Raw genomic sequence first — 144,179 nt, 5'->3', positions numbered from 1 at the left:
ACAAGAACAGTCTGTGGAGAACTGCTAATAGACTATCTGCAAAAGCCATTGGTGATCACGATTTCCCCTTCTACCCATTCTTAACTCCCATCAGTATAAAGAGACTGATATGGCTCCTGCAGAGAAAATACGAGACAAAACATTTATCTGTCTGATATTCACAGTTGTATATATGGCTCTGAGAAGCCAGCGACACAACATAATTTGCAAAGTGCAGCTCTGCAGATGGGTTGTGAAGAGAGCTCTTAGGAAGTTGGCTTTACAGTTTAGAAACATTCTTGGTTTTTACTCACCTCCTTGTCATTTAATTTTCTTTGAGCTGAGATTGCTGTTTTCATCTCAAACTTCCTTTTAGCAGAACCGTAACTCAGGTACTGGCACACTGGAGAATTCTGACCCACAGGCCAACTTTGAAGGGCTTCTTCCTACACCCTTAGCCAATACTTCAACAGATACTGGAATATATATACTGTTTAATTGATTTTATGTGAAAGATAAGATATAAGATCCTATGGTGATGGGTGACAGTACAAAGCCCTAAGATCAGACAAGACATACAGTATAAGCAGCATTTTATTGTTTTGTTTTTTAAGTCCAAAGGAGAGAAGCAATGAGGAGGAGACATGGATTTCAGCCGAGCTTTCCGTGTGTCTGTACATATGCGGAGAGCACTGTCAGTGTTACCTACTGCCACTTAATGAACCAGATGGTCCTTGAAAAGTCTCTAGACAGTGCAAAATATCTATAAACTCCAGAGAGCCTGTGTTCGAGTCTGGCCAACTGCCTGATTGCTTTCTATTGGTTTCTGTCATTGCATGGTACAAAGATGTCCGAACTCCACATTACTTTCTAGATTTTATGCCTGATTCTACTGCTATTAAAGTAACTGACTTGGAGCAGCCTAAACAGTAGGAGTGTTGTAACCAACAACAAAACCAGAGTGCATATGATTGCAATGTTTTGATATTTGGTAACGCTTTATGGAATCCGTTGTAATGCTTTTATAGAATTGTTTGCAGGGGTACATTTTAATGAACAATTCCCTCCCTCTGTTTCTGTTTCTTATTTTTTGAAAAACATGGTTAACATATGAACTACATCAGTATAACCTTGAACTATTCTATATGGGTTTTACCCGAATGGTGGTGGAATCAGGTTTAAGTGTCACACTTTTGAATGTTACTGTAGCATGCAATTTGCAATAAAAATCCAAAAATATAAACGCTAAACAGAAAAGTTGCTTCTTTCAAACGGCGGGACAGCTACAGAAACAGGTAATGGGAGTTTTAAAATCAGTAACAGTGAATTTTAAATAAAGTGAATACCGGCTTCAGGACTACCAATTACTTTCTTTCTGCATAGATGCAAGAGATTAGTTCTTTTACTGAAAAGGACAAATCTGATGATTCTGCTGCAAATACTTCCCCTTTTAAATATACTGTGACAGGACATAACTGGTCTGGGTTAACTGCTTGGGGGTGGAGAGAGCTCTGTGGAAGCATTATAGGTGCTGGATGGCTGAGAGCTGGGCAAAAGGCTCTGTCTAAGATACAGGATGATGGGTCTCAGGGGGTGGTGTCAGGGACTCTGTAAAGTGGTGAGGGTGACCAGTGCCTGAGGGAAGGTGCTGGGTGTCTGGGGGATGCAGAGTACTAAGGTGAGATGGGTGCTGGCAGTGTGGGGGTGAAGGGCACTGAGTGGTAGGTACCTGAGAGAGGTGAGGGATGCAGGGGGCTGTGAGCTGTGTGTCTAGGGGGATGCACGGAGCTGGTGGGTGCTCAGTGTCTAGGAGGATGCAAAGAACTGGGCTGTGGATGCCTGAAAGAGGTAAGGGATGCAGGGGGCTCAGTGCTGGGCATCTAGATGGATGCAAGGGCTTGGGGGGATGGTGGATGCTGGGTGTCTAGGGGAGGCAGGAGGGATTATGTAGGAGGCAGGGTGTTGGTGTCTGAGGAAAGCAGGGGTGGGGGCAGGAGGTGGGGAGGCAGGGGTGCATCCCCTGGTCAGGAGCAGGTAGTCAGCCACAGGGACAAAACTAGAATTTTCCTGGGGGGGGGAAGGCGGGGGCGAGAAGCAGGGGTGCGTGTGTGTGAATGGGATTTTCCCCCTTCACATTGCAGCAACCTCCCTCTCCCCCTCCTCTCTCGCCAGAGAGATCGGGACCTCTCCTCCCCTCCACCATGTCCCACTGTAGAGACATGAACCAGCAGGGAACTTCTCCCTTCTAGGCTAAGGTCAGGGGTGGGGGGCTTCCCCTGACTCTTACCTGCCAAGCCCAATGAGATTATCTGCAGACAGAGGCTCTGTCTTCGATGCTGCTGCTTCTCGAGCGTCAACAGCAACCAACTCAGCCATGGCTGCCATGTGCTGCTGCCGACAGCCACGCGAGAAGTGACTGGTGTTAGGGGGCTTATTCCTTCACCCACTTACTTCCCTGGTCCTTCTCGCATGAACAGAGAGCAATAATACCTGAAGTCCAAAGGTGCAAACAATTCGATGTTTATTGGGGTGAACTTCCAGGAAGCATGATTCCAGTTTCCTTCCTTAGCATCTCCCTTCCCAGCTCTGACACCAGAGAGGCTTACCTGTGTCCCTGTTCCCATTTCCCCCTTTAGCTAAACATGATTCCAATTTCCCCACCCCCATTCCCTGTTCTCATTTCCCCCTTTAGCAAAACATGATTCCAATTTCCCCACCCCCATTCCCTGTTCCCATTTCCCACCCACTTCCTGATTGACTGCAGACTATATAGTAAAACTTGAGTTCTGCTTAGCTATACCGTAACCAATCATTTTCCTGAAATTTAACTAACCAATCCCAACATATTGTAACATGATTATGTAACCAATTATATCCCACCACCTTAATTAGTTTACACCCAGCAAAATTAATTATACAGCAGACAGGAACAATCACAGAACCAGACAGAGATTATACAGACAAACAATAGCAAAGTGGGAACTATAATGACAAAACAATACAGAAGTGAGGATTTCACATCCCAGTATTGATAAGTGAGTTCTTGCTAGACAGGATGCTATCAAACTAAGTTTCCTTTTACATTTTCTAGGCACTTCCCTTTCTCTGGAGGCGATAGGCACTATCAGGACAGGATTGTATTCCTAACAGCCCAATAGCACCTTATTTCAGTGTGACTAGTTTGGAATGGGAGGATGTGACCGTTCTCTTCCCAGCTTATGGCTGCCTCTGCTGCTTAGCCAAAGGCCTCAGCCTAAGCACAGGGCCTCAGACTGTTATAAGAGAAGGACCTTACACCGGCAGACAGTGATTTTGATTCTTTCTTTTATACCTCTAGAACTAGCCAAGTGATAAGAATACACCTAAATTCTTAGCGTATAGGCCTTTACAGACAGGCCTGAATATCTATATCCTAACAACTGGCACCTCCTCAGCTCCTCCTCCCCCCAGAGCCTGGCACCCATGCAGTGCTCATGCGCAGATGCCGCCAATTCCAAGCAAGGCTGTCTGTGCTTGACTGGAAATGAAGCCCCATCCCTAAGCCTGGGCAAAGCAGACTATCAACAGATTTAGTAAAAGCAGTGGAACACCATGAGTTGCGGGAAGTGTACAGGTATGAAATCCCCTCAGCTTGCAGAGATCTTGCCTCTGTGGTGCTGAAACTTTGGAGTCCGTGCAAATTTATGATGGAGTCCATGTTCTTTTGGACAAGGTGCCCAAACAGCAATTGAACTGACACCACTGGATGCTTGTTTTTAGAAAATGAATAATGAAGTGTGTTCCCTTCCTGTGATCTAAACATAGGGAGGCAGATCTTCCCCTAGTGTAAATTCTCATCCAGGATCTGCACCAGGAAACAGAAATGGGTATCGTGCTGTGTATTGCCCTTAACTTCAGGTTTGTTTTGGGGACAGTCCCTCTAAAACAGGGGTGGGCAAACTACGGCCCACGGGCTGCTTCTGGCCCATCAAACATTTTTATCCAGCCCTAGAGCTACCGCCAGGGAGCAGGGTCAGGGGCTTGCCCCGCTCTGCCCACCCAGTTCTCCTCAGCCCCCGACTCTTAATTCCCTTGATGAGCACCATCTTCTGGCACGCAGAGCCACACTGAGCAGGTGTGACTTCACCATGCTGTTTCTGGGATCGGAACCCCCCCAACCCCCCATGCAGAAGCATACCCAATCCCCTCCCAGTCTCCTACAGCCCCACCCTCGAGAGCCTCAAAACTGCCTAAGGGCTGCACCCATCCCAGCTAGGGTGCCTCCGTCCGTGGCAGTGCCTGGTACAGCTGCCTTGGTGTCACTGCTGGCAGGGCCCCTAGGAGTCCCCGGTACAGCCCCTGTAGAGCCCCTTCTTCCCCCGTGCCGCACCTCCTGAGTCCCCACTCCCCCCACCTCAGTAACATCCCTTATAGAGCACCCCCATGCTAAATCCCCTAGAGTCCCCCTCCCCCCCGGGCATTCATGGACCGCCATACAATTTCCATACCCAGATGCGGCCCTCAGGCCAAAAAGTTTGCCCACCCCTGCTCTAAACGAAAAGCTGATGATAACTAAGAATAAACTATCCTGAAATGTTCCATGACATTTAACTTTGAATGGACTCCTGGGGTTGCTCTTCCACTCCTTGGCATCTTGTGTAGTCCTTTGCATCTGTGAAAATTGAGTGCAAAACATTCCTGCCCTGATTTGGTAGCATTTCTGATCCACTTTGCACAGCTGTGAATGATTACACAAGGCACAAAACAATGCAGAATCAGGCCCTGATGTGAATTAATCACGCTGCAGAATTTGCACTGGGATTTTAAATACCTTAAAGGTCAGGAGTGTTTGGACCTGGGGGGTTGGCCCATTATAAAGGTAGGAGCTGTTTTCAAAACCAGATTTAGGTCCAGACTGAAAAATCTCAAAGTTCTGCGGTATTAGCTTTGTTTAGGGAACATCTCATGTCATTTGGTCTGGAAAGAGTTTAGTTCTTAACATTTCCTCCATGTGCAAGCCAAGGGCCAGATCAGTCCTCTTGTTGTTATAGTACCTTATGAAAGGTCATTAAGCTTAGGCCTTGTGGTGTCTAGACACAATGGTGATAGGCACATTAAAAATACCGTAAAAGTAAATTAGATCTGATTGTAGTAAATTAGACTGGAGAGCTGAGTTATTTTCTTTACAACAAAAAGCCCATTCAATGTTTGTGTCAGGTTTGAATATAGTTAAGAGGCCCAGTGATCAATCTGGGCCATGAAAAGAACCCTCTGGTACATCTGGTGGCAAGCAACCAATAAGAGAGTTAGTGAGGTGCTGTAAATCGGTTTATCATGTAGCAACAATCATTTGTGAAAATGTCTTTGTAGCAACAGAAGAGTCTATTTGATGGTAGCACTGAGTAATGTAAATGAGGATTAATTAATGATTTCCCACAGTGATGTTGGCAGTGATGGTGCTGTATTCGTGTAATTTAATTTCTATTGACAGGGATGCTAATGAAAATGGATACAGATGGGTGTATCTTACAGCAGGCTAGTTCTTTCACAGAAGTGATTTTGCTAACTGTTAGTTGGACTTGTTTAATGTGAAAGATGTAATGAAAGGTGACCAGTGAAAGAAAGGAAAATAATGGGGTTTATTGGCTGGTTTGTACCAACAGTCCTACTCACTTTCTATAACTACTTTTCTTAATGCTTTGAAAGATAGCTCAGAAAGAGCCACACGTAAATGGGTCGAGAGTACTGCTATGAGACTGCTGTCTTTGAAGCAAAGGGACAGAAGGAAGTTTTGGCATCAAACAAACACCTCACCCCTCCTACCTCGCTAATTTTGACATATTTTTAATTCCCTCTAATTGCTTCTTTGTTCTACGTAGTTGATTCCACAGATGGATTACTGGTTGAATCAAGATATTTCTCCTACATTTCCTCTGTTCCCAGACCCTTGTTGGCTCAACTTTGTCTTCCTGTGTTCTGGAGCTACGCATCAGCTCAAAAAGTTCTCCCCAGGGCTGATCGTACAGTCCTTACTTCAAAAGGAGTTTTACCCTTGTAAAGACTACATCAGCAGTAGCAAGAAGATGACGTGACTCCTCCTTCTGTCCATTTCGTACATTTTGAAAACGTCTCTAACCAATACGAGTGAGTGCTATACATTTGCACTTCCATAGTGCCTTCTCTTGATTTTAGTAAGAACTGTGGGTGTTCAGCACCTCTGAAAATCAAGCCCTTGGCATCTAAATTCCGGCACCCAGAAGTAAAGGATATGGGTGATCTCATGGCCACCTTAAAAGTCAGTGAGGGGTTTGCCATTGACTTCAACAGGGCCAGGATTTCACCCCATTTTTGAAAATTTGGACTGAAGTGAGTCAAGAGTAGAACCCAGATTTCCTGATTCCTCCTCCTGTGCCATAGCAGCAAGACAAAAAGCCTTTGGGAAGCCTTATGGGAAGCCCAAGAGAGTCCTGGATTGAGCTAACTTACTGGAAGCATCATTACTTAAAGACTGAGATACCTGATCATTGTCAGTTTCCTCAAGCCAATTGCTCATCAGGCTGATGCGTTTAAGGTAAGTGAGTTACCCTGTAAAGCGGCTAGCCAGGGCTCGACCCTCTCCGGGGCGGCAGGGACCCACTCCGGTTCACAACACACAGATAATGTTTGGAGAAATTAGTCCGGCCGCGGGAGTCTCCCTCGGCAGCCCTTGCAGCAACTGAAACAAGCACCGTAAGCCCGGGCCCTAGGTCAGGGCGGAGCAACCAAGTCAGTAGCTCCAGCCCTCAGGCAGGGGCTGAGCAAACAGTTCAATGTTAGCAGGCCCAGGCCTCTAAAGGACCTGGAAGAGGGGGAGATGGCCACCCACGAGTTGGGTGGCAGTGGGGACGCAGGCCCTCCCACTCCACTGCGTCCAAGCCCGGGGCCCTAGCAGTGGCAGAAGACCTGCTGCTGGGTCAGTGGGGCTCCTGGCTGCAACACATTGTCATAGGCTCTGGTAGTGCCTCAGCCAGACTACGGTAGGCTGCCTCCGGGCTACTTCCTGATTCCCCCTCTTGGGGTACTTGGGTCCAGGCGGTGTCCTCTGGGGCGTCCAGCACCATGGGTTCTTCAGGGTAGTGGGCAAGCGGCAAGTCCGTCAACTCCTCTGGGTAGCGGGCGCAGGGCAAGTCGGGCCAGTCCTGGCATGCACCTTGGGCCGCAGGGGCTTCCCAGTCGCAGGACAGACTGGAGGTGTCTGGCCTCCCCAGTGGCTGGGCCCCCAGTGAGCTCTGAGGGTGAGCTTTTATACTTCCGGGTCGCCACCTGACCATCTGAAGGGTGGGCTCAGAGCTCCCTAGCTCTGCCCACTCCGGCACCCGTATGAGCTCATCCCCCTCCGGGGTGGCGGGGAGCCACACCACCTTACCACATACCCCTACAGTTCACCCAGCGGCAAAATGGGTAGCTGGTCCATGGAGTTAGGGTAATCAAAGGCAGTCCAACATGATGCTGGCCACATCACTCCTTTGGATACCATGAGCTATGAAACTGATGTGCCTTATCACTGTGACAGAAGCAATTCCATAGATTAATGGAGGAGCTTTATGGACCACAGTTTGAGAGCTGCAAATTTTAGAAAACCTTGTGTGTCCTGGAAATTAATCTAGTACCATTACAGGGTTTGTCCTGTGTTTGTTGTTCCTTGTTTTGGATCTTTGACAAACATTTGAAAAGCCATTTACATTGTGGCGTTTACAAGGAAGTGACCGCCTGCTACCTCTCTGGTGCTGTACCATTCATGGTTGGGTTTTTTCTAACCACCTGCTGACACTTTGTCTGCTAGCTGGTAAACACCTTCACTTAAATTGTTATCCTCCTTCCAGGAGATGTGACCAGTATAACTCCTCTCACTCTGCTGGATAGATGTCAAGAACATCCACTATACCCTCAGCTTCAGAAGCACTCCCTTGTTGGTTTGATGGTAATGACAGTGTGTCACAATCCACCATCAACATTCATATCCCACATAGACTTTCTAACCATACTTCATTTGCCAAATGCTATAATTGTATGTTTTATATGTGGAAATATTAGAGGCAGGATGGCATTGTTCAGTTTACAAAATTTCACTGCCATTTCAATCTATTCTTTCATGCCTAACATGTAAACAGACAGCCTATTTAATAAGCAGTGAAATTCTGTCAATACCGGTAGTTGCTATGGAGAGAATTCTGTGCTGTGCTGTACTATTTGGTCACTATAAACAGACAAAAACGTAGGCGTTTGTGACAAAATAATCTGCCCATTTAAACACAGTGGTGCCTAGGGGTCAACCCCCTCACCCCATCATGTGGCATGGCCCTTTAAAATTTGGGGAAGTTTTGATGTATGCATAGTCCTAGGAAATAAGAGGTATTGGTAGAAAGGAAGCAGTCTTAAGCATAAGTAATATTCGGGAAAAAGTTAGTTACTGTTTCTTTAAGGGACCAGGAGCCTTGCAGAATGGGCGGGGCAAGGTTACCTTCACCTGACCAATTGGGAATGAGCTGGAGAAGGGGACTGGCATATATGCTGCCTCCTCCCTTATAGCAGGGCAGGGCAGACTAGACTAGACAAGACTAGACTAGACAAGACAAGACAAGACAAGACACCACACCACACCACACCACCAGGAGATGGTCTGCCTGCTGAACCCTTCTACTATGGGAGTGAAGGACTAATTTTAGGAAAAGGGCCAGGTGGAGCAGAATCTTCCTGAGTTCCTACAGCTGACCTAAATTACATCCCAGCTCCAAGAAGGACAGCTGGGGACTCCTGGCTTAAGGAGGGACAGAGAATAAAGTAGAAACTCAACTCCAGGAAAGGGGGCTGGGTAGGGTTGCCAACTCTCCAGAATTGTCCTGGAGTCTCCAGGAATTAAAGATTGTCATGTGATGAAACCTCCAGGAATACATTCAACCAAAATTGGCAACCTGAGGGCTAGGAAACCTCCTGGACAGGAGCAAGAAGCCAGCACCCAGAGTGGGTGTGAACTAGGGTGACTAATAAAGTGACTTACACTTTGCAGGAAGACTTAATCAGACCCAACAAAGGGGGTACTTTGATTTAAAGAACCCAAGGGGGCACTGACAGGACCATGAGGGGCCACAAAAGGGGGCATTTTGGGGGGCAGCGCCCCATGACAGAATTTCAGATTTATAACACAATATTCACAGAACTATATTTGAAATGCATCATAGGAGATAAGCTAAAATAATCAAAATACTCAAAAAATCTAGCAGTGAAACAATCAAAACCAAATACTTGTGAAAGTGACCATAGGAGAGTGATTCAGTGATTTAGGTAAGAGAATATGAAATTGAGGTATCAGCTGTTCAAATCCAGTAATAATGAAGTTGTTACTGTCTCATGGCAGTTTGTGAAATTAGCTGTAGTGCCAAGTAGATAGGGCTTCACGTCAAAGATTCACTAGCACAACTGTCACTAGTTGGCATTCTCCTTGGCCGTCCCAGCAGAGAGGGCAAGGCATGAACAGAGATGGAGAATTAACTGCTCTTTCAGCCCCAGTGGTAGTCTGTGCAGAGCAGAGTTGTGTGGGGGTGATGTCGGGTTGCTTGATCTGCCTCTGGATGTGCTGTCTTTTCTCTGCAAGGAAGAGTCCAGTCTCCAGGACTGTCAAGTCACCAATTTTTAAAGGCAGGAAATGCACTTAATATATTATGTTAAATATAAAGAAAGTAGGAGGTTAATAAGTAAAGGTGGCTGGAGTTCATAATGGCTGCGGATGTTTACCTTTCATTGGTAGAAATAGAGCATTATTTTGTGATTTGGCACAGAGGTATTTTAGCAGCCTTTAAAAGGTAAACTTGTTATTATAGCCAGCCACTTGTACTGTACAATAAGAGCTGTGAATGCATTCTGGAAGTAATGTCAAAGAGGACCAGATGGGAAATGAGCAACATTCATTCTAATTTAACAGACAGCTAACTCAGTACTTGCATCAACACATTTAGCATTTTTAGTCCGATTCCATTCAGAACAGATTTGCAATATCCCTTCCAAACTTAGGGAATGGAAGGAATGGCTAGTGCTTGGTCTGTTATCATTCTTTTTTAATTGGAAAGGTTTGTCTTTCAAAGCCAGGTGTAACTGCACTTGTACGTGTTACGCCCACAAAATCCTGAAATTGCAGCATGTGCATATGGGTCTAACTACACATTTGCATGTAAACATGAAGGCTTTTTGTGTGGCACCCCTATTATGCTTTACTTTGAATGTTTGTAATATAAAGACAGTGAAGATGCTCAATATTAGATTTAGCTTTCAAAAATGTTAACTCACATCTTTCCTATTGCAACATTGATCAAGTGGGATTAGTGGAAACCTGGAGGGGGAAAAATGGGAATTTTTCCTGAATTTGACCATCTTGTTGTTAAGCACAGACACAACTTTTTCTCCTGTATTCTTAACTATAAAAAGGAAATTAAATGCAAAGAAATCATGGACCAGATCTTGAACTTCATATTCAAATTTTATTCAGGCTTTTTATTTGGTATTTTTGACTTCAGGGGGACTCTTTTCTGAATGGATTTCAGGATCCTTGTGTTAAAGTTGTGCAGTTAAAATAAAAAAAAGTCAGAAAGGGCCAAAGGTCCCACACCAATATTAACTCAGTGTCATTTCAAAGCCTGTGTTTTATGGTGCTTTGGAGGTTTGCATTTAAAATAGGAAATCAATTACTTATTATTAGGGTTACCAGATAGCAACTATGAAAAAACGGGATGGGGGTGGGGGGTAATAGGTGCCTATCTAAGAAAAAAACAGGACATCTGGTCACCCTACTTATTATGAATAATAAAGCACAACTTTAATGTTACATTGACAAAAATATCTTCACTTAATTCTAAAATATTCTTTGTCATGGGGAAATCTATTCACATAATCAGCACCTGATACTTAGTCTAGTCTTCTTTTTAAATACTGAAGCAAAGGAAAGTCTGGAAAAAGCTGAGGTTAGATTGATCAGCCTTATAGCTTCTTGTTGCCTTAAAATCTGTGAATCTGATAACTGATAGTTCCACCTGCGGGTTGACATGGTACAAAAATGTTTTTCTTTTGATTAAAGCATCTGATTTAATGGATCGCTTTATACCCTTAGTTTTATCCTACATACTAACCCTGGGCTTCTGCTATGCTATTTTCCTGTTTTCACCAAAAATCACATTGGAAGGTGCTATATGTTACTCCAGGCCAGTAATCTGTCTGGAGACCACCACAAATCTTCTTTATCTGTCTCAATATACATACAGTGTGTACAGATGGTATGTGAAGAAGTCACTCTGAGAAGGAGAATAGGATCTCTGACTTTCCGAGTGAATGATCTGCCACTGATCTAAAGGAACAGCTGGGCCAGCTCAGCTCAGCAGGGACTCTGTTATCGTTGGGGTAGATGGAATTCTACAGCATTCCAGGGCTTATTTCTGCAGCAAGTGCGAGATAATTTTGTGACAGATTTTACCAAAATTTTCTGTTGTTCTGTGGATGTGCCAACATGTAACCATCTGTGATTCTGCACCCACGGATCTCTACAGCATTGCATACAGGCTGGTTTTTCACAATCCCTCATAGCCACAGTGTCAGCGAAGCAAATATTTGCCATGCAATTTATTTAACTTTTTTTCAGCATTCTTGGGGATAGTGAATACATCCATGGAGAGTCTATATGGATGACTAAATGAGCATACATTGGATCTCCTGTCAAATCACTGCTGATAATATCCAACTACCTGCTTCACAGTGGTGCTGTGTGCATTAAGCAGTGAGGTCCTGATGTTTCTACTCACATAGGTAAAGTTATGAATGTGCTTAAGTATTTGCAAGATTGAGGCTTTAATAGTTGTACAGCATTTTGAACAATGTAAAATTGTTATAGTATAGAAATGCAGGGCAGGGAGTGGTTATTGCCAGAAAAATGATGATGGGAAAAAATCCTAAACTACAATCGTGTGCAGTATGAATCCACCATGGCAATGGATACAGTTTTCACTGTATGCTAGCAGCCTCTGATAAGCCAAGGTGGCAAATATTTGTTGGGACTAATGTAATGAAACCTATGATATGTCTTGACATCACTATCTAAGCTGGCTAAGACAAATCAACTTCAAGCTTTATAGGAAAGCGAGTAGTATAAAGAAGGCTTTTAAAAGGCTTTTAAATAATATCCTGTCCCTTAACAAAATTACAGCAGTAGTTTCCTCCTTTAATAGCACTCTTCTCTGGGGTAATCTTGTTTTAGTTATGGTTTGTGACAGGCAGATGCCGATGGCTAAATCATCTGACACCCCTAGGGCTTAGTTCACCTGGCTCGAGGAAGAGAATGGAATTCTATTTTGGGGCAAGAGACCTCATCTGGAAGAGGAAGCCCATATTTGCATTTGCTCCTTCCTTCCACCCCACAAAACTTCTTACGAAAAGCAGTGTCAGCCACTGACCGAAAGAAAGGGCAAAGGCTGAATCTAATCCTGATGAAAATAAATGCTCATGGAGGTAATTTAATCCAAGAATTCTTGTGTGGATAGTCACTTCTCTTAGGCACACAATGGCCCCAAATAAACCCAGAGGTACTTTAATCTATCTGCTGCCATTACTGTGTGTGATTTTAAGTATCACTTTCCCATAAAAGTGACTGTGTAAAAATGATACTGTCTTATCCGTCAGGGCCCCGATTCTGCAGTGAGCTCCCCTGTGCTACTGAAAAAATCATTGTAGGATTGAAGCCCAGATCTGATTTTGGGTGTATTCAGAGTCTGTTCTGCTGACTTTGGTGACAAATAAGTTTTTTCTCATGTTCTCCCCACAGATCTGAACCAACTAGTTTCTGTTCTTTCTTGTGCTTTAGGAACAGAGTTGCTTACTAAATTCTAGCCAGTTTCAAGCCCTTTGATAGTAACAGGATGGCATAGATGTGACTAAGAACCTCAACTGACCATTGATAATTTGGCCTGCAGCATCTTTATTGCTGGTGATGATCTATGAGAAGAGGGAACCCAACTTGACTTGCAGATCTCATGTGGACTTTGCAGGGCTGGCAGTTTAGATAGAAAGACGTTTTAACTGTAAATTGAGCATATTTTACATAGAAATCACTTAGACACAATAAACATGGAAGACCATGATACCAGTTTTATAACCAAAATAAAAGGGAAGGATGTACAGAAGGGAGAGCAGAAAGGTCACATAAAGGTGCACATTAAATAAAATGATATGCTGGACACCAGCTTCAAATAAATATATGTTGGTACGATGGGACACAACCTAAAAAAATGTCTGGCATTACGTGTGTGAGGGGGTGGGGGTAGGGTGGGGTGTTCTATTATACACCCTTAATAGCATCTGAGAGCCCTTCCAGTAGTGCATTATGTGACCTCACTAACTTCTGTCACATGTGACTTATTCTCTTGCTCTCATTCTCTCCCCAGGGGGAGAATCGTGGGTGCAGAATAGTGTTTCGTTTTGGGAGGCTATATTTAAAAAATTTTAACTGTACACAAAGGCAGGTTGAAGCACTTGGAGAAGAAGATGGTGAAGTTTGTGATGTGAGTTTGTTCCACAGTCTGGGATAAGCCAGCAGGACAGTTCTGTCTTCTGCACAGACAAGCGTTACTCTTATGGGAGAAAGTTCTATTGTGCCTGAGGAGCAGAGCTGTCAACTGTGGAAAATTTTTAGATATCCTAAACTTGGGCCATTGAGCATCTTGATGATAAGGACCAAGACCTTTAACTTGATTTGATTTTCTGTGGGAAACCAATGTAGGGAGTGGGGGACAGGTTTGAGGTGGTACTTGTACCCTGTGTGGTTGAGGAGATGCACTGCAGTGTTCTGTACTAGTTGAAATTTCCTACGGGTGGATGGCTTCATGTCCAAGTATATTGCATAGCTATAGTCCAGACAGACAGTGACAAAGATGTGTGTAACCACAGCCATGTCATCATCTGCCAGACTAGGATAGAGTCTCCTAGCCAAGACGAGTATTACTTGAGGATGCTGCCATCTGCTATTCGTGTCAATAAGGAATCCAGGAGCATTTCTAAACTTTGGACTGAATTGACCAATTGTGGGTGTTTGCCTTCAACCTAAGGAGGTGGCACTGTAGCTGTGAGTGCCTCAGAGTGCTTTGCTGTGTTCACCAGCATAACCTCCATCTTGCTAGGGTTCAGCTGTTCTTCATCCATGAGCTTCTCTTGTCCATCTTATTGCTAGTAGCACCAGTTGTCCTCTTTGAGGTCCGTGGGATTAGCAATTTATACCTCCCTCGTCCCACTTGTGTGAATCTGGTCCCTTGTCTTGTGTTAGTAACTCCAATCAAACAATAGCCTTCACGTTCAGGTTGCTTTGTTTCCATGCAGAAAGATGCTTGTAAAAACACTAAATGGGCCAGACAAAGTCCAGGGATAAGACATAGTCAGATTCAGTCATGTCCACAGCAAAGCTCAAAAATGTCTCAATACAGCCAAGTTCCTGACAGGAAAAGAAATCCCTCTCCTCCAATTACCTTTTAATGCCAACTCTCTTCTTGAAGAGCCTTCCCCACTCTTATTAGGAGACTCAGCCCACTACACTTTTTCCTCTGGGAGTGTGCTGGATGATGAAGGAAGGAATTTTTCAAGACGGTTCTGTCCTGCAATTTGCTGCACTTAGCACAACAAACTGTGGTCCTCCTTGTACCCTGAAGGAGACGGTTAACCCCTTCTCTGCTAAGCTTGTATTGGAATCTATATATATCACCACAACTTCCAACATACTCCTCCCTCCCTTAACCTTCCCAGTGGATAAATTCTGGCTTGGGTTATAGATTCATAGATACTAAGGTCAGAAGGGACCATTATGATCATCTAGTCCAACCTCCTGCACAACGCAGGCCACAGAATCTCACCCACCCATTCCTGCGAAAAACCTCTCACCTATGCCTGAGCTATTGAAGTCCTCAAATCGTGGTTTAAAGACTTCAAGGAGCAGAGAATCCTCCAGCAAGTGACCCGTGCCCCATGCTACAGATGAAGGCGAAAAACCTTCAGGGCCTCTTCCAATCTGCCCTGGAGGAAAATTCCTTCCTGACCCCAAATATGGTGATCAGCTAAACCCTGAGCATATGGGCAAGATTCACCAGCCAGATACCCAGGAAAGAATTTTCTGTAGTAACTCAGATCCCACCCCATCTAACATCCCATCACAGGCCATTAGGCCTGTCAAGGTTCCTCCCCCACTCTGAACTCTAGGGTACAGATGTGGGGACCTGCATGAAAAACCTCCTAAGCTTATCTTTACCAGCTTAGGTCAAAACTTCCCCAAGGTAACAAATATTACCCCCGTTATCCTTGGAATGGCCGCTACCACCACCAAACTAATACTGGTTACTGGGGAAGAGCTGTTTGGACGCGTCCTTCCCCCCAAAATACTTCACAAAACCTTGCACCCCACTTCCTGGACAAGGTTTGGTAAAAAGCCTCACCAATTTGCATAGGTGACCACAGACCCAGACCCTTGGATCTTAAGAACAATGAACAATCCTCCCAACACTTGCACCCCCCCTTTCCTGGGAAATGTTGGATAAAAAGCCTCACCAATTTACATAGGTGACCACAAACCCAAACCCTTGGATCTGAGAACAATGAAAAAGCATTCAGTGTTTTACAAGAAGACTTTTAATAAAAAAATAGAAGTAAATAGAAATAAAGAAATCCCCCCTGTAAAATCAGGATGGTAGATATCTTACAGGGTAATTAGATTCAAAAACATAGAGAACCCCTCTAGGCAAAACCTTAAGTTACAAAAAAGATACACAGACAGAAATAGTTATTCTATTCAGCACAATTCTTTTCTCAGCCATTTAAAGAAATCATAATCTAACACATACCTAGCTAGATTACTTACTAAAAGTTCTAAGACTCCATTCCTGTTCTGTCCCTGGCCAAGACGACTACAGACAGACACACAAACCCTTTGTTTCTCTCCCTCCTCCCAGCTTTTGAAAGTATCTTGTCTCCTCATTGGTCATTTTGGTCAGGTGCCAGCGAGGTTACCTTTAGCTTCTTAACCCTTTACAGGTGAGAGGAGCTTTCCCCTGGCCAGGAGGGATTTCAAAGGGGTTTACCCTTCCCTTTATATTTATGACACGCCCCCCAAATCTCAGCTAGGGTGAAACACTGGCTGGGATTTCTTCCTGGAGCTCTAGGAAAACAGAGTTAATAAGACACATGCATCTCTAAATATACTACCAAGTACATAAAGACTAACAATATTTTCCACATCTCAAGGACGATTTTAACCAGTTGATTCTGGGAAACTTTCACGGGAGAGTGCATCAGCCACTTTGTTAGAAGCTCCTGAGATGTGTTGGATGTCGAAATCAAAATCTTGGAGAGCTAAACTCCACCGAAGAAGTTTTTTGTTAGTTTCTTTGACGGTGTGAAGCCACTTTAGTGCAGCATGGTCGGTTTGCAGGTGGAAACGCCGTCCCCAAACATATGGGCGTAGCTTTTCCAGAGCGTAGACAATGGCATAACATTCTTTTTCGGTGACTGACCAGTTGCTTTCCCTCTCAGACAGTTTTTTGCTGAGAAACACTACAGGGTGGAATTCTTGATCAGGTCCTTTCTGCATTAAAACTGCTCCCACACCACGCTCGGATGCATCTGTGGTTACTAGGAACGGTTTGTCAAAGTCTGGGGCCCTTAGTACAGGGTCAGACATGAGTGTCGCTTTAAGCTTGTTAAAGGCCTTCTGACACTTTCCGGTCCACTGAACAGCATTTGGCTGTTTCTTTTTGGTTAGGTCTGTCAGTGGGGCAGCGATTTGGCTGTAGTGCGGTACAAATCGTCTGTAATAACCGGCCAAGCCTAAGAAGGACTGAACCTGTTTCTTTGACTTTGGGACAGGCCACTTTTGGATAGCATCCACTTTGGCCTGTAGGGGGCTGATAGTTCCTTGACCCACCTGGTGTCCAAGGTAAGTCACTCTGTTTAGGCCTATTTGACACTTCTTAGCCTTAACAGTTAGTCCTGCCTCCCTTATGCGCTCAAGGACTTTTTGTAGATGTTCCAGGTGGTCTGCCCAGGAATCCGAAAATATGGCCACATCGTCAAGGTAGGCGACTGCATATTCTCCTAATCCCGCTAGGAGACCATCTACAAGTCTTTGGAAAGTGGCGGGTGCATTTCGCAGCCCGAAAGGGAGTACATTAAATTCATACAGCCCGAGATGTGTGATGAAGGCTGACCTTTCCTTGGCAGATTCATCTAGCGGTACCTGCCAGTACCCCTTGGTTAAGTCCAAGGTAGAGATGAACTGGGCCCTTCCCAGTTTCTCTAATAGTTCATCTGTGCGTGGCATGGGATAGTTGTCTGGGCGAGTTACAGCATTTAGCTTACGGTAGTCCACGCAAAAACGTATTTCCCCATCTGGTTTGGGAACTAGAACCACTGGAGATGCCCATGCACTTTCAGAGGGGCGGATTACACCCATCTGTAACATATCCTGGATCTCCCGTTCTATAGCAGTTTTAGCTTGAGGAGACACCCGGTAAGGTTGGACCCTAATTGGGTGAGCATTACCTGTGTCAATGGAGTGGTATGCCCGTTCAGTCAGTCCTGGGGTGGCTGAGAACGTTGGCGCGTAGCTAGTGCACAGCTCCTGGATCTGCTGTCGCTGCATACGCCCAAGGGTCATGGAGAGGTTCACCTCTTCCACACCACCAGCACATTTCCCTTCGTAGTAGACACCTTCAGGCCACTCAGCGTCGTCTCCTCCCTGGGCTGTAAACTGACAAACCTTTAATTCTCTGGAATAAAAGGGCTTTAGAGAATTAATATGATACACCTTAGGCTTTCGGTTGGAGGTGGGGAATGCTATGAGATAATTAACAGCTCCCAGGCGCTCCTGGACCACGAATGGCCCTTCCCACGATGCTTCCATTTTATGGGCCTGGAGCGCCTTTAAGACCATGACCTGGTCTCCTACTTTGAAGGAACGCTCTCTGGCATGTTTATCATACCAGGCTTTTTGCTCTTTTTGAGCATCCTGTAAGTTTTCTCTAGCAAGGGCTAAAGAGGTTCGGAGGGTGTTTTGTAGGTTGGTTACAAAGTCCAGAATGTTAGTTCCTGGAGAAGGTGTAAATCCCTCCCATTGCTGCTTCACCAACTGCAATGGCCCCTTAACCTCACGGCCATATACAAGTTCAAATGGGGAAAACCCTAAACTGGGATGTGGTACAGCTCTGTAGGCAAAGAGCAACTGCTGCAATACTAGGTCCCAATCATTGGAGTGCTCATTTACGAATTTACGTATCATGGCCCCCAAAGTTCCATTAAACTTCTCCACCATGCCATTTGTTTGATGATGGTAAGGAGTGGCAACCAAGTGATTTACCCCATGAGCTTCCCAAAGGTTTTTCATAGTTCCTGCCAGGAAATTAGTCCCTGCATCTGTGAGGATGTCGGAGGGCCAACCTACCCTGGCAAAAATGTCTGCTAGTGCCTGGCACACACTTTTAGCCCTGGTGTTGCTTAGAGCTACTGCTTCCGGCCATCGGGTGGCAAAATCCATGAAAGTCAGTATGTACTGCTTTCCTCTGGGTGTCTTTTTCGGAAAAGGACCCAGAATATCCACAGCTACTCGCTGAAATGGAACTTCAATGATGGGGAGTGGCTGGAGAGGAGCTTTGACCTGGTCTTGGGGTTTTCCCACTCTTTGGCACACCTCACAAGACTGGACATAGGTAGAAACATCCTTGCCCATTCCCTCCCAGTGGAATGACCCCCCCAAACGGTCTTTGGTCCTGTTCACCCCAGCATGGCCACTAGGGTGATCATGGGCTAAGCTCAAGAGCTTGGCCCGGTATTTAGTTGGAACTACCAACTGTCGCTGAGGATGCCAGTCTTCCTGGTGTCCCCCAGAAAGAGTTTCCTTGTATAAAAGTCCTCTTTCTACAACAAACCTGGATCGATTAGAAGAGCTGAGAGGCGGTGGGTTGCTCCGTGCCGCCGTCCAAGCTCTCTGGAGGCTTTCATCTGCTTCCTGTTCGGTCTGGAACTGTTCCCTTGATGCTGGAGACATCAGTTCCTCATGGGATTGTGGACCTAGGCTTGGTCCCTCTGGAAGCGATATAGGGGATGGAGCTGTTTCTGTTGACTGTGAACCGCTCTCCGCTGGTGCACTATGTTGGGATTCAGGCTCCGGCTGAGCCTCTTGTGTAGGGTTATCGGCTGCTGCCAGTTCAGGTTCGGTGGGGCCCTCTGGTGTTGAGGTTGCAAGTACTGGATTCAGTGCTGACACGGGGTCTGGTGTTGGTTGTTTGGCTGGTTCCGGTTCTGGGACTGGTTCCGTCTGGGTCTCTGGGACTGGATCCACTACTGCTGTTGCAGACATTGGCCTGGGGTCCAGGTCCATCACCTCTGACTGGGTCCTGATAGAAGTTTCCGGAACAGAGCTAGGCCTCACGGCTTGTTTAGCCTGGTTGCGGGTGACCATTCCCACCCTCTTGGCCTGCTTCACATGATTGGCCAAGTCTTCCCCCAACAGCATGGGGATGGGATAATCATCATAGACTGCAAAAGTCCACATTCCTGACCAGCCCTTGTACTGGACAGGCAACTTGGCTGTAGGCAAATTGAAAGAGTTGGACTTGAAGGGTTGAATCGTCACTTGGATCTCTGGGTTGATTAAATTGGGGTCCACTAAGGAAGCATGGATAGCTGACACTTGTGCTCCGGTGTCCCTCCACGCGGTGACCTTCTTCCCACCCACACTCACAGTTTCCCTCCGCTCCAAGGGTATCTGGGAGGTATCTGGGCCTGTGGACCTCTGGTGTGATTCCGGTGCAATGAACTGTAACCTGTTGGGGTTCTTGGGGCAGTTGGCCTTTACATGCCCCAGCTCGTTACATTTAAAACATCGTCCAGCTGACGGGTCACCGGGGCGAGGTGGGTTGCTGGAGAACGGGGTGGTGGGACGATAAGGGGTCTGGAGGGTTCTTTGGGAGGTAGGTGGGGCTTTGGGCGGCCCCCGGTAATAGGGTGTGGTCTGGGGTGGTCCCTTCTGGTCTCCGCTCCAACTGCGACCAGTTTTCTTCTTCTCTGCCACCTCCACCCATCTGGCTCCAATCTCTCCTGCCTCAATTACAGTTTTGGGTTTCCCATCTAGGATGTATCTTTCTATTTCCTCAGGAACACCCTCTAAGAATTGTTCCATTTGCATTAGGAAGGGCAAATTTACTGGAGATTCAACACTTGCTCCTGATATCCAGGCATCCCAATGTTTTACAATGTGGTAGGCATGTCGGGTAAATGACATGTCTGGTTTCCACCTTAGGGCTCTGAACCTCCGACGAGACTGCTCGGGTGTTATCCCCATTCTGACTCTCGCCTTGGATTTAAACAGTTCATACTTGTTCATGTGTTCTTTAGGCATTTCAGCTGCCACCTCAGCTAAGGGTCCACTGAGCTGCGGCCTCAGCTCTACCATGTATTGGTCAGTAGAGATGTTGTACCCAAGGCAGGCCCTTTCGAAGTTTTCTAAGAAGGCCTCAGTATCATCACCTGCCTTGTAGGTGGGGAACTTTCTGGGATGGGAAGTGGTACCTGGAGAAGGATTGCTAGGGTTTGTTGGTATATTCTGCTGGGCCTTTATCCTCTCCATCTCCTCCACATGCTTCCTCTCTTTTTCCTTCTCCTCCTCCTTCAGCCGCATGAGTTCTATCTGTCTTTCATGTTCCCTTTGTTTTTCCTCAGCCTGAAATTTGGCTAATTCCAGCTGTAGTCGAGCTGAGGATTTGGCCATTCTAACCTCTCTGTTTTTAACTAACTTTACACCCGAGGTTTAGAAATAAACAAACAAAACTTGGCTGTAAAATTTTGCTGTGCTGGAATAGAATACCTATTCTCTGATAGTGATTGTCAGCCTACAGAAAAAGACAATTCCCTTGTCTCTGCTCTGGGCCCAAATTAAAGCAAAAAACCTCCAACTACTTGGAAAACTGCTTACCCAGCCCAAAGAAAAAAAAAAATTTTCTTTTCAAACCTGTGCTCCTTGTAAAACAAAAAAAAAAAATCAAAATCCTAAAAAAAAAACCCTGCCACTTTTGTCTCCAGGCAAATGGGTAGAGCACACACCCCCTATTTACTTTTAGGAAGAAAAGAAAAAAAAACCTCTGGGTTGGAAGACTGTGAATTTCCCTGCAGGAGTTAAGTACCCTGCCTCCAGGCAAGAAAACCTGCAATTCACAAGATAATCCCCTTTTGTCTCTGCTTGGCCACAAAGCAGAGAGAAACCAAGCTGCTTTCAGTTTCAAAGCTGCCTTCTGGACTTCCTAAAAATTCCTTTTTAAAATCTGTATTTCTAGTTCAAAAAATCTCAACTGGATCTCAAAATGATTTCAGGTTAATCCCACCACTGTGCCACCATGTCAAGGTTCCTCCCCCACTCTGAACTCTAGGGTACAGATGTGGGGACCTGCATGAAAAACCTCCTAAGCTTATCTTTACCAGCTTAGGTCAAAACTTCCCCAAGGTAACAAATATTACCCCCGTTATCCTTGGAATGGCCGCTACCACCACCAAACTAATACTGGTTACTGGGGAAGAGCTGTTTGGACGCGTCCTTCCCCCCAAAATACTTCACAAAACCTTGCACCCCACTTCCTGGACAAGGTTTGGTAAAAAGCCTCACCAATTTGCATAGGTGACCACAGACCCAGACCCTTGGATCTTAAGAACAATGAACAATCCTCCCAACACTTGCACCCCCCCTTTCCTGGGAAATGTTGGATAAAAAGCCTCACCAATTTACATAGGTGACCACAAACCCAAACCCTTGGATCTGAGAACAATGAAAAAGCATTCAGTGTTTTACAAGAAGACTTTTAATAAAAAAATAGAAGTAAATAGAAATAAAGAAATCCCCCCTGTAAAATCAGGATGGTAGATATCTTACAGGGTAATTAGATTCAAAAACATAGAGAACCCCTCTAGGCAAAACCTTAAGTTACAAAAAAGATACACAGACAGAAATAGTTATTCTATTCAGCACAATTCTTTTCTCAGCCATTTAAAGAAATCATAATCTAACACATACCTAGCTAGATTACTTACTAAAAGTTCTAAGACTCCATTCCTGTTCTGTCCCTGGCCAAGACGACTACAGACAGACACACAAACCCTTTGTTTCTCTCCCTCCTCCCAGCTTTTGAAAGTATCTTGTCTCCTCATTGGTCATTTTGGTCAGGTGCCAGCGAGGTTACCTTTAGCTTCTTAACCCTTTACAGGTGAGAGGAGCTTTCCCCTGGCCAGGAGGGATTTCAAAGGGGTTTACCCTTCCCTTTATATTTATGACAAGGCCCATTTACCATGAATATTTAAAGATCAATTAATTACCAAAATCATGTTTTCCCATCATACCATCTCCTCCATAAACTTATTGAGTTTAATCTTAAAGCCAGATAGGTCTTTTGCCCCCACTGCTTCCCTTGGAAGGCTATTCCAAAACTTTACTCCTCTGATGGTTAGAAACCTTCATCTAATTTCAAGTCTAAACTTCCTGGTGGCCAGTTTAAAACATTTGTTCTTGTGTCCACATTGGTACTGAGCTTAAATAATTCCTCTCCCTCTCCGGTATTTATCCCTCTGATATATTTATAGAGAACAATCATATCTCCCCTCAACCTTCTTTTAGTTTGGCTAAACAAGCCAAGCTCCTTGAGTCTCCTTTCATAAGACAAGTTTTCCATTCCTCGGATCATCCTTGTAGCACTTCTCTGTACCTGTTCCAGTTTGAATTCATCCTTCTTAAACATGGGAGACCAGAACTGCACACAGTATTCCAGGTGAGGTCTCACCAGTGCTTTGTATAACGGTACTAAAACCTCCTTATCTCTACTGGAAATACCTCACCTGATGCATTCCAAGACCGCATTAGCTTTTTTCATGGCCATATCACACTGGCAGCTTATAGTCATCCTATGATCAACCAATACTCCAAGGTCCTTCTCCTCCGTTACTTCTAATTGATGCGTCCCCAGCTTATAACTAAAATTCTTGTTATTAATCCCTAAATGCATAACCTTACACTTCTCACTATTAAATTTCATCCTATTACTATTACTCCAGTTTACAAGGTCATCCAGATCCTCCTGTATGATATCCCGGTCCTTCTCTAAATTGGCAATACCTCCCAGCTTCATATCATCCACAAACTTTATTAGCACACTCCCACTTTTTGTGCCGAGGTTAATCCTATAAGGGTTCCCATTTTACACACATACTGAATGTCCATTTCTATGTATTGCTGAAGACAACAAGGCAAGTGAATATGGTGAATACAGTCTGCTGTGTCTTCATAGCTGCCAAGTTTTCTGCAGCTCCATGTCACAGCTTATACAAATGATTTAATGAGCCAATGTGCACATTTGCAAGTTACTTGCATATAATCATTTTTAAAAAGTGTGAGAGGCACAAATCCTGCCCCAGAGCATTAGGAGCAAGTAGGAGTGGAACCCCACCCTGTCTTGAAGGAATTGGTAGCTGAGCCCCTCCTCTGCCACAGGGACCAATATTCTCTGGTTTCCTTTGGCGTGTACAATGCATAGATGCCAAATCTAAGTTTAAAACATGTTTAAAGAAAGCACAGTCTCTCCCAGTCCCATTTCCACAGGGATTGTGCTGCTTCCTTATACTGTCCATGGCTCACACTTACCAGTATGGATTGTAGGTGGAATAGGAATGAGCCAGTGGAACGGGGCTGAGGGAGGGGAAGAGACTGTGCATTTAGAAGTTAAACTTCAGCTCAGCAGCCACTGATTCCACAAAGAGAGGGCAAGGAAGGGGCATCTGGGAGCCTGCCTTTCCCAGGAGGGAGAAGCAGAAGAGGGTGCGGGAGGGAAGGGGAGTCCCAGAGCCCGCTCCTCCAGGCAGAGCATAAGTGTCTCTTGGCACAGATCACCGTGCTTCAGGCACAGAGCAGACAGCGTACTGCCTACCAGCCAGGTGCATGGCCCATTAAGGTGAGGGAGGAACTGGAGGGGGGCAGTCTAATGAATCTAGGGTGTTGGTGCCAAGGCCAGTTGTGTGAGTGGTGAGGGAGCTATGAGGGGTAGCTGCAGGGGTAAATAGTGTGTGGAGGATAGTCAGAGAATTACTCATGCTGGGGTAAGTAGATGGAGGAGCAGAAGTTGATGATGGGGGTAACCTAGGCCCCCAAAGGAAGCCCCTGTTGTTTCCCCACTGGGATCCAGCAGGGGGAGTAGCAAGCTGGGAGACAGAAGGGGCCGCCAGCTCAGCAGGCAGGACAGCCGTCCCTGACCACGTGGAGCAACTGTGAGCAAAACACCTGCTGCTGCTTCTCTGCAGCCTAGCCAGATGCATGACAGTCAGGATAGGAGGTGGGATTGGGTGATAGTGAGGCTGGGTTGCAGGGGTATGTATAATGTGAGGTGTGTTACACTCAGCAGAGCTGTGCACCCTTTCACCTTTGGGTTCTGGGTTCAAATCTAGTCTGGGACTGTAAACACTGCTCCATGTGCCTGCTCAAGCAGTCTGCAGGATCAGGGCTCTGGTCCCCATTTGAGGGTAGATCCTGCTGTTACGCATGGCTGTCTGATACCCTTTGTTACATGGATGTTGTGATCTCAGTACAGTTCTCAGGGGACACTAGTCTACATCACAGAAACCGTCACTACCTTTAGAGGTAGGTGGGCCAGGTCTAACGCACACTGTTTGAGCCATGAAGGAAGCTTCCTCTGATGCTGCTTGTGCTGTACTTGTTCTGTGAATAGCGACCATCAGAGCCCAGGGGTGGTAACATAGAACATTTCTAAAGAACTAAATTCACAAATGAAAAACATTTTCATCAGCACCTCTATGGCATGCTAACATTACCTTCACCTTCTCAAATAACTAGCATTATACACACAAATACCTCCATGTAGAAAAAGAAAGTAAAAACCTATGGCACTCTGAGGAAATAAAGTTTGAAGCAAGTTCATGCTCAATAGCTACAGTAAAATACCCATCAGGAACACGTGATTCAGGCTGTGATGCAATAGGGAATAGTTAAAACTGGAGAAACGCATAACCAGAAAAGAAGATGAATGGAAGCTCATCTCTAGTTGAGAAAGGAATTTTTAAATGGGGTCATATCATTGCACATCTTCTCCCCTAGATGTGTCATAGATAGTTATGTGCCCTTTTACCAGACTATCTGATCACTGATAATAGTTACCCATGGGGAATGGAGGCACACAAAGTGGAAAGATGAAGCAAATTACCCAAGGCAGTGGGTGACAGAGCAAGGAAGTGAGGCTGGATCTCCAGAGTCCCAGGATAGTGCTGTAACTACTGCACCATCTTTCCACTTTGTGCTATATTTTCTTGTATTCTTTTTCCACACGCATGCTGGCTTTAGAATGCTGAAATAGACCTGTGATACTTGTAATGATGATATATACAAATAGAATGGCCTTAGCATTTTGTGCCTGGCCTGCTAGCTAAATTCTAAAAAATTTTTTTTTGCTGCTCGCCACTTCAATATAATCAATATTCAGCTACCATGCTCTCATCACTAGCCAGAGAACAGTACTTAGTACCTCTCCCCAGCAGCCAGAGAGAAGAGGTTAAAGCTAAATAGCACTTTCCCCTTCCTTTTGGAACTTGGAAGGGAAAGAGGTGGGAGGATGGGAGTTAGTGAAGATTTTTGCATGGCAATGAGATGTAGTAACCTTAAAATATCATGCCAGTTCCTCCTCCACCTCCCCTTTGCTGAAAATTACCCTATGCCTCTTTCTAAAGTTGGTGATATGTCTTGAGGAGGAAGATTTGTGCACACACCATAGATGAAAGTGCCAACCCTATCTTAACTAATAGACATATGGATGCAGCTATGATTGGGGACATCTACTGGGGGGGGGCGGTGTCAGAGAGAATAAATGAAAATGAATATTCATCTCTTCAAGCCTGAGCTATTTTAATTTAGAGGGGAAAGTAGAAAATCAGGAGTAACTGGAGGATTGAAGGATGCTTTCTGAAGTCAAGTCAGGTGAGTAATGATAGCTGTGGGGATGGCTGGGTGGGTCCAGGACAGCAGGGCAATGGGTACCTGTAGCAGACTGTGGTGAGTGGGAAAAGGGGTGGCGGAGGAGAAGCAGGCCTATCGGTGGGTAAGCAGCAAAGCACAGCAGCAAAGGAAGATGGGGAGGGCAGGAGGACTTTGGTGAGTGGCTGGCCAGCTGGCACACATATCGCAGCTGCTGTTGTGTCAGCCTAGGGGAGTAGCTGCAGCTGCGTGCTGGCCATGAATAGTGGAGAAGTGGTACACTGGCTGGCTGCTGGAGGGAATGAAGAGTCAGGCTGGGTCTCTGCAAAGAAAGGAGGGCGGCTCTGTGAGGTTTTCAGCACACTGGGTGTGCTAAAGCCCTTTGATTTCTGAGCTGTTTGTTCCCAATGGTCCACTTTACTGGATCATCAGTAATAGAAGGTTAATGTGAGGAGGAGTGGCAGAAAATGTTAGGGCCTAACGGTTGAGCCAGTCTTCTATAATGTATCGGTACCACACTGGAGCTCTGCGGTCAGCAGAAATCAAACCTGCTATTTTTAGCACCAAAACCTCTGCCCTGGAGCTAAAGGAGAAATCCTCTACTGTGCTATTCTTATAGCAGGCTCTTACACTTCCTTGAGCCAGGCCTAGGAGGAGGACAGGATCACATCACCTAGTCATCCGTTCTGTATATTATAAGCTGGGCTAGTAGCATCCCCCTTTTATTAAGGTTGCCCAGCCCTTCCCATTATAAGACCCTGTTTTCAGTTGGTTGTAACTTTGTGAAACTTTAACCATTTTGGATGACGTTTTCTATGCTGGGTATCTGCTTCAGGCTGAATTGTTCTGGAAAATTTCAGCCAAAGTGGTTCAGCTGTTTTTAAGGGCAGGTCTACACTCCCACTTAAGTCAATCTAACTTACGTCACTCAAGGGTGTGAAAAAGACACATCTCTGAGTGACAAGTTACAGCGACCTAAGTGCTGTCCACACCGACCTGCCCTAAGAATGAGGCTAGGGAAAAATACATTGTTTTGCCTATCTTAAAAAATTTGAGACATTTTCTTTGAATGGCTTTGAACAGTGCTCCCGGGCTTTCTGATCAAGCACCATTTGTGTTAGGGAGGGTGGCCTCTGTGTCAGGGATGTGCTTCTTGCCATCCTCATGAAAATCTGACCAAATTTGGCCAGGTTATAAAACAATGAGTAATCACAGTTCACTAATACTCAGTAGAGACGTCTTTCCTACTAGCAGTTAAATCTCTGAAGGTTCCTTGCTCCATCCCCTCATAACTGCTAGTGCTGACCAGACTGTGCCTGCACCATTCCAACAGAGCAACTGAGCATGTTGCCTATGGCTACAGTGGTGAAGCCAGATTTTTCTATAATTGCTGCTCTGAGCTGAGGTGGGGTGGGGTGGGGCCAGATACTGGAACTTCGAGCAGGGAGCCAGTGCTCTCAATGACACCCCTGCTGACAACCAGGTGTTGTGGAGAAGGAAGCCTTCTGATTAGATACAGAGGGGACAAAAGCCAGACTGGGGGGGCATGGAGGGGAAGCAGCAGATTGGGAAAAGGAGTCAGGGACTGGAGGGAGAGAAACTGTGACAAGGAGCTGAAGGGGAGGGAGATTGGGACCGGTGGGCAAGGAGATTGAAATGAGAGGCTGGGGGTGGGACCTAGTGGGGGTGGGGAGGCTGGGAGTCAGTGAGGGAAACTGGAAGACGTGGAAGCCAGTTGGCTTGAGAGGGGCAGAACACTGAAATCAGAGGAGGAGCTGTGGGAGGGGCATATTGGGCCTGGCTGGACAAAGAGACTGGGACAAGGAGCCAGGGAGGTTGAGATTGGATGGGGAGCCCAGCAGGGGGAGAACTAGGACTGGGTGGGCAAGGAGACTGGTGACAAGGAATTGGGATGAGAGTGGGGGAACTGGGACTGGCTGGTGTAAAGGAACTGGAACTGGGATGAGACTCCTGATTTGTGGAGGGTATGATTGGGTAGGCAGGGAGAATAGGACTAGGATAAGGAGCTAGCAGTAGGGAAGAGACAGGACTGGGACAGAAACTATTTTACGGATTGGGAGTTGAGGCACAGATATAAAGATCAAAAGTCGCCACTCATTTTGGGTGCCCAATTTGAGATGCCTATGCCCTGATTTTTCAGAGTACATAGCATTTGATAACATTTCATATGTTTAAAGCACAACTCCTATTGACTTCAGTGCACCTGTGAGTATTCAGCACTTCTGCAAATCAGGCCCCAGCATTTCAAGTCAGGCACCCAGGAAATGAGGAACACACAATTAGTGACTACCTGTGAGAAATATGGTTGAAGCGACTTGCCTAGCATTGCACAGGAAATCTGTGGTGCAGGCAGGAACAGAATCCAGTTCTCCAAGGCAGCATTCAAGTGCTTTAACAATGAGACCCTCTTTTCTCTTCCTACAAACCTCTGACTCATTCACTAAACACCTTCCAACTTCTGCAACAAATGAAGTAGGGATCTTACAGACAACAGTCTCCTCTCCAACACTCTGATTCATTCCCAGAATAGGTCTGTAGCATGTGCAGAATAAAGCAGGGGTCCTGAAGAAAAAGTGATCCTGCAATTAAGGACTGTGTCATAATGTTTGGGCAAAAGGGGGGCAAATTAAGGTTGCACAGGCAACTCTACGGCCTCTGCTGTTCTGAGATTTCTCAAACAGAGTGAAATTAACAAAACTCTGCTCAGTTTGGTCGGTACTGTTCAGAACCATGTAGAGGGCAGTAAAATGGCAAGATTCCTGTCAATTTCGCTCTGCGGAGGCGGCTGCTTGGGAAAGCTGTGGGCAACAGCAGAAGTCGGGACTCTAGCCATTCAGAAAGGAGACGACCACAAAAATGGAGGCTGTGGAGGAGCAGAAATTGGAGTCGCCCCTTTCAGCAGCCAGGAGGCTGGTAGATGGGGCGCAGAGCAGCCGGCCTTCTCTCAGCTAGCAGGAAACTTGGCAGAAGTGGAGTAGTATCGACATCTTCTCCCCGGCCAGGGGCCCTTGGGTGGTAAGACAGGGAAAAATCCATTTTCCTTCTCATCAGCCAGAGGGCAACGTCACATGTCTCATTACACAAAGGTGGACTGAAAAAAAAGGGACACCCCCTCCCCCAACTTCCTTCCCCTTCCCAGCAGCAGGTGGGGGCAGGGAAGGGAAGAGGACTGGGCTTCTAACCGGTGCATTCGCCCTCGCTGCTGTCTTATCACCCCCGTCCCAGTTTGCTCTGGGCTTGCCAAGGTCTGGTAAAGTCCCCCCCCGAGACACCCGCTGAACGAGGGACGGCGCGCCTCTCCCAATCCACGGGGCACGCAGCTCTGACCACGCCGCAGTGGACGGGGCACCCCCCGCGCGCAGGTGGCTGCCTGTGCACGCACGAGGAGTACTGGGGCGCGCACGCCCGATCCCTGCGGCCAGTCGGCGTGCACCCCCTGGGCTATGCTTAGCGCGCACGCGGCCGGGGCCGGGGCCGTGCCCCTCTCCGGCGCGCCCCTCCGTCTCCCCGTCCCCAGCCCTTTAAGAGCAGGAGCAGCGCCGCGTGGCCACACCCGCCCGCTCCTGGGTTGGGCCCGTCCCCCTCATTAATATGAAGGCTGAGGCGCCGGTGACTAATGGGTAATGAAGCTGTCACTCTGGCACCTACTTGTTGGGTGTTCGTGCGGTGCGGGCGCGCAGAGAGCGAGCCGAGCTGCCTGCGGACCAGCGCTGCTACTGCGGGAGCTCTCGGCGGTCCGCGCTGACAGCCCATGCCCTGCACCTTTCGGGGCGTTGGGGAAAAGCTTCCCGGGCAGCAGAGGAGCCTCCGCCGTGTGCATGTAGAGAGCTTCGCCGTCGATGCTCTGTGCAGAGGCCGGTCCATGGCTGGTTTCCTCGCCCGTCTCTGATCAAGCACCACTCGGCTCGGAGCAGCAGGCATGCTGGGTTCTAGCAGGCGGCATTGGGCTCCCCGCACAGCAGCGCTGAGCCTGGTGCTGCTCCTAACTCTGAGGGTGCAGGTAAGAAGATTGGCGGTTGCAGGGTGCTGGGGAAATGCCCTGGGGGGGCTGGAGCAGAAGGCTTTCCTCCCTGAAAGGGATACACCTCTCCCACCAAACGGGGTGCGGTGGAGGAGGGGGGAATGCATTTAATTTCGTAGCCAGGGGTAACTGTCTTTTTAGCATTGCCCCTTTTGGGGCATGGCTCCTAGACCTAAAGCCCTGATCTCATTGTGGGGGTTGCCATGGCTTCTTTCTGTCTCTGTAGCCTTTCAATCAGTCTCCTGTTCATGGCATTGGATCCGTGGGTTTAAAGGAGGGGGGAGGAAATCAATATGCCGTGTTAGAAGAACATAGAATTTGCAGCTACATTTTCTTCACGCCCATGTAGTTTAAGCGGTTCTGTATGAAAACAAGGTTGCATTTGCAGAGATCATAATTACTGTTGTATTTCAGGAGTTGGGTGCTCACTTCTGTATACTACGTCTCTTCATACCTCTCTCGATAATTTATTCAGCCTTGAGGGATTTTAAAATGTGTCTATATCACTTGCAGTGGCATATTTATGTACAGTACTTTTGCAGTGCAGTTACCTAGTGCAGCTTTTTTATTGCTGTGCTAACATCTCTACAGTTCTAGTTGTATTATTTTATAGTAAATATAATTTTAATAGCAAAACGCTTTACTGGAAGGCTTGGGAGGAAACCTTATATTGGCTGGTTGCAAACTTCCATGCACTTTCCCAAGACGCTATAGTAATGAGGTTGACTCCCTTTTGATTTTTATTTTTAGGTGTCCCAATCCACTGGCTATTTCGAGCTGCAGCTTAACTCGGTGAAGAATGTAAACGGAGAATTGTTGAATGGGGAATGTTGTGATGGCATGAAAAGTCCCCAGAACCTGAACTGTACCCGGGATGAATGTGATACTTATGTGAAAGTTTGTTTAAAGGAATATCAGGCCAAGATCACTCCCATTGGACCCTGCAACTACGGATCCGGATCTACCCCAGTTCTCGGTGGAAATACTTTTTATTTGAACAGCAACAAATATTATCAGGGCAAAAATCATGACGTGGGCAGGATTGTTATACCTTTTCAGTTTGCATGGCCGGTAGGTTGACTCTCATCCCTTTTTCTGTAACCTTTTAATTTCCTCAAAGCAAAATCCTTTTTCTTTGTGCGTTGAATAGGCTGGAAGGAATAACCTAAGAAATAAGGTTTCCCCCCCCCCCCCCGATGGTTGCAAATGGATGGCTGAATAGTTATGACCTCCCTTTGCTCGTTGCTCCACTTTCTAATTTGAGTTGCCTTTTTCCTTCCATCCCGCGCTGCAATCCTTCTAGTAGACTACTGAAGGTAGTGTGTGCTCTTTGCTTGTGGAGGTTAGAGACGGTATGGAAGGTGATGGTTACCAGGTTAATATTAACGCTTGCTGTTTGAATGTACATTTGCAAAGCTGGGGTTTCCCCTTTTCACCAGCAACGATTTCATTTGTCTTGCAGATCGGGATCTCTAGGGCTAGGGGAGCTGTATTAACTCCCTTGTGTGACAGAGAGGCATTCAAGAAACGCTTGCAACAGGCTGCAGCCTAGTGACTGGGAATATTTGTGGCAGTAATAGATATAAAGCACCGCACTGGCTGCAGTGTAATAATAAATTAAACATACAACGAAGACTAATCCCAGAAGTAACTACATAAGGGCGTTTCAGTTCTGCAGAAGCAACTGGGAAATCAGTTGCGTGACAGTTCCTGCTTTACCAGGTGTGGGCACTAAGCCTGTGCAAAACGCATTTGCCTCTGCATGGAAGGAGATACGTTGTTTTTTGGCTCCAGGTCCTGCAGCTTTGCACAGACTTGGAGCCTCCCCTGTTTGTGGCGCAAGGTGCTGCCTGCTTGCAGTTAAACGGGGCATGCATTGAAAGGAGCCTCCCGGCAGGGGGCGCCGGCAGCTCGGTGAGCCTGGGGCGTGGGGAGGCGAGGCGGCGGCCGCTGCACTGGCCCCAGGCTGTGGGGAGTGAGTGGAGAGCGCGTGCGGCGGCTCGCGAAGGGCGCGAGCTGCTCGGCTTCTGGAACTAGACCGGCCCCGGGGGCGGGAGGAAGTGGCTGGCGGGCGGGCGGCCGTTGCAGGAGGTGGGAGGGGCCGAGGCTGGGAGGCGAAGCCGCTGGCTTGGTAGGCGTGTGGGGTACGCAGCGCCTAGACGCCAGGAGCCCTGCCCCGCCCAGGGGAGGCTGGGAACCGTCCCCTAGGGGCGGGGGCCCCCGTCGCCCTGGCCTGAGGCAGGGCGGTGAATTGGGGCCGGTCACGCCGCCCCCTCGCCCCCCGGCCTGGGGGCTGCCCTCGGTCTCAGGGCTCCTGGTGGCGCCCTGCCCAGGGGTGTGGGGCCGCAGCAGCCAAGCGTGACGCTGACTGGCGCTGGGGGGGGGGGCGCGAAATCCAAGGCGGCCCGTGTGACTGGCAGCCGGGGAGCCGCCTCCCTGGTGTGGGGGAGGGGAGCGAGGGGTCGGTGTCACGTAGCGGGGTGAGCTCGGGAGAGGCTGCGAGCCGGGAGCCAACTCCAGCCGCCCCGCCCCGCGCCGGGCAGGTGTGATCCTGCAGGCACCGCTCGGCAGCTGCCCGGGGCCGTCGGGGTGAGGGTGGCTAGTGGCTGTAGCCCAGGGCAATGGGGACTCGTCATGGCCGAGTGTCCGAGTTAGGACGGGAGCCTGACAATGGAGGGTGAACCCCGACTATGGCAGCTCTTGGGCCGAGCACGTTCACGTTGTGAACAACAAATGACTGGATCCCGCTTGCCTTGGGCTGTGCAACGATCTTCCTCGTACTTCTGGAAATCAGCAGTCCTTGGAAATGTTAAATGGTGAAGCTCAGGTTAAAGACTGGCCATGCTAAAGAAATAAATCCCACAACATTTAAATCCTCAGTACTACTGAAGACTCTCTTCCTCCGAATATTTCCCACTAATGGGGGAGCTGGTCAGTTTTAAAAGAGGCTTTTTGTAGTACAGGCGGGAGAGGGGATGCTTCAGATTAGAAAGATACTTTAATTTTTTGCTGTTTAAATCCATATGAAGAACTTTGGAATGGATACAAGCTCTTACATGTTGATCTCTGTGTACAAAGTGGCTTAGCTTCTAATGTCCAAGACAACACTTAACTCTTTCCTAGTCTTCTATAGAATTATAAGGCTCCCTGCTGATGGAATATGGTGAATACTATATAAATGTGATACGTGGGACAACTGAACAGCTAGCTGAAATGTGATCAAGCATTAAATAAAGATTTTTCTCTCTTAAAGTCATCTGTTAAATACAGGTGAGGTGAAATTATAGACTTTGAGTAAGCTAAGTGAGCAACATTAGCATCTGAAAACATTTTATACTTGATGTGCATGAGGAAGTAGAGGTAAGTTAGGGCATTATTTTATTGTGCCAGTTTCTAGTACTGCTTCTTGAAATTGGCAGAGAATTGGGTAGTCCTCATAATACAGGTTTCTGAGCTCAATCGACCCTCTAATGTTTTTTGTCAGAATAAACATTCCTATCTTGCAGCTGCCCTCTACTATGTTCCTGTATACTGAATAAGTCGTAAAGTTTAACAGGCCTTTCTACTTCAGGCAAACTTACAGTACTTCCAGCACCCAAGTAATAGCTGTCAACCCTCAAATCCTTTACACCACTACCCACACCACTTTATGGAAGCATTGAAGCTGAAACACTTGGTGTTTCATTTCCAGGGTGGCTTTGCAGCTGTTGCAAAGCAACCTGTAATTTATTTAAACAGTGCAACCAGTTACAAAATGCAGTTTGGTGGGTGGCTTGCAGTTTGAGTTTAGAAGCAATAAAGTCCTCTCTCTGCCTACCCGTAACTCTGAAAATAACTGTAGACTAGCTGCACTACAGCTTTAAAAACTACCCAAGCTGCTTTATATGCTGCATTTAAACTGGTATGTTGTAGCCTCATCATGAGGGTCAAGCTTTAAGGGGAAGATCTTGGGAATTCCAGACTTCCATGATAAATTATACAATAAGACCTATGATGAACAAGAGTAAATTGAAAGATTTCCCAGTTCATGTAAGACTTTTTACTGTAACATAAATACTAGAAAAAGGTAGCTTAACAAATGTTTTTGGAGCTGAATTATGTTCATTGGTGAATAGTCCTAAAGTCAACTTCTTGAATGACTCAAATCCTTAAAACTACCATTTTCAAAACAGATCACTTTGTGTAAACTCTCCATATTGGCATACCACTCACTTGCTGTACTCTTGTCATGGAGCTAGTTTTGTGCACATCAGTGTGCACATAAGCGCACCAGTAATGAGTAATGTCACTTACTGATCAAGTTGCAGGAGATGCCACTAAAGGGGGCAAGAAAAAAATCCTTAACTTGCATAAAATGCATTTGGTTTGGCATCTATGGTCACCAAGGGACTTGAAGTCTAAAACTTCTTGTATAAACCAGGAAAAAAATATAAAAATCTTTGTGGATAAAATATCACTTAATGAAAACAAAAATTGGTATATGTGGACTTCTTACTGGCCACTAATTGAAGGCTTGATTGCCTACTTAAGGAGACTGTTTTTAACTTTCTAGTATTGACTAGAACCAATTGAATACAGAGGAAAACTTGTCTCCAGTATTCTTCCCTCTGTGTAATCTCTTAATATCACAAATTAACAATGGCTGTAAATAAGCTGTTTATAACCGTGTTAGTAGAAACACCCTTTTCAGCTGTTAAGATGCTTTATTACAATAAAACATACTACTTTTCAATTAGACTTGCATATTTAGACTTCAGTTAGACTTGCAAGTCAATTAGACTTGCATATTTCAAGTCTCTTTTAAAAAGACAGTCTTCTTTAGAGTAGTCTGAGGTATGACAACTCTGTTCTGTAAAGCTGAAACAGCTGAGTTCAATGATGCCTACAAGGAGATAGAAGTGTCAGTTGTTGCTCATTCCCTGTTTCCTGTTAGATCAGTCTAGAAAGGTTTAATTAAAAAAAAACAACTATTTTCAAGAGAAGGTCTTAAAATTGCTACCTTGGGATATGTCTTCTGCAGAAATTTTGGCAGTGGGAGAAGATGAGGAACAGCTAGAACAATACGGCTGTCTTCACCCACCCACCTCAACTCTCCCCTCCCTCCTGCTCTAAAATTTGAGAAGCTTAATGATTATCAATAAACAAATTTAACTTAGTTAAAATACAAGTACTTCTCAAGTTGAGAACTACATAAAATGTTATAACTGAAATATGAAAGATTCATAAATATAAACTGCATAGATGGCAATAATTGCTTCTTCTAAACCACTTTCATCTTACTCTGTGTTCTAAGTATAGAAGTTTCAGCATCTGACTAAAATACTACTGAAAACTGACTTCATTGCAAGGCTTGTTGAGCATCAAAACTGTTGTATCTTGAATGCAATTGGGATGCTTCTGTATGCAGACTTTCAGCTCTACCAGATTTTTATATTAAAAGCTCACATTCCACAAACTTTTAAAGTGGTGGGTTCTTTGCCCAATATTGCATTAACTTGCATTACTGGGAACTGTCTGCATCAAGAGATCATGAGACACTTTACATTTATAGTAGAGTCTAATCTCTTGCTTCAGAACGGGCTCTTCCTGAATTGATGGATTGATTCTGGAATAAGTTTGCCATGGCAACTAGTAAGTGACATGTAAGAAATAAGTGATAATGTAGTTTTCAGACTTTCTGCAATAGTATCTCTTTAGCTTGGGCTATCAAACATCTTGTGGAGATGCAGGACTATAATGATCAGTCCTGCATTTCCACAAAATGCTTAGGCGTCCATTAACTTTAAAAATTGGTTCTGTACCTTGATCAGGAGAGAAACATTGAAAAGTGCATTTTATATAAATGGGGCTATCCCAGCACAGCCTGTTTAAATGGTGGAGTGTTGACTAATTGTTAGAGCAAAAGATTGGGAGTTGGGTCACTTAATACTGTACTGACTCTCCATTGCATCTGTAAGGCTTAGTTTTTGTAAGGAGCTCCTAAGAATCTTAGTTGGAAGATACACATAATCATTATCAAAATACCTAGTATCTAATTATCCAAGGCTAGGTTCTTGCTTTGCCAATTGAAAAAGAGGGTTTGTCTTCTCTCTGCCCCCCTCCACCTGTTAGGGGCCTGTCTGCTCTGTAAGAGGTCAGCTCCTCTGGGAGTCAAGCTGTATCTGTAAGGTCTCTGCCAAGAAGATGAGCATGTATGCCAATGTTTTGCAAATATCTTGTTGGCTATTGCGCAAAACAAAAAGTGCTATACCTTAACATACTGAATCACATCTTGACTTATCAGAGCGCTGAGTGATATCCTAGAATGTTGACCAGGGCTTCTCCACCTGTGGTTTGCAACAAAATGGTTTTGGGATTGCTACCACCATTCCTCTGTCCTCCGTTCATGAAATAGTACTTTAGCCCATTTGGTAGCAGAGAACCTTGAAAGTGTAAACCACTGGAGTGATTCCTCGCTGAAACAATAGCCCTAAAAGGTATGAACTGTTACATTCAAGGTTCCGTTGCTTCTGGTCTTCTGTAGCCATGCAATCTGGCACCTCTCCATCATGCCACGAAATGGTGAATTCCATGGCGAAAATGTTTCACTTTTCTGCACCAGGCACCAAAGCTATTGGTACTCTTATCTGGCCATACAGTTGAGTTAAACATGCAGGTATATTGTACTGAGAGGTCTTGAAGTTGAAAGTTTTGAGCAGAGAGAATGGAAGAACAGTAGTTGCACCCCCATTTTTTTCAGACCCTTGAATGTGATGGTCAGGTAAGAGCATGTTGCACCAGTGTGCCACACAGGCTGTCAAATTCTCTAGGTAAAATTTAAAGTGATTCTGTCTCCAAAATCCTAAAAGATTTTGCTACCACCTTCCTTCTCCTTGTGTCACAGAACCTGTTTATCTGGAAACTCAGGGTAACTAACCAAGAATGAGTCCTGAGTGGTTAGGCTTTTTTTCTAGTGACTTGTTACCGCCAGGAACTTGCCAGAAGATTAGTGTTCCCTACACTTTTGGAATGTGTCTAGGATTTCCATAAATATTTCAGCTCTTCTTATCTAGCCTGTAAGTATCCTTCTCAGTTGAAGTTTTGTAGGAACTTTAAGGGGAACTTTCAGGTATTGGATCTTGTGTATGAAAGTGGTTTTTAAATTGTAAGTCTTGTATGCTGTACACAGATACTAGGGTGATCGGTCTCATCCAGATGTCTGGAATTGTTCAAACTTGATCTAAAGCATAAGCTAGAGTGTAGAATATATCCTAAGCGAAGCTGTTGAAATAATAACTTGGCTGCACAAGTAGATCTAAGATCCACTTGACACTATGCCTTTAATATATAATTTAAACCTGTTCTTTAGATGTTGTTTACTTCAGCATAATCCTGCGCACACACAGCTAGCTCATGTAGACTCCCTTAACTCAAAATCTGAGAGCTGCATGGTTGTAGCAAGGGTAGAATTAGATATTGGAAGGCCTGTGGTCTTGACTCCTTGCTGCCTTTGGACACCCAAATAGCTTTGGTTGGAAAATGCCTCCCCATCTTCTCAGCTCTGGGTCTGGCTGCAGTGAGCCATTCTTTTGTCACTCAGGCATCGATTACCATAATGCAATGCACTTGGGATCTCTGATCAGCAATGCTTTCTTCACTGGATTCCCATTGATTACTGGATCAAATTCAAGGTCATGTCGTTTTCAGTCTTCCTTGGGACCAGCCCAAGTTGATGATGCAAACTAAATGCCTTAGAATGAAATGTAAAACTTCCTACTTTTGACAAGCTGTCCCTTAACTCCATTGACCCTATAGTTTTAAAACAACAAAACTTGATATAGAATAGAGTGGGTGAGGGGAAGGCGAGAAAGTGAACATAAGATCTAACAAACTTGGGGATGGGTGCAGTATAAGCACATTATATGAATTAGGACAGTATAATGGGAAATTAATATGAAAAATGAAGTAGATGGTAGCTACATATTAGTTAAGAACATAAAATATTTATGCAACTTAACTTGACTGCAGGTTTTTTTTATTGGAAGTCTGTGCTGATAATACGAAGTTTCCCTATAAACCAGGGATGGCCAAAATTACTGACCCTCCAAGCCACATATGACAGTCCTCAGAAGTTCGAGAGCCAGGGCACATCTGCCGAGGCTTGGGGCTTCAGTCTCGCAGGAGGTGCCTGCTAGGATTGGGGCTTCAGCCCCATTTCTGCTAAAGCCCTGAGACTCCGCTCCCTGCTAGGCAGAAGCCCCTACACCACCACCCCACTGCAAGGTAGAGGTCCCCAACTCTCCTGCCCAGTCTGGTACATGGAGGGTGGGGGAGTATGAGGGGCTCTGCAAGCTGCACTTTAACTGTAAAAGAGCTGCATGCAGCTTGCAAGCCATGGTTTGGCCCAGGGTGGATTTGATTTAAATTAAATTACTAGTCAGGAAAACTCTCTAATCATGGATTTCTACATAAAAGTGCATTCTTGTTGGTTGTTACCAACCTGAAGATCCTGCATGTTCAGACATGTTCCTTTCATCATCTTCAAAGGAGGTTCCTCCTGAGAAGGAACACTTCTCATGATGTTGTTTCATTCAGACAACTAGGCCTTGCATTTTTTTGTTGCACGGTTTGCATTTTGCATGTATGCCTGTTTTACCCACAGGTAGAGGAACTTCATTAAAATATTCCCAAACTGGGTCTCTTTTACGGCCTGCTGCCATTGTAGGTTTCCCTTCTAGTGAGAGAATGGTATGGTAGATCTCCAATCAATGAAGGCTACGCTCAGAAAGACCTGAAGACTTCTGGAATATGCTGCCCAAACAGTTTCACTTTTGTTTTTACTGCCTGTCCTTCCCTTCTCACATTTATCTCCAGACTTCTTCTCCTTGTCCGGATCTATTCTGCCCCAACAATCTTCTATTCATTGAACTTTTTGAAACTTTGCACTTTTAGAGAGAGGCAAGGGATTGACTCTTTGTACACAAATTTGCAGAGGGACAATAGGGTTGAGGTCTGTTATTTCTCACCGCTGTATGTTTGTTTGGGGTTTTTTGTTTATTTATTTAAAAACATTTTTGCTGTCAACAAGCATGTTACTTCTGGAGACAAATCCACAGTTTGAGAACTGCAAAACTAAGCATTTCTGATGGTATCTTCTAGACTGAGCACTGAGTCCCATTGAGTAGATAGAAAGATTAACCTAAATAATCTATACAGAAGCCCCTGGAACCCCATAAGATTGCGTCCCTAATCCATGAACTGTTGGAACTCATTTACAAAACGTTTCTTAAGTATTACATGAATATATTGTCTCATACTATAGAATTAGAATGTATAATCCCTATTCCATGATGAGATATCTTTGAGCTATAATGTATCTTAATTAAAACTATCTTTAGATTGCTTTTTGAGGGGAAAAACCTTTTTATCAAAAAAAGTGATTGATTTTTATCCACCCTGGCTTAGCCACCCCTGCTATAAACTCTTGGGACTTACCAATATGAACACTCAGTTTGTGGCAAGTTGAGATGTAAATCTACTCTGTGCTAGCCTGCCATGCATGTAGTGTCTATGTGGACACTACTGCTCCTCACTAAAAGTTCCCTAGTGCGCATCAATCTACTGTTTCAAAGCAGGATAGATCCAAGTGCAGTAAGGAATTTTTAGTGTGCAGCAGCAACATTCACATGGACACTTAATGTGGGGTAGATTTGCACCCCAATTTGCCACAAAATAGGTGCTTATGTAGGTAAGCCCCTAGTTTAATCATCTTTCAAATGAAATATTTACTCCTTAATTAGTACCTTTTTGTGGCACTTTGGGTAGGCAATTTGAGAACGTTCTAGCAGTGTTGTAATAACTATCACAGTCAGTTTTCTCTTATGACTCTAAAAGGACATGCTCAATGCTAATAGCCCAAAATGACACTTCCAGATAATCATAACGTATGGATGTGCACCAGAAATCATCCCCTGCAGATTCTCTGCTGTGCATTTATGAATACATAGAAGACTGGGGTGTACAAGAAAATCTTGCTCTCTGTTCCCTATGGCTTAGTGGGTAAGTGAGTTTGGATAAATTTCCAGCTGCTTAGTACTTGTCTTCACAGATCTAACTCTTCTTGGGATTTTGTATGTGAAAGAGTGAGGGACTATTTCAGGATGTAAACAGTATCCCTTCAATATTAGATCAGAGAGCTTTTGAGTTAAATCTTACATGTTCACTGTCGATAATATAGTAATGGTGTAGGCCAGGGAGTTCTCACAACAAATTTGTGGTGGCCTCATAGTGCAGCCACCAACACACTGACACTTTTCCTAAAATTATTTATTTTTTCCAAAAGTTGTTAAAGTAATATGCACATAAATAAATTACAATGATTTGGATTTATATATGTAAGATTTTGGGTGGGTTATATTGTAAAAACAAAATAATGTGCAGTTCTCTATTCTTTACTGGACCTAACAGAATAGAAACACAAATAAGAATGTGGAAAGCACTTCCTTTTTTTTTTAATTTCTTTTGCTTTTTTGGTGAAAGTGGTTGTCTGTACAACAACTCTGAAGTAAATTTAAAAATGCTTTGACATAATAGAAGTGCAAATAATAATTAAAAAGATCTTGGTGGCTTGGGTCTGGGGAAGAGAGGCATGGCTGTGGCTGGCCCAGAGCTCCTCTGGGGTGGGTGTGGTTTGGGGCTTTGGTCTGTCCAGAATTCCTCTGGCCGAGGGGGGGGGGGGTGCTCTGGACTTGGGCCAGATTTGTGGGGGAGGGGAGGGTGTCTTGGGGCTTCAGCCAGCCCAGGGCTCCTCTGGTCAAGGGGGGACACTTGGGGCTTTTCCAGGCAGGGGCTTCAGCTGCAGGGAGGACAGTGGGTCTTGGGACTCTGGCTGCTGGGGGGGGAGGGGAGGGACTCACGGGGGTGAAGGGGTGGAGTCAGGGGCTCCACCTGGTGCACATGTGCTCGCCCTTCGCTGCCTCCTCACCCTGCTGCTGGCTTGCTGCTCACTTCCTCACTCCCCCGCTGGGCTCCCCTCTATGCCTGCCACTTGCCTTGCCTCCTCTCCCCCACAACCACTCGCCTCCTCTCCTCACCCCACCCCCGCCAGCTGCTCGCCTCGCTGCTCACCTCCTCACCCCCTCCTCGCCTTGCTCCTTAAGTGTTGTGTGTCCCACCTCTGCCTCCAGAGAGGCAGCGCATGCAGGAGCCACATGCAGGAGGAAGGAGAGGGGCTGATGCTATTCCCACTCCCCCCATTGCCCAGGAAACTGCTGTGGCTGTAGGGGAAATATGGTGGCTGTATTTGAGAAACTGTGATCTAGGCTCTGATTTTTCAGGTGTGCTGAGTATGGACTTCTCCACTTGATGTCAATGGTAGTTGCAGGTGCCACTTACTCCCCCCCCCCCCCCCCCACACACACACACAAAAAGCACTCTGGGCATGCTGTGTGTGCCAACAACTAATATTGCAGCTTGCCCAGAGCAGAAACTATGAAGAGATACTTTTCATGTAACTATAGAAAAGTCCTGTCTTCCAAATTTCAGTGAAAAGAGAACCCTTAATGTCCTCTGCATATTTCAGCCGTTGTAACTGAACCTAGAATTTCTTGTAAAAATATCTGGCATTGCAGAGAGATTAGTGGCCTGCCACCTTTTGTGTTATACTTTCTTAACCTTTCTTCCTTCAAAGTACTCTTAAAGGCATATGGATAACTCTTCAGATAGTAGTAATATAAGGACAGTTTAAACTTAGCCCTGCCTTAGTGGTGGGGGCTGGACTAGATGGTCCCTTCCAGTCTTGCATTTCTGTGATTCTACATCTGTGCCTCTGAAAGCTTATTTAATTCTAACATTTTAAAACTTCTTTGGCACACCAGTGTTTTACTAAAGTTCTCTTCTTTAAGGATACTGAAGCTTAATACAGACTGCAGGCTTTAGTGTTGTAGATCGGAAATGGACTGATACCTGGCAATCAGAATTTCTTTCACAAGGCACTCCAGGCTGTGCATCAATGAGATCATTACACTCTTGTTGCAGTACACAGGACATATGCAATAATCCATTATTCTAATATCTAGTCTATCTTCAATCAAAGAATCACGTATATATTAAACAAAATAAACCTAGGGTAAAGGGTGGGGAAGGAGGTTCTTGTCCGTCACAATTTATAGTAGAAGCTCTGTATCCTTTCCACTTATAATACTGTCTTGAGCAGTTTGACCCTATTATGAAGTGTGAAGCCACTCTGGCTATGTCTACAGCAAGAAAAGTATTTTTACAAGGAGATCACTAAAAGGTTATAAAAATTAGGTGTAGACAGGGCACGTTGTAGTTTTACCTCAACTAACTTTATTTTAAAAAAGTAATTGTGAATAGATGCAGCACTATCCTTTGGTCTGCAGACAGTTGTAGATGCTCTTGTGCTCATAAATTTCTCTTTCCCCTGCCCTGCCACAAGCATGTCTCCTCCGCCCACCCCCCCCAATCAGTGGAATAAAACTAATGCTCTTTTGTCAACTTTGTGTAGACGCTGATTGAAAAGTCCTTGGCAGAAGCAAGCAATGGTGCTACTCCATGGTGGGGGAAGGGGTATAAAAAATTGTGGTTGGAGATGTGGTACAGTAGTTGAAGGAAAACGTACTTTCTGCTGTTTCTTCTTTCCCCACCCTGTTGGTTTACTTACAGCAGCCAAGGAGCTCCTAGGGGCAGGTTGAAAGAGGAAATATTTTTTCCAGGAAAGGGATGGGGGGAGGAAGGGCAAGGTTGGTGCTTCAAATGTATCAAAACTTAGCAGAGGATCATCCAAAAGATGGAGCTGCTGAATAGGGGATAGAGAGAGCACCTATTCAGGAATCCTACCATCCTGCCCCTTTCAGTGGAGGTGTGTCAAGGTGCTACACCTCTTACCAGTGAGTTGCCCTGGACCTTGCTGCTGGTACCACCATTCACTTCTGGCTAGGAGGTATCTAAATCCTTTCGATTGTTGCTTTTAATTTAGTAGGGATCAACTCATAACAATGTTATATGGAACATTCTTGGGTGAATTTTAGAATAGAGGCGATCAGAAATCCAGTGAGACAGTGTTCATGAGTCAGTTCAGTCCTCAGTGGCATATATCCAAATTCCTCCTTCGATAATTTCATTCTTTCTATCTAAGTTAACTGTGCGCTTTTTAATTGGATACAATATACTATTTGGTCTTAGCTCTTGCCATAGCGTTGCTCTGCCAGCTGTGTTCCACATTGAAAAGGCTGCATTTTATGGTAGAAAAAATAATCCTCTTACCCATCTCACAAGTTTTGGGGGCTTAAATACTCTTGGGGGCTCATGAAATTTCATCTCCAAGTCCTATAGTTTGCTTGGAAACATGTCCGTACTGCTGCTTGTGGTATAAAGATGCTTTTTCTTCAATAAAGTCATACTGAAGACATTCACTGTTACAAAAATCTTGTTTTGTGAACCAGGCTCTTTTACCTCTTTATAGAGTTTGACTGGAATGGACCAATGTGATCATCTAGTCTGACCTCCTCTATAGTATAGGCCATAGAACTTCCCCCAAAATAATTCTTAGAGCATATTTTATAGAAACAACATCCAGTCTTGATTTAAAAATTGTCAGTGATGGAGAATCCACCATGACACTGGTAAATTGTTCCAGTGACTAATTATTCTGATTATATAGTGCCTTCCTTCCCAAAGGATCCAACTACAAACACTTATCCCCTAGTTTCATTGGTTTTAGCTTGGCAGCTCATCTAAACAAATTGAGGGGAAGAAAATGGATTATTTCAACAGTCAGCATTTTAGTTGTTAGCTAAATGAAATAAAGCAAAAGGCATATAGTGAAGAGCTTTCCTGATCTCTGGTATTAGAAAGAATTCTCAGCTGAAATGTGTAATGAGCATGGATATTATCCATGGCTAAAACTATTATTTGTTGTCTAATAGCAGTTAGAATCCTCTATTAGATGAAAGGGGATGGCATTTCAAGGATAAATGACAATCTTGGCCTTACTTGATTAGAGCTTACAGAGGTTGCTAAGAAACAGACTAATAGTTCTTGAATAACCAATTATATGCCCCTTGGACAGATGCACAGGTCCTTGCTCTCTGAAGTAACTTTTTTTTTTTTTAAACCTGCGGGAAGACTGGAGTATTAAGTAAACTGCTTCTTAAATTTTAAAGTGCATATATTTTTTAAAAATTTCCTTTGTTGCACATCTTTTCTGGTGTGTTTTTGTCTTTTTTTTTTTTTTTTTTTATATTCCCTGTATTCTTTAGACTATACTGTATTTAGCATTCATGTACATTTTTTTTTTTTTTTTTTTACAAAGGGGATCTTCCTCTTACCTTTTATCCCTCCTGAATAGTCATCTCTGCTGCTATAGTTTCTAACATACTTTTTGCGTGTAGAGACTGGAAATTGTTCCAGAGTCCTACCTTAGATTAAAGCTAGATAAATGTGAAACTTCTGTTTCTTGCCCTTCAGTGTCTGCTTGTTTTGACTCCTCTCTTCACTAATCTTCCTGGGTAACTCTTTCTTGTGTACTTCATTGAACTGCTAGTGCCTTTTTCTGGGCAAGGCTATCTTCTTCTATTACTCGTGCACAGCAAACCAGTCTCTCTTAATTTTTTAAAATAATATCTGATTAAATTCTGCCCCACATTCTGGAAATAATTTTGTACCGTGCAAAAGTTAAGAATTAATTGCAGTTTGAATGGTGAGCTTTGTCTTGCTGGGATTTCAATCTATAATGTTTTTGCTCTATATAGTCTTAGTCCTTTTGGATTTTTAACTGTTGTATATGAACACTACATATGTAAAGGAATCATGTAAGTGAGGTTTTATGGATCTGCATTAGATGTATGAACTGACTGATCAACCACACACCTCATTTGGAACTGGAAGTGTGCAATCAGGCAGAAGGGCAGAGGGGGGGAAGCAAATACAGTATAGTACAGTATTAAACATAAACTACTAAAAACAAAAGTTTAAAAATTTGACAAGGTAGGGAAACTTTCTGTGCTTGTTTTATTTAAATTAAGATGGTTACAAGCAGCACTTTCTTCCACATAGTAAAGTTTCAAAGCTGTATTAAGTCAAAGAACAGCCATAACTGTTTTGTTCAGTTACGAACATTGTAGAGTTACACACAACCTCTATTCCTGAGGTGTTTGTAACATTGAGGTTTTACTGATTTGGTTATTCAAATCTCCAGGAAACTAACTAACTAAGGTCCTTTTGACAGCCCATAGTGCTTCCACAGCATTACCTTTTAACTTGAAAGGAAGATGCAAATATTAAAGATCAAAAGTACAGTTTCAGTTAGAAAGCTATACATGTGTATTCCTTCTCAAACAAGCAATGAACAGCTTTTCCAATATGAAATTCACACTGACTACATAATGAATTTTGGTACAGTAACATTATTTCTAAAGTCTTCTAATAGCTTGTATTACAAACCATTATTTAAGAAAAATGTCGTGGTGGGGCGGAATAGGCAGGTGAGATCTTTTAGCCTTGTGCGGCTGTAAAGTCCACGGGGGTGGAGAATAACTTACACTTGTGATCCAAGAACCTCTTAATGCCAGCTGGAAAAAGGGCACAGAGTGGGTTAGGGTTGCCAACCCTCCAGAATTATCCTGGAGACTCCAGGAATTAAATAGATTAATATTTAATTAAAGATTGTCATGTGATGAAAACCAGGAATATGTCCAGTCAAAATTTGCAACCTTAGAGGGGGTGCATAGAGTTTACAAGCATTTCCTGAGACTGGTATGTTACATCCTGGTTCAGACTCCTCTTTTCATATGCTGTGTATCTATACCTCCCTACTATATGTTCCACTCCATGCATCTGATGAAGTGGGTTTTAGCCCACGAAAGCTTATGCCCAAATAAATGTGTTTAGTCTCTAAGGTGTCACAAGGACTTCTCATTGTTTTTGCTGATAGACTAACATGGCTACCACTCTGAAAGGAAAACAGGTGAGTCACTGGTTAGGAATATTGTCATAAATATTATGTACTGCTACTATGTAAGGAGGGGTGTGTGTGTGTACACAAACGAAGTACATTTTATAATATATATTGTGACAGGGTGGGCCAGATGGCTACAGGAGAGATTTTTTTTTTCCATTTGAACAATTTATTAGTATGCCCGTTTTTACAAGTTTTAGAAAAAGAATCCCAGGATTTTGCCTCCTGTGTGTTTTCGCCTTGCTTCCTCATGGTCCATGATGCCAGCGGAAATTGTCAGCACTATGTACCCAAACTGACGTGAAGGCAAAAGGTTGTTCTGCCACTTATCCAGGTCCTTCAACTGAACATCAAATCTGGGACTGATCACACCACACTTGTTCAGTCTGCCTGTGAGATTAACAAGAATTTTCCCAGCTCTGATCGTCAATGATCTCCAATTCATCAATGTAACCATGCTTCATCATCACGGTTGAAAACCGGATGATTATTTTAGAGCACAGTATAATGAGAACTTGATGTTTTCCATGTTTCTCTGCATCGTTGATGCTGTTAAGGGCATCAGCCAGAACTTTCATGCACAAGAGTGATAGAAGGCAGATATATTAGCACCTGGTTAAGTAGGTCCCTTTTCCCCTGGTAAGGTAACAGGGAAGGTTCCAGAACAATCAGGAACCTTCTGGAGACAATTAAGACAGACAGGCTGATTAGAACACCTGCAGCCAGTTAAGAAGCTGTTAGAATCAATTAAGGCAGGCTAATCAGGGCATCTGGGCTTAAAAAGGAGCTCACTTCAGTCTGTGGTGCACGTGTGAGGAGCTGGGAGCAAGAGGCACTAGGAGCTGAGAGTGAGAACGTGGAGTGTTGGAGGACTGAGGTGTACAAGCATTATCAGACACCAGGAGGAAGGTCCTATGATGAAGATAAAGAAGGTGTTGGGAGGAGGCCATGGGGAAGTAGCCCAGGGAGTTGTAGCTGTCATACTGCTGCTCCAGCAGGCACTGTAGACAGCTGCATTCCACAGGGCCCTGGGCTGAAACCCGGAGTAGAGGGCGGGCCCGGGTTCCCCCCCAAACCTCCCAACTCCTGATCAGATATAGGAGGAGTTGACCTGGACTGTGGGTTCACGAAAACGGCTAAACTGAGGGCTGCCGTGAATCTCCGAGGCGAGCAAATCCTCCAATAAGTGCAAGACCCACCAAGGTAGAGGAGGAACTTTGTCACTATATATTTATAAAAAAAGTTTACTTACTTATGGTTTGTATCAAGGTGTTAATCCCCAGCAGAGGTGAAAAACTGGGTTCCTGTCAGAGCAGAGATGTTTATCCATCTGTTGCAATGTAAAGTGAGTATTGTCTCACTCTCAATCATCAGTCTGAGCTAAATGCAGATGAATGATTGAGACTTAAAAGGAAGAAAAGAACGGCAGGGGGAAGAAAGCCTTATCTGAGGGCACACCTCAAAGGCTTATGGGACTATAACTGGGGGACATGTAAAGCACCCTGTTATCCTGTACCTAAGAAGTAAACGGACTGCATATTTATGTACAAAATGGGATCACAATCCGCCTTCTGCAGTGTTACCAACCAAGGCTATGGGTGAGATAAGACTGCTCTAGATAGGAGGTTAAGATTAGTCTCTAGAAAGCATGTATTTCCATTATCTTCACTCATTCTTTTGAATCCTGATCTTTGATGATAAACTTTGTTTTCACGATAAATACCTCAATGCTGTGGTGTTTGTACAAGGAGCTGATCCTAAATTGAATTAATCAAGAAGGCATGTACGCTGGTCCCATTGGGGGCAGCAGACCTCGTAAGTGTTCAGTGAATAAGAGGCTGTCTAATTCAAGAGAATGCTGCAAAGGGTTCTGGGGTCTGAGGTGCACCTATTGTTAATCTGTGAGGCAAAGTAAGGGCTGGTATCGCCCAGAGGGGATTATTTGGGTGACTAGCAGGCTGGAGGTGTCAGGGAGCTGGCATCCAGTTAAGCACAGGCTAGTCTCACTGGAGGCAGGGGGGTAACAAGGTGAATCACAGTCCTGAATATCCTGAGAGCTATCACCATATTTATATAGTGCCTTTTGTTTGAGGGTTTCAAAACTTTATACTTGACACTGCACAGATGTGCTATGAAGTAAGGCCATATTATTCTTTTATTACAGAGAGGAAAATGGGGTGCTAAATGACTTGCCCAAGGCTACATAAATTGGTGGCAAAGTTTTTTGGAAGAGAAACTGGCTCTCTGAACTCAAATCCCTGTGCTTTAACCACTAGATCCTGCTGCCCCTCATGAGAACTACCAGCCAAAGTATCATGGATTGTAATGGTCACAAATAAGATCTTCAAAAGCTTGCTATTCTGCAAAATCAAGTATCCCTATTTATTAGCTTGCCAAGAAACTGGATTGAGCAACTGTAAATGAGGAAGCCATGACAAACTGGACACTTTTTCAGCTTAAAAACTAACTTTTTTTTTAGTGGTTGCATGTTTTGCTGTTACTAATTGAACAATGCTGTGCTAGGAGTGCTTGGGAATAGTTTGTTATGGGACTAGATTTAAAAAGTGATGAAGAGCTGTTAACATCTTTATGATAAGTGGCTTCATTCCAGTTCTTCATGGTCACTTGGCCATATCACAGAAGCAGTAGCAATTGGTACCCTTTGAGGAACTAGCTAGAAGCCAAGGATTGGGGGTGGAGAACTTGCTCAACTACTTGACCATTCAAAATAGGGGTGATATTGATAGTACAGAGTTTTGTTTTTATTTTTAAGCTGCCTACATAGGGACATGTCGTGATTGCACGTCTGAATGGATAAATGTTTCATCTTTTAGTAGGAGGTTCTAATTACTTAAAAACAGATCTCTTGTCTTGCTGGATGTGTATGTGGCTTTGTTAAAGCATACATCTAACTTTTTGTTTAATATTTGTTAATTACTCAAGCTTTTAGACTACAGTGCTACAACATTTTATTTTAGAATATTAAAATTGCTAAGAGTTAAAAGGTTTCAGAGTAACAGCCGTGTTAGTCTGTATTTGCAAAAAGAAAAGGAGTACTTGTGGCACCTTAGAGACTAACCAATTTATTTGAGCAACTCACAAGTACTCCTTTTCTTTTTAAGAGTTAAAAATAACTCACTCTTGCAAAAATGTTTGCCATACATTGGAGAAACTATAAGACATGCATAATCAAAATATAAGTTTACCTTTTAGTATACACAGTTGCAATACAAAATACAATGCATGCAGATGTTCTCTGTTTAGACCAGTAATTAAAGTACATTATTACATGGCTAGTTTAATTCCCTCTTGACTTGAAGTTGAAATTATAATGATGCAGAGCTTGAAACATGCAGAGGACCTGATAATATCCATGCCACATGGAGCATGGGGGGAGGGAAAGAACAGTATTAATTACTAGTTCAGCTTTGAATTCTAAATATCAGTATAAAATGTAAACCATTAATGGCTCTTCATGGTCATTACATACACTTTTGAAAGAGACAATTTAGCTTCATTTTCACCAGCATTAGAAGAGAATGCAGGAGGTATGTTTCCCTATAACAGCTATGGTCATGGAGAACATACAAATCAAAACTTAGTAGCTTTTGAGAATCAAAACTTAATAGCTTTTGAGAAGTGAATAGATGACCCTGCATGTCCAAAACAACTCAAAAGGATGATAGTAAGGTTGGAAGTTTTTTGAATATTCAAATATTTGAGTATGAATGGTGTTGACAGCACTTCACACAAGACTGCGTTGCAGACCGTTCACACTTGTTTTGTATTCCAAGTTTTCTAACTTCATAGATGCTTCATTGTATATTTCTGCTATTGGAGCACTCCATGTGAATTCCTGGAAATGGCTTGAAGGTCACTTCAATCAGCTGGCATGGAGAGCACTAAATCTTAAATAATTGTGTAGCCATGAAAGCATCTGGGATGGAAGTAAAGAAGGAAATTGCTCTAGGCTGTTATGACCACGCAAAGAGCATGTCTATTGTCTTCATCCATCATGTCTCTCCTCTGAAGACAATATCCTCCTCAGAAAACTAGTGGAAGGAGAAATCTTTGCGCTGTGTCTGAAACCAAAGTTCAAAGCGGTTAAAAAGCTATTCGCATAACAATTTTAAAAGCACTTTCTGTTGAAGTAGTGACTTTGATTTCTTAAATTAACTTTACAACGATTAACTATATATAAAAAGATTGCTTCTACTTTGAATAGTAAGGGGGGACATACAGATGAACTTTCTGTGACAACTTAAAAAAAAATGAGAAATTTCTGTGTGCACGCACGTGTGCTCTCCTCTCACCACTTCAGAAGTATTTATTGTGACACTGTCAGACCAGATGGCTACAGGAGAGTAATAGAAGGCAGATATATTAGCCCCAGGTTAAGTAGGTCCCTTTTCCCTGGGTAAGGTAACAGGGAAGGTTCCAGAACAATCAGGAATCTTCTGGAGACAATTAAGACAGACAGGCTGATTGGCTGCAGGTGTTCTAATCAAGAAGCTGCTAGAATCAATTAAGGCAAGCTAATCCAGGCCCCTGGGTTTAAAAAGGAGCTCACTTCAGTTTGTGGTGCGTGTGTAAGGAGCTGGGAGCAAGAAGCGCTAGGAGCTGAGGGTGAGAAGGCTTACTGTTGGAGGACTGAGGAGTACAAGCATTACCAGGCACCAAGAGGAAGGTCCTATGGTGAGGATAAAGAAGGTGTTGGGAGGAGGCCATGGGGAAGTAGCCCAGGGAGTTGTAGCTGTTGCACGGCTGTTCAGAAGGCACTGTAGACAGCTGCATTCCACAGGGCCCTGGACTGGAACCCGGAGTAGAGGACGGGCCCAGGTTCCCCCCCAAACCTCCCAACTCCTGATCAGACACAGGAGGAGTTGACCTGGACTATGGGTTCATGAAAATGGCCAAACCGTGAATCTCTGAGGCGAGCAAATCCGCCAATAAGCGCAAGACCCACCAAGGTAGAGGAGGAACTTCGTCACATTATGAAGAGTGACATTGAGGGAGGATTTATGAGATTCACTCACTTGGGAATCTGGTAAAATAGAAAAAATTGGATTCATGTGACTTAAGTCTGTTGATGACCTTGAATCCCAGCTCAAAGTACAAATTTTTATTTGGAAATATAAGTTAAGTTTGAGGGAATGGGGATGTTGCCTGGTAGTAGTCCTACATACAACAGCTACTAAAATAATGTTTGCAATTCATGGGACCATCAGTTTTGTTTTCAGCAACTTAGTGACATTTCTAATATTAGTCAGCAGCCTGGGGTGTAAAAAGAAATCTTAGTTGAATTGACTTATACCCTTGTTTTTGTTTATAATAAAAAAGCTATAGTTTGAGACTCCCAGATGACTTAAGTCAGTTATTTACTGTGTTGCCAAAACATTAAGGATTCAAAACTGTTATCAAAGATTATAGTTAAGGATATTATACAGAAACATGACTACTTCACTATTCTCTCATACCAGTTCAAGTGGCTTTGCTTCATTAGCTAACTGAAGGAAGGTGGGGGGGGGGGGGGGCTCTAGCGTTGCTTTCCCAAACAGATATTTGCTTGCTGCATTAGCTCTGTTTCCTGTTCTGGCTCCAGCAAGTGGAAGTAATTCTCATGCTGTCTCCTTGCTTTGTTTTGGAAGCTGATAAGTGTTAGGCCTGGGAAATAAGGCTACATTTCAGTTTGTATCTTACTTTGCTTGAGTAGCCTCTCCTTCCTGACATCACAGCGCTTGTGGAAAAATCTGTGTGTGAACAGTGTGTCCAATTTCTCTGACATCTGGAAGAAATGGCACTGCAGGAGAGGCTCTTGCTCCTCTTTTATAAGAGGCGCTGTTACTCCTGATGCATGCAGCCTACTAGGGAGCGCTAGTCCTGCATAGCAGACCTCTGGAGGCATGCTCATGTCTCAGACAGAGTCAGTCAAACATTGCCCGTAAGGCTGAGGACATGCAAAATCTGATGGGATCCTGCTCTCCTCTGTGGAAGAAGTGATGGCATTACTAGATATGAATATTGAGTTCCCGGAAATTTCTCCAGCTTCTAAAAAGGACTCCTAAGAAGACTGTTCCTCATAGTACCTGTGTATTAATCAAAACCTCTCCCAGCATAGTAGTGCTTATGGCTTTACTGAATAATGACACCTTGGAATTTAGTACAGAAATGTTAATTCAGTCGTTTAACTATAAAACCTGCGGTTAGGCCTCCGTGCAGTCTTGGATCCAGAAAGCCTCTATTCTCCTCCCCCCCCCTCCCCCCCCCCCCCCCCGATCTAATGGGGTTTGACTTAAGTCTTGACTCATAATTATTCCCTCCCTGTCTCCAAATTCTGAAGCTGTACTCTGACCCGGCCCTGTTTGACAGCTGATGCCAGGTGCACCCTCCTGGGGCTATTCTATATTCGCATGATATTTTGATCTTTTAAAAAAAGAAAAACCTACAACAATATAAAATCAATGTGGCATGTACTGAATGAAATAAAAACTGGCTAACTGATCTCAAAATGTAACTGTAAATAGTCAGTAACTGGTGTTTCGAACAGGGTCTCACAGGGTTCAGTTGTTTTTGATTTTTTTTCTCAGTGACCTGGAAAATAAACCATAAAATCATTGTTGAAAGAGTTTGCAGTTGACCCAAGAAACTGGGAAGTGGTAAATAATGAAGAGGACAGGTCACTGATACAGAACAGAGAAGAGCCATGAGATCATAGAATCATAGGACTGGAAGGGACCAGGAGAGGTCTTTATAGTCCAGTTCCCTGTATTCAAGGCAGGACTAAATATTATCTAGACCATCCCCGACAGGTGTTTGTCTAACCTGCTCTTTAAAATCTCCAATGACTGAGATTCCACAACCTCCCAAGGCAATTTATTCCAGTGCTTAACCACCCTGACAGGAAATTTTTCCTAATGTCCAACCTAAACCTTGCTGCAATTTAAGCCCATTACTTCTTGTCCTATCGTCAAGTTAAGGAGAACAATTTTTCTCCCTCATAAGTTTTCAAGTACATAAAAGATTATGTCCCCCTTCAATTGTCTCTTCGTCAGACTAAACCAATCCAATTTTTTTCAATCTTCCTTCATAGGGTCATGTGTTCTAGATCTTTAATCATTTTTATTGAAGTGTGATTTGAATGATTTGGAGCATGGGAAAACGTCCTTATAGTGATAAGTTAAGTAGCCTTATGGAGATGACTCTAACAAAGACAAGGTTAAGCAGTGGCTTGATCACTATGTAGGTGCCTACATGTGGGAACAGAAATGAGATAGCAGGCTCTTTAGTCTAACAGGTAGCAATTCAGGCTATCTAATGGCCCCTTCCAGGAATTCAGGTAATCAGTCCTTTTCGTTCTGGAAGAGACTGGATAGAAAAATATTCCCTGGTTGAAGTATCTTGGTCTGATTCTAGGCACTTGTTAAAGTGTCTGGAGACTTCATATTTATGGATGACAACACTTCAGTCTGTGACCTGAAGTGGTTCATTAGGGGAATTCTCTGCCATCAACCTCTGGGATGCCTACATGCCGTTTCTAATTTAGCTTCAAGGTACTATCAAGTCTGTGTCTGTTGCTGGAATTTCCAGATTGTCACAGTGCCTCATGACTTCAGGTGATGAGTTCCTTGCCAGCCATACTAAATTGTTCTACATAAGAACAGCCATAGTGGGTCAGACAAAAGGTCCATCTATCCCCAATATCCTGTCCTCTGACAGTAGCCAATGCCAGGCTCTTCAGAGGGTATGAACAGAACAGGTAATCATCAAGTGATCCATCCCCGGTTGCCAATTCCCAGCTTCTGGCAAACACAGGTTGGGGACATGATCCTGCCCATCCTGGCTAATAGCCATTGATGGACCTTTCCTCCATGAATATATCTAGGTCTTTTGAACCCTGTTCCTTGGCCTTCACAACATCCTCTGTCAAAAAGTTCCACAGGCTGACTGTGTTGTGTGAAGAAATACTTTTTTGTTTGTTTTTAACCTGCTGCCTATTAATTTCATTTGGTGACCCCTAGCTCTTGTGTAATGAGAGGGAGTAAATAACACTTCTTTATTTACTTTCTCCACATCAGTCATGATTTCATAGACCTCTATCATATCCCCCCGAGTCATCTCTTTTCCAAGCTGAAAAGTCCCAGTCTTATTATTCTCTCCTCATATGGAAGCCATTCCATACCCCTAATTTTGTTGCCCTTTTCTGAACCTTTTCAATTTCCAATATATCTTTTTTTGAGATGGTGCAACCCCATCTGCATTCCATGGTACGCCCACATCTTGAATATTGATTTATATAGAGGCAATATATTTTCTGTCTTATCTATCCCTGTCTTAATGAGTCCCAACATTGTTAGGTTTTTTTGGCAGGGGGTTGCCACTGCACATTGAGTGGATGGTTTCAGAGAAGTATCCACAATGACTCGAAGATCTTTGAGTGGTAACAGCTAATTTAGACCCCCATCATTTTATGTGTAATTTGGATTGTTTTCCAGTGTGCAAATTTTGCCACCTCACTGATTACCCCTTTTTCCAGATCATTTATGAATATGTTGAACAGTACTGCTCCCTGTACAGACCTGGCAGACACCACTGTTTACCTCTCTCCATTCTGAAAACTGATAATTTATTCCTGCCCTTCGTTTCCTATCTTTTAACCAGTTACTGATCCATGAGCGATCTTCCCTCTTATCCCATGACAGCTTACTTTGCATAGGAGCCTTTTGGTGAGGGACCCTGTCAAAGGCTTTCTGAAAATCTAAGTACACTACATCCACTGGATCTCCCTTGTCCACATGCTTGTTGACCCCCACTCAAAGAATTCTAGTAGATTGGTGAGGCATGATTTCCCTTTACAAAAGCCATGTTCTCTTCCCCAACAAATCATGGTTAATCATCTACATATGAAACTTCCATTTCCTCTTTACTTTCCTCTACATATAGTAAAGGAGCCTCAAATTAATAGTCTAAACACTCTGGGCCTTATTTAGAGTGTGTGTACTTAGTAACTGTACCATATCAGGTTTCAGAGTAGCAGCCGTGTTAGTCTATATCTGCAAAAAGAAAAGGAGTACTTGTGGCACCTTAGAGACTAACCAATTTATTTGAGCATAAGCTTTCGTGAGCTACAGCTTACATCTGATGAAGTGAGCTGTAGCCCACGAAAGCTTATGCTCAAATAAATTGGTTAGTCTCTAAGGTGCCACAAGTACTCCTTTTCTTTGTACCATATCAGTCCCACAATATTTTTTTTTTTTTAGTATTTACAAAGTCTGTTTTTTCAACTTCTATTGTGATGTACTTAGTAGTAGCAAAGCCAGCACCATCTTTTGCAGAGTCATTTTTACAGGTAACTACCATTTAGTGGACTCCTGTACATATGCAGTGGACTCTGGTTTCATATGGTGGCTTTTACTAACTTTAATGGTGAGAACACGTGTATATAACCTTACAGAAATCACTGAAGTATCAAACTGTTTTGTGACTTTGTTCTGTGTCATAATTACCACTATCTTTGAGAATTTGCTGAGGGTGGGGGTGAGGTGGAGAATCTTTTAGTATCTCAGACTGAAAGTTCCCTTCCTTGAAAGCCATAAATACAATTCTACAACTCAGAATTTTCAAAACTGTAGTTATTTAAGGATTTGACTAGTTTAGTGTGGAATAAACTACTAGTATACTGCAAATGTGATCTAGGTATTGTACTATAAAACAAACAACAAAAAAGATGAAAGAAACCTTGCTTTGCATTCTTCTGATCACCCAACTTTGTTTCACCTGCCAAACGTTTCTCCGCTAGCTAGGAGAGAAGGCATAGTTTCCTGAGGGCTTTTGTTTGTCTGTTATGGTTGCTGAAGACGTTCTGTCTCTTTGGTTAGGTAAGGAGGAAAGCAAATCTCTGACACCACCTGATCAACCATGGAATTTGTAGTTAGTTTGTAAACACTACTTGCTTTACCACAATGCTGGCGTTAGCGGAATGTAATATGTAGTTTGTTCATGGAACTAGATGCTCAAACTTTGAGGCAAGCATTTGTTTTGACAGGCAAATACTCTTAATCTGAAGAGGAGGAAAGTACTTACAGAATTTAGAAGTGGAGACATGCCTAAAGTAATACAGGATTACGTGAGGTATTCTCACCCAACCTAGAAATGTAATTAAACATATAAACTTGAGTTTTGTATGATTGTGGCTAAATTGAAACTATCTTATATTGAATGACAAATGTAAAATTGACTGTTAAAGTGGGAGTACAATGATTGCACACACAGCTGTCAGAATTGCTGTAGAAAAGTCATGGGAAGGATTAACTTTGTGTAAGTCAGGCTAGAAAAGTTTTAAATAGACTGTAACCTCTTCATTCTCTGGCCCATATAATCAGAACCCTGTTAAACTTTTTATTTATGAGCTACTTTACACAAGTGTTTGTCTACTTAAATGATTGATCAAGTACATGACTGAAGGCTCTAAGATCATTCCATGTTGCCACTATGAGGCTAGTCCATAGAGTTCATGATAAACTAAAGAATTGCCTTTGTTGGACAGATTGGGACTCTGAGTACACAGGAAGACTTTTCCAGCTAGTGTCATAATAGACATCACCAGCCTAACAGAAAGGAAAAGAGTCAGAAGGTGACAGCTTGGACTGTACTATGAATGTTTGTGTCAGTTCTATACCATATCTCTATATCAGACAGCCTCTGTGGAAGAAAGTATCACAGAGATCCTCATATCTGGATAACTGAGAACATCTGGGATTGTCTAGCTTAGTCAAAGTCTAGGGAGAGTATACAATTAAAGATGGACTTCCAAACACTGATGTCTAAATTGTAGTGGCTAGGGTTGTGACTGCCTAGAATCAAGAGTCCACATACTTGGAACTTGGTCTGTTCAAGAACAGTAGTTGTATGTAAACATGCTGGAGATTATGGCCTAGAGACCTAGTATTCTTCTCTCTATCTTCCCACCCCTCCCTCAGGAGTGCACTCTGTCCCATGTGACCTTTTCATTGCCACGTACTTGGCAGGAAAGGAGAATACTTAATGATGTAATGAGTCTCCTTGGTAGATCTTTGAGTGGTCTCTGGATTAGGGAGTGACAGATCAGACCTTCCTCTAGGGAGGTGTTGGGAAGGGATCTCTTTGCCATTGGATGAAACAAGAAGCTAATGTCTGTCTTCTCATGGCTCAGATAAAGAACTGCATTAGCAAGGGAACATGTTCTTCAGTCACTGGAGAAGGAGGCTGCTATATGCTTTTGCACCAATTGCTCTGGCAGCAAAGGTACTGGCAAAACTCAGTAGAGACAAAATTTGATCCTAATATCCCTGTAGTGGTGCAGACAAGTGTGGTTGCATTGCTGTTTGCAACAGAGTTCACAAAGTGTCCATCAGGCTGTGATTTGGGCCTTGGATCCCTCAAAACTGAGGCACCTTACTTCATCCCCGCCCCAGAATCTTCGTTGATAGCTTGTAAAAGAGTGTATAGATGAAGGAAATTGTATTTCAGAGCAGGTGAGTAATGTCCTTCTGGTGGGTGCCAGAGGGGGAACAATTGCCAGTGGAAAAAGCTTGCAGACCAACGTGGAGTCCTCTGTTCACCCTATGCAAAAACTGAGCGATTGAGTACTTTAATTGTTGAGCCGAACTTTAAAGATCTGCTCTCTCCAGATATTTTGGCCTATCATGAACTTACTAAAAGTAGATTAGATTAGTGTCTCTGTGGCTTAAAATAAAATAAAATTTAAAAAAAAAATCCCTGTCCCATAAGAGATTGAGGTCCTAACAAGGTGGCTAAAAATGCCTTTCCTTTCCCCCTGCTCCTTGAAAGTCACTAGAACAGTATGTCTTCCTGATCACTGATTGACTTGTATAGTGAGTCTCAGGCTCTAGTTGCTGAACCATTGCCATTAAATATCAGACTTCCAATAATGCAGTGCTATGGATTTGGCACCTTGGAGGGAAATCTAGAATACTGTTCTCCATCTTTAATGAGTCTATTTGTCTGACTGTGTTCTTCCAACAAATGTATGCCCATTGCTGTGCACTTGATGTTAAAAGGTCCTTTTGGGGTGCTACTTGGAATGGACTAAAGCACTTCAGTTCCTTGTTTGTGTGTATGTGGTTTTTTTTAAAATACCCATTTAACAGCATTGTCCAACAAAATGCTATGTCTGTGTAGATGTCAGATAGCATTTCACATTGTTACCTCTGTCTTAAAGTTACATATGCTAGCCCATCATTTTGGCATCTGAGCACCTTCCACGTACAATTAATACCAGCAGTGAAGTCTGTGGTGGATTTCATGGAGCCTCTGGATCGTCTCTTTTGGAGTAAAAATTCTGCTTGGGTTTTTTTGTTTGCTTGTTTCAAGATTTTATTTGGGTAGATGGGTATGTCTGTGTCATTCTTCTTAGGGTCGAAAGGCTTATTTGGGGAGGAAGATTTTATTTATTTAATTTTGCAACACTTTTCTTAGATGGATGAATCCAGAGTCTGAAAAACTTGCTCTGGAACTTAGGTCCATGGCCAGATCCTTTTGGCTGGGTTTTGTTTGTTTTTGTATCTGAAAGAGGCAGGTAACTGTCTTTGTAGTTCCGACCTAGTTTGAAAATAGGTCTTAACAAAGCTGGTTTAAAATTGAGGCAAGGCTGCTACCATTATCTGTTACAGATGTCTGTAAAATAGCTATTTGTTCCCCTCTCAATACACAGTTTAATTGCTTGGCTTTGGCTTCCAAAAAGGAATCTCTATTTGGGACTCCCCAGGCCTGGAACTTTTTCCCAAGGTAAGGGGGATGATGGTGATTAGGATGTTCCTTTTCTTCAGCTGGCCAATTCTTGCACATAGGGTTTGTTACAATTTTAACTTCGCATCTAGAACATCTGTAAAGTTTCTTGCTCTCCAGGAGCGAGAATACAAAAAATATTTGTTTGTCCGTATAAGTGAAGGAAAATGTTATTTAACTTCAGTTTCTTTGAAGAGATCACTGCAGGATTCTCTAGCCTCAATTCTGGCACCCTTTTTGTTTTGGGGGAGGGGGGAGATCTGATTCTCGCACTTTGTTTTTCCTTGGGTGCATCTTATCAAGATTTTGAACTAGCTGTTCTTTGCCTACCATGCAGTTGAGTGAACTAACTGGATTATTGTGGAGAGCAGCATCTGTACCCAATCCCCTTGCTATCAGACAATGAGTAGGAGCCTGGATTGTGTTCTGTCTCACTAACCTAAAGGGTTCTCTTAAGATGTCTTTCCCCTCCCATGCCATTCTTAAGAGCTGGGAGATTCAGCCATACTGCACTGGATTAATAGGTCCAGCTGGACAGGAAGCAATGGTGAGAGGTTCTTTCTATTAGTTCACTGACCCTTGGTAACTATCGAGTCAGAATAATACTGCTCTGTGAAGTGCAAGAGGTCTGAAGTGAGACCACCAAAATGACAGAATTGAGTTAGTCTCTAAGGTGCCACAAGTACGCCTTTTCTTTCTACAACATAAAAGCATCTTCCTTTTTTTTTCCCACCCTTTCCCCGCTCTGAGGCATGCCAGGGATAAGTGATGTTACTCGATACTGGTGGGATCGTGCTTCACTGAAGACAGCAGACTGTGAAACTAGAGTAGACAATGCATACAGAAAAGTGCTGATTTAACCATGGAACAGAAAATATACACTTGGTAACAGTTGGATGTAGAGAGGTTCACTGGCCAATCTTTTCCATTTTATAATGCAGTCCTTGCTTCTTCCAACCTTCTGTCCCTATTAAAATATTGATTAAACTGTTTTAGTGACAGAATCCCAAATGTAGTTGAAATACCCTTAATTAAGGGTAAGTCCCTTTTAATATACAGTGGCTTGTTATGGAATCTGAAACGGGAAACAATGCATCTAGCGTCACTTCCAGCTAAGAGACTTAAAATTTGCAGTTGTACAAAATTATTTATTTTGAACGTGAGGGGAGAGGGTACAAATTAGCTAACAACAATTTGAGGTTAAACCACAGCCTAATCTGTGGTGTGTACTTCAGCAGGCTAAGTGTGATTGAGATGAATCTTTCTTGATCTGTTAATGTCCTTGAAATTAGGATTTGATTCATTGTGTGGTGTTTGCTTTTTGAGAATATATATCATAAGTGTTAAAGGTTTAACCCATGAAAAGACCTTGCCAAACAAAACTAACTTTATTTTTGGGTCTGTTTAATGAAAATCATTCAGCAAGTGGCTTTGGTCAACATGAAGCCTTAAAATCATCCCAAAGATACTGATTCAGTTTTATTTAATAAGTCTTTAAATGCATCTCTTCAGAAAGCTGAACAAGTAGTCTAGTTCACAGAGAGTAGTATTTCTTGGAGGAAAATAGAAACTGAACGTTTGCATAACCGGTAGCCTTTGACACATACTTAGTTGCTTCATTCACGTGAACACTTGATTGGGTTTAATCACTTTCTTCTTGAAAGAAACTTGCACATCAAAGTCAATAAAAATGAGACTTGACTTACAGTGCTATCAGCTGTTCATACAGTCTTCATATGTCAGTAACTCACAGTAGGTGTTGATTAAGGGGGTGGGGGGGGGAATTGTCCTCTAGTGTAACATTTGCTACCACGATGATGAACAGTAAATGCTATCTGATATCAAACAGCTTCCATTAATTGCTTCATATAACGTACAAGTTGATATTTTATCAGTTTTTAACTTGCGTACTTCATGTGCAGTAGTTTTGACTTTTTCAAAGTAGTTTCACTGGACGTATTGCTTCTGAGAGGTTTTTATAGTTGCTTATTTAGTAAAATATTTTAGAAAACCATAGGTGACTAAGTCTCTATGCAAGAACAATGATGGGTTGCATTAATAGGGAAATCTTGTCTAGACTAGTAGCCTATATTCTAATTTAAATATACTTAAAACTAACACTAAATCTCTTGATTTAGTTCTGACTTTTTGGAGCTAAGCTTCTGGCTAACTCTTAAAGCACCATATTTAAAAAAAAAAAAAAATTCAGTGTTCTTACTGGCTTCCATAAATCTTCCCCAAATTGTTGCCTTTAGGAATACAGAACACTGTTTGATATAAAACACCTTGTATTGGAGAATAATCTTTTCTTGCATGTGACAGAAGATAAGGCCTTCTAGGTAACTATTATTTCTAACAGACGAGCATGAGCTTTGGTACATTTGACCAATCTTACATTTATAAAATGTGATCTTTCAGTACTATTATAATCAAAATTGTACTCTGTAAGACTTTTTAATAAAACTATCTAGTATTGGTACATATCTGTCCCTATTGTGAGCAGGCAATGAATGTTAAATTATTGATCTTATGATAAGGTCAGTATACACAATATTGATATATATATATATATATATATATATATAACGTCATTAATGCAGTCACATGACTACTGAATAACTTTTGATAGTTGGGCTATAATCTTAGGTGCCTCAAGATGCATCTTATATCCTTCAAAGAGGTAATTGGAGGGTCTAGTAGCGCTATGTATGTCAGATGGATATCTGCTATTACCTTAACTGGGGCTGCAAAAAGGCTAATACAGTCTTTTATTTCATAGAACAGACCCATTATCAGCTTGAAAAGAGTGGGGTTTTTTTGTTTTGCAGATGTTGAAACTGTAATAGTTGTACTTGCACTAAATGGAGGACTAAGTTATGGAGTTGTCTCTTGTTTTAGTGTTAACTGTATCCAAGATGAGACCTCTTCCCACCACAAAAATTAATTCCTTTCTTTAAACATATCGCATATATGGAATTGAGGATAGAGTTAGAAGCTGAGATGGCCATGCATATTGGTATATTTTTCTAGAGAGGTAGAAGAGTAAACTCTGAATTGGAGCATACCTCAATTTGGTAGAGGCTCTGATACCATACTCATAACTCAACTGCTGAATAAAATAATGATTATGCAAAAGCACTCATGCTCTTTTCCACAGCCAAGTAGAAATCAGGAAATTTCATAATAGAGAACTTCCCTAACTGAGAACATCCCTTTAGTATAATGAAAGAACTATTGAAAGAAAACTACTGATGGACAAGTGTAGGGTTGATAGCATTTTTAATATGAAACTTCTTGGCAATGCCTTTAATTTCATATACTCACATAGGTACAGTGGTAGTTAAAAAATCTACATTCATAATCCAAATATCTACTTCTGCCTAATACAAAATATGAAAGACTAGGTGAGAGTGTGGGATACCAGCAAGTTTCAGAATTTAATGGTATGAGTCCTTTCTTCGTCACTCTTCTGGCCCATTTATGTCTTACATTTTGAGATGTAGCTTTTAAACATTTTGAGGTGTTGGGGCAGGGAGAAAGTACTTTTAATGTAGTTCCTCAGTTTTACAAGACTGTCTTGCGCCTTTTAGTAGTCTCTAAATTATTAATTAAAACAAATATATAAGAATGTTAAATTTGAGTCCAAAACTTAAGCTGCACATGTGTGATCATGCAATTTGTGACTGTCAAATCAAACCATACAATTTTTCTGCACCTTATATGCGTAACATCTTGTAATTTCATTCTTGTATACTTTTAATTTCCTCTTCCATATTGGTGTGGCATATCTTATTTTAGGATTTTGGGCACCTCTGTGTTGTAAATTTTCTCTTTAGCCAACATGCAGCCTTTCCTTGGTGCAATTCAGGGAATGAGGCAGATTGCCTAAGCTGAGTTTGGTGACCTGTGTATGCCAGGAAATTTCTGTTGCTCCAAATATTGTAAATACAGTGTCATATATACAGTACAAGAAGCTGCAAGTTGATACAAGGTTGTTGAAAAATCCATGTTTTGTATTACTTTAGTAATAGTATACTACTGTGTAAGTATAGACAGGAGGCACTGCACCTTCAGCTGTGGGATTCCCTATTACACACAATTTAAAGTACACCTCATAACCCTGTTCACACTTTTGGACTCCTATGAAGTCCTTCTCTCAGCACATATATGCACCTCTGTTACACTACAGTATGCAACTAAATTAGCCATGGACACATTCTCAGTAAAGTTCTCTTCAGCTGTACACTTGATATGCTTGGCAAAATAGCTTGGCAAAATAAACTGGACTGACTGTCTAATGACGCTCACTTCCGACAAACACCCTTTTTCCAAGTGTCATAACGTGGTAAATCAAAATGAAGATTTGCTTAAGGACTCTTGTTTTCAGTGAAGGTTAATACCATGCTAAATTTTAGTTTTGAACCTTCAGCCACTGCTGTAAAAAAAAAAAAAAACTTTTAAAAAAAAAGTTGGATATGTCTCTTGCCTTTATTTAATTAAAAAAAGGAGGCGGGGCGCTAAAAGTGTGTATGATCCTCCTTAAAAGCTGAAATGCTTTTATGCCTTTATGAAAAACGTTCTCTTTTTGGAGAGAGTTTCAAACTGAAAAACATAATTGAACTGAAACGGAGGGTAGAAATGGATTATACAGTCTTAATTAACAAGTGTGGTCACTGCTCTTCCAGAAGTATTCCAGTTTTGATCACCAGTATCACAGTATAAGCCTTGGTCCCATCTTGCAGACAGTTACGTGGGTGTCTGAAGCAAGTGAGTAGTTTCAGTGAAATCAATGGGACCACTCATGCTTAATTTTTTTTATTTTATTTTATTTTTTTTAAAGCTGCAACACAAGCATAGAGATTGGATTAGGGGACCTACTGTTTACATTTATTGGTGAATTGCATAGAGGATTGGACTCACTTTGAATCCCCTTCCTCTGTTATTTCAGAGGAATTTTAACCATCAGAGTGCAGACACTTCCCTGTCTCTTCAAACAGCTAATAGATACTATATTGCATCTGAAATACAAACCTAATTTGTGGCAGAATTGTTACCACTAAGTATCTGCCTTGCATGAGTTGGACTACTAATAATCATGAGACATGGGGGTTCCAATGGACTCGACAAAGCTATTAGAATCATAGAATATCAGGGTTGGAAGGGACCTCAGGAGGTCATCTAGTCCAACCCCCTGCTCAAAAGCAGGACCAATTCCCAATTAAATCATCCCAGCCAGGGCTTTGTCAAGCCTGACCTTAAAAACTTCTAAGGAAGGAGATTCTACCACCTCCCTAGGTAACGCATTCCAGTGTTTCACCACCCTCCTAGTGAAAAAGCTTTTCCTAATATCCAACCTAAACCTCCCCCACTGCAACTTGAAACCATTAGTCCTTGTCCTGTCCTCTTCTACCACTGAGAATAGTCTAGAACCATCCTCTCTGGAACCCCCTTTCAGGTAGTTGAAAGCAGCTATCAAATCCCCCCTCATTCTTCTCTTCTGCAGACTAAACAATCCCAGTTCCCTCAGCCTCTCCTCATAACTCATGTGTTCCAGACCCCTAATCATTTTTGTTGCCCTTCGCTGGACTCTTTCCAATTTATCCACATCCTTCTTGTAGTGTGGGGCCCAAAACTGGACACAGTACTCCAGATGAGGCCTCACCAATGTCGAATAGAGGGGGACGATCACGTCCCTCAATCTGCTCGCTATGCCCCTACTTATACATCCCAAAATGCCATTGGCCTTCTTGGCAACAAGGGCACACTGCTGACTCATATCCAGCTTCTCGTCCACTGTCACCCCTAGGTCCTTTTCCGCAGAACTGCTGCCTAGCCATTCGGTCCCTAGTCTGTAGCTGTGCATTGGGTTCTTCCGTCCTAAGTGCAGCACCCTGCACTTATCCTTATTGAACCTCATCAGATTTCTTTTGGCCCAATCCTCCAATTTGTCTAGGTCCTTCTGTATCCTATCCCTCCCCTCCAGCATATCTACCACTCCTCCCAGTTTAGTATCATCCGCAAATTTGCTGAGAGTGCAATCCACACCATCCTCCAGATCATTTATGAAGATATTGAACAAAACCGGCCCCAGGACCGAGCCTTGGGGCACTCCACTTGATACCGGCTGCCAACTAGACATGGAGCCATTGATCACTACCCGTTGAGCCCGACAATCTAGCCAGCTTTCTACCCACCTTATAGTGCATTCATCCAGCCCGTACTTCTTTAACTTGCTGACAAGAATACTGTGGGAGACCGTGTCAAAAGCTTTGCTAAAGTCAAGAAACAATACATCCACTGCTTTCCCTTCATCCACAGAACCAGTAATCTCATCATAGAAGGCGATTAGATTAGTCAGGCATGACTTGCCCTTGGTGAATCCATGCTGACTGTTCCTGATCACTTTCCTCTCATGTAAGTGCTTCAGGATTGATTCTTTGAGGACCTGCTCCATGATTTTTCCAGGGACTGAGGTGAGGCTGACTGGCCTGTAGTTCCCAGAATCCTCCTTCTTCCCTTTTTTAAAGATTGGCACTACATTAGCCTTTTTCCAGTCATCCGGGACTTTCCCCGTTCGCCACGAGTTTTCAAAGATAATGGCCAATGGCTCTGCAATCACAGCCGCCAATTCCTTCAGCACTCTCGGATGCAACTCGTCCGGCCCCATGGACTTGTGCACGTCCAGCTGTTCTAAATAGTCCCTAACCACCTCTTTCTCCACAGAGGGCTGGCCATCTATTCCCCATGTTGTGATGCCCAGCGCAGCAGTCTGGGAGCTGACCTTCTTAGTGAAGACAGAGGCAAAAAAAGCATTGAGTACATTAGCTTTTTCCACATCCTCTGTCACTAGGTTGCCTCCCTCATTCATTAAGGGGCCCACACTTTCCTTGGCTTTCTTCTTGTTGCCAACATACCTGAAGAAACCCTTCTTGTTACTCTTGACATCTCTGGCTAGCTGCAGCTCCAGGTGCGATTTGGCCCTCCTGATTTCATTCCTACATGCCCGAGCACTATTTTTGTACTCTTCCCTGGTCGTATGTCCAACCTTCCACTTCTTGTAAGCTTCTTTTTTATGTTTAAGATCCGCTAGGATTTCACTGTTAAGCCAGGCTGGTCGCCTGCCATATTTACTATTCTTTTGACACATCGGGATGGTTTGTCCCTGTAACCTCAACAGGGATTCCTTGAAATACAGCCAGCTCTCCTGGACTCCTTTCCCATTCATGTTAGTCCCCCAGGGGATCCTACCCATCCGTTCCCTGAGGGAGTCGAAGTCTGCTTTCCTGAAGTCCAGGGTCCGTATCCTGCTGCTTACCTTTCTTCCCTGTGTCAGGATCCTGAACTCAACCAACTCATGGTCACTGCCTCCCAGATTCCCATCCACTTTTGCTTCCCCCACTAATTCTTCCCGGTTTGTGAACAGCAGGTCAAGAAAAGCTCCCCCCGTAGTTGGCTCGTCTAGCACTTGCACCAGGAAATTGTCCCCTACGCTTTCCAAAAACTTCCTGGATTGTCTATGCACCGCTGTATTGCTCTCCCAGCAGATATCAGGATTATTAAAGTCACCCATGAGAACCAGGGCGTGTGATCTAGTAGCTTCTGCGAACTGCCGGAAGAAAGCCTCATCCCCCTGGTCTGGTGGTCTATAGCAGACTCCCACCACTACATCACTCTTGTTGCTCACACTTCTAAACCTAATCCAGAGACACTCAGGTTTTTCTGCAGTTTCGTACCGGAGCTCTGAGCAGTCGTACTGCTCCCTTACATACAGTGCTACTCCCCCACCTTTTCTGCCCTGCCTGTCCTTCCTGAACAGTTTATAACCATCCATGACAGTACTCCAGTCATGTGAGTTATCCCACCAAGTCTCTGTTGTTCCAATCACGTCATAATTCCTTGACATCACCAGGCCCTCCAGTTCTCCCTGCTTGTTTCCAAGGCTTTGTGCATTCGTATATAAGCACTTGAGATAACCTGTTGATCGCCCCTCATTCTCAGTATGAGGCAGGAGCCCTCCCCTCACAGACATTCCTGCCTGTGCTTCCTCCCGGTATCCCACTTTCCCACTTACCTCAGGGCTTTGGTCTCCTTCCCCCGGTGAACCTAGTTTAAAGCCCTCCTCACTAGGTTAGCCAGCCTGCTGGCAAAGATGCTCTTCCCTCTCTTCATAAGATGGAGCCCGTCTCTGCCTAGCACTCCTCCTTCATGGAACACCACCCCATGGTCAAAGAATCCAAAACCTTCTCTCCGACACCACCTGCGTAGCCATTCGTTGACTTCCACGATTCGACGCTCCCTACCCAGGCCTTTTCTTTCCACAGGGAGGATGGACGAGAAAATATTGCATACTCTCATTTTAAGAAATGTAGAAAAATCGCATATTGTTAGTTTGAGATGTGAAACTGGGGATGTTAGTGTATGCAGGTTAGTAATTAGTGGACAGTGATTCCTGGGCTGGGTCATGCTGAACACGTGTTTGAATTAAAGATTCAGAGAAGTTGTAGAATAACTAAACTGAACTTTACCTCAAACTTTCCTAGAATCTAGACTAAACTATAGCCATCCGAGTAGACTGCAGTTTAAAGAACTTTTTTGGACAGCAGAATATTTTTGAGCAGCATTCAAGATGGGTATGGACTTTGCAGAACCCTTTTGGTATTGGTGTAAACAGAGATCATTGTATATGCAGAAGGCACCTCTGTGTTACTGCACGTGCAAAAAGTGAGACAACCTGAAACCCTTAGTCTTGATGGTCTAAAAATCAGGCCCTAAAGCATGTAGCCCATTGTTTTAATACAATTAAAACAGGATGCAATGGCACACTAATGGTAGGAAGACTTTTAAGAGGTAAAATTACAGACTAGAAAGAACTCTGATCCTTTACATAAAAACGTAACATAAATTAATAAAAGCAGGAACCTAAGCAAAATTCTGAGTTGGGGTTTGGGGGAAGGAATAGATGTTACCAAGCAGGGCTGGATTTAGGGGCAGGCAATCGAGGTGACCACTGAGGGTGCTGGGCTTGGGGTGTTTTTGTTAGTGACAAAAGGGAAAATAGAATGTTTGCTTCAGGTATTCCGTACATGGATTCATTTTTCACTAGCCTCCTAGAATGTTCTGAACCTATGTAGAGTCTTGTGGAACCTTCCAGACTGAGAACTATGCTTTTGTTGAACCTCCTAGAACTAGGGTGGGCAAACTTTTTGGCCTGAGAGCCACATCGGGGTTGTACAACAGTATGGAGGGCCAGGTAGGGAAGGCTGTGCCTCCCCAAACAGCCTGGCCCCTGTCCATCCCCTCCCACTTTCTGCCTCCCTCAGAACCCCCGACCCATTCAAACCTTCCCAACCCCCCCGCTCCTTGAATCCCTGACTGCCTGCTCCCAGGACCCTCAGAACCCCCAACCCCCCTCAACCCCCTGCTCCTTGAATCCCTGATTGCCCGCTCTCAGGACCCCCTTCCCCCTCAAACCCCCTGACCCATCCAACCCCCCCCGCTCCTTGACCCCTCCGTTCCCCGTCCCCTAACCACTTCTCACCCCCCTCCCCTGAACGTCCACCGCATCCAACTGCTCCCTGTCCACGACTGCCCACGTGCCCCCCCCCCCCCCGGGACTCCCTGCCCCTTACCATGCCAGAGCCAGCCATGCCCCCAACAGGAGCAGCCGGGAGCTCAAGGGCCAGGCAGGACGGTCCGGTGGGCAAGATGTGGCCTGCGGGCCATAGTTTTTCCCCCCTCTGTCCTAGAATGTTGTCAGCCATGCCCTTGTGGAATGTATGGGGGCGGGGTGGTGCCAATTAGTGAACTATAAAAACAAAGTGAGAGCCCAGCTGCAATATTGTGAACCTTGTTTTATTTGTGTAATTGTGAAAGTGTACTTGTGTTTTTAAAACTTAAATATGTTCTTTATTAGTTGCTTACACTCTTCAATTGGGCATCAGAGATACCTGTCAAACTCCCGTCTATGCAACAGTATAAAAGCAATACTGTTACTTGTTAAGCATGGCAAAAGAAGTAATGTTTGACAGTCACTAGTGGTGAATGCAGCTTTTCAAAGCTCCGGCTCATTAAAACATATCTTTGATGGCTGAGAGATTGACAGCCTGCTATTTTATTCTTTTAAAATGCCATTGGCCAGTCTTTGGATCTCTCTGAGGCTATGCCTCAGTTCACAAGGGCAAAGATGAGAAAAGCGACGTTTTGAACTAAAGGATTAGGGTTAACGTTCTAAGGCTGTCACCTAGTGTAACACTATTTAATACTGGTCCACCCGATCTTGGTGCCCAGTTAAATTTCTTGATGTTAGTACATTTAAGTTATTCTTAAAATTAAATTTTTTCTATAATCTTAGAGGAAACCATTTTTATTTGCTTATATATGGCATGAATAAATACAGATCCTAGTGCGCAAATTTATCTTGCGTGAGAGAGATAAATCATACGTGCAAATTATGCATTTAAGTCGTGAAATGGGCCACAAATGTAATAAAAAATAAGGTATTCAAAAGTTTGACAAATGGAGGGAGGGCTCTGAAGATGCTTCTCACCTGTGGCGCAATTTGGTCTCGGGCCGGTATTTGAGCTCGCATTCAAAAGCAAGAGAGCAGTCGAGAAACTGTGTAATACATCCAAGATTACAATATCCTTACTAGAACAATGTTCAGTCAGAGGGCTGCCAGAGTGTATGCTGAGAATCTCTTAACCACTAGAATACAACTTTCATGGAATATTTGTATATCTGTGTTGTATGTAGTTTCTTTATACCCTAAATGAATAGTAGCTGTGTAAGAAATGTGTATTTAGGCAGCTCTTAAAACTTTGAGGAACAGTTGAAATAATCCCTTTTACCTCCACTTTAATAATAATAATAATTAATAATATTATTATAATAAAAAAGGGGGGGCCTCTTGGAAATGTGAAGGTTGTTGTGCTGTCAGGCTTTTTACAAGTAAAGAACTGTTTGTTTTTCCTAGCTATGCTCTTGCCAGCTGTCCTTTTCCAAAGCAATCTCTCAGTAAAGAGAAAAAAGAACAGGAGTACTTGTGGCACCTTAGAGACTAACAAATTTATTAGAGCATAAGCTTTCATGGGCTACAGCCCACTTCGTCGGATGCATAGAATGGAACATACAGAGAAGGTGGAAGTTGCCATGCAAACTGTAAGAGTCTAATCAATTAAGATGAGCTATTATCAGCAGGAGAAAAAAACTTTTGTAATGATAATCAAGATGGCCCATTTAGACAGTTCACAAGAAGGTGTGAGGATACTTAACATGGGGAAGTAGTTTCAGTATGTGTAATGACCCAGCCACTCCCAGTCTCTATTCAAACCCAAGTTAATGGTATCTATTTTGCATGTTCTAATAAATTTGTTAGTCTCTAAGGTGCTACAAGTACTCCTTTTCTTTTTGCGGATACAGACTAACACAGCTGCTATTCTGAAACCTGTTACTAAAGAGAAGATCCACTTCCCTGCCCAACACTTTTGCTGTCCCCTTGTTACCTCCTCCAGTCAGAAATTGGGCTAAATCTTTCCTGGTACTTTAGTAAATGAAAAGTAATTTTATACTAAAATTAATCAGTTGAAGAGCTGCAAAGTGCAGGAGTCTGCAGAATTCTAGAGAGAACCTTCAAACCATAACAAACTGCATTTTTAGCTGAAAGTGCATGAGGCACATTTATTCAGACATTGTAACAATTGTCCCCAATATTCACAACTCTCAGCATTTCTGTATCTTAAAAAATGAGGTCTAGAAGATGCATGTCTAAATAGGTCCTGCTGACTTTTTGTAGTATACCTACAGGAACCAAAACAATTGGTATTTTAAAAAAATACTCTATATTTATCTTCTAGGGGTGCTGCACAAGTTACGCTTTTAAAGCATGTAAACTCTGGAGTCTTAACAAGCTCTTTTGAGAGGGGCTAAGTGCTAAAGACCTATGGTAAAACACTGGTATACATCTGCTAATGTTAAGGTAGGGTATCCCTAGATAGCCTTCCTTGGTGCCTCCTTCCAAAAATAACCTATGTAAATTGACCCAGATTCCTTTTCCTAACAAGGGGCCTTCTATTTGAAAACTGAACTTGTCCAGGTCACTTCAACTCTGTAACTTGCTGTACTTAAGGAACGTTGCACATACTAAATTTTGTACAACTTAAGTGTGGTAAATGAGAACTTGAGACTTTTTTATGCGTCAAATTTAAGCATAAATTAGTATAAATATTGTATGTTTCCCATAAGAGTTGTGGGGTACTGTTGCACACTGGTTTTGTTTTAGTTAAATGTATATGAGCACTTCAGTTTGTTGTAAACAAGACCTGTAAGATAAACAGCTATTCTCAGTTGAAACTGAGATCTAGTAAATATTTAGACCTACAAATAGGACTGTAGCTTCCCCTCTGAATAAGTGCAGCACTTAAATGTGCTAGACCATTATGATCGGACTAATTGGATACTGTGGTGAAAACAATATTCAAGACTGTTGAAAGCTTTTAACTTTTTAAAGCTTTCTTCTTCCCTGCTGCTGCTTCCAAACTATAGCTACTTCATTCTAGATCACAAAACCTGGGAAGTATTGCTTTCACTTTTTTTTCTTTGAAAGGGAACATGTCCATCAAAGTACATTTCTCCTCCTCCTGCCCCCCCCCCCCTCAATATTTTGCTCTGTTTAATTCTGCTGAAGAGCTCAGCCTTTTCCAGGTGCATTCTTCATATATCCCCTTTTATGAGAAGATAATTCTAAATTTTCAGTAGGAATCAGTTTACATTATTGGATTTTTGGACATCTTCACATGGTGGCTTTCCTCTTTTTAATTTAGTTTTTAGCCTAAACACTTATTAGCTATTTCTTGTAGCTAGTAGCTTCAATACATGTGAAGTGAAGATTGGTTAAAATAGGACAGTAACTTATACAGTTGTGGTGTTCTGCCTAATTAGAACTAAAACTTACGTTAACAGAGGATCTCCATATGTGTTTTGTTTTGTTAGTGCTGTTTATATTTCTTAAACCAGCTCTGCTTCACAAACTAATGTTGCTAATGCAAGATTTTAAGTAGTACCTTTGAAGAATTTCATATTACTGCAAAAAAAAGTGAGATTTTTTTTGAGATTGCTTTGCTTTGAACCTTGGATCTGTCTTGGCAGTAACAAATGCTGTTTCCAAATCACTGTTCGTGGCTGGCTTTGTAAATGTGGGTGAGTGGGTTGGCTGGTTTTGTTGAACCCGTATCAAACTGGTGTTTGTTTCTTTTCAGAGATCATTCACATTAATAATAGAAGCTTGGGACTGGGATAACGAAACAAAAAATGGTGAGTATTTATGAAGAACTTCCATATTTCGCTCATCCAAAAGTGTATTTACACAGTGTACAGCAAAATTGTGTATGTTTGAAACTGGAATCTTGGATTTGGGAAACCTTTTCTGAATGCATGTGTCCTGGGATATTGCACTGAAAATTGGAAGTTTAACAGGGAAAAATATAGGTTAATAGTCACTAAAATTTCAAATGTGGCTCATTGTTAGAGGTAAATGAAACCTCTGAAAGCAGCATAATCAGGGGAAGACTCCAAAGTGTGCGCTTATGGAATAGCAGTTCTCTGTGATAAGTGGAAAACTCGTTAGAAGTCCGATGGAAGAAAAATATTACTCATATATTTTTTGTCAAGCTATTTGAGGGACTGGATGATGGCAAGTGAATATATTCCAGTCATTGGTTCCTGATGACCTGTAGTTTTCAATTGTGTTTCAAAGAAAAGCAAGTCTTGAATGCTCTTGTTGCTAGGGGAATTATGCCCACACTATTGAACACCCCCCCCCCACACACACACACTGTTCTTTGGTCTCTGCAACTCATACTTAACAAGTGTGGTTAGTTCCCAGTTTTCATGGGCATTAAACTAACCCCTATTTCTCTCTTCCTCATCCATCAAAAGAAAACATACTTAAATAGGATTGACCTCTGTAACTACTGTTCACCATATTTTTTTTTTTTTTGCCCTATAATTTCATTAGGTTTTTTTTTCTTAAACCAAAAAAAAAGTACTCAAGTGGCAATGTATTTACTAACTCTGGCTGGTGCAGACAACCTGGGCAGGGATGTCCGCTTGCTGTATCAGTACGGTAAAATTTAAAATGGACTGAGTAAACTGGTCACCATTTCTTTTCCCAATAGCCTAAAAGAATCTAATTTGAACACACTTCTTAGGAGAACATATAAATGTGATACCCCATTACTTTTTTCTTGATTAGTGGTGCTGGGTTTTGAATGTTTAGACTAGTTAGAGCTTCATGACTTCTATGATGGCTACTGTTAAAGTTGATTTACATTTAGAGGAAGGTAAAAGAGGTTGGAAGTCTCAAACTTTTTCAGACTAGCTCTAGCTTCCCACCCTCACTTTATCAGCCCATTTAACAGGACAAACATGATTATTCAAGTGAAAAATGTGTAACTGTCAAGACTTGACACTGTATTATAGATGGATGCTTTCCTAAATGAGACCTCAAGCATAGCTTCTAATGAAGCTTGGGTAATATGATGAAATTAAGATCTTAGCGTAAATACTCTAAGGCTTGATACAAACCTTTTTGCTCTAGTAACAGATTTTAAGAACTCTATGCTATATTATACAGCAAAACAAAAAAGCACTTCAGCTGCACTAAAGAATCTAGTTACAAATCAAAACAATGGTTTGATAGCTTTATATTTGGGAGACCTGTAATAGGGTAGCTGTCTTGCCAATGTGCACCTGACCAAAGAGAAACAATTGTCTGTTTCAGCTATCAAACACTGAATTTTGTCTTGCACTGGTATCATTCCAGAATGTCCTCAAAATTGGATATATTTTGAGTGATTGGATGCTAAATTGTTTTGTGGTAAACTGAGGTAATCTACTCTGTGTTCTCTTGGATTAGCTCTTGTGAACTTGAAACAGCTAAGAATCCAGCAGGTAGTGGCACTAATAGCAGTCCACACCAACACATTTAGGAGCACAATTCGATGTTCGACTTCCTTAGCATGTGGAATAAGTTCATCTTTGTAAGGTGCTTTGAGAACACAGCTGCAAGAAATATCTTGGTTAAATTCTGGCAGAACTATGTTGCTTATAGAATTGAAAAATAAAATCAAGCTGATTTAAAAACTTTATATTTTGTGCTGCTAGCACTAGGCCAGGGTCTGCTACTAGTCTGTGCTAACCCTATGGTCTGTCAAAGCTCCCTGTCCCCTCCAGGTTCCAGGGATGACCACTGGAGTAGGAGGTGCAGCCTGAATGGGTTTAGCTCACCTCTGTCTCTGGACCATAGCTCTGTGTGAAGGGGGGAATTCAAGTGCCATATAAATCCAGCATCTACTCCTTTAAAACTTCAAAAGATGCATTTAAATTTCCAGAAGGAACTGAAGTAGCAGCCATGAAGTAAAGCTTCACACTAGCATACTCAAATTACATAGTGCTATCTGGAAAATCCCCTTAGAGGTGGAGAAGTAAAGAACTATCTGTTGAGCATGCATGGAGGCCTCTGCTTTCAGAGGGGGACATGTGGTGGTCCCATCTAGTATACATTTGACATGTCAAAAGACATGAGCTGATGAAACTTCAGTGCTTCCGTGACACTTTTCTAACTTCTTACAAATATTTGGCAGTCGGAGAAGCATATTATAAGGTTTCAATGTCTTGCACATTCAGAGCTTAAAATGGCTTTGAATTTTAAAGGAAGCTTAGTGGAAGGGTAATCAGTGTTTGGTATTTTGGGCCTGAGGGAATGGGTAATGTGTTACAATCTTGTAAAAAGCATATACGGGAAGACTTATTATAATAACTTCACTGAGTCTAGAAAAACATTTGTGGACTAAGCGATAGACCAAAAAATGCTTATGGACTCTGTCAGGGATGGATTTGCGTAACCTGTAGAAGACCACAGAATTGTCAGATTACAGTTTGTAGCTTTAAAGAAAGTGCTAATGTGTAGGCATACAAGTGCAGTTGAGTGGAGTAAGTTTCCTTCATTCTTGGGTGCATGCTAATGTAGTTAGTTGGACTGGCATCCGAAACCCAAAAACAAAACCTTTAAATCTGAATTTGGGAAGCCTTTATCAAGCCCATAACCTGACCAGGCACCAATTAAACAAAATACCTGATTTGTGAAGTTAAGCTATTTATCATTCCCTTAATGTAATTTTTTTTCTGACATGTTGAGATTTAAGTTTGCTATTTTAGGGTTCTAGGAAAGACTCTTTAACATTGGAGATTTTAAAGATCTGATAAAGAATGCTAAGGCTTAGAGACCCTATTTTATGAGCAGGCCAAAACTGCCAGATCTTCTTCTTGTACTTCCTGTCTTTTTCTGATCCATCCCCTTCCCTTTCAGTGCTTTCTCTTCTGCTTCCTCTCAAATTTTCCTAGCCCAGTATCTTGTTAAAAAGATTTATGCTTCAAAGAGATGCTTTAAGCAGCATTACGTTACTTGTGATTGGGAGAAAATGAATGTGTTGGGTTTTTTTGTTTGGGGTGGAAGGAAGGGACAAATTGCATGGATGTAAAGCTGATGCAAAGGTCTAGCTTCTCTCCTCTCAAACATAACAGGCCCTGCTGTCCACTCTCCAGCTGTCATTTGATTTAGTCTTGTCTACAGAGGGATTAAACTGCATTAATTGTGTGCACCCTCTCATTCAGAATTAAAGTGGCCTTAATTCAGTAAACCAGTTATCATACAAGTCCCACACAGGAATTTAATGCAGTTTAACTCATCTATTTCTAATTCACACCATTAGTTAATTTGGATTAAATTTCGTGAGTGGCCTCAAGTAGACAAGCCTTTAGATAGAATCCTTTTCTTTTCTACTAGGAGTGGGAAGGAAGATTGTCTTGGCCCAGCATAATCCAGCGTAGACCCTTAGGAAAGCAGGCTAGTGTCTGCTTGGTAAAGTAGCTTGCAATGTAACTAGCTGCCAGCCTGCTACTTGTGGGTCCTGGCACATCTCCTTCTTTACTGCAAGTCTCTGTGAAGAGGGGATAGACTCACATGCACTTTCCTCTCTTATATGCTTTATCCCACTTTAGAATAAGATCAGACATAAAATATAAGAAGGCCACAGAGGCAAAACACTGGTGGTTGTCTTCTAAATCCTCCTTTGAAGGGCTGCAAGGTCTCAGCTAGAGCTTGTGGAAGTGGTGGTTCAGCAGAGGCTAATTTCTTCAGAACCTACTTTCTGATATGGCGGAAAAGTATTGAAATTAACAGGAGGTTTCTGGGTATCTGTTTGCTTGCAGATGACTGGTAGGTGGTGCCTATGCACCAGCCAGTAACTACCTTTTTGTTAATGTAAAACCCAACCCGTGTCAAAGGCAGTTCTGGTGGTAAACTGGGAAATCCTTCTTCTGTTTTTTGTTTTGTTTCTTGAGTAGGTAGAATCTATGGCACAGCTACCAATTGCAGATACAGCTATGGCATCTCTGGCTGAGCCATTTTTTTGCAGGGATTCCTTTCCCAAAGACCAGGTGGACTGCGAGGTCTGTTAACTCAAAAGAAACTCTAAGAGCATCAGCTGTTATGCAAGCCTCTCTGCCACCTTTATTTCCAAAGAAATAGGCATGTGGGAAAACTTATTTCTGATTATGGAAAAAAGTCAAATTGCTACTGAGTAAGGTGTCTCTTGTCTGTCTCTGTAGCACACACTTCCTTTAATCGATAAGACTTGCAGCAAGATAGGTTTCTTAAATACCCTGCCAAGTAACCTTGGCTAAGAACTAGGGAAAGTCCCTTTGCCCAATTCACAGAAGTGAAGTTTCGTAGGCTGCCTGGAGATTTGTTAGACAAGGACATAAAATAAACTTTAAAAGGCAACTCCTTCATCTCATCAAGACCCTCCTTTTGAGCCTTTAGTCAGATTAGAGTGGATTCTACATCCATCTACATCCTTGGTTCTGTTCCTGCAGTTTAAAAAAAATAAATTGGTGGATGGAGATATATAATATATATATCAACTAAACTTACATAATTCTTTAATTTTTGAAGGGAAGATATAGAAAGCATACACTAATGACAGAACTTAAGAGGAAATGCTAGTAAATTGTTTTTGGGAGGGGGCAGGACTTCTACTTCTAGAGGCTATACTTCTATAGTCTTTTTTCTTTTCATGTTTAAATTACTTTTATTTGAAAAATGTTCACTTGACCTCTAGTCCCACTGAAGTCCTTTACCGAAGAGATATAACTATGGCAACTGACATACAAGAGGCCCCATACTGTCATAGTGTGCCTAGCCACGATAGGAGCAAGCAGGGTCACAGGTCTCATGTTCATCTTCTAAAACTGCCAGCAAGACTGTTACACTAATTATATGATTGTCTATTAGTAATTGGATAGACAACACAAACTTACTTTGCATAGGGTGCTGAAACCGTGCAGTGGTAACAGTGTCATTCACTACAAGCCTGGGCTGGACTAGATGTGAACCATAGACCTGGAGATATGGGACTTGATCTTTCCAGGTGGAAACTGTCTACGCATCTAAGCTTTCCTTTTATGCTTTATTTTTATTTATTTGAAACACTTTGTGTTCAAAGAAAACAAATGCTAAAGTGTCTTTATTGAGCACATTTTGTTATAATGCATGAAGTCGGTACATACATGACTACTTCAGGGGTTGTTATAACCTCTTCACAGGAGTAAAAGTATGTGCAATCTTAGATTACGTACTGAAGTTAATCTAGACAAGTCGTACCATGTGATTAACCTTTCATTTTAGGATTTCATGTACATAACATCTGGAGTAGGGGAAGTAATGCTTATTATTGTTTCTAAACACTGAATGCTAGCTAAAGCGCTCTTCTGGTGAACAAATCCTTAATTTTTTTGTATTGCTCATGAAAACTTTTTAATGCTGGCAATCATTAAGTCTTCTATGAAATATGTTTAATGGTAGCAGTTCCTTAAATTTGTGTTCTATGACCCTCTTGTCGGGTGAGACTACTTTAATTTACTGTGATTACCACCTGCCATGATTTATTTCTTTTTAGATTGGCGTTTCCTAGAGAATAATATGAAAGTTAAACAATGGTGAAATGCTATTCATTTAATTGTACTGGAAAAAAATGAACAAGTGATAGTTATCATGAATATTCCATATGTTACCATGAGTTTACTCTCTCTAATTCTAGATGTCTTACTTCCAAATAACACATGCCATCTCACTTTGGCATTTTTAAAGTCATGGATTTCAAATTTTGGCGGGAGGTTCGGTGAAGTGGATGAGCTTTTTTACATACATAAAATAGGATTTATTGAGGGATACATTTGCATATGTCTATTTAGAGCAACCTAGCTGAACATACTGTGGTGGGGTTGTTTTGTTTTTTTAAATTACTCACATCAGAGATCCCCTATTCCAACAATTTATTTACTGGATTTATGCAGATTTTGCAATTTAAGAATAAAAAAGATCAGAGCCTCATATAAAGATAAACTTGTTGATTGACATTGTGTGGGTATGGTGTATTTGGATGCATTTCCTATTGATTATGTTCCATTTCTTAAAGCCATTTCCTATTGATTATGTTCCATTTCTTAAAGTCCTATAAATAACTTTGCAAGGCAGAGAAAAATAAATTTGGGGTTAGTAGCCCTTTAGCAGCTTAAGTTTTAGGTTTTTTTGTTTGTTTGTTTTTTGTACTGAAGGTCTTTTTAACCAATTAATACACACAAATGCAAAATTACTTTTTTCTGTACCAGGCTTGCAATATATTGGGGTTTTTGTTTTCTCTTTATAAAAGATGAAGAGCTGTTAATAGAGAGAATGTCGTACGCTGGTATGATCAACCCTGAGGATCGGTGGAAGACCCTACCATTTAAGGGGCATGTAGCTCATTTTGAAGTGCAAATAAGAGTGAAATGTGATGAGAATTACTATAGCACGCGGTGCAATAAATTTTGCGGACCTCGTAATGACTTTGTTGGTCACTACACGTGTGACCAATATGGAAACAAAGCCTGCATGGAAGGTTGGATGGGAGAAGAATGTAAACAAGGTAATATTTTGTTTACTATTTTACATAATTATTATTGAAACTAAAGGTCATATTGAGGTGAAATCTCTTTTAGCATGCTGCACCAACTATACTGTCATGTGCAATAGCACAATACAAATAGATTTACTTTGTTGCTAAAGCTTGGCAAATAATGGATTTTTCGGTTTGCTGGCAATTCCAAAAAAATAAATTATGGCTCAACTCTAAATGAACTTGATCATTCTCTCTCTTCTTGGCCCAATGCCTATTCACTATCACTATGAATGCAAACTCTATTTTGTTGCTGGGTGCTTCTTTTGCTTTTTTTTTTTTAAAAGCAAAAACAAAAAAAGCCTGACTTGCTCTAGTAAGAGTGAAGTGAGACTCTTGGCAGAATATGATAAAGGGATCTAGTTGCTGTAGCGAGGACTTGTCTGACTGCCTATCAAACCAGGAGGTCTTCAAACCAGTGAATTAAATGCCCTTTAAACTTAAACTGAAGGTACTGGTTAACTTTGTTCAAGGAGCTACCTTTTTAAGAAAAAATGATGCATTATAGCTTTTTAACAGGTTTCTAAAATGAAGATAGGTTTTAATAACATTTTACAGTACCAGATTCAGTAATACTGTGTAAGTTTTTTCCAGTCCTGGAAAAATGTCCTTGTAACTCTTGAAAATGAGGATAAAGCTGTTTTAAAGTTTAATGTATACAAAGCTGAAAGCTTTTTGATGTCTGTTAATGTTCAAGTGCAGTCCTTAAATATACCTGGAATGTTCAATTTAGTCCCACAGCAATTTTCCTCCTATCTTTCAGTTGGTAATTAGCACTAAAATTGTTTTGGTTTTTTTATGACAAACTTCAAGTGATAATCGAACACCAGTTTAGAACTATTGTAGCCAATATTGTATAACTTTTGAAGGTATACTGGTCTTCAGTTCTATATTTAAGTGTCTGAACCCATGTAACAAATCAAATTAATTGGTATAGCATTAAAAATGTAATCCATGTTTGTAGATCCATGCTAGACAAGAGGCTACCTCAGTTGGTTTTATAAAAAGTGAGCTGATTTAATGAAATAGCTAGCTTGAAGAGCTAGATGGGGTTTTTGTTTTTGTTTGTTTGTTTTTTAAATAGTTGTGATTGTTTGTTGTCTGTGTAAGAATTAATTGAAAGGAAAACTGTTTTAGGAATGAGCAACAAATAAGCTACTCCATTATGAAATTGTTCTAATTACTGGGCTAGGAGCCAGTGTTTCTGTATTAACTGAAGTCTTACTGCCCATACTAACTGAAGTCTAAACCTTTTTTCTGTTCACAGCTGTATGTAAACAAGGATGTAATTTACTCCATGGGGGTTGCAGTGTACCTGGGGAATGCAAGTAAGTATATGTACTTAGCTATTTTAGTGTGAAGGAAGAACACTGGCTTTCCAGTACTTTGCTTTTAGCAGTGATTTTTAGTAATCAGGCCATGTACATAAAATAAAAATTGTCTGGCTGGGTATAGGTATGGATTCTATTCAGACCATGCCATATTAAGTTACATTTATTTCAGACTTTGAGTTTCACAGAAGCAGACAACCTCTGAAAGTAACAAGTTCTGTGTTTGTGACTGAAGGGATTTGCAAAAAACACAATTGGGATTAGATGAGGCGCTTCAAACAAGAACCAGCACTTTATTTAAAGATCACCTGTGATAGCAGAAAATTTTATTAACCTACACTAACTTTGAATATTTCTAGGTCTCCCATAGGTCTCATCAAGGGCTTTCGAAAAAACAGACAGTCTTTCATTTCAATTTGTTTTTATTTATTTATTTTTAAAGAATGGGTTATATGGGTAGATGGTCCTTTCCCAACTGCAGCACAGAAGGTAAATTCTGGATCAGTGCCATACTCAACCCTTTTCTTGAGGTGATATTTTTCAACTGAGAGAACACTAAATAAAACACTGCATATGAATTCTACCTCAAGCCAGGCCTGTTCTTCGGGTTTCCTTGTTGATACTAGATATGTCCCAGACTCTGGTTCCCTCTGGGTTGAACCACTTAACTCCACTCTGAAAATAAAGGGGAGGTGAACATGTAGTGTCTGCCACAGTGAACATGAATTGGTCATCACTTCGATGCAGGAGTTCTAACATCAGCTAACAGGGTCGGTCAAGAGAGAACCAGTGCTACCTTATTGCAGCTGGCTTTGTAAATATACTTGTCCCAACTCTTCAAAACTTGCCGCTTGCACAAATATTCAAAAATGTTTGTGGCCACAGCGTAAGCATCAGTCTATTCTCCTGTAATTGTGTACTACTTGCCAACTTATCAAAACACTGAGTTCTCTGTTAATTAGACTCATTCTTTATTTGCAAAGAAAATATCTTGCAGCTCTCAACATGAAAGTCTTGGCTGACTGAGGTTCGTTCCTGTTTTGTGGAATACAAGAAAAAAGCCGGGGGGGGGGGGTAGTTACATAGCCTACTAAACTCACCCCTCCTTTTCAAAAAAATTTTCTTTTCCTTTTCTCCGCTATGACTGGAGAGGTGTTAACGGGCTGCTTACCTTGAAGGGTCCCTTGAAATATATTTTAACTACCTATGCTAAAGAATCTGTTCCACTTCGTATTTAGCTGTGATGCTTGGAGTTCTTTTCCCAGACCTGAAGAAGAGCTCTGTATAAATTCGAAAGTGTCTGTCTGTCGCCATCAGAAGTTGGTCCAATAAAAGATATTACCTCACCTACCTTGTATCCCTAATATCCTGGGATCAACACAGCTACAACATCATTGCTTACAATGTTATAAAAGGCATTTGATTTCACTGCCACCAGTTCAGACCGTGACTCTGACTTGGGCAAATGACCATCCGCTTAAATTGGGAATGTTCCCCAATGGGAAAACGCTTGAGGGGAAAAAAAACTGAGCATCTACTTTCCTGAATTATGGTTCAGGCAGGCGGGGCATCTTTGAAGCTTTATTGATGTCCAGGTAGTACCACACGATCTCTTTGGCCCAGCGTAGTGGGATGTGAGAAGGCATCTAAGGAAATACTGACTGAGATGAAAAGACAACACAAACTTAGGCTAGGTCTCACATGTAATCGCTCTATGCCGATGTGGGAGAGCTCTCCAGTTGGCATAACTACCTCCCCCAACAAGCAGCAGTAGCTGGGTTGGCAGAGCATTGTTCACACTGGCGCTTTTGTCAGAGAAACTTATGTCAGTCAGGGGTGTATTTTTTTTTTCACATCCTCACCGGCAAAAGCTTTACCGAAAAAAAGTGCTAGCGTGGACATAGCCTTAGGCAAAGCAAGGTAGTACCTTTTTTACAAGGGCGGGGGGGAAGCTAGACAGATAACCATGTAGGAGAGGTAGTGTAAGAGCCTTTATTTGTTTCAGCAAGATGAGGGTAAATAGGAATGCGTTCTAGCAGAAGAGAGTGCAAGAAAATACCTTTGAAAGGTTCAAAAGGGAAAACACGTAGGACCCTAAAGATTAGGTTGAGGCTCCCAAGAGACCAGATGCATTTGAAGGGGGCTTTTTAAAGGGGTAGCTTTAGAAACCAAGAGGATATTGTAACAGGATTCCCTTTAGTTTTAAAGGACATGAAGAGCTGTTTCTTTATTTGATATCCATATGGCCCTTCTAAGGTATCCCAGTTGAGTTAAATTTCAGAAAAGTAGAGTCCCAGTTTCTTTTAAGGGCTCTGACTAGAGGCTTTTCCCATTATTCTGTTCTGTCTAGTTGGATTCACTCCAATATATTCAGGAAGTTTAAACAGCAGCCTCTCTTTTGCTGGAAGAGAAGATAGCAGAGGAAAGTCTAGGTGTAAAAATACTCCAGATGGATTGTATTCCACCTGCCAGATTCTTGACAGATGTGAAAATACACCTAAGGTCTCAACAGAAAGTGGCAAACACTACCAATTTGGTTGTCTTAATGTACCTTCTACCCACATGCACCTCATTTGAAAGCTGCTTATGTCTATTATAAGATGCGGTATGATGTGGAGCTATCAAGTGGTGCCATTTTCATAGAAATGAAGGTAAACAATGACACCATCAAGACATGCAGGTATTTCAGTGGTCACTTTAATTTGTTTGTTAGCTTAATGATGGTCTATTATTTCAAGACACAAAATTGGATTTCTTTGTGACCTCAAAGCATCACAACAAACTAAAGAGTAAAACAAAATCTAATTAACTTGAACAGGTATCCTGGAAATATAATAATGCTGGTGACATTTCTAGTCACCATCATTATTGTGATTTTGTTCATCGTTATGATCTCTGCCGAGCATGCATGGATTACCAAGTCTTCATTGCCTTGGCACGTACATATTTCTGTGCAGGGAATATTGTTCTGACTACAGACACAGTTGATTGTGCAGTGATCCCTACTGGTACAGGCACAAATAAGATCTTGTAGAAACTCGGATGCTGTTGGGCCCTTGAAGAATACATGAAGTAGTTCATCACCCACACTTTTCCATCTATGTTGCAATGGTTTATCTATATGTGAAGATATCCCAGTCTTTTCCAAGATGCTTTTTTGATATACTCTTCAAAACTGTCTTCACATGGTGAATGTTTAGCCAGTGACTTGTCCTTGTTGATGGCTAGATTGAGGCGCAAACAATCCAGCTTTCTGTGGATCTCCTTTCCAGCTCTAGTAATCTACCAACTTCCTTGCTGCAGAAATTGCAGCTTATCCATCACCCTCTCCCAGTTTGGCAAGATCTCTGAAGCAGTGGGCTCTTTGTTTTGTTTTTTTTCCCCACCAATACCAAATAAGGATGACAGATCCTTGCTAAGGACAGCGTTCTGTGGAAGGGAAGACCATTTTTGGACTGATAGCTGCTGTGATTGTCCCTCTCGCCCGACTTCTGTTTGGTGGTTTTGGCCATGTCAGCAAATGTAGTGATGCTAGGTTTCTTAACTGTCCGAAGAAGCTACCTGTCCCATTAAATCAAATGTTCATCTCTCAGATCTCTCCATTTGTTCTTCACCAACATCTGTTATTTTAGTAGAGGCTCTTGTATGTCTGTCACATGCAGTCCATTAAATATGTTGATAAGTACCTTTTGGCTGTGACTCAGTGTCAAATGGGTTTGTCATATTGTGGATGACATGGCTGGGAAGAGAGAACATTCTTTTCATCCCTCTTCAATGCAGAGTCAAGGACTTTTTTTGTAGATGTATGTTTGCTGCTACTTGTTTTGCCATTTCGTTCATAGGTTTTGCATATTCATAATATAAAGCTGTGTATTTTCATCTCTAACACTGTAGCTGACCTGTACTTAAGCATAACTGAATTAAAAAGCTAGTTTCTAGAATATTTCAAAGGCTAGTACTGCATGCAGAGCTAGCTGCAAACTAAAACCTTCTTCCAGGCAGACTAGATGTTGCATTGTATGTACAAAAGCTTACAAATGGAGAAGCATTACATTAGGAATTCAAATACATTTATCTTCCACTATGCAATACAAACTGTGGGCATGAAATCTACTGCTACTGGTGCACAATCTTCAGTGTTAGCTTGATCTGGTCAGCAAATGTCAATTGGAAATATAGGAAATGTTTTCCCTTGTAAAATACTTCAACAATTAAGAATATGCCATGTGAAAACATTTCATGTTAGTATATTGCAAAATGTAGATATTTGCCATTTTTCCTGCATGTTAAACAGCTTCATCACTTCTGGGGGGGAAAAACTTGCCTGTGCAAAACCAAAAAAAAAAAAAAAAAAAATCCTGTAATGTCATAGTTTTGGCCAATAAGCACCACCTTAAGGTGTTTGAAATTAACTGAAACAGCAAAAACTGTAGTCATAGTCATATTGGAGTATTTCTAGAACTGCAAAAAATGACACTTTCTCCTTTTGGATACCATTGTTTCACCTCGCCTACAGTCTTCCAGCACCACTTGACAGCTCTTCTTTTGAACATACCATTGGAAAGCTTACTTTATGTATATGGGGGGTGGAGAGGTGTAGGGAGGGTTCATTAAACTCCAAAAATATGGCCCTTTTTGGAGACTTGCCTCATACCTACAAATGATGTCACGAATCCATGGAAATTGGTTAGCAAGTAGAGAGACTGTTAGAATTAACTAAGGTATCAAAGATTTACTAGTAGGTCGATACTACAGTTTTATACCCTGTTTAAAAAAAAAAAAAAAAAAGCCCTTGATCTTCATGTCCTTCAAAGAGATATTGGACTGATCTATAGAAGTTAATACAATGACACTAAAGCTCCCATTAATGCAACAAGTCTTAAAATATATTTCCGTAAGTGATTTGTTACTGATTGGACAAGCCAGCCTCACAGTTGGTACTTAATGTACCTCGTTCTTGCATGCCATGGTAGAGATTGGTGTACTTTAGAAAATAACACTTTGACTAGATGGTAGAAATTTTCTATAAAAACGTGGAGTGAAGTATAAACAAGACTTGCAGGCACGACCTTATGTTTACAGCCTTGCAAGGAAGACTGTTTAGATATACTTGGGATAATTGCATTTGGAGCTATTGAATTATAATCTAAATTCCTTCTTTGGATTTTTGGACTATTGCCACCCTCATTTAACAGGTAAAAACAATGACTGCTTTCTAACTCTCTAAAGGAAAATGAAAAATGGGAGGAAGGCGAATGGGTGTGAGAGGAGTGGAAGTCTGCTGGTGCCAGTTGTCTGGCTCATAAACTGATTTGCCCTATTCTGAAACTTCACAATTGTTTTTGTATACAGAAAGAATTTCAAAATCTGTTTTTAATCTCTGATTTAGTGTGAGGATCCTAATTATAGCTTTTTATTGAAGTAGCTTTTTGCTTTCTTACTCTTGATATCAAGTAATTCAGAGTGATTCCTTGGACTAAGTGCTTCTGCAGAGGCAGACCTTAGAACCGTAGCAGTCTGAAGCAGCCATTCCACTGGTAAATAACTAAATGCTCAGTTATGCCTTTGGCAGGAGCAGGACTGTCATCCTTATCTGCTGGAAAGCTTTCTTGCCTCTGATTTTTAAGTCCTTTTGTTAGTGTTGCTTGAGCTATTTATCAATTAATCTTTTTGTCTGGTTAGCACTGTAGGAAGGAAAACAAAAATAAAGGTCTTCATTTTAACTTGTTTTGGGAAACCCTATAGCAAGCCCCTGTAAAAAGTTATCTTGAGAACTAATGGTCTGATGTGTCCTGTGGTTGGGGGGCGAGGAATAGGATTTTTTTCATTCTGTTTTATTTTCTTCTCTTGAGAAAGTGGTGGTTATGCTGGTACCTCATTCTAGAATAAGTGTCAACATGGAGTTGACAGGTTTCAGAGTAGCAGCAGCTGTAGCTCACGAAAGCTTATGCTCAGATAAATTTGTTAGTCTCTAAGGTGCCACAAGTCCTCTTTCACATGGAGTTGAGTAATTTTAAAGTATTTTACAGGGCATAACATTATAAGTAGGAATTCTACTTGGTAAGGAATAGGCTGTGCTTCAGAAATGGCTTTCCTCATGTGGTGGTGATTTTACTGCAGAGTCCATTCAGAAGAAACAAGCATGAAAGCTTGCTCAGATGACAGGCAAAATGACATTGATATCAAACCAATTGCTTCTTGTGTAGATCGGAATCAACCGTTAAAAACGGTCTGATAAAATAGCTAGATTTGAGACCACCAATCTGCCTTAAAAACTGGGTTTTTCTTAAGTTGCTGGCTAAGTGCTCTTGTTGATCACAGTACCTTGAGCTGATTCACATCACAGACTATTGTTTAAAAGTTCAGGTGGTGAGGGTGATTTGTTTTTGTGTTTGGTGCGTGGATTTTTTTTACAGTTTGGACAACAGCAGATCTTAAATACTAGATTGTATTGTTTTTTCTATACAACAATGGGTTAACTTTGGTCCAACAGTTATTTGTTGAGGTAACCTTATTCAGAGTAACTGGGCCCTGCACACCACAGTGATCCCGGATGGCCAATAGATATGGGGGAACCTAAAGGCTAGTTCTTAGATGGGTTATCTGTGTCTTTTGGTACCATTCTCAACAAGTTGTCATTGACTTAATAATTTAATCTCTCATTTCCTCATGATCCACTTTGGCATGTGTTTGGAGAAGTTCCAGGTATGTCTAGTATCCGAGCTACATTGTTCCCACCTTGCCAGGATGGTAGTGCTGTGTATAAAGCCTGTGTACTTTCCTTTAGTTTCTCTGTAAAAGCTTAAAAATAATCTTGCTTCAAAAACAATTTAAAAGGCCCAAATCTCAGTATTCAATATGTTATTAAATTAAAACTTAATCAGCATAGAACTATGGTAGGTGTATATCATGCATCTGTTCTTCAAAAAAAATTCATTTCTAAAATATAAAGAGAAACGTGTCCTATAGAGGATGTTTAGACGAAGTCAAATGGACTGGAAATGAGATTTTGGCCAGCATTGTTCATTGGGGTGGTATCAGTGCCCCCAGGTACGCTTGCTCCCCCTCTCCGAGAGATAAAGAGCAGTTGGGCCCAATCTTTCCTCATTTCTTTCTTACTGCCTGTGCTTACAAGAGGGAACCCTTGGCAGTGTCCACTGCTTTTTGCACACTATGCAATTTAAGTCCTCTCTTCGTGTGTATATGTGTCTGTATAATTAGTACTAGTGTAAATAGTACAGTTGTAGTTAGTGTAGTTTTAGGATTAGTTGTTTAAAGACTGTTCAAATACAACAGTAACCCCCCTCCCCCCCAAAAAAACAAAACAAAACAAAAAAGCGTTGGGGCCTTTTCTCACACAGGGGTTTAAAACCTATGACTGAAGCGAAGTCTCCAGGCTTCTTTTAATGTGGTTACCCTGCTGAATACCTGGGACTCAAGGTGCCTTTTCTGTTTTGGTGTAGAGGGCATATTCCTGATAGGTGTTCAGTTTGGCATTCTTTCTTGAGAAGACGAGGGAGGCCCAATTTAAGCTTTTCTCAGATCTGGAGGGAAAAAGCCTCTAACAGACCTGAGCAGACATCGCTAAGCACTCCTCATTGAGCTTGTCCAAGAACAGGTTTTAAAACCTGGATCCCCAATTCAGTGTCCTCTTCTAGTAACTAGACAGCATTGTCTCCTAATATATAACAATTTAACTCTTAAATTTAAGCAGACTATACCTATTTTAAGTAAATAACTAGACATGGCTATTGTTTTGGCTTGTGCAACACCATCCTGTGTATGTCATCAGAAGATTTAGTGGATTTTTTTCCACCCACTGAATGATGCATTTTGCTTCTGTCATTAGCATCACTGGATTTGCTTTGTTTTCCTGTCATAAATGTTTTGGCTAAAATTTCTAATTGAAGTCTAAGTGCAGGAGGAGTTTTATTATTGTCAGGAAGGTTCTGTAGGGAAAAAAATACACATGTGAGTAACAGGACACGGTTGTGATGTTTGCTTCTGCCTTGCAGGATGTAGGATTTTTATTTTAGGCTGAAGTGTTTCAGCTCAGCCTTTGGAAGTGTAATGGGTTCCTTCCGCTTCCTTGAACTGCTTTAACCAAAAGAGTGGTAGGAGCCTAATGTTCCGCAGCCTGCCAGGAAACATGGTAGAGGGATACTGAAGCTCATCTTAATTAATTAGCCTCTTACAATTTGTATGGCAACTTCCACCGTGTGTGTGTGTGTGTGTGTATATATATATATGTGTGTGTGTGTGTGTTTATAAAATCTTCTTACTATATGTTCCATTCTATGCATCCCATGAAGTGAGCTGTAGCCCACGAAAGCTTATGCTCTAATAAATTTGTTAGTCTCTAAGGTGCCACAAGTACTCCTGTTTGGTTTTTTTTTTGAAGTGCAACTGTAGTGGTGAAGTATCTGTTAATGCAGATATAATGAAAGAATCCTGCATATTGTATTGAGGAGTTTTATCAGTCTATAGAAGTGTGGTCTGCAAATTGGCATAAATCTGTGCCCCCCCCAAAAAGGATTTTTTTGATGGGGGCGTGTGTGTGTGTGTGTGTGTAAGCCATTCAATTCACGTTACTCTTAAAGAGAGACCAGTAAAAACAAAGTGATGGGACTCAAGATCACTAGATTCAGCCCACTTGCAGTTAATTTCTTTTAGAGATAATTAGCCTTTAAGGTGGGCTTTAGCTCTGAGTGTAAATAAGTTTTTCCTCACCTTTGTTTTGAACATTGATAATAATAGATTTGTTACCACCAGGGCTGGAAATATTTAGCCAGACCATGAAGCCTACTAGCTGAAAGTAGATGCAAAAGATTAATTGGACTCCCCAAGGGAAGTCCATATGCAATTCCAAGCCCAGCTGCTTTCAGTTGTTGAGATTCCTGTCAGGGTGCTATCCCTGGACCCTATGCATGGAGTCTGACTCATGTGACAGTCTGACATATGAAATGCTCCCCTGGCTTCTGCAAGGGAGGAGCTCTCAAAATTAAGATGTCCCTCTTCGTAAGTCAATTTCGCTGCTCTGGTCACCCAGACCTGAAGAAGACCTCTGAGTAACTTTGAAGGCTTGTGTCTCTTGCCAACAGAAGTTGGTCCAATAAATATATATAATTACCTCACACACCTTTTCTGTCTGGTCACTAATGTTAGTTTTGTTCAACAGTAACGTATGTTACGAGTTTTGTCTAGTGAAACTTCAGCTCAGCTACTTCTCTCATAGGAAAGAAGTGTGCAGCTAAATCCTGACTTCCACAGATCTATGTGGCTAGGAGAGAGAGAGAGTGGTGATTTAACGAATTCCAGTGTACAATGTGCTGTTCTATAGCCTCTAAGTCATTGGCCTATTTTAAACACTGGTAGGGATAGCCTGATTGTCTTGGTAGGTGAATAAGAGAGGAATAACATTCAAGTGTCTCCAGTGAGTCTACTTTGCAAACACTTGTGGTATTCGCAAAAAGAAAAGGAGTACTTGTGGCACCTTAGAGACTAACCAATTTATTTGAGCTTTCGTGAGCTACAGCTCACTTCATCGGATGCATACCGTGGAAACTGCAGCAGACTTTATATATACACAGAGAATATGAAACAATACCTCCTCCCACCCCACTGTCCTGCTGGTAATAGCTTATCTAAAGTGATCATCAGGTGGGCCATTTCCAGCACAAATCCAGGTTTTCTCACCCTCCACCCCCCCACACAAATTCACTCTACTGCAGGTGATAGCCCATCCAAAGTGACAACTCTTTACACAATGTGCATGATAATCAAGTTGGGCTATTTCCTGCACAAATCCAGGTTTTCTCACTAACACGGCTGTTACTCTGAAACTTGTGGTATTATTTCTGAGTGTTAAACTAGATCCATTTTTCCTCTCAAAAGCTTAAAGTAGAACAAGTTGAAAAATGAAAATAAAGTAAATTACATGCAGTAAATGGCAAAGACTTCCATGAAACAGCAAAGTGAAGAGGATCATGCATTGGCAGGTTTATAATTCCATGTGTTTAACCTAGATCTGGTCTACACTGGGGGGGAGGGGGATCAAGGTCTAAGTTACTCAACTTCAGCTACGTGAACAATGTAGCTGAAGTTGACGTACTTGGATCTAGTCACCACGGTGTCTTCACTGTGGTGAATTGACAGCTGGCACTCCCCCGTCGACTCCACCTGCGCCTCTCACTCCAGTGGAGTATGGGAGTCGACAGGAGAGCACTCAGCGGTCGATTTATCGCATCTAGATTAGACTCAATAAATCGACCCCCACTGGATTGATTGCTGCCTGTCGATCCTGCGGGTAATGTAGACAAGCCCCAAGAATCTGTTTTTGAAAACTAAGGGCCCAATCATACAAGATGCAAGCACCACCAGAGAGATGCCAAGAATCCTTAACCCCTACTAAGGTCAGTAGACTCTGAGCACATCTCAGTACTTTGCCAGATCAGACGCTTCAACTGCATGATGGTTACTAATGTCTGTTTCTTGTTTTGGTAAATACTCCTCTTCCACAAAATGGTTCGACAGATTGGGTCTTAACTTTGTATAGTCTTCACACTTCTAAATCTAATCTATTTGTAGTAGAATATAAAAACTCCAATTAAAGAAACATATTGCAGCCACATTGTCACCCGTTCTTGCCTTTCAATGCTTTTTGCTGCTGTTTCTGAATACAATTTGAGGCTGCAGTGTATACCAGATACTTTTATTTATTTTAAACTCTTGTGGGATATCTTGACCTTGTGTCAGCTGTTTCACACTGCCTTAATGCACTCAGACTTAGCATTTCTACAAATGTATTGGCTGTCAATCCTCATTTACCTACTTTATGCCATGCTTCACTAGTAATGTGAACAAATATTTTATACAAACCTAAATATATTGATGATACAGTTCATGCTAATATAGCTTAAAATAACTGCATATGTAGTAAGCTGCTGCACAATTATTTCCTTTTTGGTTACCTTTATTTAGTTTGAAATTTGATGTCCCTACGTGTTTTGCTAATACTGTTCTTTAAAATAGCCTACTTCAGCCTTAATCTAAACTGTAGGTTTCCATTGTTACCAATCCCTCTATAGTCTAAAGAAAATGCAGCCCTTTTCATTTTGCTTTTGAAAGCAGCTAAGCTAAGTTTGTAGAACTGGTCATTATTTTTAAGGGTTTTTAATTAAAATTACTGAAGATCATGTGCCTGTTGCACTCCCCTTTGTTGATCTTAAACTTGACGTAGAGGACCTGTCTGATCTAAGACTTGATGCGTATGCTTTAGTGATTTCCTGAGGGAAGGTTAAACTATAACAATCTATTTATGGTAACTTCCTTTGTACTGATAGTGACCCAGAAATTTAGATTAAACTAGCTCTGATTTGCTTTTGCATAGCCATGGTCGTAAAGTTAGTGCTAGTAAAACTGGCAGAAAAGGGAAGGGAGAAAGGGACAAGAAATTAACCCCAATCAAGAATCTTAGATTTTCTGAGCCTAGGTGTTTGTACAGGGTGAATTCCACTTTAAATAGGAAAAATGGTTTACAATATTCATAATCGGGTTCAAAATTAATCCTAGGATTATGGAAACTTCAAGTATGCTTTTCCATTCATAATGGCAGAAATTTAATCTAGTCCACTGTTGGCTGCATAAACTGCTTCTCTTTAGACTTTGTTTACTGGGGCGAAATAGATGAATTCTCTTTTTTTCTAAATGTAACTCCACTCCTCTCTAAACCTTTGTTTTTATCATGGTGAACTGAAGTTCTTTTCCTTAATGCTTTGACATGACTTTCTCACAGGTTTCAATACACAAACCATTGAACCAGTTTTTTTTCTTTTTATCACATTTTGCTCTAGGAGTAAGCAGAGATCCATGTAAAAGTTCTCTTTCAAGAAGGAAGTGGAATTAAAGCTGTTCTAGCATCTGCTAATGTAGGATGCGACCAGACTTCCTGTTTGAGAGGAAATCCTAATTTGCTCTTCCTTGTAAACTGAAGACTGATCAGTTTACCACATAGTAACCTTTTGACTCGTAAACATAGTGTTCCTTTGGTTGGACTCCTGGTAGCTTGTAGAAATGATTTCCCTAGGGCTAGTCTGGTAACTCAACGTATACCGGAAACAAAGTTTACAGTTAATGTCATGAACAAGCAGTAACCCTTTCCTACCAAATAAACATTTTTGTGTGTTGTAGCAGGGGCTAAAAGCGCTTTGTAATTCCATTTTTCAGAAGATAATTTATATTGCCCTCTCTGTGCTCCTAGAGCACATCACAATTTTAAAAGAGAAATTTAACCAGTTATTCTGCTTTGCTAATGCATAAGCTTTTCAGTTTCTCATAGCCCATTTAAATAGGAGTTACTGAAACACGCTTTCCTGTCATAGTCACGTTGACATGCAACATTTGTCAGTAGGTATTTATTCTTTGGATTAAAACAGACTTTGTGTTGGCAATAATGAACCAAGTTACAGTAGCTGAAGTGTGTGTGTGTGTGTTGAGAATGCACTTAAATATCAGAATTGTATTGCCAAAATTTAAAACATTAAAGAAATCATGCATGCTTTACCATAAGTAGGTATCCTAGCATTGGAAACAGCTGTACTCTGTGGGTATGTAATTGGTACTGCCTAGAGGATGAATTTTTAGTATGAACTAGCTTTCTAATATTATTTATCTCATTTCACCATGCAACATATTAACACAGGAGGAGAGAACTGCTGTCCTGTAGAGCTTATATATTCTGCAGACTCCTGGCAACCCCCGTTTATCTGAATCTTTTAATTATCTGAATAAACTTTGTCTCCTGAAATATGTAGATAACTGTGTTTACAGTTACCTACAAATTGTGGGGATTACAATGTAAGTAGGAATCTCTAGCACTGTCACTTCCACGGTATAGTTCCAGAAGTTTACCAGTGAGACACTAAACATATGTTTGTACATGAAAAAAGCTACCTTTTATAATATAGATATAAATATAGAAGAGCAGAAATTCAGAGCTTTAAGCAAGGAGTAGTTTGTGTTGGTATTAACACAGAGGACCGAATTATCATGTTGCTAGCGTATGGTCTCAGGAACCACAACTCCTTATTAAACAGTCTAATATATTAGTCCCTAGTGAATGGGGATTCCCTATTTGATTCCTCTCTTCCACTCACAAGGTGGCTACAAATGTTAGTTCTGTTCTTTTACTGCATCCCAAAGGGGTACTGATATTGAGACGCTGACATGGATATGAAAAATGTAGTTTTGTTGCTGACACTCCTCCCTCTCAGAGCATATGAGGATTATATCCATACAATGTAGTCTAACCGATTTTTCTAAAGAGACTTTCTGGATATAGTGAAGCATATTTAATAGCCAGTTCAACAGACAACCAGTTTAAATTAACTGTCAAATAGGATTGTATTGGAAAATTTAGATACTTTTTAAAAAAGACCATCTGAGGTAAGGAAGGAATTCTTGCTGTTTTTGTTGGTGGTAATTTAACATAGTACACCTACTCTCTTGGGGCAGTCTCTTTAATGCTATAATTATTCAGTGAGTTTCCTTCTGACTTAAAAAAGCCATAACTTCTTGTTGGAGACTTAAGTTTTTTTAAAGTGCAAGACAAAACTTCCCTATAGAGCACACAGGTATTTTTGCTAACAGAATTCTGGCCTTGTAGTATATGTCTGCATTGTTACAAAGAAATCCAATCTGAAGGGAAAGGTTTTTTTGAAGAAACCTAGTTTAAAGTTTTGTTACCAAGTGGTTTTTACTTGCTTTAATTTTTGTGTATTTCTCAAGTGTTCATTACTTTATTCTGTCTGCTCCAAGTAAGGAGGACACTAGAATAAGCTGCTAAAGAACAGTGGGAACATAACAGACTAAATCTGCAGAAAGAGTTCTTAAAATAACTCTGAGAAAATTGACAAGACAGCTGCATCTTTGATCACCCCCAGGACTTGAAATAAGTGTAGTACTCTAGAACAAATTAGCTAATCTCTCACCAGCCATCTTCACAGAACAAAAATACAATGTATGCCTCTTGGTCCACTAAAAGAATTTGCAGTCTTCATTTCAAATAATTAATAGGTTATGCAGTCCATCTTTTTACACAACCGTGAGGCATGACAATTTCTAACTGGTGTCAGGCTGGATCTCTTGTGAAAGAACAGGTTTGTATGTGTGTGTACTGTTTTAGAATAAGCTGTTGTGATATTTTGGGGGTCTGCTTTCTTTGTTCCTAGTGAATTATAGTAAAGATTCATACCACTCTTGAACTAGGCAAGTTGCAGAACAAGTTCTAAAAGAGAAAATAACACTTCAATATTCTGTTACATTTATCATTCATTATTTAAAACAAGTGGATTGTTCAACATATAACACTCTAAATACCTGTATTGCAGATAACTAAGCACGTTTAACATGTGCACTTACTTCTTAGGTGTCATTATGGTTGGCAAGGACAGTTCTGTGATGAGTGTGTCCGCTACCCAGGCTGTGCTCATGGGAGCTGTAAAGAACCATGGCAGTGTAATTGTGAAACCAACTGGGGTGGTCTGCTATGTAACAAAGGTACTTAATGTTAATTTACAGGAAAAATTAATAAAATTGCTTGATTAACTGAACTTTTTAACTGTTTTTGCAATGTGCAATTATCTGAGCACATCTGTGACTAATCCTTTTTGTGGCAGATGACTGCTCAACCATCATAAAAATAAAAACATTTTAAGGCAAAGGGCTCGGAATGATACGTTTTCCCCTCTTACTGATACAGTTCTCTCTCTTGTCCATCCTTTCTTATTCCACGGAGAGCAATGAGATGACAGGCTTGCTAGGGATTGATGACTTGAAGTCAAAATGGATTAAGTGGGAGGAGGATATAATGTTATTCAAGCCAGGAAGGCGTTGTATGTCTGCCTGCAGTCTCTTGACTGTGGACTAAAACAGTAACTTTGGGATTTATGTTACACCTGTCAGCTGCCATTTTCTTTTCTTTTCTGTGTCCAGATTTAAACTACTGTGGAAATCACCACCCATGCTTGAATGGCGGAACCTGTATGAACACGGAACCAGATGAATATCACTGTGCTTGCCCAGATGGTTACTCTGGAAAGAATTGTGAAATCGGTACTGATGACCATTGCATGCATCTACTTTAATTTGAAGCTATGTTAAGCAGTTGAAGAGGGGAAAGGAAGCTGTGTGCTCTAAGCAGCCTGCTGGTTTCCCTGCAGTGACACATATCCTGCAGCTAAGCCACATATGGAGAGAGGGAGGAATTGTTTCTTATACTTAAAGCTGCCCTCCCTTTCAAAGCTAGTCATCAAAAGAGGTCCCTTCCAAAATCCAAATTTTTTTTCCTTTCTGGGAAGCAGGAAGAGGATTTTTCCACCAACCTGCAAATTCAGGTCCTTGGAGGGAGGGGTACAGATTGTGTTGCTACCTAGCGTCCTGCTATCTTCCTTCTTAAAGACCTGATCAAAAAACTACTGAAGACAATGGAAAGTCTTCTGCTGGCTGCACTGGAGATTGAATCAGGCCCAGTGTGTCTCCTTTCTTCCTTTTTTTTGTTTTGTTTTTGTTTGTTTTTGTTCTTATGCTGCTTCCCCTTCCTCCCCCCGGTATTAAACTGTACCATATTATTTTGGGAAAAGGGTGCAGGCATACCTTTTTTCTACTGTACTCTCTCCCTCCCTTCTTCCTGTGCGCACATGTGCATATACACCTGGATCATCTTAAGGATGCTACAGGCTTTTGTGAAAGTCACTTCTAGCCCTGACTCCTGTAGTAAAGTAGAAGTCTACCTGGGCAGGTATTCTAACTGTGATCAAAGAAGAGAGAGGAGGGCACATAAATATTTTAATTTTTTTTAAAAAAAAATTACTTTTAGAAAGTCAATGAGCCAGTTATTCCGCTCACTTTGAAGAAAAGAAACTACATTTCCTACAAAGGGATATCACAGTTTGGACCCCATTCAGCAGGATTAAACTATGATTGAAAACTCTGCTCAAGGCCTGCTATGGAGTATTCTCAAGAACAGTTGAGACTAAAATGTTAGTTACAAAACTATGTCCAGGGGAGCACAGAAGAAGAGTTTTGGAGCATAATTCTGTTGTAGCCTCCTCCCCTCTAGCTTCTCTGATGTCAGTGTAGCAGCTCTGAGCCTATCCGATTCCACTCTGAAAGTTACTTCCTCTCTGTTTCATAGCTATGCTATATTTCTTTTATTCTCTTTTCCCTGGTTTTTTTTGGCTGTTCATGTTTGACTGTACTGTAACTATGGTCAGATTATCCCTGAATCTTCTGCATACATCTCCTTTCTTGTTCTCACCATTGCTCCCTGCACTCTTATCCCTGCTCAGTTTAATTGATGGGCTATGACTGCTCACTGAACTCTTCAGACCACTCTGTAGACTACTTCTTCTCTCTTTGTTGCCAAACGTCCTCATTCCATCAAACCTCTTCAAAAATCTCACTCACTTCAGCTATTGTTCCACTGCTAACCTCCAGTGTTTACCACTGGAGCTCCCCATTGCCACTCCAGCATCTAATCTCAATATGATGGTAACTACTTAATGTGACTCTTCCAAATTATCAAAATCTGCTGTTCATGAATCACTGTTGGCAAGGGGAACAGTGTCCCTACTCTGTTTCCTCTGAGCACTTTTCCTCCTTCCTTCTCTCTCCCACTTACCTATTGATCTTGATTCATTGTGTTATCTCCAGACATAGACTGTAAATTTATCAAAACATACCCCTGGCTTAATTTATTCTCATATGGAGCTCTGTGGTCTAGTGGTGCTATGGAAGTAGTAAATTTTGACTATAGCTGTAGCTAGCCGATCTTGTTGCACCAATGTGGATAACACGGACAATAATAGAATATATTCTTCACTTTGTTAAAGTGTGATGGCGGAAGTTTCTAGTTCTCTTGGCAAAAAGGGAGACGGGCTCAAAATGCATGTGTGGCTCCTAATGCCATGGCTTTTTAGCTATAATTACGACAGATTAAGGCTAGACTGCTTGTTGATAAAGTAGATTGGTTTATTGAGCTGTTGTAGTGTTAAATCACTTCTATTGCCCCCACGACTAACTGCTGCCCAGAACAAATTGTATTAAATGTGAACTGGGTAACCTCCTTGTGTGTTAAGGTCAAAAAGGGAAACATTCCCTGATAAATGATAAGCACCTGAATCATCCAGAGTCTAACTTGATTTTAAAATAACTATTTCTCTAGTTGTGTAAAACCTTCCAAAAATAATCCAGTGCATTGCTGTTCTGAGTTTGCAGGCAGCTCTACTTTATAGGTTCCAAGGCCAGAAGAGAGCACTGTGATCATTTAGTCTGACCTCCTGTATATTACCGGCCATCGGACTAATAATATAGTCCCCAAAATAATTCCCAGGGAACAGCCGCAGAGTGAATTACTCTATAAATGAAACCTTTCTCACTTGAACTGTTGCTGTTTATCTTGGGGAAGCTGTAGTAGGAGTATCAGTAGAGAAAGGCACTGGAGCAGTTCAGAAGTGAAAGGTCAAAAAGCAGAGGCTGTGGAGGGAGTGGCAGGGAGAAATAGGTTAGTGGACATACTTCCAAGTGTCAGGTGGTTCTGAGACATTTAGGTGGTCTCTCATTTGTTTCCTAGCAGTTACAGGAGGTGAGAGGCTCATATGAAAGATGATGCCCCTGAGCAGGGTCCAGGTTCAGTCCCCTGATAGTAATCTAGCACCATTCCTATCACAGCAGGTAAGGATGGGAGAGCCTGAGCTTCCCATCTGTTCAGGCATCCTCCCTTTTTTATGTTGCCTCTGGCTAGTGAGTGAGTTCTGGCTAGAAGGTGTCCAATAAAAATAATCTTAGACCCTGGTTGTGGTGTTACAGTGTAATCATTCTACTTAGGAAAACCTTTCTTTTCTCTTTAGCTGAGCATGCTTGTGTATCAAATCCTTGTGCTAATGGTGGAAGCTGCCATGAAATTTCATCGGGCTTCAAATGCCATTGTCCATCAGGGTGGAGCGGACCAACGTGTGCTGTTGGTAGGTACAGTTCAGCTGATTTTAGCATATTGGGCTTGAAGGATTGTTATACACTTTGCTGAATAAGATCTGCTACGTGGCAAAGTAGGTAACATGCTGTGCCAGTTGATTTTTGTTCAGTAGTTGTGAATTTCAAACTGTGTTTTATCAGGTATTTCTATGGTTTTGTTCTTGTGTTACTTAGAAAAACAGGAAGGCATTGAAAGAAGCAGCTAGTTTTGCAGTATAGGACTAAAAGTTAACAAAAGTGTAACTAAGTACCCGTTTGCATTACAAACATGCATCAGACTTGCATACACACTTCGTGGGTGTGAAAGAGTTATACCAGCCTAACTCCCCAGTGTAGACAGGGCTATTCAACAGGAGAGCTTCTCCCATCAACATGGCTGTGACCTCTTGCAGAGGTGGCTTAACTATGCCGACAGGAGAAGCTCTCCCAGCAGCATAGTAGCATCTCCACAAAACTGCTACAGTGGCGCTGCTGTAGCGTGTGTGTAGACAAGCCCTAAGTCTAACTACCCGCTTTATGTAACACAGTGTATGTATGTTATGCCCCAAGTTTCCTTGCACCTAAATAAATCAATCTTCCTGCATAGTAATATATGTTATGAAAATGTTTCTCTTCAAACTGCTTAATTTATAATTTTATGTGTAAATATTTTGTATTCCATTCTATATGGGTTGCGAATTAGTGATGTTTTAACTCCATTACCACACCGGAGCACCGCTTAAACTAGCTTAAGAGCAGAGTCGGTCATGCTGACTTCATATTAGCGATCTGAAAGCCTTTTTAGTTTGAATATGTGGAATTTATTAACCAGTTCATTGTGGGTAGTGTACACTAGTTCATATGCCTTAGGGAATGTTTGGTTTGGTTTGCTTTAACTGAAGGCACCTGTGAAGGAGTACCTAAACCTCTTAATCTGTGCTAATAGATTCAGTGAATCTTCTTACTTTACGAGGACAGAGATCTTCCAGAAAATTTTGGGAATCATACATTTATAAACAATGGTGTACACAGCACTGTACAGTGTGAAAACTGTGTTTAAGTGGCAGCTTTCAGTCCCCAAAGAGATTTTAGTTTCATTGGAATATAGTGGGAAAATACAGAACAGTATACTATCAAAACCAAAAAAAAAACCCACTGTATGTCACCAATGTTGAGGTGTCATAGATCACACACAGAAAGTCCTGAAACTTTTTTCATGTTGAAGTTAAATAAGAACAAAGGTTGAGACTTCCTAGGCAGTGCAGAGGATTTATCCACACTGTTCACTTAAGATGTGTGACTAAATCCCTTGCTCCCTTTTGAAAAAAATCTCAATTCATACTTTCCAGAAATGTTCTATATGGCTATCTTTTCATTTTACAGATATTGACGAATGCGAGTCTAACCCTTGTGCTCGTGGAGGGACCTGTGTTGATCGTGTTAATGGCTTTGAGTGTATATGTCCACAACAGTGGATTGGAGCAACCTGCCAGCTTGGTAAGTAATTGCTTATTATGGCTCTTGAAGACAGTTCCACACTTTGCATTTACTCATTGGGGGTTTTTAAATTTTTTTTTGTGTATTCAGCTCTATTATATCAGGATAGATATTTCAGTGAACTTGTAAGATATGGGTCACTTATTCTTGATATCTTGGTTCCTGCTTAATAGTTTTGGAAGCAAACACTAGTACCTATAAGCATCTAAGCTGACACCTACATACAATTATAACTGATCTTAGAGGATGCCTGTTTACTTTTCTGTTTCAAAATACAATAGTGGTGATGGTAGCTCCTTCTTAATGGTGGCAATGGCTGATTTATAATTAGTGTGACAGTAATTTACTCGGGGGAAAAGCCTTCTCTCACTTTCATAACTAACACTATCTGTGAGATTTGTCTAAGGGGAAGATGTTTTTACTTGCATGTAAAAGAATGTAAATGAATTTGCATTGAAAAGCTACAATATAGAGACTGTTTTCGTGGCATACATAAGTAAAATTCTACTGTTTCTTGTAACTGATGCTTGGATTGCATGGAGGCTTTGCTTGGTGCAAAGGGGGTCTGTTTCTGGGTTTGTTCTTTATTCTCTTCTTTTATCTTGTTTCACAGATGCTAATGAGTGTGAGGGGAAACCCTGTCTTAATGCTTACTCTTGCAAAAATCTCATTGGTGGATATTACTGTGACTGCATTCCAGGATGGAAAGGAGTAAATTGTCATATCAGTTAGTATTTCTTCTTTTAGAGTGTGTGTGTGTGTTTGTTTATATATATATCGACCCAGGGTAACTTTCTCTTTAAAAAAAGAACTATCACAGATTATGGTAACATAGTTCTAAATGACTGAAGGGAAAAGAACTTTTATGCTGTTTCAAAATGCCTCTGTAGCTTTTCTAACTTTTGGCAAAGTAAACTGGGAGTGCATACTGAAGTCTGTAGAAATGCTTTATTTATTGGATATAAAGCATTTGATTTCCGCTGTGGAATTGGACTAAAACTGTAAACATACAAACACACGATATACTGAATGATATAGTTTAAAATACAGTCTTTCCGTTCTACCTTAGAAAAATATTGTCTCAAATAATGAATGTAATTGATATACTTTAGCTTGTATTCTGATTTTAAACATGAATGAGTTTTAAGGCAGTCAGATATCAAACCTATTTACCCCTAAGCGTCCTGTCAAAATCCTTCCTTCAAAATAATTAGTACTGACTTCTTCTTTCTTTCTTTTTTTTTTTTTTAAATTCTGGACCCTTAGACTTCAAGGGGTTCAGCTTCTGCTGTAAATTTTTGATGTCTTTGTATATTTTTTTCAATAGATATTAATGACTGTCATGGACAATGTGAACATGGAGGGACTTGTAAGGTAATCTTTTTGTAAAATATATTAATCACATTAACTTTTGTAAGGGAAAGTGCTCATCTTTAAAATCTTAAATCAAAATTCATATTAATTCAGTGCTTGTATGCAATATGTGTATCTACAGATTAGTTCAATAAGAAGATGAAGTGGGAGGAGACACAAACTGCTTGTATATTGCTTAATTCATGAGTTTGATTTATTTCTTTTAATGGAGCCAAAATCTGTCTGATGCTGTTTGTAAATACAGTATTCAAGATCAATCTTGAAAATGTGAGGTACACCGTACTTTACAATAAACATTTATTTCCAGTCTTGCCCTTTCCTCCCCCTCTATGTAGGATGAAGTGAATGGTTACCATTGCTTATGCCCTCATGGTTATCTAGGAAAAAACTGTGAGATAGAAATAAATGAATGTGCAAGCAATCCATGTCAAAATGGAGGACACTGTGAGGACCTGGTCAATGGATTCCGTTGTCTATGTCAGCAGGGCTTTGCAGGAGCTTTCTGTGAGGTGAGAGCGATGTTGAAATGGCTGTAATAGCTTTGATGGATTGAGTTCTGGAAAGAAACGTATTTCCGGTTTAAATTAGAGCAGCCCAAGGCCAGAGCATTACAGATTAATGCAGTGTTACTTGATACTCTGTGAATAAGCAAATTTGTTGTACAGTGAGTGGTATAGTGACTGTAACATTTAAAGCTACAGCCTAATGCGTGTAACTGTAAAGCATTGTAAGCACATATATTGGTGAATCTCTCTAAGGCCTGGGCTCGGGCTGGGGGGTTCGAACTAAGATACGCAACTTCAGCTACGCTAATAGCAAAGCTGAAGTCAAAGTACCTTAGTTCGACTTACCTGGCCGTCCTCACGCTGGCGAGTCAACCACGGCGGCTCCCCCGTCAGCTCCACTTACTCCTCCTGCCGAGGTGGAGTACAGGCATCAATTCGGGGATCAGTCAATCGCTACCTGCCAACCGGTGGGTAATGAAGACGTACCCTTAGTGTTTTAAGATTCAGAATTTCTTAAACAAGTCTAATGATTTTGCTCTGAATCTTTTTGAAGACCTCTGCTCTTTTGATATACTCAAACATGTATTTAGGCCTGATCCTGCAAACACTTACGCCTGTTCTTAAACTTACTTGTGAGTAGTCCCTTTGACTTCACTGTGGCTATTTATGTGCTTAAAGATAAGCATGTGGGTAAGTGTGTTTCTCATAGGTTTCAGAGTAGCAGCCCTGTTAGTCTGTAGCCGCAAAAAGAACAGGAGTACTTGTGGTATCTTAGAGACTAACAAATTTATTTGAGCATAAATAAAAATTTGTTTCAAAGAATTCTAGAAATGTAAAGCTGGGGGTCAAGTCCAGCTCCCTGCGCTGAGGCAGGACCAAGTAAACCTTGATCGTCCCTGACTGGTGTTTGTCCAGCATGTTTTTTAAAAAGCACCAATCCTGGGGGTTCCACAACATTCCTTGGAGCCCTATTCCAGAGTTTAACTATACTTCTAGTTAGAAAGTTTTTCTACTACCTAATCTGCATTAGGGGAGATTTAGATTAAGTTCCTTACTTCTTGTCTTACATTCAGTGGATATGGAGAATAATTGCTCACCATCCTCTTTTTTATAACAGCCCTTAACGTATTCGAAGACTGTTATCAGGTCCCCACCTCAGTCGTCTTTTCTCAAGGCTAAACATGCCCACTTAAAAAAAAATTTTTAAAAATCTTTCCTAATAGGTCAGGTTTTCTAAGCCTTTTATCATTTTCGTTGCTCTCCTCTGGACTCTGATTTGTCCACATCTTTCCTAAGGTGTGGCACCCAGCTGGCACGCTACTCCAGCTGAGGCCTCACCAGTCCTGAGTAGAGGGCAGAATCTGGATCTTAAACCTGATATCGCACCAGAAGTGTGTGGAGATGTTGCTTGCTGCAGGGTTTAGAACTTGCATACAAAAGCATGGGTAAGAATTAAAACCACTCATGAGGCTGAAGATTTGTTTTTGTGGGGAGGGCACTCAACCCTTTCTAAACAAAACCTAGAATTTTTTCCCCTTAACATCTAGTGTCTAGTTTTTATTTTCAGTCATGTGAATATCTGAGCAGTCACACAAGCAGTGATAGAACCGTAGCACAGCAACATCCACCAGTGAGGGTAGATTAGAATTTAGGGATGGGGTTGTGCCAGGTTTTTTTGCTGAGGATCTCTGTTCTTCAGTTTAATAAAATATTGCAAAAGCAATTCCTCTGCTTGAAATACAACTACTTCACAGTACCAGTACCCTGTTTTTTATTTAAAAATTAAAAAATGAGTTGCCAGTAATAGCCATGAACCAGTTCTTAAACTGATCCATTAACTCACAGCTTAGATGCTATTTCTACATGGGTCTGATCATTTGAATGCTCTTCCTTTTGGGTGGCTTCTAGTACAATGTATAAGTTTATCAAACCTGATGAATAAGAGAGGGAGTTGGCTGACTGCCATGAGTGTCGCAGGAAATCTCTACTGCTGATTCCAGATGCTAAAGTAGCAGCTACTAAACGTGAATTGAGAAAGGGAAATTTACTTTAATGGAAGGAAACGAATGGAAACTTCTGATAGAAAGATATTCTCAGATCTTATTCTCAGAATCTAAATGCTTTTTGTAGTCTGCATGGAACACACTCTAAAAGAACAGAGCAAAATATTTTGCTGAAAACTCTCTAATATTTCAGTTGCACATGCTGCATTGAATTGAAACACATCTATGATTTTTGAGCCTTTGGTTTACTTTTTTTTTTTTTTTTTTTTTTTTTGCTACAGACAATTTTTTCAGACTGTCTATAAAGTTGTCAGAATTACAGGCAAATAATGAAAACTCTGCAGTGAAGTTAATAAAATCTCCTCCCTTTTTTCTCAGGGGGACACTAAAACAGGATAGTACTTAAAGCTTTTCCTAAAGTAAAACAGGCTCTTGAGAATAGTAGTTGGTAGGAAAGGTACCGTGATATGAGGTACTTTTTTCATTCACTGGCATGTAAGGACTGTTTTAAGCAAATGTAGCAGACACAAGAAGACTGTATATTAAGATGAGTCACTTCCTTAAAAGGATGTGTCTGTGTAAAGGTTTACATGCTGTGAGGTTTTTTGTCTAAGTTTGGCATTTTCATCCTAATAGTAGTAACAGACAGGATTTAAGAGATCTTTTAAATCATCTTTCTTAAATATGCACATTCATGAAGTTAGTAATGAAAAGCCTGTTTGCTATCAATGGAGGTGGCAGGAGAATTAAGCAGCTGTATGAGAATTTTTAATGCTCTGGAAGTATTGTGCCAAATAGTTGCAAGCATGAGTGGATTGTATGAAAACTATACAGATGCACCAGTGTCCAATTCAGTTACAGTATTAGAGGGCAGACACAGAAATAGTAAAGGGTAGAGATTACAATATGACATTTTTGAGTTTAAATTTTGTATTTTATTTATGCATCATTTCTTACCCTTTTTTTTTCACACTCAGCTTGCTGACAAAACTGAACGATCACAAAGTCCTTGTTGAATCTTCAGAGTGATCCTTTATAGTAGTAACAGAACTATTTTGCAATGGACTTGACTAAAGTAACTTGCAGCCTGTATCCAAGCTGTAGAATGGCATACAATATAGACAATTTATAAACATTGTGTTTAATATTAATTTCCTGATAAAGTAACTTCATCAGTGTCTATAGCAACATTGATAATGCTGCTTACCGTGCTGGGAAATAGTTCCTGATGGCTGATACTCTTTATTACAGATGGATGTTGATTTCTGTGAACCTAACCCTTGCCAGAATGGGGCTAAATGCTATGATCTAGGAGGAGATTATTACTGTGCCTGCTCTGATGACTATGATGGAAAGAATTGTTCTCACCTCAAGGACCACTGCAAGAACAGTTCTTGCAAAGGTATGTGCTGTCCCCCAGGAATTCATTACTTGGGCAGTCATGTAGAACACAATGGGAGAAAAATGCAGAGGATTATAGGGTGGCAGGGAGTAGTGTCTCTTATCAAAGTGCTGTAGTTAAACTATGTATGCAGTGTAGCTGTAGCAGTGTCAGTCCCAGGTTATTAGAGAGAACAAGGTTGGTGAGATAAAATCTTTTATTGGGCCAGCTTCTGTTGGTGAGAGAGACAGGCTTTCAAGCCACACAGAGCTGCAGAAGAGTTGTGTGTGGCTCAAAAGTTTGTCTGTCACCAGCAGAAGTTAGACCATGTCAAGTACATGATGGCTGGGGGAATGGGAAATATGCTTGTAATCTTGTGTATTACTTGCAGGGTAATGCAAGATAACTTTCACTTAATGTTATAGTCTTAGAATGTGCATAAAATGTCTTCCAATAAGATATGAACAATGTGTTTACTACTCTAAGATTAAAAAAAGCCACAGTTCTTGGTTGGCACAATCTTTTCTATATATAGCTAATGGTGTTAAGAGTAACTGATTTACCTTTTTATTCTTAGTAATAGACAGCTGTACAATAGAAGTATTCACAAATGCTACACAGGAAGGTATCCGTTTCATTTCATCTAATGTTTGCGGGCCTCATGGACGGTGCATTAGTCAGCCAGGAGGGAATTTTACTTGTGCCTGTGAGAGGGGTTTTACTGGAACGTACTGCCATGAAAGTAAGTGGAAGTCTGTCTATCTTTTTAAAGAGCTTGAAGGCTTAGAGATTTTTTTTTTTTCAATCATTAAAGGAACGTTGCTTTGAAATTTTCTTTAAAAAATGGACAATAAATGTTAATGCTTCGCTTCTAGGTTGCTTGTTCAAAGCCGGGTCATCTTGGTAATGACTTTTAGTCATTATGATACTATTTCAGTTTTCTCTGTAAAAACAAGTTGTGGTTTTAATACAGATTTTAGAGAATGGGTGTCTTCATTACAACTGGCACCCTCATGGGCAATCCCTGCACAGGAAGCTATGAATTCATTAGACGTAGAGTTTGAACTTTCTTGGAGCAGGTTTTGAGGCATATTGGTGAGGCAGTGTAAGAGAGCCTGCCGTGCACTGTTAGCATTTTTGGTACAGTGACTTAGAGTATTTGCCAGATGGAAGGAAATTCCCAGTATCAACAGTGAGAATATGATTAGAACCATTAACCATTTTTGAAAACAAGTGTGTGTGCGTGTGCACCCATTTTACATGGACAAATGGAGCGCATAAGTTCCAGAGCTGTCAATCTGGCACACCCTCTGCGGGACCTAGCTCTTTAAAATGTTTAACACGAATCTGAAACTGTCTTCTGCATTTAATTCACTGATTAAAATAGTCCCAATTATAACCCTGTGTTGACTTTCTCTTTAGATATCAATGACTGTCTTGGAAAACCTTGCAAGAATGGCGGGACTTGCATTGATGAAGTAGATTCATTTAGGTGTTTCTGCTTAAGTGGCTGGGAAGGAGAATTGTGTGACACAAGTGGGTACAACTAAAAATTTCTAGCTTTGATAACATTTTTTGAGGCATTTAGTCTGCAGTTAAGAATGTTGGAATTGAGTTTCTGACCATTCTATAGAACCGTGGCATTTCCTATTCCACTTGCCAAATGACTGTTTAAGAGGCTTTAAGAATGCAGCTTCTAAGGGGAGCAGTTCTTTAAATGTGAATGTAACCTGATTTTGCAGCGCTTTTTTGATTTTGCAGCGTGCTTTTTGATAAAAGCTTTCAGTAATTATCATTTTTCATCCTGCTAATTAACATTTTCAAAATAAGACAGCAGAGAGTCCTGTGGCACCTTACAGACTAACAGACGTATTGGAGCGTAAGCTTTCGTGGCTAAATACCCACTTTGTCGGATGCATGTAGTGGAAATTTCTGCCTCTGGAAATTTCCACTACATGCATCTGATGAAATGGGTATTCACCCACGAAAGCTTATGCTCCAATATGTCTGTTAGTCTATAAGGTGCCACAGGACTCTTAGTCTGGACCTTTAAAAGTGGCAAACGTGGCTACCCCTCTGATACGTTTTCAGAATAGTTAGAGGAAAGCATATGCTGGTCCTTAGAACGTTCTTGCAACACAGTTGTCACTATACCAAAAGCAATCTGATAGTCCAGGTGTACTAAAAACCAAACAAACCTGTGATATGAATCAGTCTTTTTATGGTGGTATTGATGGAAATCTAGATTAATGCCCAGACTTGGACCACAACTAAATCTTAAGTGCTAGAGGTTGGAAGAATGAATAGCTCAAACAGTCTGCATCGCAGAGATGTTCGTGTTTTCTTCAATTAAACTCTAAGATAGGATTATAAATATTCCTACTGATATCTCCAGAAGTACTATTAGAGTAAAAACAAAAATATGCCGGCCAGAGGCTGTCTAGGCTAGTTATGTGTAATTGATGTACTGGAGTATCCTGGTAACTGACCCAGAGCAGTTTTTTTCCCCAAGGACTTCTGCTTCAGAGGTATGCCATCCGCCCCGCTATTGAGAACCCACTGAGTCATCTAATACTGTAGATTAAATATATAGCAAATGTTGAACTCTCATATTTTAAAAAAGCATAACCATAACAATTGATGTAATTGAGTTTGGAATGAAAGAACTAACTTAAATATAACCTAGACTTTAGAATGTACTATCAATTGTTACCAAGTTATATCCTATCTGGATCGTCTTCCATGAGGGAAAAACTTCCCCTCTTGAATGAGTAGGGCCTATGTTCCTATCAGCTTGGACTGATGAATGCAAAGAGGGTAATATTTGATCAGTACTTGGATGGATTACTGCAAAGAAGATCTCTCTTCCCTCTGAATTAGAAAAGCATTTCTAAATCTTGGTTTTAGGGGTTTACATGGCTATTTCAGTTGCCATTTTTCAGATCAGATGTGAAACAAGGGCCTTTAACCCTTTGGTCCTTTTTCAAGAGATGTTAACATGGTGTCTTGGCTAAATTCCATCTTAGATAATTGTTCTGCCTACAAAAATTTTCCCCAGTTCAACAGAAAAAAGCATTCTGCTCTTCCTGTTCTAAAACTCCCAGGTAATATTGATGGTGTCAGATGATTTTATATCTCATGCAAAAAATTTATCAGAGGGGCCAAGTATTTAAATTAACAAATGCTGAACACCACTTAGAGATGGTCCCTCTAGGTCTGGGTTGAGGCCCATTGGTGGGGCAGTATGGGCCTGATCCAGAGCCCCATAAAGTCTGTTGGAATCTTCCCAATGATTCCAGTGGGCTTTGGATCAAGCCTTGTGTGAGGAAGCTTGCTCTAACGGTGCCAGAGCAGTACCTGTTCTTTGGGTAGCAAAAGCTCGGTCTCCAGATCGGTCAGTATAGTACCTTTCCCAAAAATAGTTTTGAATCTGAAAAATTCTTAAAAGAAAATGTAAACATTTAAGGCATCTTTTAATTCATGGTTTTCAGTATTAAACTCTGGATTCTCATGTCATCTTTTTGCCACTGTTTTCATGCCAAGGTCTGAAGCTTTCTTTACACTTCTGACCAGTTCTTGTCTCTGTCTGGAGACATTTTATTTCTTCACAAAAGACAATATACCTAATTTTTTTTAAAAAGAAACTCCTCTATCCTAGTCTACCGCATTTTGTTGAGCACTTTGAATTTTTTTAATAGATTTTAACGACTGTTCCCCTAATCCGTGTCACAATGGAGGCCGATGTATTGATTTGGTGAATGACTTCTATTGTGAATGTAAAAATGGTTGGAAAGGCAAAACTTGCCATTCACGTAAGTGTTTACTTTGTTCATATTCATCTTTTGTGCACATACTTCTATTCTTTCTCCCATAGAGGGTGGAGGGGAAACTACCAGTTTTCTCAAATGGATTTGAGACCGCACCTGTGGAGGAATCAAAGTCTATATTCATAATCTCCTTCCCAGTCCAAAACGGTGGTGGTGGTGGTGGTGGTTTTTAAAAGGTTCAAACAAACGAAAACTCTTGTCAACATGTTAGGCTGTTGAATTAACAGTGGAGGAAAGACAATAACTGCCATTTGCTTGATTTCATTATAATACCAGAGCAAATGGAACAGTGCACTTTCTTAATGGTATTACATTGAAATATTAAGTTTGTTCTAAAAATTAAAAATCAAACTACATCCAAACATACTCTGCAATGTCTGTCACAGAAAATGTTAATATCTTGTTTTAACTTCCATTCACTCTTGATGTGCTGCTTAGTTCTTGTTTTGTTGTGGCTCCTAGGTGAATATCAGTGTGATGCCAATACTTGTAGCAATGGAGGAACATGTTATGATGATGGAAACACTTTTAGATGTTCATGTCCTCCAGAATGGAAAGGGAGCACTTGCAACATTGGTAAGCTTTTAACTTTACTCATTGATGTGTGGTAGAGTCCAAAATGGGTTGAGGCAGAGAGGATTCTAGATAGCTCTCAAATATTTGGTAATTGGGAGAGGCTAGTTCAAGTCCAACCCAGTGGCCAGTGACCATAAGTTTTTAATACCTTTCATTTCATGTAGACCCTGAACAGGAATTTTGTCACGTCTATCCAGTATTCAGTAGAATGTTCATATAATAAAAAATATGCATTACAATTCGCACCATGACTCCTACCTAATAAGACTTCCAAGAAAAGATGGAGTGGGCATGGAGAAGCATGGTAGAAGTTCATTGGGAGCAATATGGGGAAGCTTGCATTGCTGTGTTGGCTGGGGCTGGGCCTGGGTTTTTGTCTGTCTTATTAGTTTGTTTTTGGTACCTGTTATGTGAACAAATGGAAGACGTCCATCTCCATTTCTAAAGAACTGTTTTCATGAGTACTAAACTTCCACTAGAAATGTGAGATGAAAAATTAGATGAAGACAGCACAGTTTTAGTCATTCCACTTGGCTCTGGTTCTATTCCTTGTATATATCATACTCATGTTTAACTAGGTTATAGAATTTTAAATCGTAGCTTGGCATTCATATTTACCATGCTGTGTCCTGAGATGTTGACACAGGAAGAGTATGAGGCCAAGAAACTAGCAAGACTTTTGGATTGGACACTTGTGTGGATAACAGGAATACTCAGTTATAGTCATAACAAAAATTTGAAAGGTATATTAAACCTCATGCTTAAGGCAATCTCTAACTAATAGGGATCAGGATCAGAACTAACACAGGAGATATAGTAATCTATATCTACCTATTTCTAGGTTCCCAAACCTTCCCCTGTATTGTCTGGTACTGGCCAGACGGATCTTGAGTCTGATCCAGTATGGCAATTACTATGAACCAACCAAAATGGGGATATAAGTTTGAAATCTAGATTTTGATACTGTTTTACATAATTGTTTTGTTTGTTTAAATCAAAGCTAAAAACAGCAGCTGTATTCCTAACCCTTGCATGAATGGGGGAACATGTGTTGGCAGTGGCGATTCTTTTTCTTGCATCTGTAAAGAAGGATGGGAAGGACGTACATGCACACAGAGTAAGACTTCATTTTTTTTTCCACTAAGATACTAGGAGTATCTGGTACAAAGCTGTTAATTAAACCAAAGCAGCTTTTTAATGTTCAGGTGCCAACATGTATGAATCATTCAGGGTGGGAGGTAGCTAGAGGGGACAAAGCTTGTCTAATGAACTGTGAGAGCTTGTTTGTTTTGCACCTAATTTTTGCCAACATAAATGTTTAATTTCCTATGGAGAAATGATCTTTGAAAGTTTATTCCCAAAATTTTACAAAGATTTTTTTTTCTCTGAGTATTTGTCTCTAAAACTAGTAGCAGGTGGAAAAGCAGACTGAACTATATATCCTGTTAAGAATGCTAAAATGGTTGGCTTTTATTTTCCTGTAGTATAACATTTCACTCTTTTAGTGACGTACCAACAGGATGATTTGTTTAGGTGGGGCAAAGCTTGCGTTTCTGCTGCCTCAAGACATAACATGAAGAAACCATTGCCTCTGAACTACATTTTCACCTTAAATCAACTCTGAAATGATGCCTTTATTAGATTGTTCAAAGTTGACTATATTGGTGATGTTAACCCTAAAAACTCTGAATTTGTTTATAATTGCAAGGTTTTGTAAAATACAATAAAGTTTAAAAAATAACCGGGTAAATTGCATACATGCATATGAAAGGTCAAAGGAGTAGTGCTCCTTTAAGAAACTGTAGAGGCTGGTTTAATTAGCAATAGCCAATACCATTGTAATTGTGAATATAGTCTTGCTGTCTGTTCCTGAGTTTAGCTGCTATCCCACAGCACTTTAATCTCTGAAGTTGTGATCTATCCAACTGAGACGAGTTCAAAGGTCACTGAATTAAATGGCCAGATACAGTCTTTAGCATTTGTCACTTACATTGTATGTAAAAGCTCATTTTAAACCATTTTATTGTTACCTTTATGGAGTTTCACCTGAAAATAACCCGTTTTGTAGTTAGTGTATTTATACCGTATTACAATTTCTTGATTGCAGATGAAAATTTAAAAATTTCTTTTGGTTTACTATACTCTTGTTCCTTTAGGTTTTTAGTTTTTTAGTATAGATTTAGTTTTACAGATTATAATTGGCATGCTACATATTCTAAAATTCATACAGTTCATTTACTCTTCCATTATAGATACCAATGACTGCAACCCCCATCCATGGTAAGTACTACAAACCTTCTGTTCATTCTTTTATTTTCATAGCACTTGAACATATTGTTATATGTTACTCTTAAAAATATTCATCCTTCACTGAATCAAAATTGTACTCTAAACATAATTAGACCTGGGCTTATAAAGAGAACATTCTAAACATTCTTGATCAAACTTTTCACAAAATATGCTTTATTTGTGCTCCCTCCTTTGTTTTTGCTTTCTGCAACAATGGAGCAATTTAGAGTTCACTGGTGAAAATATTTATAAGAATTTAATTTCTAAATCTTGTGTTAGTATTCATGCCAGAAGTACTTTTGAAAGTTTATCCAGTCAAAAAAAAGAATAGCATTTTATGTAGTGAATCACAACTAAGATCAAAATTAAAATATTTGCTATCCAGTTTGAATGAAAAATGTGAAGATACTCCCTGAAAGAAGAATGTAGCCATCACAAATTTTAGTTCACCCATACTATTCATTGACCATTATTTGCTTAGCTCTTACTATAATAAATACAAGAAATTATATCCCATTTAAGATCAAATATTGGCTCTGAATCTTCTAAAATGTCTTAGTGAAATTTGATAAGTAGCGGGATATTCATACACATACTCTCTTCTGAAACTGCAAATACAGATTCCTTTGTCCATTGTCTTAACACATTTTGCTACTAACAATGCTACTCCCATAATTTTCTGTTTTTTATGTAAAATCTAAGTTTTTAAAATGCAGACTTCTGGGTTAAGCAAACATCCAGTAAATCTTGCAAGTTTTCATTTTCTGATCCATCCTCTGCATTTTGTACACTTTCAAACAATGTGGGGGGAAAACCTTCAATTTCTGTTTTACATCTTGTGCACAGCCATTGCATTTTTTTCCTGAGCTGTGTTCATATCTTTATAAATGTTCCTAACTATACTTTTTCCCACAGTTCCTATAATATTGTTTTATCAGATAAATTATATTGCTTAATAACTCATCTAACAATATCCCAGATATCCTTTCTCTTAGTGGGAACAGATCATCCCTTTAAACAGAAGCAGAAGGCTTAATTAACAAAGGTTTAATTAGAGACCAACAAAACAATGCATATGGCTTATTAAATAGACTCATATTATGAATTAGCAAGGATTTTTTAATTCCATATTGTTGAACAGTGAGAAAATACCATGAATAGGGACAATAGAAATTTGCATTTGAACAGACTCCTATGTGAAAGAACTAGGGTTTTTGTTTATCTTTAGGCTTGTGAATCTACCCTGAGAGCATTCACTGTAATGATAGGTTTATTATTTTTACAGTTACAATGGAGGCATCTGTGTAGATGGTGTGAATTGGTTTCGATGTGAATGTGCTCCCGGGTTTGCTGGTCCTGACTGCAGAATTAGTAAGTACCTGTATGGCTGAAGGACTGAGAGGTCATGCCATCAAGACCCAAAATCTTTGTTATCTTGACCCTTTGACATTTCATGCATTAAGCTTAGGTCAGCTGTACCCCAAATAATGAAGCAGAAGCTAACTGAATTATTCATAGACACTGATCCTCACTTTGTAAATAATGGGCTCTTTTTGTCTGGGACAGAATCCCTTTATTCATTTGATAAATGCAACTAAAATACTTGGCTTAAATTGTACTCAAAAGATCTGTTGCTGGATTTTATGTAGGTGTTTTGTTTTTTGGCCTTTTCTTTCCTGCCATTAGGTTTGTAGTGAGAGAGAACACTTTGCATATTTTTATGCTTAAACCATAACAAATGCCTTCTTCGCAGTGATAACTTAGTGTTTCTCCCTCTGGATTCTTACTGCCGACATAATGGGTTGGAAATTTCATAGCTAACTGAAACAAAAAAGATCAGGGCAGAGTATAGTCACAAAAGGAGTAACACGTGGAACATGTAGCCCCACATTTGCAAGCTTTATCTTAAGGACTGTTTAGTGCTATCTTTCAATAACGACCATGAGAATGGTAAAAACTAACTGCTGCCTTTTGTAAGGTGGGGAAATGGAAGACCGAATGAACATGAGCCTTACATTGAAACATGAACTTTGTAGTTTTGTTTAAATAAAACCCCGAAATCTTTAATACTGTGTAACCCACACTGATAGTGTGGCTCTTGGTCCCCCTTCGTGGCAAGACCACATATAGACTGCCTCTGTGCCTGTGCACCTGGTCCTTCAGCTCAAGCAATAGAGATTCATGCCTTTAGGCCCAGAGTTCCTGGGTTTAATCTCTCCTAGATGACCCAACAGGGGGTATCAAGTGATGAGTCCGGTGTTATCTTGGCAACTATGTCACCCCACTTATAATGATGCCCTTAACTGGATTTTTCTGCGGATACTGAACCTGGGACATGTGTACCTAAATGCATGAGCAGGTCCATTAGCTCAGAGGCTGAAGCAGACTCTTGTGGCCTTGTTATGGGGTGGGGGATAAAGCTATTAGCATGGTTACAGCTGTATCTGTTACAGGATTCCTGATTTGCACTCTTCCTTATTTACTCTGTAGTAAGCGAGAGAATTGAACCATAAATCAATCATTAGGTTGACAGTGGTGGCACTGATAACAGTGAATGCTGATCAACATATATATGGTGAAATGATAGACTTAACGAGGATCCTTTTGAAAGGAACAAGGAGTGGTAACGTGCTCTACTTGCTTGGTGTAGGTACTATTGTATTCTCCTAAAACCCCAGCCAACTCTAGGATTTTGCTAAGAATCTAGCACAGAATGGTAAACCACTCTCTTGACCCTCCAGGAGGGCATCAGAGACCAGGAGACCTACATGTACTTCTGCTGTCACTTGTCATTTTCCATTAGCTCTGCTGATAACTGTCATGTTGCTGTTCCATACCACTTTCACTTCCAGTTACAAACCACAACTTTAAAAACCACACTCACTTATACAATGATGGTGAATCTTGGGAAGAAATTTGATTTATAAGTTTAAAATGTTTGATCTGGGAAAGGGAGAAATGCTGAGAAGATGGCTATTGGAAAGGAAAACGTGCAGGGCAAGTCTACGCTACAGCACAGCTACACCAATGCAGCTGCGCTGCTGTAGCGCGAGAGACGCTCTGCTGACGGGAGAGCACTCTCCTCTCGGCATGATTACTCCACCTCGGTGAGAAACATCAGCTCTGTCGGCGGGAGAGCATCTCCTGCCGACACAGCGCCGGTGTGGACAGCACACAACTTCCATCGTTTGGGGAGGGAGGGGGGTTCACACCCCTGACTGATGTAAATTAGATTGACTTAACCGATAGTGTAGACCGGTCCTCAGTATTCCTGGTTTTGCAACTTTAAGTATCCGTGTATACTCTGCTGTTAAAGAATGTGTTGTGTAAATGACAGCTGTTAATTTCCTTAGTGTTACAAAAAATGCACTTCCCTGTGCATCTACATATGCATTTGATTCCTTGCTCTTTTTTTTTTTAAAGGGGTGGATTTTTATGGCCAAGCGTATGAGTTTCTTTTCAAAAATTCTTGCCCTGATTGCAAGAGAGATTCTTAAAATCTTTTTAAAGTAAGATAATTAGCTTCATTTTGTGTTAAACTATTAACTCGATCTGTTTTCCCCGCCTGTTGACATTAACAGAAGTTACATGGGTGTATGGGGAAGAGACTAGACTCATAAATGTTACTTTTCATCATTTGATGGGCCAGATTATACTAACAAAGTCCATTTGTTTTAAACACAGCCAAGCCAATTTACTATTTAGTGTTTGAATTCAGATGCCTACATTAATGGGCATGCATTTTAAGAAGGTTCAAACTGCTGAGACTAAGCAGCTGTTGCATGTAGCACAAAAGTCAAATTATCTCTTGCACAGACCCATAGCAAAACAGTCCTTACAAGTGAGGATAGCAGATCTTGTCCTTTTTGATTGCTTGTAATTAGACATATAATGAAACATGCTGAATCTTTGCCACTGACTATTTTACTTGTTGATTTTGTTTAGACATTGATGAATGCCAGTCCTCGCCTTGTGCATATGGTGCCACTTGCATAGATGAAATAAATGGATACAGGTGCACCTGTCCTCCTGGGAGAGTTGGCCCTAGATGCCAAGAGGGTAACTTTCCTTTTTTTATAATTTAAAACTATTAAAAAATTAACTCAAGAACCAACTGAGTATTTCATAACTAATAGTTTTTATTGTGTATGCTATTCGCTCTTGTAGATAAATCAAATTAATTTAGGCCTGAATTAGTTTTCAGTTCAGTACTTTAAAAGACTAACTGTACTTTAACTTTTTTTTTTTAAGTGATTGGTTTTGGAAAATCTTGCCGGCTTAAAGGAATGTCATTTCCTCATGGCAGCAGATGGGATGAAGAATGCAACAACTGCCACTGTTTGGATGGACATATTGACTGCACCAAGGTAATGATTAGACCTATAAATATTCTTCTGAAATACTCCTTTTTAGCTGTATGTCTCTACCTGGATTTCTTCATGTGCAAGTTATTAGTCTTCAGTCCCCTTTCTTCTGCATTCTTTCCCCATGTACATCACCCCTACTATACCCAATAATATATGTATCCTATTGGGTAAGGTAATAGTAGTAAAGATGCATGATTCAATTTGAGTGCATCTGCCCACTAATTAGTCTCTACTTTGCTATATCGAACATTCCAAACTTCTGAGCTGCTTTCAAACCATCACTAGAATACAGTGCTTGTGTTCAGGACTGCACAGTTGGACTCATGGTGCTAACACACACTGGCTTTTCAGCTGGAGAGCTTATGAAAAATAGCACCAATGTTGCTCGCTGCTTGTGAGTTACACAGATAATTTCAGATGAGTGCCAATAATATCTGTAATATTACACCACAGTATAGACTCCTACAAAATCTGTAGGAAAAAATACCAAGTTTTTTTGTTTAAAAAGATTTCTAACGACTTTGCAGATTGGTCCAGCAGTAAAGCTAGCTGCCTTTATATTCTTTGTCCAGCTACACATGCCTCAAGGGCAAAGAATTTTCTACGATTTTCTAGATCATTTTCAGATAGTTATAATGTAAATTTGAGATCTGATTTGTTTTTAAAACATGATGATTACTAGCTTCTTGGTGGCTCATTTTGATAGTCCTAGTGAAGACTAGTGGGTGTAGTGCAAGTGAGGTGATCAAAGGTGCACTATAAATGGAATTTATCACCGTAAATAAACAGCTTGTTTTTGTGGCTTTCATACATAAGGAAGCATATATTTTATTCCATTAATATCCAGAGATACAAGGTGGGTGAGGTAATATCTTTTACCCGAAGAAGAGCTCTGTGTAAGCTCAAAAGCGTGTCTCTCTTAGTAGAAGTTGGTCCAGTGAAAGATATTACCTCTAACGTCATGGGACTGACATGGCTACAACACTGTCTACATCCTTACGATCCAGTCTAGACTTCCAAGGGCACCATATGTGCTCCTAGGAGAAGAATCTGTATAACATTAGGCTTCACCATTGACAGGTGTATACGGTTAAAATGTAGCTGTACTTAGAGGTGATCTATACCACCCAGTAACAGAGTGTGCCTATAGTACTCATTCCTAGGAAGGAGGAATAAAGTGTGTTAGTGAGGTAACATGGTACTTATTCACCTGAGTGTCTCTTCCCACCCCAAAGTTAAGACTAACTGAGATGTTATCAGGAAGAGGTAACATGCCCCAATGCTGTGGTTCTCAATGAGAGGTCTGGGGGGGGCCATGGGCAGGTTTCAGGGTGTCTTCCAAAATAAATCAGAGAGCAGGGCCAACATTAGACACTCTGGGGCCCCCCAGGCAGAAAGCCAAATCCTGAGCCCCCCTGTTTGAGGCCAAACCTGAAGCCTGAACCCTTCCTCCCAGGCTGAAGCTGGAGCCTGAGCAACTTTGCTTCGCAGGGCTCTGGGCAATTGCTTTGCTTGTTAACCCCCTAATGCCAGCCCTGGCTTTTAATCTACTGGAAAACAGTTGTTGTGGCATGGGTGGGCCATGGAATTTTTATAGCATGTTGCAGGAGGGGAGGCTTAGAAGGACAAGGTTGAGAACCCCTGGCCTAGTGGATAGAACGCTCCTCAAGCTCAAGCAGGGGGTTGGAGTAGATGACCACCTGAGGTCTCTTCCAACCCTAATATTCTATAATCCTGTGATCCTACGCTTAGGAGGAGACCTGCAAAATATCTGCAGGACTAACTATTATCATCCTTCAAATTCCTCATTCGAGCTCTTTGTAGCCATCCCAGAAAAGATGTGACACCACAGAGACTGCTGGTGTGCTGGGCAGTAGGCTCAGCACACTGACCAAAAGTGTCTCATGTTTCCTTCCACTTCCCTCTCTATGTTCTGTTTCCATCTGTTAGTTTGTAAACTGTCTGGACTCTCTCTCCCTTGTTCTGTGTTTGTAACGTGCTGAGCACAATGGGGTTCTTGTCCTAGGAGCTATAGTAATACAAATAATAATTGCAGCTCTGCCACTAGTGTGCTGGATGACCTTGGGCCTCCCTGCCTAATTTTCTGTAAAATGTGGATAATGATACTTTAAGTGCTTTGTATGAAAAGTCTTGTAAGACTCTGGTGGTGATGGGCTGATCATCATTGTCACACTAGGAAAACGTGGCCAAGCTTTTATCATGAGTACCTAAATCTGAAGCACACTATTAAAGAGAGCTACAGTAGTTAAAACTACAGCATATGACCTGTAGAAATAACTGTCTGTTTTCAGTAAGAATAAAAGTCGAGTTTGATCATTACCATTTTCTGTGGATTACTGGTAATTACTGTAAATTGTAGCAAATCAATGATAATTAACTGATTTTTTTTCATCTCTTTTTAATTTCTAGGTGTGGTGTGGGAGTAAACCATGTTTATTACAAAAACATCAGGATCATGCAAACAATTGGTGTCCCATTGGTCAAGAATGCCAAGAAATAATGTATATCAAATGTTTTCAACCTCCTTGCACCAACTGGGGAGAATGCAGCACATTGGAGCCTCTACCTGTTAATATCAAGTGTCCGCCTAGTTCTGGATATTTAGACAATAATTGTGCCAGAATTACTTTAATTTTTAACAGAGACAAGGTACCCCAGGTGAGAACAAAATTCTTACACTTGCCCAATAGCATAGAAACACTGGATTCTCGTGTATACCCTGTGTAGTTGCATATAAAACGTGCTTTTTATCAATGTCTGTTACTGCCCTCTGTTTACAAAACTTCTTTTTATCATATGTCTGTAGCTGTACTATGAGAACTTTGCTCCAATATGTTGTCATTCAGCCACAGTGCAAAAATAAAGAAACCCACTGTAATTTAGAGAGCTACATAAGGCTTATTTTAATATTTCTCCTTTAACATATATACAAAACTGGGTAAGTATTTACCAGTATATGCTGTTCAAACTGCTCTGGTTTGGTCCAAATATTGCTAGAGCCAACCAGAGAATCTATCCCACGCTTGTTTTTGCCAGAATTCATATAACTATGTAAAATTGTTGATAAAGCTGTATGCACCAGTAGTCTTTTAAATACAATTTTTAACTTGCACTGAAAGATATGATTTATCTTACTTCTAATAGGGCACTACCATTGAAAACATTTGCTCTGAAATTCGATATTTACCAGCCACTCGGACTGTATCTAGGGACAGGACTTTGATAGTATTGTGTGATCTATCATACTCCACAGAGAATGCCGTGGAAGTTGCTATTGTAAGTACTAGACTGTTCTCCTGAACTAAACATGAAAATTGTTTGTCTAGTTAGATTGAACCTGGGAAGAATAAATGAAACACACTTACATCCAACACAGATACCAGTATTCGTATTAAGTTTGACTATATTTTTGACTAGAATTGTTTATTACCTCATGGATCTGTATTGAAAAATTTTGTTCTCACAGTGGCAGAAAATTGCCATCATATTATTGTTTATGTGAAGTTGTCTATTTGAAATAAGTTCAATACAATTACTAGTCTACAGTGGCCCAAATCACAAAAACAATCTGGCACATTTATTGACAATCTCAGCAGAGACACTGAGCAGCCCTTGAGGGGAAAAAAGTTATTGGTGGGGCACATCTGCCGAGTAAAGAAGCTTTCATGACTGCTGTATATTTACTATGGGCAAAGAGAACTTCAGCCTTCAGGATGCTCAGAGGAAACACTGAAAACATTAGTGAAGGGAGATGGGGGGGATCTGTCAGGGATATGAGTCAGCTAAGTGATGGTTGACTCAAATCCTGCTGAACTATTTGGCTCCTTGTAAGGGAGTTTGGGCAGGATCTTCTTTGTAAATTGGTTTTAGGTAGTAGGACAGTACATCCAGCCGGAAGGTGTGGTATCAGACAGATAGTCTGAGCTAGGCTATCTTTGCTTACCAGCTCCAGTAAAGAGCATGCTGAGCTATGATGCAAGTAGGGGGACCTGCACAGTTTAAATATAATGGATTATGTCACTAGTGCAAGCTCATATCGAGATAATCTTGAAACCCTTTACACTACGACTAAGTTTGGCTCCGTGGTGTAAGCAATGTAGAGGTCTGCTGCCTCTACTTGACATATAGCAGGGGACAGTGTCTTTCTGCCATGTGACAGATTTAGAGAATAGTATTGTCCTAATATTTGCATACTACTTCAAAATGAACCAGCCACCCTGTGGAAATAGTAAATTAGGATGTTCTAAACTGCTTTCAGTGTAACTATCAATCTGTACGGCTAATTTAAATTAAGATTAATCATTGATATAGAGAAGTACAGATCTGGAATTATAAAAATTATTTTTGCAATTTTTCCCTCTTAGTCTTTTATCCCACACCAAGATGAGCAAGATAACAGTCTAATACAGAACGCTGCTAATACAATAGTAAATGCAATCACCAAACGGCAAAACAGCACTGTTATGCTGGCAGTTACTGAAGTCAAAGTAGAGACCATAGTTGTTGGGCATTCATCATCCGGTAAGTTGAAGATACATTAGTGTTTTAAGTATACTCAGTGCTCTGATGCTATCTTCCTCTGTCCTGCCAGGAGGGCAGTAGCAGTCAATCATGAAGCTGTTTTGCCACCCTCTCTCTCTGCTTTTTTGTAGTAGGATCCCAGTTTCCTACCTCATAACAAATGTGTCATTTAATGGCATACTGAATTGCCTCTCTTTTTCCCACCCACCCCCCAGCTTGTTCTAGATAACAAAACAGGGAAAAGGACACCAGTGGAACATATAGTATAACTTGCCATGTCTCTATCCCAAGATCAGAAAAGGTCATGGTATGAGCAACCTTGCAGGGTGCTGAGCATCCTCAATGCCTAGTCACTTCCATAGGAGTTAAAGATACTCATCGCTTCTTAACATCTGGCCTGTTATAATCAGTCATTGCTGTCCATATCCATTCAGTTCGTATTGTGGTTCTTTGCCTCTAGGGATATGGCACAGCTGAATGGATCCTTCACTTGACAATACATCCCTAAGCGTATGTGAGGCCAGAGCAGGTGCAGAACATCTGTACGCTAGGTGTCACACACCAGCAGTCCCTCCCAGCACAAGAGACATACAGGAAGCAGTTGTGGGAAATCCCTAGTGGACTCTTTTTTTCTCTGACCAGGAATCCCAGAATGGGAGCCTTACAGTGACAGGAGATTTACCCAGTCTCTTCCTAACTTCTCCAAGATCTCATCCAAGGAGTCCTCCTACCAACAGTCTTGGTCAGTCACATGTATGGCCTCCTTGCTTTCACTGTTGGGGTAGAGAAATGTTTCATCCTTCAAGAAATTTGACACATTTTTCCTCACATGTTCCCCAAGTCCTCTGAGGCAAAAAAAAATCTTCATCTCTTTCTTGGACAGGAATTCTCTAGAGGAGGTAGAATTGGTTCCAGACTCTGAGCCCAGGCTGTCATATCTCCTGCCACCAGGAGAGTCATTCTTGGGGAATGGGATTACTTAGTCTCCCACTTCTCCAGAGGATGAAGCCAGTCTAGTTATAGGAGGCTCATCAAATACTCTCTCCCATCCTTAAAATGGTTGGTGCAGTGTGCTTGGCTCCTGATTGCTCCATCTCTTCCTAAGAACACACATGGAATCTACAGATTAAATATTGCTGTTCATGGTCTTTGGCTGGCCTACTTTAAAGTTAACTTGGCAATAGTATCCCATTCTTCACTCTCAACTGCCTCTGAAGGCCAATATCTCTGTCCATGGCTATCTGAATCATAAGGTGTATACGGGATGATAAGGAACATCTTTTTGAGGTAGGAGATTCTGAGCTAAACACTTCATCTACCTCTCATACACTTTGAGATCTAAGCAGACAGACCATCCCATGGTTGGTGATGGGACAGAGTCACCTACCTGAATGGGGACTCCTTCCCAAGACCTCTTGTTTTCAGGTGACCATTGGCACAAACCTACTTAAGTGATGACTCCACATTGGTCTGGCGGAGGGAGAAAGTCTGGTTACCATAAGAACGCAAGCTTAATATCCTCTTGGCAATGAAGTTGGTGGGAATGGCCCTCCTCTCCATAAAGTATTCTGCCTTCAGCCACCATCTAACTGAATTTGACAGCACAGCAGTGGTGACTGAGTTCCTCTGTCACAGAGGGAAAAGAAGTAAAACTCTGTAGAAGTCTGTCGTTCTCCAAATGGATGAAATATAATTTGGGCCCTCTGCATTCCAAGTTGACTCAGCCCTCCAGTCTTAATGGCTAAGCTGCATTTGATGTTCTGATATGCAGGGCAGATTCGCAAACCCTCCTCATTGTCTGCCTCATTCACAATAAACTGAGACTTCTATATAAGAAAATAGCTTGTCCAAAAAAACTGCTGAACAATTTTTTTCTTTCTTGGAAAAGTCAGGACAAATATGCAAATCCATCTCTTTGGCATTTGTTTGAGAAGGAGGTGTGCTCCAGATCTTGGTGTAGCTAGGTACCATGGCCATAGAACAGTTATCCTGGAGAACGCTGACCCGTAGGCCATTGACTTAATTCTTCCTGATCTTAAGTTTTTATCTAAGGCAACTGCATGGTATTCCTGCTACACAGTCTGACTGCATAGTGTTGGCTGGCATAGGATATGACTAGAATCTTTCATGATCATTCCCTAGCAATACCCCAGGTCTCAAAGAAAAGCACAAAGTATTCCATCTTTTGAATTCTCTTGAAACTTCCTCTTCTATATTTGCTTCTAATACTGCTTCCCTTCCTGACTTTGGAGAAGTAAACAGAAAATTATCCTCCACTGGACGTAAAAGTAGCTAGCAAAAATACATTTCCAAAGCAAATGATCTCCCAGAGGTTGATTTTAAAAGAACATAATTTGCAGGGAAAATAGCCTGTTCTCTGACATATTTCTGTATTCATGTAGCTGTGGAAGCACTCAATGGGGCTTGCTGGGAAGGGAGAGGAGAAAGGGAATGAAGAAAAACTGCTACTTGGATTGACTGTTACCTTGTAGTGTGATATGCAGAAAGGGTAATACGTTTGCACTGACAGAATGCAGTCACAGCAAATGTCAATAACTAACTTGTACTTTTTTCTGCTTGTTAGTTTTACTTCTAAGAGTGCTAGATGTAATATTTTTAAATTTACATGATCAGTGTTCAGGGTATTAAACGAAGTAAGTTTAAAAAAAACCATATGACACATTTGAAAGGAATATAGTTTCCATTAACTCAAGTGAAGGTATACAGAGAGTGCTTTATCTATATGCAGAAGTATTTGGATAGCTACACTTAGTAGAAAATAGCTGTATCATCAGTAGTACATAAGATCGCATAAAGACATGCAATAAAGAGAGAGAAGCCATGAATACATAGTTCCTATGTAACTTTACTTCCTGAAAGGTAACTGGAAGAAAGTCAATCCAGATATCAACTAATCAATGTAGTTCTAATGGTGTTTCATACCACTGGTGTATACTCATGTAGCAATGTCCAGTAGAATAGAAATCTCCTCTGATTTTCTGCCATCATATTTCTCAGGAACCGTTTTTTCCAGTCAAAAGGACTAGTGTTTCAAGCAGAAAATTAACTTAATATTTTGTGGCAATTCCATCCTTTCCAAAAGGATTCTGAGAGGATATACCTGCAGCATATGTATGGATATTTCTTATTGCAGATGCTCAGTGTTGTCTAACTAGTTTCAGTAACCAGGCTTTCTGTTTTGGTTTGTCCCCTAGATTATCTGGTTCCAATACTTTGTGTAGTTTTTAGTATTGTGTGGCTGACTTGTATAATCATCTGTGTGTGGTGGACTCGAAAGAGAAGAAAAGAGCGAGAGAGAAATCGCCCACATAGAGAGGAGAGTACCAACAACCAATGGGCACCTTTAAATCCCATAAGAAATCCTATAGACAAACCTTACAGTAACAAAGACATTCGTTATGAATGCAAAAATTTTATATCTCCTCAAAAAAGAACTTGTGATGCAGTGGAGGAATATGTAGAATATGAGGAAGAGGAGGAGGAGGAGGAGGAAAGAGAAGTCTTAGAAATGGACAAATTCCTCACAAACAAACTCTCAATGCCTTTGTCAGCAAAGGCATCTGACACATCAGAGAGCAGTCCGGTAAAGAAATCCCATCATATAAACAAAATGGACAACAGATCTGTAAAAAATGTGAATGCATCAAACTTTGAAGGCGGTAGAGGCTAACCTGTATTCAGAACATAGGCGTACTGTGCCTACACTTAATGGGGAGGGGGAAATTGACATCTCCACTTTGCATCAAGGACTAAAATATTGGAGTCAAATGTTCATAGTTTCTTTATTTTGCGTAAAAAAAAAAAAATTAAATAAAAAACAATAAAATTAAAAAAAAAGTTTATTTTGTTTCTTTAGCCTTGTATAAATTATTCAATGACTGTCAGATGAAAAAAAAAAGTAATCTTTGATAGTTGCTATTTTTGTAAAGTTTACTTGTAATACACTCGCTGTATGGCAGAGAAGAGAGGTTGTATTTTCAATATATGTGTAAAGTTTATTACAAGAGACTGTACACTGTTTACAGAATGTATTTCTTTTTATTACTTGCTCTAATTTAATGGTGGCTTTAAAACCTCCTGGTTGAGGAAATTGTGTGAACTTAAACTGTTTCTTGACTTCAAATCTCTATTAATGGCAGCTCACTGCACTTGTTACGTTAGTAGCTTCTGTAAGTTTTTTCAAATTTGCCTTACACACTTTGTAACAGGAACAGAAATTATAGAGATCTTTCAACTGTGGTTTAAAAGTGGCCTTTTTATTTTTGTTTTAATTACTTTAGAATTGCAGTATTGAAGCATGTGACAAGTGCCTTGAGATTAAACTTTTTCTATAGCAACTGTCAAAGACTGCCATACCGATATAGTTAAATTGCGAGAACTGACATGGTTTATTTTGTAATTGTGAAAATGCTTTTTTTGTAAATATGTATATATTAAATGAATCACTCTGTATATTTGATTTAATAACTTAAAATATTTTGGTCTTTTTTTTACGTCATTCCTTTTAATTTATGTTGCCAAAAGGGAGGTTTTATGGCAGTTTATAAAACTTTTTTGTATTATGTCCAGATAAGAAGATGATGTTAGTTAATACAATCAATGTTAGGAATCTGTTGGTCATTTGTATTTACATTGGAACACAACCATTTTACGTGTAAATAGGTCCAGAAACGTTTGTTTTACCCAAGTTCTTCCCATCTCAAGAACAGTAGAGGGTGCATATACTGTACAGTACAACATAGCAAGGCATTTTTCTTTTGTGAATGTTAATTACATGTGGTATTGCATATTTTTTGCATTTAAATACAGGCCTAATGAAGGGAACAATATTTTCCTCATTCTTGTTTCTGTTGTGCTTATTCATCTATTGCTCTAAGAAAACGGTTGGCAAAGTCAGAAGATGGAGTACCTCGAGAAATGGTTGTTCGTAATGGAAGGCTTGTGCATTTTGTTTTTGACTTTTTAAAAGCTTTATTGCTATAACTGGGCAAACTATACGTTTATTTTAATTACTGGAAAAACATAACCCTGCATACACTTAGTTATCCTACCAGTGAGAAGAGCGGATGTTTATCTAAAAGTATAAACCCTGGCCAATGAACAATGTAAACATGAATGTTTTGAAACCAATTATTTTATACATGAACGCAGGAATTGTTTTGCAGGATCTTCTGTTTAGTACACTTTGTTTGACATGTTCTTAAATAACTTTCAGAAGAAAACTATTTATTAAAGCATTTTATAACAATGTTTGTTGTAACTTTTTTTACTTTGTGCTAAATATTCAAAACTTATTTTGATATCCTGGTTTAGGAGGTAGCTTTAGAAAGGGTACTATCCTTCACATGTTCCCCAGTATAATCCTAAGTATTTAAACCAAAAATACTTTCTGCTACCCTTGTAACTTTTTGTACTGTAAATGCTGCTGTCTTCCATAATCTAATAAAATGATTCCCTCATTGTGTGTAATACATTTTAAACTGTGTTTGCTTTCAAAATGCATTCTATACGCCTATGATTCTGCTGAACAACATCATCCTACTTTGAAGGGCAGAGTAGTGGGTTCAGTTGCTATTTCAAGAAATCCATTTTACTTTGCTTCTGCAGCAGCACTTTCAAATTTGAGTCCATTGGGAGGTGAGATTAACGAGGAACCAAAGTGCTGCTTTAGCTGTGGGTGGTTCCTATAGCCCTGTGTAACTGGCTTCCTCTGAACATCCGCACACTTAAGGGAAAATGGTAGCAGTACCTTGTGCTATCTGATTGGCTGCCTTGATGCTCCATCAAAATGGAATACTTTACTGTTCAACATGACAACTAGCTCTAGAAATTGAACCTGGTGGCACTATTGTATCCACCTTTAGCTTCCAGATCAAATTCCAGACTTTTTCCTTCACCATCTCTATTTCAGGAGCACTAAGAGTGCTTTTAGCTGATACGTTACCTATTAGAACTGAGCACCATATGGAGGGGCTCCAGCCTCAACTGTTGGCTAATGTAAACAGTAGCCTTTCTACTGCTATATTCCCCTGCTTCATCAGTTGAAGATGGGAGACTCTAAAACATCCTACAGCGTGATTTAAGTACTTGCAGTGAGTGTAAAACTTTTTTAAAGGACGAAAAAAAGCTACTCTCCTAAACAGACCTCCACCTCTCTGCAGCTGTCCAGTCCTTGTACTCGACACCATATTAGTATATGGTCTGCTTTAGGTACAACTGTATCCTTGCCAATTGTAGTAACTTACATGGCTTAAATATAGTGGGACTTACTTGATTAATGCAAACCTATGATGCCTCTAACATACTACAGTAGAACCTCAGAGTTATGAACTGACCAGTCAACTGCACACCTCATTTGGACCTGGAAGTACACAATCTGGCAGCAGCAAAGACATAATAAAAAAAAAAAGTACAGTATTGTTAAATGTAAACTACTAAAAAAAAAAATGGAAAGCCGCATTCTTCTTCTGCACAGTAAAGCTTCAAAGTTGTATTAAATCAATGTTCAGTTGTAAACTTTTGAAAACAGCCACAACGTTTTGTTCAGTTATGAACATTTCAGAGTTACAAACAACCTCCATTCCTGAAGTATTTGTAACTCTGAGGTTCTACTGTAAATAGTTCCTCTACTGACAGACTAATATTTCTGGGAGAACCGGGGCACTGGACACTATATAGCCTGAAAGTTCATCTTTCACTCTTCATCCAGTTAATACATACATTTTCACTGAAGAACTAATATTGCTTGACTTAAACTAGAGCTGTTTCTGAAATACTTCGGGAATTATCTGCTTTTACTTTAGGCTGATAAGCCTGATTCCTGCAGGGGAGTACATGAGCCATACAATAAATTTGGTTCCACAAAAAACATCCAAAGCTATAGTGAAGAGACATCACTCCCCTTATGACTTCCTAAAGCCAATCTTGGTTTTTCCAGGATTTCTTATTTGCTAGAAGATATCCCCACTCCACATCAGTAGTGGATCAGCACTAGCTGCTTATGACTGTCAGAGAAGAAAATATCTTTTCAAGATGCAGAAACTCAGCCTATTGCCTTTGGGAACTCCTACCGATGTTTGTGGCTACCTGCTGCAGAGGGCAGGGGAAAGACTTTGGTATTAGAAGTTAGTGCTGATATTGATGGGATGTTCCTACTGGCTGTTTTGGATGACTGATGTCCAAACACAAACAATTGCAAAGACTTTTACAGCTGCAGCAGAATGAAAAATTACAGGTTGTATTTTTATATGGCTTTTGCTATCCACCAAAGAGCTTGGAGTTGGGTCTTAACAAATGGTATTTGTAAAGCTAATTTTGCTTATTTAAATAATGTCACATACCAAGTAATTTAAACAATGTTTGAGATCACTAAGCAATATAAAACACTGCATTTGAAATACAAATCTTCAAACAGCTATTGTGCTTACCAGAGGTAAAAGTTGCTAGTGTTTTTGAATTGCTTCATAAGGGAAGGGGTTACCCTTACACATTCCAAAGTGAAAACATATCTGTGCCAAAAAACTAGTGCATTTTATGTGCATAAGCAAATGATTATAAAGAATTACAAGATCGCTTCCCATATTCCACAAAACAAGTATTAACCTAGTGTCTTGTAGGTTGTTTATAAATGAGACTGTAAAGGGTGATAGCGATTTAATATCAATTGAAATATCTGACCTTTCCTATACTTAGAAAAGCTTCACTCTGTATTTTCTTCAAAGGGCCAATACACACCCACCCCAATATATCTAGGGTGTCACAGTAAAATGTTCAATGTAGACTATTGGTGTTGTTATCCATCTCGTTCAAGGAGCACTCCCACTTGGGTATACTTCTGAAATCATGCAGCAAAACAAGATTGCATGATCTTGGTTTCCATGCTATACTGGATGGATTCCCTACTGCATAAATGGCATTGTTCCATGATACTTGCATGTGGTGACAAGACAAATTACTTGGAATGAGGCACCTGGACAGAAAGGAAGGAAAAGGAGGTATTTTTGAGAATTGCCTTTAAAGAGGAGAGTGGGATAGCTTTTAATCTTTATTAACCCTAAAACAAATGTCAAATATAAAGGCTCAGTCACTTTTAAGGTTTGCTTGTTTTTTAATTGCATCTCTTTTCCCCCCTCTCCTTCTAAACCCCTGTCTGTCATCTGTACTGTTTCCTTGCATTTTAATCTTTCCCATAAATTTCTCCAATGTGCCACCAGTGTGCTTGCTACTAATAGATATTTTTTGAACATTATGCCAACATTACATTATTTTCGATAAAACCGCTCAGTGATCATGTTTTAGTCTGGTCAGTGACCTATCTGTGCAAGAAGGAATTTTGTACTGCATGACTTTTAATATGTAGCCTTTCAAGTATATTCACAAAGAAACCTTGTACACCTCCCCTTTTGGGGTTTTCTGAAAGTAATTTCACTTTTATGCTCCAGTGCGCTACTGACCTGTAACACCTTACCAAGTTGTGTTGCTTGTGGTTCTTCTGGCCCTTTGCCGTCCGCTGTTTTGTTTTTTGTTCTTCAACGGGCCAGTTAATTAACCCCTTTGAGTTCAAATTGTGCCTGAGTGAAAAGTTGATTGTAGAAAAATAACTTGATGATGCCTCTATTACATTAATGAACTGCATGGAATTTATGGAAGGGTATTTCCCAGTACCCGGGGAGAGTAACTAGACTGCATAGCTCATGGCATTGGGCCCCGAGGCAGACTTATTATTTATATATTTATATACCTCTTGGAGGGGCAGCATAGAATCCCTACAAACAGCGGGAGCTTTCTCCTTTACACCCTTGACTGCTAATTGCCCAAAGTAAGGGTCCATAGAATGATCCTAATAAATAGTGGGTGACCACGGAGAGAAAGTGTCTCTCTTTCCTGTGGTTGCTGTAGAGTAACAAAGCTGCTTCAAACTACCCAGACAGTCAAAACTAATAGTAAAATAGATGCTGGTTGTGATCTAATGTACCTTTTTTGTTTTGTTCCGAGTTTTTTTGGGAGGAAGGGAGTCTTGTACTCTACTTTCCCTCCCTTCTCAAAGGCGAACTGGCAGAAGTGAGGTGTAATTTGAATTATCATTTTTGGATATCACTTAATAGCATTAAGAATAAATACGAGACCTTTCTAAACATCCATAGGTTCTTGTTAAACTTTATTTTTATTTACTGTTGTAGGGCTCAGAATAAAGAAGCAGATAGTAAGATAGTTAAGAGGGGGTAAACCAGGACATAGTATGAAGGGCTATAACAAATTTGACATAACCTTTTACAACTACCTCACTTACCCACCCACACATACAGTGCCTAACTCTACAAAAAATTTAAAAAAAAATTCTTTCAATGTAATAAGTCATTGTCAATTTTCTTTTTAAATCTGCTCTTCTGCTTTTGTCTTTCCCTGGGTACTCTAACAGGCATTTAGTATGGGGTATGTATGACTATATGAAAATTGTTGGGTGTGTATTGTCTTCCTAAATGGTAACAAACGTCAAGGCCTTACACCTCAGCTTCCTGTTGGAAAAGACATCTGTGTTACAGACTCAGGATCTTTTCTTGTGTAGCTTTGTATATAAAACAATATATAGACCAGACCTGGAACAGAGCTAGTCACAAATGACATGCAAGCAATCACCAATGCCTGGCTCTAAAGGATCAACTCTGCTCTAAAAGTTGACTCTAGTTAGGCAGATTAAAACAGAACTCTCCCCTCGCAACAGCTCCCCACAAAACAATCTATTACAAAACTAACTGCAGCAGTTTTTTCACACTTACACAATTTTGCAAGTTATTTAACAGTGACATCTGAAGAGTCCTGCCATAACCGTATAATACATTCCATAGTTAAGGTTGAGTTTTACACCTAAAGCAGGGATTCAAGTACTTTATGTAGGAAGAATATAGTGTATCCTCCACAAAATTTGAGTACTTACTTTGAGTAAAGAACACTTTTTGGTTGGTTGGGTTGTTTTTGGTTTTTTTACAGAATTTTCCGGCAATTTAGTTAGCTTGAGGTAAAAGTTGATTGGGTCATTTTAAGAAATTTACCACTCGGTATTGGACAGTTTTTCTCCCAAATGATCTTAGCAACAGAATAACAAAGCCTCTTCAAACATCCCTTACAGTTAAAACTCACTGAAAGTTTCTGCATAGGCTATGTTTGGAAAGGCTTTTGTGTTTTGGATTAGCGGCAGTTATTTTCCTATGACTCTTCATAACTGAAAGCCCTACAGAGAGAAGAAAAAACATTTGGTTTTTTTTAAAAATCCACTTATTCTAATATGGGACTATAAGTGCAATACTATACTACCTAAATCATGATCTTATAGTTGTTGTTTGGTGTCACCACAGGAAATAATTAAGATTGTTTGAGTGTCTGAACTATGAATTTCCATACCTGAAAGAAATCTAGGCATGTTGTGTTGATTTTGGGATAATTACAACATTCCTGTTCTGTGTATTATCCTAAATTATTGATATGCACTCTCAATCTTAACTCCATTTTAAAGTAAATTTTGTCTGGAAATAGATATAATTGAGAGTATGGGGACACAGCTTTAGATATGCAGTACTTTTTGTCAGCATGAATTTTGGATGGTTACATTATTCATATATTCTAAAGCCAAAAGGGAGTTATGCAGATCCCCTCCTACAAGTGCCAGTAAAATTTACTTTCATATCACACCACACCATCAGGTGTTCTTTATATACCATATATGTAGGAGTTGATAATCTCCACTTCACAGCCTATGCAGGGCTGTGAGTTAGCACAGGTGCAATACATAAAGCCATTCCTGAGCTAGGACTCAATTTTGCCTCTTACAGGCCTCAGACAGCTGTAATGTGGAGCAAATTGTATGTATGTACTGTGTGTGTGTGTGTGGCTTTAAAATAGGCAGCTGTTTGAAGCTGCTTGGTCGTTGGAATGTTGGAATGAATCCTGGGGTAAGGCAGCAGGGGACAGAACAGGTGAAGCATTCAAAGATGCATGTTAAATTAGTTTATCGTATGAACATAACCTCCCCAGATGTAATCTCTGATATATGTGTTTATATAGGAGAGAGTTGAGCCCGACCCCAAACGTTTGGGTCTGTAGCTCAACTTTTGTTAATCCAGAATTTGTGAATCCAGTTCAAGTGACCGTTGTGATTGCTGAATGACTCCAAATACAGCACACATCAGGTCTATGATAAAATGCCCTGTTATTTCTGTTACCCTCTCCTACTTCCCTCCAATCCCCTGCCTGCTCATTTACATTATCCACCTGCTCTGTCTTACCATCATTCTCATAGGCGGGTTGGGACAGGGACCATTGCTCACTCCAGCTTTGTAGAGTGCTTAGCACAATGGAGTCCCGACTTGGTCAAGCTCTCGCTAGGTGCTGCTGCTTGTCATGTGCTCATACTGCTTCCTGCCACATTTGTGCACTTGTGATTGCCTGATCATTGCATGCCGCCAGGCCACTAGAAGTGCATTCGTGCTCAAGCAACTGTCGTAGTGGGAGATGTTTCCTATTTTGAGGATCTTTGTTACAGAAAAAGGTAGTGGGGCCAGTGATTCCATCCCACTTGATCATCGCATCTGTAGACTGGCCAGCTCCAGTGTGGCATCAATTTTAAGGCAATACCATATAGTGCAGAGCTGATCTGCACTGGGTGGTACGAGCTGGGCTGGCGGGAGCGGGAGCACACGGCTATAGGATCATTCCCTGCTCTTGTTTGCTGTAACTGTCACCCAAACAGACAAGGGTTCAACATGAGGGGACTAGCAGTGGCCAGAAAACTTTGTTGTGTCCTCTGTCAACTCACATAGAGTAAGAAGTCTTGGATCTGCACATTGTCTCATGTGCTCAGCTTCCAGGCGCATGTCAGGAGGAGTAATGCCTGCAAGGATATAGAGGCTGTTGACATGGCTAGGCTTAAGGTATCCTGTAATATAGCAGCAGACAATGTAAAGTACAGGGTCCAGATTCTCTGTGTGAGGGGGTTATGCCCACACTGCACAAACATATTCAGCAGAGAAGTAGCAACGTTCCAGTCCTGTTGATCGGAGTGAATGGGTCTGCTATCCACTTTGATGTAACCAGCTTGCTGAGAATGCTTTGCATGCTAACCTTGGCTTTAGTTTTTTCTATGTGAGCGCAAAAAGAGTGTCTGGCAGAGACTCACATCAAGGTACATGAGATTTATGGAGTGAGTAAACTTCATCCCAAGCCAGCTGATGTTGAGTTAGCATTTGGCTTCTTGTTTTTTGAGATGGAATGCACTGACTTGCATCTTTGCTGGGTGCGTATGCAGTTAGTTGGCTGAATAGTACTTGTCTAGGCTGTTAAGTGCATTCACCAGAGTACTCTGTAGTACACCAAACTCCTTGCACCGGCTGGTGACCCACAGGTCATCTGTGCAGATAAAGGTCCTTGTGCTGGGGTAGCTTGGCTGCTCATTTGTATAAATATTAAATTAATGTAGGTGCTAAGACACTTCCTCATGGGATGCAATTCTTCGGTCATAGTCTTCTGCTCCATTTTCCACAAAAGTTCACGAAGAATCTTTTGTTCTCCAGTATGGTCTGTATTAGCTTTGTGAAGTGGTGGTTCTTCATTAACATTAATATCTTGGCAGGGAGTCCACAATGGTTGACTATCGTTAGGCAGTTGAGAGATCAACAAACCCAGCTCCCATAGTCAATCCCCTTTCGCATCCGTCTCTGATAAGTTGTGTCAAGTTCAGAAGCTGTCCGGTATGACTGACCCGGATGAAAGCCAGCCTGCTCATTGATACAAAATGGTGTGATAGCTGCTGTAAGGTGCTATAGCAGCAATTACTCCAAACAATTTTAAAATATCACACAGGAGTGAGGTCAAAAGGTTTTCGGTTAGATGGTTCCTTCCAAGCCTTCAAAGGGCCCTCTACTGTGGCTTGTCAGATTTTTGGTATCTGGAGCTGGATGAGACAGGTTTTGAATATACTCAGGAGCCACTTTGGAGGGGGAGGGGGTTGAAATTTTTGATGTAGGTGCTACTGCATTATAAATAGTGGTTCATAAGTTCAGGACTTTCAGATTCAGATGGGAAGTATGGTAATGTTCAGATCTAAGTAAGGGGTAAAGGTCTTGGTGTATAAAACACCCACCTTATTGCTTATTACTGGGATCTGTGATATCCTGCTTTTTTCAGCTGGTTGATATTTTTTTTGAGACTTTTTGAAGAAGAAAATACTGGCATAAGGTGATGCTCTCCCAGGTACTGCTGGTCATACTTGAGCCCTACTGGCCCAATATAATTTCCTCTCTTCCCGTAGAGGTACTGAGCACATACACCTCTTAAAGTGAATGGGAGCCATGGGCACTCAAGCCCATCTGAAATTCAAGTCTCTGCAGTGTCCTTCAAGTGGAGATGGTGCTGTGTGAGAAACATGCAAATACTGAGCGGGTCTTGAGTCTGCCCTATGGGGATCTGAAAACCATTCCTGAGCCACAATGTCACAATGAGAGTTTGGCTATAGCTCTTGCGAGGAATTCCTGTGAGTGTGCTCCTTGTAGTGTTTTGAAACCGAGCTAGGCTGGCTCTGTCTTTTAGTGAGACATTGCCACCATTCCATCTGGTGCTGAACATTCCCATCCGTGGTTGCATAAGACTCTGCAAGGTTGCAGGGATCTCTTTAGGGTTGCATTTATTGGGTAGGTATATCTATTATGATTGGCCATTTATTACAACAGAATGAGCAGGGAGGGGGGATGACATGGGCCAGGGTTTTCCCCCCTTCTTCCTCTACCTCCCAGGAGTGGAATTCAGCACACCGGGACCCAAGATCTATTGGAGGCCTGATCATCTGGCTGGAGGCTGAGTGTGTCACTGTTTTGCCTTGGGGAAGCTTCTCCTCAAGTCCTAGCTCCAACTGGGAGTTAACAAAGCCCTTTGTGAGCGTAGAGGTCAACCATCCTATCCATGGCCTGTCCTCCATTTTGGACTTTTTTCCAAATAAAGGTCCTGGTGCAGTGAGTATTGAGAAGCAGGTAAGAGACTAGAAGTACAGACTAGGGTTGGGGGCATAGTGAAAGGAGCCACCAGGTTACTGCCAGCTAGAGGTGTGGGAGTGGTAGGGGAAGCACTAGCTGGGCACGGAGGAGGGTAAATGCAGGGATGATGATGTATAGGCTTCTTCTCTGGCTTCTCCATGCTCAGGGGAGAAAGGAAAATAATTCCAACTTCCCTCCCTTGGAGTTCTCTGGATCGTGGGAATGGCTGAGGGTATTTCCAGGCTCTGACACATGTTCATGCCAGATTTATTGCTCTCCATAACTTACATAACACATGCTGTTTGCCAGCCTGGAAAAAACAACCACTTTTGATACCACACAGGAGTGTTTTGAAACCTCTTTAGGACCTGGGAGAGGGGGAGCCAAAAAACTGCAGTGCTCAGGGTCCCACTACAGTCAGATTGAGTCCTGTTTGAGAGAGAAAAGTGACCAAATTGGAACTGCCCTTGGAACCCTTCCCATGTGCAGAAATGGGTGATACTCCAAAAGAACCTTTGGCCAAAAGGTTGTCTAGGATCAGTGTTTAAATTCTTCTAGTTCACTGCAGTCCAGAGCTAGATAATTTGAGGGAACCATTCACCATCTCACATAAACATATGCTGTCCGCTCACTTGCATTTTTGGGACAACCTTTTCTTTTTACGTGCTAATTTTGACAATGGCCTTGTTACTTGACCAGGCTCAGGAATGTAGGTGTGAGTCGAGATGATGGTGTGGTCTGAGGGTCAGATTAACTCTCTGATCAGAGACTCGTTTTATTCAGAACACTGCTAGACTTCAGCCTATCTGCCCCTCATGATCCAAGGATAATGGTCCGGTTTAAACTGTCCTCTCTTGTTTAATTGACTAGCGTGTAAAGTGCCCCACGGGTTTTGACTTTGGAAGGAAGGCTGTCCAGTAGTTAGGGTCATAGTCTGAGACTGGAGAGACCTGGGTTTAATTCCTGGCTCTACCATGGACTTCCTTTGTGACCCTGGGCAAGCTGATTGGTAGCGCTGTACGCTGAGGATAATAGCACTGTCCCACTTCGCAGATGCTTTGTGAGTAGAAATGATGATCAGATGGGGAGGCGGCCGCATGAACACCGAAGAGATGTATAGAAATTGCTGAACCTCCCATTTCTACAGCCTACTGATTTTTTTCAACCATTTTCTTCAATATTACAGTTGATATGCTGCTTTCTAATTCAGTTTCATATTACTTTAAGTTACTGCTTAAGCATTCCTAATCAGTCTGACTCTCTTTCCTCCTGTCAGGGTTCCCTCCCCACTCTGAACTCTAGGGTACAGATGTGGGGACCCGCATGAAAACCCCCCAAGCTTATTTTTAAGAGCTTAGGTTAAAACTTTCCCAAGGCACAAATTTCGCCTTGTCTTTGAACAGTATGCTGCCACCACCAAGTGATTTAGACGAAGAACATGGAAAGGACCACTTGGAGTTCCTATTTTCCCCAAAATATCCCCCCAAGCCCTTACACCCCCTTTCCTGGGGAGGCTTGAGAATAAACAAGGTGAGCACGAACCAGCCTTGGATTTTTAAGACCCAAAAAACCCAATCAGATTCTTAAAAACCAGAACTTTATTAGAAGAAGAAAAAAAAGGTAAGAGAACAACTCTGTAAGATCAGAATGGAAGATAATCTTACAGGCAGTCAGATTCAAAACATAGAGAATCCCTCTAGGCAAAACCTTAAGTTACAAAAAGACACAAAAACAGGAATAACATTTCCTCCAGCTCAGCAAATTTCACAAGCCAAAACAAAGAAAATCTAACACATTTTCTAGCTAGATTACTCACTAACTTTACAGGAGTTGGAGGGCTTGCATCCTTGATCTGTTCCCAGCAAAGGAATCACACAGACAGACAAAAGTCTTTCCCCTCCCCCTCAAGATTTGAAAGTATCTTGTCCCCTCGTTGGTCATTTTGGGTCAGGTGCCAGCCAGGTTACCTGAGCTTCTTAACCCTTTACAGGTAAAATGACTTTGCCTCTGGTCAGGAGGGATTTTGTAGCACTGTATACAGAAAGGTGGTTACCCTTCCCTTTATATTTGACACTTCCCTAGTAGATCAACTTTAAAACAAGACGTCATGCTACAGTGTTTTCGAATATAAATGTGTTCATTACAATGTTGGTAGTAGTATATTTGCCCAATATGACTCTTAGCATAAGCCACACATTTTTGACTGTGAGCACTCTGACAAGAGTTTGTGTTTTTACTTGTAAGTGAATTTAAAACAATAAGCTCAAGGAATAGCAAAACCCATACATCTGTCTGAAAAATATTTGGGCGCGTCTCCTACCAGTCAAGTGACGTGTGTTGCTCTCCTGTTCTGATCTGATTGAAGTCAACAAATAACATTCCTGCTCCTTAGTCATCAGTAATAAATAATTGATGCCAAAAAATTTATGGCTCTCAATGCCATGTAATCTAGCTTCTCTTACGGCTTTTAAAAGCATAATGAGTGAGCGCTGCAGCTTTTTGGTCTTTTAAACCTGAGTTTAGCTGGAAAGCATTTTAGAGTGTAAGATAGCCTGACATGGATAAATAGAGGTGATTTCAATGCGAATGACCCCTGGAGATGGGTGAATGCTGCAGAAATCTATCTGAGCATCCATCTGTCTGCGGTTTTCTGGAGGCCCCTGTAACTGCGCTATCTCTGCATTCTCCAACAATTCAAGACAGCACTGAGGGTTTCCTCACTGACATACTCTCGTAGCCTCCCTTGTTTCTGTGGGGATATTTGTCCGTTGGACTTTTCACATATAAGTTTGCACAAAAACACCAGAAACCTAACATTATGTTCACCCTATCAGGTATTGGAAACAGTACATGTCATATAACTGACCAATCATATAATTTGCCTTAAAAAATAAAAAGAGCAAAGGCTGAACCAGTGGCCACTTTCTGAACAAGTTGTAGGCAGAAACAGTTCTTCAAACAATTGCAGAAAGGGAATGGTCTGTAAAATTCAGTCAGGCAATTTGCAGATGGAAAAATTAAGCTTCAATGCATGAATATATTGCACTCTGTGAACAGTTTGACCAGCTGTAGGCACCACTATAGGAAGGGTCTTGCTCTATTACTGGGTGATGGATGTAAGACTTGTGTAGTTGCGAGCACTCAACTCTGATCAGATGGCTAATAGATGGTCCAGCAGGCATGTGTTTGTGTTTGAATGGTGCACGCCTCGGCCACAGAGCTGTTTGTCCATCAGGCACGTTTATTACCAAGGCTAGAATTACCGTGGAGGATTCAAGCCACAGATTCTGGAAAGGAGACAGAAATGGAAAACTCACAGGATCTGCTATCTGCAGGTTAATATTTTTAATTTTTATTTTTTTATAGTCTAAATACTATGGAGATGTTTTCAGTGCTGCATTTGAACATTTAAGTAATTGGGAGCAAATGAAAAGCTGAGAGGAGATGGACGATCCCTTCTCGCTTGGAGAACGGGCAAATACTTGGAGACAAATGACAGAATAGGCTTGGTGTACCTAGATCCTGCCTTGTCCACACACTTTGAAGTGCAGTGTGTCTGCCTCTTTAGTTTTGCTTGGATTGCTGATTGCTTCTGAAGGCAGATATGAAGCCAAACTCTCCCTTGAAAGGGCCCCATTGAACAGCTGTAAAATGACAAACCTCACACATTTAGGCATTCCTTACACACCCAATACATAAGATGACACCAACTCAGCTGATTTGAGGGAGGTGTTCTGACAGCCTGATGACATTACTTTCAGTACAGATAAGCCCGGGAGGTTATCTCAAGTGCAGCGATATCCTTTAAAAAAGTGAGGAGGAGAATCTACTTTGCACCATGTCACCATGGATAAAAACCTTTTGATGAGTGACAGCACACAGTTAGTGTGTTCCAAGATCCAATGCCTTCTAAGGGCATCTGAGCATGAAGAGGCGCAGCCAGATACAAACACCAGTCAATGAGGCAGACATAATATATGGCCAACATTTTCAAGTTCGGGTGACTAAATTTAGGTATCTACATCTGTAGGCACTTAAATAAGTAGCCTGTTTGCCAAAGGAGCTGAGCACCTTATGCGCCCATTGACTTCAATGAAATACAGGGGTGCCCACCCTTCTAAATGTCAGGTGGCTTCGAAGTAGCTGCCTAAATGTAGGTATTTGGTTTTGAAAATATACGTTATGTTGGCTTTTGCGCTACTCTTAGTATTGGGCATATGTTGCTAAACTAGGATCCCTGTGCAAACTCTTCCAAAACATGGAGAGTTTTGATTTTCCAGAGGTCTGGTTCAGGCTCATCTCCAGTCATTTTTAATTGCTCATTAGAAACAAGAATTAATAACCCTGCTAAAAATAAACAGAATTCAGCTGGCAACATTTGTTTAGCTTAAGTTCAGGATTTTGTGGAGTCTGACGTCAAGCCTTTAGCCAAATCTCTCGAACGAGTGAGGCCATTTAGTGGCCCGTTCCTTCCACCTGCAAAACACCTTATGGGCATTCTGAGTGCCTAAAGAAGCAAAGATCTGGTCCACCAATGTAGCTATTCCTGGAGTAAATATCCCGTTGCTTATGACCTCACAATATAAGCCAATGCTGATTGGCCAAAACTGACATCACTCCTAGAATAGTGCCTTTAAAAGCACCACATGCAGGAGAATGCCATAAAAAGACTATTCTCCTCTCTTCCTGCTCCTTTCAGTATGTGGTGTAGCAGTACGTAATTTATGGAGCTAGGTAAGTGCTGGCAGCCAACTCCATACTTTTGTCCCTTTATCATATCCTGTTGTTGCTTTCCAGCGAAAAATACCAGCAGACATTCAAGGTTATTTCCGTTTCGTGGTATACTGTGTTTGCAGCCTGATTACATTGACACCACTTAGAGGTTTCCTGGTGTGCTCTAGTTTTACTGCTCTTGCATCGTGGATTTCTCTTTAGAGACAATATAGCATTAAGGCTGCAAAGTTTGGTTGAAATAGTCCTGTATTTTCTGACCAGACTTTGACTTTTTTCCAGCTTCTTGTTTTTGTTTTTGCTATCTCCTGGCTGATACTTACTGAATTGCCTAGACTGTCTGCTCCTCAGATGTTTTAGTTCATGTGCTTGATAGACATTTGATATTAAGTAGAATCTTTACCAAGAATGGGATTCAAAAAAGGAGCTTATATGAACAGCCAGAGCTATAATAGCAAGAATTCTAACACACCATGTTTACACATGAGTTTTGGAAGGGTTACAAAACTCTCTCATACTTCAGGGTATAAGCCAACCTATATCGAAAATAGGTTAGGAAGTAAGTTTCCCCTTGGACTAGCTATTTCGTAAGTGTTTCTGCAGAATTTCTTGCATTTCTCTAAGAAACATCTGGCCTAGATGGTGCATGAGTCTGATTTGGACAGAGAGTACTGGATTAGCTGAATCACCGCTCTGATCTGGTTTGGCTGTTCTTAATTCTTTTTATATTCTGGACTGTAAACTGTATGGATTGAAGCTTTGGCTCTCCTGTTCTTCTGTGTTTTAAAATGTATGAAAGGGATTAGGATTCAATTTGTTCTCCATTCTGAATACTTGTTCTTCAACTGCATGTTAAGCTCAGCTAACAGGTTGTGTCCCTGACCATCTGACCATTGATGGACCTATCCTCCATGAATTTATGTAATTCTTTTTTAATCCAGTTATGCTTTTGGCCTTCACAATGAGTTCCACAGGTTGACTCTGTTTGTGTTGACTTTGTTGGTTTTAAACCTGCTGCCTATTAATTTCATCAGGTGACCCCTGGTTTTTGTGTTATGTAAAGAGGTAAATAATACTTCCTTATTCATTTTTTTCCACATGCCTTATGACTTTATAGAGCTCTGTCATATCCTTCCTTCATCACCTCTTTTCTAAGCTGAGCAGTGCCAATCCTTTTAATTTCTCCTCAGATGGAAGCTGTTCCATACCCCAAGTCATTTTTGTTGCCCTACCATAGGTGCCGACTCTCTGGGCGCTCCAGGGCTGGAGCACCCAGGGAGAAAAATTAGCAGGTGCTTTGCACCCACCGGCAGCCAAGCTACCTACTCTCCCTTCTGCCCCCCAAAGCCCCTCCCACACTGGCAGCCCCGCTGATCACTCCTCCCTCTCCCCACAGCGCCTCCTGCCTACCGTGAAGAGCTGTTTCATAGCATTCAGGTCAGCTCTGGGAGGAGTGGGGACACGGCGCACTCAGGGAAAGAGGTAGGGGCTTGGGAGAAGGGGTGGAGTGGGGGCAGGGAAGGGGTGAGGGCTAGGGGGAAGATGTGGAGTGGGGGAGGGACCTTGTGGGGGGGGTAAAGCACCCCACTCCCCGGGGAAGTCGGCACCTATGTACCCTTTTCTGAACTTCTTCCAATTCTAATGTGTCTTTTGAGATGGGACGACCAGAACGGCATGCATTATTCAAGTTGTGGGCATACCATGGATTTACATAGTGGTATTATGAAATTTTCTGTTTTATCTATCCCTTTCCTAATGGTTCCTAACATTGTTCACTTTCTTGACTGCTGCTGCACACTGAGCATATGTTTTCAGAGAACTATCCATGAGGATACCAAGATCTTTCTTGAGATCTAACAGCTAATTTAGGCCCCATCATTGTGTGTGTACAGTTGGGATTATGTTTTCCAGTGTGTACTACTTTGCATTTATCAACATTGAATTTTATCTGCCATTTTGTTGCCCAGTCACCCAGTTTTGTGAGATCCCTTTGTAACTCTTTTTGCAGCCTTTTTTGAACTTAACTATCTTGAATAATTCTGTATCGTCAGCAGACTTTGCCACCTCACTGTTTACCCTTTTTCAAGATGATTTATGAACAGCCCAGGTTCCAGTACAGATAACTGGGGGACTTTGCTATTTACATCACTCTACTGTGTAAACTGACCCTTTTTTCCTACCCTTTGTTTCCTAACTTCTAACCAGTTATTGATCAATCAGAGGACCTTCCCTCTTATCCCAGGACTGCTTCCTTTGCTTTGGTGAGGGACCCTGCCACAGGCTTTCTGTAAGTCTAAGTACACTATAGCCACTGGATCACCCTTGTCCACATGCTTGCTGACCTGTTCAAAGAAGTCTAGTAGATTGGTGAGGCATGATTTCCTTTTACTAAAGTCATGTTGAATCTTCCCTAACAAATCGTGTTCATCTGTTTCTGATAATTCTGTTCTTTACGTTAGTTTCAGCCAGTTTGCCTGGTACTAAAGTTAGGCTTACTGGCCTGTAACAGCCAGTGTCATAGGTCAGCTAGCTTTTAAGGGAGTCATGCATTCAGCCTCACCTGTAACTAGTTTACCTCTCAGACTAGCGGTCAGGTGATGGAAGGAATCCTGTGACTAGGATCCAGGCTTGTTGGGAGGAAACCATGTGATTAGGCACCAGGCCCTCAGCTGGGGGAGGACTAAAAACCTTGCACCAAGGACTGGGATCCAGTAGGAAATATGCTGTTACTTAAATGTTCTTCTGTTAACAAGCCAGATGCTCACCAGGAGAGAGGTATAGTAAAAACGTCTGCAATATGGAGTTTGATTTACTGGGGGAAAAGGACATCTGAGGCAAGGGAAACCAGATTAGGTAAGCCCTGCTGCAGACAGTAACCTAAAGGCATTATCCACTGCTAGTAGCAATTGTAACTAATACAGTGTAAATGTATGGCTGTCCCCAGCATATGTATGCAGATGTCTAGAGAAGGGGAATTCAACTCTATTTCAGGTTGTACTGTCCACCATAAACTTCTATAGATCTGAGTCTCTACACTGCTCTGGCCATATAAAGGGACCTTAAACGGGGGGAGGGAGAGCAAATCAACATAGTGCCTTAGTGTGGAGATGAGAATCAAACCCTACAGTTCTCTCCCTTCACTGCTGTCCCAGTGAATGCATGCGCAGTATGTGCCCTGTGAGTTCTAGTTTGGATTATTCCTTTAACTTCTTCAAAGTCATTGGATAATATCTCTAAAGAGGGTCATTGCTCTGCCTTTTCCTAGGCAGTCTTTCATAGTCATCGCAGCTCTGTTAGAAAGAAACAATTGATTTAAAGTTTGATTTGAATTTTTTTACAAGTTTGGATGTTTTTACAAAATTGATTTTCAAATGTGACCTAAACCCAGTTCTATTTTGCTAGGTTAATTGTAGGTTTATTATTTACTTGATGTTTAAATGTATATATTTCAGAAGATCAAAATTAGGAGTAATTATAGCTGTAAAAAACAACATTGCCTAGATTTTTAGTGGGGCTCATGGTAGAAATCTCCTCCTAGATGTTGCAGTAGTTGTAATTCATTTTCTTCTTCACATATATACCTGAGATTCTTGCGATAAATTTTCAGATTCCACCGGATCCTTTCTCCATCAGATTACCAAATTAAAGGCGTGAAACTCCAAACTACCCCGAGGTGACGAGACAAACCTTGCTCTCTGGGAAAATGAATTAACCTACTGGAATTCCAGATATGAGGGCCCAGATCTGATAAATCAGTGTAGCTCTGTTGAGCTCAGTGATGTTAGGCTGGTTTACGCTGACTGAAAATCCGGCCCTGTGAATGAGAACCTTAATGGATATATTACTTTGAATTATGACAGCAGGTTTTTCCATATAGGACACTAACCAAAAGCTGCCTACCGTAATCAAACTTAAGTGCTTGTATGTTTGGCTATTTTTCTCTGCTGCTTTTCAAATCTTAATGGATATTGAACATTTGCATCTAAACCCAAATGTACTTTGATAGTAACAGGAGATTTGGAAACCTTAACTCCAGTGTCAGTTCTACAAGGGGGATACAGTGTGTGATTTTGGCAGTGATCTTCCCATGTGGGCTTATGTTTAGAGAACGGCCGTTATCTCTTCCACTATAACTACTTGTAATTTATTACATTTGATTGTCAAGGTTCACCTCTTAGGATCCTTTACTCCCCTACCAACTCTTTTGAAGAGATTATTTTGGATTTACAGCAGTGTCAATGAGAAAAATCTGCCCCTCAATCTTGTTTTGCTTTCCTAACGCTGCTAATTATTAGAGATGCTGTCAGGAAGCCTAATCTTCTGTAAGAGCTTTCAACAATAATGTTGAGTATGTTGTTGTATCTTCTGTACTATTTCCATCTCCAGTGCATTTCCTTTCTCTAGAGAGAGAGGGGCTTGGAGTAACACTCTGCAGTAGATAACAGGGTGGCAGTGAGTGAAGAAAGGAACAGTGTTTGTTTTCTACAGCTCTGTCCCATGAATAGCCCTTGAAAAACAGCACCAGAAGGAGATGCAAATACCCGTTGATAAGGAGGGTTGCCAACTGATGTAGGGGCCGATTCTGCTCTCATTGACGTTGATGGTAAAACTCCCATTGAGTTCCATTTATTATCCGTTTCTGCACGTGCATCTTGGAGACTTTCATCTACAATGTCACGAGCCCGACTGTGAGAGCTCAGGAAGAGTAAGTAAAGTTAAAGCAGACAGTGCCTTACAAACTACTGCCTCTAAAGACAGTTTAAACATAAAGCCCCTTTCCCGTGGGAAGAGGAGTCACAGCAAAGGTGGAATTCAACCGTCGGCTGAGCTCTGCGCCAGTCCAGTTACAGCTCCAGCTGGAA

The 144,179-nt window shown here is 41.3% G+C and overlaps 1 protein-coding gene and 1 pseudogene across 3 annotated transcripts; one reads left to right on the top strand and one right to left on the bottom strand.

Annotated features, from left to right (window-relative positions):
* The first annotated feature begins 29,569 nt into the window (after positions 1-29,569).
* On the top strand, positions 29,570-126,037 carry JAG2 (jagged canonical Notch ligand 2). 2 transcript variants are annotated; one of them, XM_084631345.1, is made up of 26 exons: positions 29,570-30,035; positions 30,807-31,127; positions 72,048-72,102; positions 78,561-78,815; positions 80,113-80,173; positions 94,602-94,732; positions 95,168-95,287; positions 98,083-98,196; positions 99,569-99,682; positions 100,296-100,409; positions 101,010-101,056; positions 101,392-101,565; positions 104,817-104,967; positions 105,524-105,688; positions 106,369-106,482; positions 108,645-108,758; positions 109,236-109,349; positions 110,350-110,466; positions 111,602-111,629; positions 112,924-113,009; positions 115,584-115,697; positions 115,890-116,005; positions 118,436-118,684; positions 119,171-119,302; positions 120,391-120,547; positions 123,763-126,037. In XM_084631345.1, the coding sequence occupies exons 1-26, from the start codon at positions 29,955-29,957 to the stop codon at positions 124,236-124,238; spliced, it is 3,720 nt and encodes a 1,239-aa protein (XP_084487471.1). In that variant the 5' UTR covers positions 29,570-29,954; the 3' UTR covers positions 124,239-126,037. The 2 variants fall into 2 exon arrangements, with proteins under 2 accessions (XP_084487471.1, XP_084487472.1); XM_084631346.1 differs by lacking the exon at positions 100,296-100,409.
* LOC311522243 (small ribosomal subunit protein uS8 pseudogene) lies at positions 46,180-46,612 on the bottom strand (annotated as a pseudogene). The gene has a single exon. The product of its transcript is annotated as a small ribosomal subunit protein uS8 pseudogene (transcript).
* Positions 126,038-144,179: the final 18,142 nt, after the last annotated feature.

This window comes from Lepidochelys olivacea (genome assembly GCF_965140295.1).
Source record: "Lepidochelys olivacea isolate rLepOli2 genome assembly, chromosome: 6".
Taxonomy (NCBI): Eukaryota; Metazoa; Chordata; order Testudines; family Cheloniidae; genus Lepidochelys; species Lepidochelys olivacea.
This window is presented reverse-complemented; position numbering and strand designations above follow the sequence as displayed.

Coding starts and splice junctions, on each gene's coding strand:
- JAG2 (XM_084631345.1), top strand. CDS start 29,955: ATGCTGGGTTCTAGCAGGCGGCATTGGGCTCCCCGCACAGCAGCGCTG. Junction 94,733..95,167: donor TGGTCTGCTATGTAACAAAG/GTACTTAATGTT, acceptor TTCTGTGTCCAG/ATTTAAACTACTGTGGAAAT. Junction 104,968..105,523: donor CAAGAACAGTTCTTGCAAAG/GTATGTGCTGTC, acceptor TTTTATTCTTAG/TAATAGACAGCTGTACAATA.